The sequence below is a fragment of the Mytilus californianus genome, unplaced genomic scaffold (assembly GCF_021869535.1).
Source record: "Mytilus californianus isolate M0D057914Y unplaced genomic scaffold, xbMytCali1.0.p SCAF_5, whole genome shotgun sequence".
In the NCBI taxonomy this organism is placed as follows: Eukaryota; Metazoa; Mollusca; class Bivalvia; order Mytilida; family Mytilidae; genus Mytilus; species Mytilus californianus.
The window spans coordinates 25,035,229-25,149,569 of NW_026262701.1; the positions used below are offsets into that span (position 1 = coordinate 25,035,229).

At 32.5% G+C, this 114,341-nt stretch overlaps 3 protein-coding genes and 1 long non-coding RNA gene across 25 annotated transcripts in view; 1 reads left to right on the top strand and 3 right to left on the bottom strand.

Annotated features, from left to right (window-relative positions):
- Positions 1-2,655: 2,655 nt before the first annotated feature.
- Positions 2,656-23,338, bottom strand: LOC127702959 (uncharacterized). Of its 15 annotated transcripts, none has more exons than XM_052207289.1 (12): positions 23,186-23,338; positions 22,305-22,385; positions 19,799-19,910; positions 19,115-19,260; positions 14,777-16,210; positions 12,280-12,393; positions 10,232-10,285; positions 9,526-9,600; positions 7,137-7,345; positions 6,101-6,197; positions 5,436-5,564; positions 2,656-3,227 (listed from the first exon to the last, which is right to left on the bottom strand). In XM_052207289.1, the coding sequence occupies exons 2-11, from the start codon at positions 22,353-22,355 to the stop codon at positions 5,448-5,450; spliced, it is 2,409 nt and encodes an 802-aa protein (XP_052063249.1). In that variant the 5' UTR covers positions 22,356-22,385; positions 23,186-23,338; the 3' UTR covers positions 2,656-3,227; positions 5,436-5,447. The 15 variants fall into 15 exon arrangements, 13 of the variants coding, with proteins under 13 accessions (XP_052063249.1, XP_052063248.1, XP_052063258.1 ...); XM_052207288.1 differs by lacking the exon at positions 23,186-23,338 and adding an exon at positions 22,598-22,866; XM_052207298.1 differs by lacking the exons at positions 14,777-16,210; positions 23,186-23,338 and adding exons at positions 13,957-14,094; positions 22,598-22,847.
- A 17,475-nt stretch (positions 23,339-40,813) lies between these two features.
- On the top strand, positions 40,814-51,535 carry LOC127700659 (uncharacterized). Its single transcript, XR_007981678.1, has 4 exons — positions 40,814-40,953; positions 42,981-43,119; positions 46,410-46,538; positions 47,676-51,535. It is a non-coding gene; the product is annotated as an uncharacterized LOC127700659 (long non-coding RNA).
- An 8,684-nt stretch (positions 51,536-60,219) lies between these two features.
- On the bottom strand, positions 60,220-65,077 carry LOC127702249 (heat shock 70 kDa protein 12B-like). The gene is made up of 5 exons (XM_052206364.1): positions 65,008-65,077; positions 63,204-63,521; positions 62,556-62,774; positions 61,665-61,818; positions 60,220-61,360 (listed from the first exon to the last, which is right to left on the bottom strand). Exons 2-5 carry the CDS (start codon positions 63,510-63,512, stop codon positions 60,309-60,311), a joined length of 1,734 nt encoding a protein of 577 aa, XP_052062324.1. The 5' UTR covers positions 63,513-63,521; positions 65,008-65,077; the 3' UTR covers positions 60,220-60,308.
- Positions 65,078-109,912: 44,835 nt separating this feature from the next.
- LOC127702251 (uncharacterized) overlaps positions 109,913-114,341 on the bottom strand; it is an 80,131-nt gene continuing 75,702 nt past the window's right edge. For all 8 annotated transcript variants that reach the window (XM_052206368.1, XM_052206370.1, XM_052206369.1 and 5 more), the window contains 2 exons: positions 112,403-112,568; positions 109,913-111,276 (listed from right to left, as the gene is read on the bottom strand). In XM_052206368.1, the coding sequence (XP_052062328.1) occupies positions 111,155-111,276; positions 112,403-112,568 (288 nt within the window). In that variant the 3' untranslated portion in view covers positions 109,913-111,154. The remainder of the gene's footprint in view (positions 111,277-112,402; positions 112,569-114,341) is intronic.

A 114,341-nucleotide genomic window follows, 5' to 3' on the forward strand; every position in this document is an offset into this window, starting at 1 on the left:
ATATTCATAGCTCCTTATTTCTGGTGATATATTGTATAGATACCGGTCTTTTGTTGAAGAGCGTATGTTGCCCTCGTGGTGTCTTTTGAATATTTTGTATTATAATCCCATCTATGTATATTCTACACTATAAATTTGACAACTACTATACGACGGGAAATATATGACAATGTTCGAATAATATTGATTCTTAAAATAAACAAAATCGTGCTTCGCCATTTTCCATAATTCTGATGATTTTTTTAAAGACAAAAAAAAATTAGATAAATGCAGTAGGTGTTAATGTACGGAGGTATGCTGAATGATCAGAATGATTAAGCTTCTCAAACACAACACTTCCTTACCAACCTGATCAATCAACCGTCTTAACAACCTGATCAATCAACCTCCTTAACAACCTAATCCTGATAAGGAAGAACACGAGAACACGCAATAAGATATACTTGGAAACAAACATTAATATATTAGAAGAACACAACTGTCATCATAAATTCACTTAATGAACATTGATTTGATTTTGTATTGCAAAACAACGTCAGGACTACGATTTTTGTAATAGCCGATACCCTTTAAGATATCTACCGATAAATTATTTCATATTTACTAAAAGCTTGCATCAGATCCATCAATCTATTAAATGTAATAGCAACTCTTTGCTATGATCTTCATATCAGCATCGATTGTAGTGTTACGTTTCAAGAATTATGACAAAGGAGTTTTTGATATACTGACAAAGAAGTTCAAGCGATTTGCAATACTTTTGCTAGGTGAACCCAAAACCATGTTCTTTGGGGAAAAGTAAATTTATTGCGAACCCAATGAAAGTTTTCCACAGTGCCATCTCTATCTTGACCAGGTATTTAAACTTTTGTAAGTTCACCTGTCCTATTGAATAAATACAATAGCTATTGTTCTCCAGCTAGTTTTTTCACTGAGACCTTTAAATTTCTTCTAAGAGAAATCTATCACTCATTGTTTAATTTACCTGAGTAAAAAAAAAATCTTGTAAATAGAGGAAAATAGATATAGGAAGATGTGGTATGGGTGCCAATGAGCCAACTCTCCATCCAAGTTTTATACTCAAAACTGAATGTGATGTTATATTTATTCAATATTGATAATATATTTTCAATCGGTTAAATGTAAACAGTGATGCAAAGTTGAAACATTAATCAAACATAAAAAAGAAGATGCGGTGTGATTGCCAATGAGACAACTCTCCACAAGAGACCAAATTTATGTACAAAAAATTGAACGAAAAACAAATATGTAACACATAAACAAACGACAACCACTGAATTACAGGCTCCTGACTTGGGACAGGCACATATATACAGAATGTGGCGGGGTTATACATGTTAGCGTTGATTTATGTTATATTAATAATATATTTTCATTCAGTTTAATACATATATAAACATTGATTCAATCATAAAAAGTTGATCTCTGACAAAACTTTCAACATTGTTCCTTTTAAAAAAAAATTTGTTTGACATGAATAAAAACTTGAAAATTATGATGTTCAAATCAAGATCTTTTTAAATGTATTCTATAACTAGAAAAAAAAAAATCAAATTCCAATAGGAACATTGATAAAACTTTTGTTTGAAATCAACTTTTTATGATTGAATCAATGTATATATTGAACTGAATGAAAATATATAATTAATATTGAATATATACATCATCACACGCAGTTAATGAGTATAAAAAAAGTATTTTTGTCTACATATAAGAAAAATTTTTTCCTCAGGTAAATTAATCAATGAGTGATAGATTTCTTTAGAAGAAATTTAAAGGTCCCAGTGAATAAACTACACAGAGAAAAATAGCTATTGTATTCATTCAATAGGACAGGTGAACTTACAAATGTTTAAATACCTGGTCAAGATAGAGATGGCACTGTGGAAAACTTTCATTGGGTTCGCAATAATATATTAAACATTTTGAAAGGTGGTAAAAATTGGCCAACCTGCAACTGTTACCTAATCCTTGTGGATTTTGGAGTTATTTTTCGAGACATTTCGAAAAAAGACTATGTATGTCCCAGTTGATTAGTATATAACAGATCACTGTTATAACTAGTAATTGAGTCAATAAACTGTAAAACATACTTCATACTTTTCCCAACCATCATCAAACGCCGCATTCAAAATATTTGTACTATACAATTTGCTTAGTGTTTTTGTATACAAACTACTAGTAATCAATTTTAAACTTTAAATGGGACAATGAATGTTTTTTTTAAATACATCCCAGATTTATGCACCAAGCATGGCAGGAGATGCCTGTTCTATCGACTCAGCTGTCACACCTTGTACAGGATTCTAACGGAGACAACATATGTATATACATCGGATTTGTAATACGAACTCATGTTCAAGATACATTATATTCCCTTATGATACCATTATTTACATTACGATACGGATACCTTATAGTAGGAATATTTTCCTTATATTACAAAATTTATCAACACAATCCGATAGGGTTTTGTTTCCTGTACTGCATTCAATCAACAAATCAGTCATAATAACTGTCAAACCTTATCATTAGATCTGTTGAAAATTTCATAAGAAAGCTACATTTTTCTGTATCAATTGTGTTTTAGTGTGTTGACAAATTCCTTTTTTTGAAGACATGACAACAAATAAATACGCAAAAGACGATTTAATATAGCAATTCTTTCGTACAATAGTTGTCATTAGACCAACAAACCGCAAGTGACAGTAACACTACAGTATCACAGAAGTTTTAAAACATATACGTATAACATTTGTTTATTAAAATATATTAAATTGATATCAGAAGTTAAATCTTATAAATAAATATATAATATATCCATTTTGTACAATATATTCTTAAGTTATAATATAATCTTATCTAATTTACAGTTAATTTCAGTCGCATTTTCTAATTTTTTATTGATACGGTTCACTTCGCTTGATAATTGTCCCGTCTTCATATCGAAATGTGTCCTTGTACAAAAAGAACATCTTCTGAACATCAGTGTTTTGTGTATCAACGTAAGCACACATTTTTAAACGAGAGACAGGGCAATACAGATAAAAGCACAAATAAATTACATCCAAAAGTTTTTAAAGTCAGAAATCGCTGCTTAAAGATGTGTTTATGGCAGTTTCAATGAAATGTCCTAGGTGATTGGCTCCTCCTTCCAGATATTATCGAAATGTCCTTTGAACGCTCCCGTCTCAGTATCTCATACTCTGATAAAACATGAAGATATGATTAAGACTTGCATTCAAAAACAATATGTGAAATTTACTTTGATGTCTTTCAGTGAAAAAGCATGATGGATACCAAAAATCTTGAATATATTTGATAAATATAACATATTATTAGTTCAATTTAAATTTTCAAAGAATAAATAAACAGTCTCAAAGACTATGTTCCAACAAGAAAAAAGATATATATTTTCAGTGGATATGTTACTCCTAAATCATAATTAACAGAAACAAATCATATGTTAATGGTGTATGCATATATGATTACAATATATCATAAATATTTCATTCATTAGAAGCAATATAGAGTATAATACAAAATGTAACTTAAGAATATGAAATTATCATTGTTTTTATGCAATAAACATGAAAAAGAGCGGTTATTATATCCACATGTGATTATACAATGAGACGTTACAGTGAGTGAACACAGCAATGATCTAGTGGAGACACAACATTCACATTCTAATAATGTCCTTGGTCTTAAATTTAACTCTGGCAAGTGAAATTTGTAATTCTTAATGAAAAGGGTATGGACAACCCTCATTATTTTTCTCGCTCATAGAGTCAACACCAGAAAGGATGTGGATCCGGATACAAATGGGATATTCAGGAGTCTAAACATTACATTTAAACATTTTTCAACATTAGTTTACCTTTTCATAATTCAAAAATATTATTCGGACTTAAAAACAGGTTTTAAATCTGTTTGGTATAATTTTTATTGAAGGAAGTCCGTAATTGATATATAAATCTATTTGTGCATTTAAAAAAATATTTTTTAAACTGTAGTGACATTCTTAGCCATTTATGAGACACTCAAATTTGCAAATATGAATTAAAACTAGTTTAAAAGCACATTTAAGCATTTTTTATTCACTTTCATTATATATTCAGAAATGCACCAGCTGTTGTCACAGCTTCATTGTTTAAAGAGAAACTGTAACCATGTTAAAATTTAAAATCATTTTAACAATTATCCTGCGAGTTTTATACGTGATGGGAAAATTGGACATACGTGCCCACTATCTAATCAGATCAGATACCTGACAAACACTACATCATGCAAAGATATACTGAAAACTTGATTGAATTATAAACATTTTATATGCTTGCACCAAGTCAGTCAAATAACTTTTAACCTTTTTGAAATGAGCATATGGGCAAACAGAAAACAAATCAATTTCAATATAGACTTGAATACCCGCCCCCTTTTCGACACCACATGTATCGGCGTTGCTACGAGCATCAAACTATTAAAAATCAAAGTTAAACGTAAAGCGATCATTTATTGGTTTGAGATTACTGTCAGCGTTGCCATCAGCATATTATCTTTTATTATAAAGATTGATCAGATGGTATTAAGTTGTTTTGAGATAAAAACGTTTGGTTCTTCAATTTGAGGTTCTTCTATGACATCAATGACAGAAAAGATTTCTCAATTCCCTCTTTTCATAAATGATCACTATCGAACTCTTTCAGCATAATTTGAGCGTAAAGTACAGGTTTATGCGTAACGTTATAGAAATATAGCCAAAAAGTGTGTCAATCCGCTGCTGCGGACCGTACTAAACTTGAAAATAGGCGTGCGATATTGCTCAATGTTGGAGGCTGCGCGATGACTTTTAGATAAAAACATTAATAAAACACTGATCCTTTGATATTGGTTTTGCTAAGTGCATGTAGGGACTTTGTGCCATGACACAATACCCCATATCCATTCTTTACTATTTATATTTGACTTAAAAGTATTAGTAGTCAAAAGATATAAGAGATACATGCGGTGTTCACGGTACATTCAAGTATTTTACCGGAATATGGGATAATATAACTTAAAATGTTACTAAGAAAATATAAGATTGAGAAAATAGAGGTGCTTCATACGGTGAAATTAAAGGTCACACCAAGTTTAGGAACTACCAATCTTTATTTTCAAGTTGGAAAGATAAGGATAAATGCATAAGACAAACAATATTGGGCGTGAATGTTAGATATAAGAGTTTTGTATCGGTCAAACCGGGAAATAATACAACCGTTCTTCACTGCATTATTTAGAGTGTTCCAAAACAATGCAGAATCTATACAGTACAGAATATAATTGTTAAGTATTAAACTATCTGAATATATGGGTATATGGAGTTCTATAGTCTACATGTGCAAGATTCCTCTATATTACTGTAGCACCCGTACCAACAACAATGTTCAGTCAGTCTTGAAAAATCGTGGATTTCCTCTATTCTTACAAATGACCCTCCTTACTCGTCGACGGACATCGGACATCGGCTGATAACCATCTGAAGGTTTTATCGTTGCAGTAGGCTGCGTTGAAAAGAACCATATGAGTCTTATTACATTCTTAACATATGAATTATTTTTTTGTACTTTAAGAAACCGATAAAAAGTCGATTAGTCAAAAATAGATTTCATGGAATTATCTCAGCCTCTATTACCACTTATTAAAATTCTATAATTCAAGCAACAGACAATGAAAAGCAAAGAATAATATTTTCGCACAACATTTAAAGTATGTTAGTGGAATGAATAAAATGTAATTAGTGATTTTGATCATGAAAATGACTTCAAATGTGTTGATTTGAATATATCAACGAAAGCACTTGTATCTGACAGCTTTTACCTAGCGCATTAACGTTGATCTAACCTGTAGTATGCATTCTGGCTTTGTGTGTTGCGTCACAGTGTCTACTTGTTACTAATACAGTGTACAAACATAAAGAAAGGGCGTCTTGGTCACAATTTTAAATATATTTTTTTAAATAGTACATGCTATCATTCTTGTTTTCGAAAATGTGAAATGTGAGAAGACGCCCTTTACGACAAACAGAGGCATAACTTACGGCAGCCCTACGTGGCGTTGGAGATCGCAGAATGCTACTGGGTGGTGAATTTTCACATGATTTTGTTGTTATTAAACCTTCCCTTCCTCTGAAAAGACTACACATCAAGAAAAATATCTTAATGCCATGCAATAAAGCATTGAATTCAAATCTGATGACTTTAAAGAAGATGACACATGATTGATGCCTGTAAGTTTTAAAACAAAATTTATTAAGGAATATTGAGGTAGACTACAATATCTTTTTTCAGAAGGAAATGAAAAATCTTTCTTACATCGCCTTATACATTGAAGTGTTTAATTGCCCCAATGATTTAAAAATTTTCATATCAAGCAAAAACGAAAAATTTTGAACTATTTATATGTAAAACAAATTGCTACTCTAACAACAAAAAATTAATGAAATGCATTATTTTACCCTTTAGATTCTAGTCTAATCATTCAGATCTACGCTACAACTCAAGATTTAACTAGCAATTACAAATGGTGCTTAAATTTTATCATATGTTTAACATTCGAAAATGACAATAATAAGCATAGAACAAATAATAGATATTTAAGAGAAGAATTATTCCAATTTGATATTAAAGTATATCGAATATATTGAAGAACGAATTGAGGATTCATTTTTCTCTTAAAAATAGTTGAAGAAAAAGGGATAAAACAGTATAGTAAGAAGGGTTACTTTGTATAATATAGGAAATTGTTACAAATAATGTGTAACCACTTCTAAATAGGAAACACGCCAGACTGAATTTAAAAGAGGGTATTCATGAATGGTATTATGTTAAAGGAATTCACACTTTGTACCTTAATCGGACACGCTTCTTGATACGTTCATTGTTGTCCTAAAACTAAAAAAAAGACCCTTTATTTGATGAATATCTTAATGAGGAATAGCTTTGTCTACAAGCTTCAAAGCAAAACATTCAGCTATCTAAGCAGCAAAAACAGAGAAATCACACAAGCATTCGCTCTAGCTACATTTCACTCCAAACCTGAGACTGCATCAGTTCTCTTTGATGCATAAAACTTACTAAGGATTATGTTGTTCCATGTCTACATACATATTCATAATTTTTGTTTTTACGTCAGTCTGTGAGTCCTCGTCAGGTAGATATCTATCCATAAGTTGTTTATGGCGGTCCATCTGTTCCTTAACGTGAAGAAGCTTGTCTCGTACATGACCTATCGTCTTTATGGGGAAAAAGTAATCACCAGGAGGAACACGGGATTCAATGCGATACTGGAAACATTGAACAAAGCTGGATCATACTATCATGCCTTGTGTTTTAAAAGCTGTGCATGGAATTACTTGAAGTAATTTAATTTTAAGATTATCTATTATAGAAAATTATTTGACGTAATTTAGTTTATCAACTAAAACACAAATAATGTGAAAAAATAGTCCTTAAGAAACTTAAAAAAAAAAACAACTGATTTCCTCTTTCACAGTGCAAAAATTATAACGTTTGGATAAAAATCCGGAAGAAAGAATAAGTAAATAAAATTGATTACTATAAGAAATTGGGGTCATGCACACACCACCACTCGGTATAAAATCTGTTAATTAATTCTTGACTATTATTTTACTTAAGACTTTTATTGGGTATGCTTAGTATGGTAGGATTTAGGGGCTTGTTTATATACGTAGCGACGAAAAGTTGTATCGAAGTAGCTTTGTCACAAATAAAAATTATGATGGCCGAAAATCCAAGAGAAAAACCAATGCAACATCTTCTAAAAGACATTCGTAAAAAGTCAACATTTTTGTATCAGCATCTTAAGCACATTAAACTAGCTTTCTGTAACTTGAGCATTGTTTTAAAAAGTATTATTTAATATTATTTTCGTGTATCTCTGTTTTATCGTTATTTTCATCGATTTGACTGATTTCTGAACTTGTTCGTTCTTCTGTGCATCTTCTGTAACAGGGAAAGTTGAGTATTAAAATGAAATCTGGTTAAATCCCACCATATGTTAACGCGCTAAACTAACTACAGGAGCCTCGTTTAGTGTTGCCTTTGTTTATATGTAAGTGTGTTTTGTCCTTAATAGAGTCTGGTGTAGATAGCAAATCTCTGTTAGTTTGTTGCATTTCCAGATTGTACACAGACGTAGGCATAATTTGAGCTTTAAACACGTTATTAACACCTACTAATTGCTTAAGATCATATGTTATGCGTCTTGGGTTTTGATCATTGTTGAAGGCCGTACGGTGACCTATAGTTGCTTACGTCCAAGGCATTTGGTGTTTGGTGGAGAGTCTTCTCATTCATTGTCAATCATATCACATCTTCTTATTTTTATGTTGCCCTCTAGATGTCTTTCTTATTTTTATTGTATTTTAGTGTGTATTTTATCTATTTGATTTATATATGAATAAGATAAGTCGAGAAAACTAAGATCATTTTTTTGAAAACTAAAAATTACTATTTAATAATTTTATTAGATAGATTTTAACGATAAAACATACGGAAGTATCTTTAAAAACGAAAAAAAAATGAAATGAAATATTAATTTCTTTTTTCCGGGGTAGCAACTATGTTTCGCATTATCTAATTTTATAAAGTGCATGCTAATTACGTAAAGAAGGAAAATCCTATAAAATTTTAAAAGATAAAGAAAGGTGATTATTGCTAAATAGTATATGTCTTCCTGTTCGGTAGATTATAATATGTATGCACATGTGTTCATAGCTCATAAGGAACGACAAAATTTGCAAAAAAAAACTATAAAATCATCCTTTATCCGATAACGTTAAAAATAATGAGTTGACTATGTATCAGTAACAAAAGGAGTAGTTTCTCATTTGTAGATTCCTTAACCGAATTTTAGAAAGAAGTTTATGATCATGAGAAGACGTTACTAAATTGAAAAACTTTTGTCTGATCCATTTGTCCCTTTGAACAATAAAATATGTTTAAACTAACCGAAATGTAACTGCTGCATCGTAACCTTTGAGTAACAAAACATTATCTTTTCAAATAACTTAGAAAAGGAAAACATATACAAAGAGCATAAAAGGTATAAAAGCTAAGCATCTAACAAGCTGCCGATAAGGGTTATTAATGAAACATGTTAAATTAAGGTCAAACTATTTTCAACATAATCTCTTGTCGTTTTTATATAGGTAATACTAAATAATTTGTCACTAAACAACCCTTAATTACAAAGCATTTTATTATTTTCACAAAGGTACCTGGTTATGTGGAATTAAATTTTGAATTAAACAAATGTTACAGCTATTTTTATAATATAATCGTCTGAGGTTAACTCACTGGAAAATAGAAGAGTGTACATGTAGCATCTTTTAATAACTAGGGTACCTTTATAAAAAAAGACGAAGCTTTAAGGCAAACTACTATGCAAGGAGATAAACTATTAAATGAAACACAAAACATTTGAAATAAAAAGTATACAAACCTTCCATGACATGAGGTTTTTTGGTTTTGTTACTTTGCCCTCTTCATCCCAGTGTGACTTTCCACCGTAGAGTGGCTGAAACATTTGGAGTTAAAGGTATTGACTGCCACTTGTGGTGCATCAATTCTTCTTCAATAAACAAATCACATGCGTGCAAGCAAACACGACAAGATATATGATAATATGTATTTGCCCCCGTGTCATTTAACGGAGTCATGTGGAAAGACAATAGCATTGTGACAAGCGCATCTCATGGGTTTGGCAACATATTGCATTGCCAAAAGCCATTAAACGCTAAAAGCCATGCTGATATTCAGAAACAAGTGCTTTCGTTTTTATAATGATTACACTTAGATGATAATGATGATGAAAACAGCAAAAAACAAAAAACAGATTATCTGTCAGAAAATTACAAATTATCGTCACAAATAATCATTTACTTTCAAGCTTTTCGATCAATCTTTACTTATTAAGAAATATAATAATATTAATTTTAAATATAGAATTGAAATCGATAAAAATGGGCGAGATATAAAGCAAAACTTGTCTTTGACATAAATATAACAGTACTCAGGAATATTGAAGCTACAAAATCCTAAAATCATAAGTTGAAAAATGCTGTCTCCAATAACAAAAAAAACCCAATAGATTTGTAATATTCTGACTTTAATCGTTTTAACTGCAGTGACACTGATTCAATACTCACTGACACAGTAGTAGCTTTTAATCCTGTTGTTATTTGTGTTGGAATAGCTTCAACCTGAAAAAGTCCTCCTCCAGTTAATATGTACACTAATGGGCAATGCTATTACTTTTTCATGCTACACTGGTCTCGTTTAAGGTTAGGTTCATAAACACATTTCGATGTAGTACTAACGAATAAAAACAATTTGAAAATTTCGTGCGTCTGAAACTTTGTCTGGATTTACCTTCATCAGGAACGTTCAAACTTAAACATAATGAAAAATAAATCTATAAAGTATTGACCAAATAATTAAAGTAAGAACTGTTCCTTCCCCTAATCTTCTTGTATTTCTTTTAAGCCTTTTAAATTTTTTCGATGTGGATCCGATAAAGGAATTCGTCACATATTAAACCTTTTGTTTGATATGTTTGAACAGCATTTATTTCTACGTTAAACTAAACCAACATCAGTAAAATTATACCCTGTAAGTACGGGCTATCGGAAATAAATGGGTATTGATGAAAGCGGCGCTAAAATTGACGAAATGACGGGGCTACAATGTCTACTGGTAGTTTTTAATTTTCGCTAAAATGTCCTGCGCCCTGTTCGATATACGTTTAATGGGATACCGAATTTAAAAACCACCCCACTTGTATTATTACAAAGGTTACCTTTGCATCTAGACCAAGTGAAACTGTATATGAATACTAGTACCACAACACGATTTATAATCAACGTGTATACTCTCGAGATAAATTATGGGAAATTAAATATCCAAAAAATAAAAGTACAAATGTAGTGAATATACGTATATTTTTCAATAATCAAATTTCTATTTTTATCGAAGTCCTTTTAAAAAAGTTTTGAAAACTAGATATGTTGCTAAACTGAAATTTTTGGTTTACAAATTTGTTGGACAGGGTGACGAGAAATGTAATTCAAAGTTTAATTATTGAAATTGTGCGATGTTTACGTGCATTATAGACCTTTATACTTCTATCTGCAGAATATTTAATTTGTTATATTTAGGAAAGTATAACCTAAAAGTTACATATACCATATTTCGATACCCGCAACAAATCCGTCTTGATCTAGTTGCTTAGAAAAGACCAATAAAAGTTCGGAAGATAAAGTTAATGAACTTATTACCTTTATTTACTTGGGTTGCAAACATCCGATACTTATTACAAGAATTTTGACATACTAAAATTGAGAATGGAAATGGGGAATATGTCAAAGAGCAGACAACAACCGGAGGCCACCAATGGGTCTTCAACGCAGCGAGAAAATCCCGCACCCGGAGGTGGTCCTCGTTCATTTTGGATTCTAAAGCTCTTAATAAATACATCCTTATCTTAGAACAATGAAAGTCAGCTTGCATGAAATAAAACGTTTCTCAAAATTCGTTATGTTTGGATGTTTGTATCCAAAGAATGAGGTTTCACAAATAAAACGCGATAATATCATGATATAGGCATATTTTCTAATCCAGCATATTTCTCTATTATCCAAATCGTGGAAAAATCTACTTCATGTTCCATTTAAAATTAAAGACGCACCTTTTTTCACTTTTAGTGATCAATTTAAGTAGATAACGTGAGACTCAGTGTACCAGTAAAAGTTATACATGCAATATAGAGAAGAAAACTAGGAAACTCTAATATAATCACTCTAGAACTAGCTTATACAAAAACTCAGATGCTAATATTGGAATTAAGGATTGGAATAAAACATTAGACAGTATTCTATGCTACTATAGTTAAAGGACAGGGAATTAACTTGACCAATTGATTTGGAAATCGAAAATTAACAAAAAACCGGACTGAATTTATTCTTAAGGTAAACTGAACACTCTCAAACCTTGAATAAGTAATATGTCATTCAGATTATGCATGGAAGTTATAAATGCCTATATTCTCATACCTCATAAGACTACAGCATAAAAATGAGGATAAACTGCAATGAATGAAATGACACCTTCTGAGCTTCAGAAAAGTCAAGGAATCAACTGGGTTTTCAGTTAAAATCTTTAAATCTTCTATTGTTGGTTTGATTGGACACTAATTTACCTCATATTCACGTTCCTCTCTTTTCAGCTCCCTCATTTTATTAGCAGCATATGTGGACTTTGGCCTTCTTCGGTGTGGGGTTGAAATCTCGACTTTATTTCCGACAAGTGCAGCCTGTTTATAATGATATAATTATGAGGGTAAGGGTAGATAACCAAGGAAGGAAAGTGTTTCTGTCTCTTCACTGTTTAAGATGTTCGCTACATATTTCTTCATTGTTTAATGCAACATTGTTAAAAAATAATAAAATTATTTGGAAAACATTAAAAGCCATGTTTTTTTTTTTTTTTTTTTTTTTTTACAATAAACGCATTTTCAAAAATAACATTTTGCAAGAATGTCTCTTCAGATACCGGTATTATATTAAGAATGTATTCCGAGAATGAAATGCCAAATTGTACGATATAAATATTGATGGAATAAAAAATATCGGAATTTTCGTATGTTATATGCATTTAAATAATACTACATAGGGGCCACTTCGAACATCATTTAAAGCATTGCTAGCGTAAAACCAGCACAGATACAAATTAGATTCGAGTAGCGAACATCCTTAAAACATTTATCTTAACGGTTCGAAAACCATAAACTCCTTTATCTTTGTTAATAATCATCAAGTTACACATTATTCTGGCTTTTATTCCATAAAAAGAATACACATTTTACTTATATAAAACTACATATTTGAGATTAAACTTGAATACTACTACATATCTGAGGCCATACTCGAATAATACTATATTTCTGTATCTATGACATATAATTACTTTTAAAACTTCAGATATATTCCCTTTACTTTAATTCAAATGTTTGTAATTCAAATAAGTGAAAGAGACAGATAGAAGAATAAAAATTACATGCAACAAAATCATCATGCCATACCAAAATATAACAGCAATGTCATGTCCAGCAGTAGTCCCATCATGCTTTGCTATTCAAGAGTGACAACACGCATGCTTATCTGAAAATGAAGAATCTAAAAGGGTGAGTTAGTTGGCTTGAATAAGCAATGCAAAACACGCGCGCATGTCTTTCCCATGAGAATCAACTGTAGCAATACGTTTAAAGCATTTGACAAAAGACAGAAATTATTACTTTTAAAAATTGAATTCACATTACAACAAGGAATTGCTCAACACAAAAAAGCCAGAAAGCCACGGCTGAATGGGTCTGCAGTTCTGGAAAAGGCTGGTTTGACTTGCTCCATAACAAACTTACAAGTCAAGTCCACCCTTTAATATTGATGTATTTACGTTGACAAATATAACAATAATTCCAAAAACCAATCGAATGCAGGTGAAAATATTTTTTTATCACCTTTCTATATTTTTTGCGTTTTAAAGATGATGGCATGCCCCCACTTGGGTATCTGTGTGGTATAACATCTTTTAAAGTAGCATGGTACCGACTCATATACGTGGGTCGATACATTGATATATAAGGCTGGTACATTGACTGGTAAGGATGGTACTTTGGAAGCAAAAATGGACCAGCAACTGTATTGATGAGTCTTCTGGCAGCAACTCGTCTTTCCAGTTGTTCCATAGGGGAAAGAACTCTCTTTTGGGCGAAATTAATCGGTGGTAGTGACTGCTCCCTTACAGCCGAGGCCGCTGACTTGGCATAAAAGACACGGGAGCGTCCTTGAAAAGCAGGTCTATTTAGAATAACAACTACCTGGTTGGAACGTCGGGAAGTAGGAGGGCAGGATACTGCTCGGCTTGTCAGTGGCGCGGGTCTGTTGACAACCGATGTTGCACGTAGACGATTTGAAGTCACTGAGGATCTAGGTGATGCATATGTCTCTGTGTCAACCTGTTACCAAAGGAGGGAAAATATAAAAAAATACTAGTAACCATGGTAACATTCAGATACTGAAAAATATACCTTACCGTAAAATCAATGAATTTTTGTACACATTTAAGGCAGGTATTGAAACACGGACCCAGTCAACCGTTCTTTCAGTGAAAATAAACCTAATTCTGTTCATTCTCATGGGCGTTTATGGATGTTGCTTATTCAAGCAACCTTCTGTTCGAATTAGAATAAGCAGCACGAAACAAAACTAGTTAGACATACATTCAGATCTACTACTCCATATTCTAATTTTAACAAATTGTATTGGATACATTTTAGAAAAGTTCCGCCAAAAAGAACACAATGAATTCAAATTCGAAAGAAGATTTCATTATTCTTCAGGGGAATATTTTGGTACTGATATATATATATGTGTTAAAAGATATAGGAAATTAAAATAAGGTCCACCAACGTTCTAGGGAACTCTCTAGGTAATTTGGAACTCATACGAGGTTATACTTGAAAACTATCTGGGAGATTTGGTCACTCATCATTCGAGGTTATGCGTGCTCTATGAAAAGGTGGAGTAAAAACACTCAAAACCTGTATATTATAGACATCGTGCTTTTATACTATTTCTAGTTAGAAATGCAAATATAAATGGTATAAACAAGGCAATGGTCTGGTCATACCCAGTTACCTTGATATTGATTTTTTCCAAAGTTGACAGTTCAGTGCCTTTTGCACTTCCTTGATACAGTTCCACGGTGTTAGTGTGACCAGGTAAATGGTCGTTGAGAGCCTTTATGCTTTCTTTTTGTGATACAGGGTATACCACCAATGTATCAGGTATGTCCGGGTCTAGGCGTTTTCCATACCCGCTTGCTTTAAACCTGTTTTCAATGTCCTGTAGGCGTTTTCGTAGATTACTAATGGGTAAAGACTCAGATGAATATCGCACAGGTGAGGAACATCTAGGAATATGTGACGAACTTCGTACCGGTGATAAAGCCCGTGAAAAATTTCTATGAGAAGATGTAATGATTGGATATGAATGACTCTTATATTTTGATGCAACCTCGCCTAAGGTTTTATAGCCAGTCTCAAGTCTATTTCTTACTTCTGCTCTGAATGCTCTCGAGTCATCCATATACCTACTGAATGCAGAATCAGATGCAGTTGATGCATATGTCGCCGGACCGGCAAGCATTGGACCCTTTAGTGTAAGTGGACGTGCTATGTAGTGAAATCCCATATTTTCTCCCTTAATGGGATCTTTATATTCACCTTCCACGCTTATTACCAAACTAGCATTATCATACTGATCTAAATCCACATGTTTTAATGCTTCGCGAGCCTTGTGGGCTGTGTGTGCGACAACGTCGTGAAATACAAGGTCGTCTTTTATTCGTGATTTGTCCGGATCAAAATCTGGTTCCTTTTTGGACGGAATATAATGTGATACAGCAAAATCGGTCATACTCGGAACTTGACATTTATAATCATCACTATCAAAATTCATTCTACTGCGTGGCCCAAAGGGGATATATTCAACTGGAGAAGGTGACCTTTCTCTGTTTACATAATAATAATCCCCCTCCCCGCCATCAGTGACACTCTGGTAGTCGTCGTCATCATAATACTCACCGTTAGATACGACGTCACCAGCATCATTCGATGCAATAGATTCAACATCTAAATAAGGATAATATTTTGGATTTGTTCCTGGGCGTGCCTCTCGTCTTTGCACTAATTTCTTATAGTAATTACCAACTTTTCTATGTGGTAATCTTCGTGCTTTATATCTACGTGGCACAGTCCCGTCATCTCGTTCAGGGGAGGATCTTTCACTCTGTGTTGGGGTCGTGTATGAGGAGATTTCCGACATATCGTCTCCGTTATATAGCTCGGGACTTTGGTACTTTTGTAATGGGGACGTCCAATCAAGCTTTGTTAATATGCCCAACGGCTGTACGTTAGTTGTTCCTCTATATAATGGCGGGGCAAGTCGTGGATAAGCAGTTGGTTTCTTTGTAAAAGATGGTGTTATCGAAGACGTCGAGCGGGGTGAAAAACGCCTAGCTGGAGTGAGAGAAGCAGTCTTCTTATCTTGGCTAGCAGGCATCGTCGAAGGCTGCATGAATATGTGATTGATTCCGTATAAATTTAATATTCATGTTGTGTTGTTGGGTTGGCCTATGAGATGGAAATTGCTCGGAATGCGGCCTAAATACTATACTGTGATGTTTGAGATATATTTACTCTAGGTGAGATTTTTTGAGAACTAGTAGCTTATCAAAAAGAGCAATCAGTCCTTCTAAACAAGGTCAGCATTTTTGTTATGGTAATATAAGTAAACTATGTTCCTGTCCGTACCTGAAGACATTAATATGAACTATCTTGAAGCATTTTTTAATCTCAATTTGATGATTAGATATTGGTGCTTCAAGAAAGTACAATCTTAATGTCAAAGAGAGCAGGATTATCCCTGACTTTGGCTTTGTAAATGTTTAAATGTTCTAATCTTTAAAAGTTGTTGACATATGTTGAAAATGATCGCTATATACATTTCGCAAGGAAAGGCAGTGACTAAAGAATATTTTTGCAAACATGAAGTGGTTTTTTTTCAAGTTTGCAGAAGGGATTAGGCAAATCGTATAGAAGTTTCATACCAAATAGGAGCTTCAATGTTATGCAAAATACAGATGTCATATTATAACATGGAACGCACAGCAACACCAATAGTATATATAACCCCCTTCTCCCCTCCAAAAAAACCCAACTTAGTTCATTTTAAAATAAGCTTTGCAAACGATCATTACCTACGGCCCAATTGCTATTCGAAAAATAAAACAAGGAATATAGAACCTGGTTGGCATGTATTTCACTTATGTATATTGGTTGGACTTTATCTCACTTTCAAGAAGGACAGGGTTTCAACATATGTGTCAAGAAGGACAGGGTTTCAACATATGTGTCAAGAAGGACAGGGTTTCAACATATGTGTCAAGAAGGACAGGGTTTCAACATATGTGTCAACAACCTTTAAAAATTGACATTTTGTTTATAAAGCCGGAGACAAAGACCTCATCCTTTAAATGCTGCTTTTTCAGAAATATGATTTTATTTTTATCTTAACCAAACATCCGATCAACGTTCAACACAGATAATTATCTGTAGGACGAAGATTTTGTTTTATAGTAACGATTTTGTTCTTTTTCAAAAAAACCAAATCATAGGCCAACTCTATATTTAAAATTAAAATGTTTACGAAGGAAAAACAACAAACATAATGAGGGGTGTTGATTGAACTGGGTCCATGAAACAATAAAACGGCCTGCCATATGTCCGTTGTATAATTATGAAATCAAAATAAAAACAAAAGGATAATATGAACTCGTATCTTTTAATAAACACATTGTGTCAGAACTACGTGTAAGAGTATCTTTTTATTACATTTAAATAGTTTACAACCTATGATAGAAAAGTCTGATTGGAATATGTAAAACAGACGCATTTTGTGTAAATCAATCTGATGTATCAATTCATATTTGTGGCAGATTGCCATTGATATTACATACTCAGTGGGTTGTAAGTGTTGACTCTAAGAACAGATCCAATAGATCGCTGAATTCTGCCAATTTTAAGTAAATAATATATTATCACGAATTGCAGTTTTGCCAAAAGAAAAAAACAATAACCCCAGAACATCTTGTAAACAACTACATCGGTTTTCCTTTAATCGTTTCCACAATCATGTACACACACTATATCATTATATTTTATTAGTATCTATAAGATATCTTCGCCTAAGATTACTTTTCTTAACAAAATACAAATAGTTTTCGTGTATTTCATGCTAATTTCCTACACAAGTTCGAAAAATATTAGAGGCTTGTAAAATAAGATTAATAGTGTGGAATTTTTCAACAAATACTTAAGAGACTTTCATCCAGTGAAAATACTACATTTCTAAACATTTAAAAATGAAAGAGTTATAAGAGTTCCAATGTTCCCCGCGTTGCACATATTTTATATTTCCAAGGGGCATAAATCTTTTTAAAAAAGTCGATCGTCCACCAATATAGAACTTGTCCGAGATATTGCTAAATTATAGAACTTGTCCAAGATATTGCTGATATTAACATATAAGTTTTATAAAAATCTGACAAGAATTGTACCCGTGAGAGCGCTAATAAGACCGGACGGACAGACGGATGAACGCCCGGTATTTCCATGTCCCCCGCAAAGCGTTACGTGGGGGACAAAAAGTTTTCCTCAACGTTCCCTATTAGAAACTTCAGGTAAAGCAGAAAATAATTAGACTTTAATTTTTTATAGAAAAAAAATTTGTTTAAATGATGACATACCGCGGTTATTGTTTTATCTTCTATACAAATATTTAGACAGATAAGAAATGTTTGAACTACCGAACTACAGAATTATGGTGTGAATTATTTTTTTATTATGGCTTAGGCATTGGTCAAAGGCTACCGCGGACCGACAACTATGCAAATGAAACATAACAAAATTATACTTAAATAGATTCACCAGTCTAATGTGAATTGTAACGGGGCCTTTGAAAACAAGAAAAAATGTGTCAATACGTGATCATGCCCCGGTCCAATATCTCATTTTAATGTTCAACAAACGGAGAAATATGGCTCAAAACCCTAATTTAGTGTGTATCGTAAAAAGTGTACATCAAAATAAATAGAGAATATCATACGGCTTTTTCAATATCGCACCCGTATCAACCCGAAACACCAATATAATCCCAAGAGCTCTGCTCGAGGGATTATATTGGTTGAGGGTTGATACAGTGTAAGATATTGAAAAGCCATATCATAAAACTTTATTATATATTCCAGGTAGATGTTTTTCACGTGACATAACGTAATACAGATTAGGAATTTGATAAAGCATTTGCAACCGTATTAATTAAGTTTCAGACTGTATGATAGTTTTTATAAAATTGTAAATATAATTGTATCATATATCATAAATTATAAATAAGTTCTGAAAAGTAAAAACTTACGAGTGCCCTTGTGGCGTCCCTCAGCAGAATTTGGTCTCTGTTTCGTGATTTTGATGCTAAATCATAGGTGTCGTCCATTAAATTTGATGTGTAAATCAGCTCATCGTTGACACCTCTTCTAATTTCATTCTCCTCTCTGGATGTGTCTGAGTAACAAAAACATTTTAAAACATTTTATCATAATAAATGTTATTAGTGAAATTGACAACTTGATTTTAATATAGATATTTCGTTAAGCATTGGAGTACAATGTGCGATACACAGCGCGCAATTCATATGGCAAAGTTCATTAGAATTAAATATCAAAATGATTGCCAGTTCAAGCTATGAAAAAAAAAAAACACTTTCGTTTTGTTTTTCCAATACGTTTAACGAAAATCGAGTTCCTGTAGTCATTTCACTCTACACTGTGGAATAAACACGTGTGTAAAGGGTTGGGGTAGTCATTTCACTCTACACTATGGAATAAACACGTGTGTAAAGGGTTGAGGTAGTCATTTCACTCTACACTATTGAATAAACACGCTGTATATCTCTATTTATCCTTCTCTAATTCTTCTTTGTCGAAAATTTGACGAGGCAATTATCTCAATGGCAGCTACGCCACTACAAACATAAACGTTCTAACTTGTCAATGCCTGGGCAAAGACGGATGATTTTGTAATACACTGTTTAAAAACTTACCATAATATGATCTTGGTCTGATGACCTCAGGGATATAGGTATCCTCGTATAGAGAAGCCCTGGATGTTGGGGCATATGACCATTTTCTTAGTGCTGAATGTCCTTTAGTGCTCTGTTCAAAGATGTAAAAAAAAAATACTATATATTCGTTGAAATTAACCTGTTGATTAATTGACTTGTTTACATACACTGAAATAATTCTATGGTGCTTTTAAAATATAACAGAATAAATAACTTAGTTTCAGTGAGTAGCTAAATTATACTGTGTTTTACTTATGTCATTTTTTCATATAATTGATAACGTTGCGACGAACTTCAATGAAATTATAATCACACGATTGGTCTGGTTGGAGCCCTGAATATTTGAGAACACTTATAACATTATGAGTAGTTTTACTTTTAAACAGAATAAATAAATTCAAAGTCCGTGGAACTGGTGTGAGGAACAATCCCTCACTTGTCGTTTGGTCCTTGGGGTGCAAAACATTTTTTTCCATCCCCCATGATTCAGACAAAACTTTCAGCAGTTTATAGTAAAAACACTATACTTTGACCATTGAAATCCTGCAAAATTTATTAACATTTTTTGTTCGTTCGAAAAAAAATGTTTCACTCACAAATTGTCTTAACCCGTATCAATCCCACCCTACTTAACCCTTATCCTTTTAAAAAATTTCAGTGTCACCGTATGAGTAGAAAGTTTGAAGATATCAAAGTTAAAAACTATTTTTTTTTTATAAAAAGGTTAAAGTTTGGATAGCAAGATGTTATCGACAAGGAGTGATGGACTTATTTATAAATCATATTCAACTTCCTATAATCTTAATAAACGACTACGCCTGTAGACTTAATCAGTTTTACAAAAACTTTAAAATGTGTATGTTGTACATTCACTTGTCTGTATTAATAATTGATGGCCTGTTTACGAACTGCTGATGCCAGTAATTACAAAGAAGCTACTTCACCTTGAAGATTTGGCAAGGCCGTGGTTGTATCTACTTTTAGTAATTGGTAATCGGATACTTCTTGCGCGAGCGGCTTATGATTAAGATAAAAACAAAACATGACTGTACAGTAAACCTAGAGATATTATCTATTTATTGTTTGTTTCATCTTAATAATAGTTATCATATGTTTCCAATACTAAAAGCTTAATTAATTGATTGTTTTGATTGATTGTGTAATCTTCATTACATGTCATTATTGCGATAAAAAAACTGATGAAGTGTGTGGTTTAATAGCAGAATTGTATAAACTTGTATATGATGACGTGCAGACATCATATACAGATAAACTTCTTTTACCAAAGTAGCTATAAAGATAATAAAATTACTGTAAAAACTTCTATATCTTATACTATCTGATCATGGTCGATATTGATAAGAATAATAATAACAATATGTCAAAGTTTTAATGATCAAATACTAAAATTAAAATTGATATGTTTTATGTCAAAGTCTAAATTGTAGAAAACTGAAAAATATATTCAAATGCAATTCAATGAATCAAATAACTTGTCCTGATATCGAGCAATTTAATCTCAATTTTGTCCGTTAATTATTTGTATTAGGTACACTTTTGTGATTTATCTAATTTACACCATGATTTTATGGTGGATGCAAAATTATACATGTAGCTTTTTAAAATAATTTAGAAAGGGGGTATTTCAGCAATTTAATCTGATTTCATGGTAAAGCATGATAAATGCAGGATGTCCAAATACTTTTAAAGGCAAAATGATGTCACTATAGATACAAAAGTTGAGAATTACATCGAGAATAAAAACCAGGTGTTTTCTATAAGTTCAACGGCAAATATTACTGGTTAAAATCAGTAGCGGTAATTTGTGTTTGTGTTGTTTTTTTCTAACATTAATCAGCTTATCATATTAAAAAATGAATATGTTTATTCCCAAACATATGCATTTTCTATTACAATCATGATAATATGCATATAATATTCACATTATTTACATACTAATACATTTAGAAAAAAATATGCTGATACGAATTCAAAAGTATAATGTATGTTGAGCGGACCAAAAAAATACGCAGTGACATTCGAAAAATTAAGCTAAAGAAATGAGGCGGCAATATATCAGTAAAAATGAAAGTTTGCATTCCTGTAAAATGTTTTGCATACTTGATATAAGTTATGTCCATCTAATATTAACCCAAATAATCCAGTCGTTATATTCCGCTGCTCTACGGTGACTGCAAGTAGGAGAGCCTTGTGGCGGAGGTGGGACTGAATTATTCGTGTAAATATAAGTTGGATTCAAAACTAATGTTTCAGTATCGTAAGTTTATGAAACAATCCAATCAAAAAAATCTATAGACCGGACTTACATTGTTGGGATGAACATTATGTATACAGTCTCCTTTTTTACTCGGATTTTAAACTGAAACCAGAGGTGTTGCATTGATTTTTTATACACCAAAATGTTAATTTTATACAATAACGCATGCAAATTCCAGAACACGCATAAACATAAATAATTACTTACAGCGAAGTATCCTGGTGGCACCGATGAATACCTGCTCCTCCTGACAGTCATTTCGTTTGATGAACGATCTGAGGGTCCTGCCTGCCAACAATAAAGAATACACATTAGAAAGCAAAATAAGCAAACTAGCTGTCGAAAGAAAATCAAGCAAGCACATATATTCAATTTTATCAAGCAAAAGCAATGTTCAAATACTGAACTAATCCTTTTCCACAACTAAATTCGAAGACTATTCCTATACAAATCCAAAAAGTTTCCGGAAGTCAGGAAATCAATTTCGAAAGGAAACATACCAAATATTTGTTCCATCTGGAGTTTCCTGGGAATAACATCGTGCCCCTTGTGCTTTCTGACTATACAAGAAAGAGAAGTAATATTTCCTTGAAAAGATCCTAAAAGCAGGAAATAATAGTTAAAATCCACAGAAAAAGAGAGGAGAACACCGCCACTCCAGCTAGGCTTTTAGTCGAATCTAGCACTTCATACTCCTTGGAACTTGTGTTCTTTATAAGGTGTGCGCGATACACACATAAGAATGCCTGAGTACATACATTCTAAAACATCATCTTTTATCATGAAAACACGTACTGATGCACGTGGGCAGGTAAACGGTTAACGAATAGCAAAGCAGAAGACTTATTAACTGCTGATGAATCCTGTAGATATATTTGAAGACATATCATAAAATTCCTGTTATCATAGTTGAGATAAACCGGTAATTTAATTTGTCAGCACATACATGTCAGTGGCGTACACTAAAAAAAACATGCTACAAAATATAACACAGCTAGAATCCAAGTTCTACAAAACAGAACTTCAGATGATAAGAATAATTTAAGCAACAACAACAACAAAACAATATCAATACAAAGCAGACTTACTTCTAGGGGTGAAAATCGAAAGACAAAAACTACGACTGTTCAGAGTTACAAAATTACAGAAAGATCCAAAGCCGAGAGTAATTTCGATGCCACAAGGAAAATGTACTCGGTTACCATGTACATCAATACGTGGCCCCATCCATTTGAAAGAGGGTAATTTCCGGTAAAAAGATCATATCTACCTTTTCAAACTATCAATAGTAATTATAAATATTAATTGATATACAAATTGCATTTGTCACCTATTATTAAGTATTAGTCACGTGTTAACCTAATACCAACAGAAAAAAAAAAAGAGTTATGACTAAGACAATTACAATTAGCGCATAATTAATAAAAACTTAAAACATTTATTGTTGTGAATGCACACCCCTGAAGATGGACTCATCCACTAAGGATTCCTCAACAATCGTCAGCATCTGCCTAAAAATGGAGAGTGATACTGAACGTATTCAGGTATCTCTCTTTTGATGTAGATGTGCTTAGTTACTAGTGTATAGGTCGATAGCAACCAAAGACGTAATGCTAATGTCTTCTATCATTTGCACACGTTAATTGATATATTAACTATATCTATGTGTACAGCAGTCGGATTAAAAGTTGTATTATTACATTACCAAAGTCTTAAAAAGTTTGTGTTAATTAAAGTGATAAAATTTATATTAACTTACTATTAGTCTAATTTCAAATTATATAAGACGCGAAGCTCCCAATTTCCTTGTTACATATTACTATAAAAACTAGAGCAATATGGAATATGAAAACCATACATTATGCTGTACCTCACATTTTACGGAACTAATGGTCGAGGTGCTTTATGGGATTAATCAGCCTCCTCTATTATTTCATTTTTCAGGATAATAATATTATTGTAAAACTAAGATTAATTTCAATATTAATAAGATATCAATCTTGTTGATTATTTTGACATTCTTCACATAGATTTATTTTTTATAGTTACATGCAAACGAATTATTATTTATTCGAATATGATTACATCCCAAACACGAACAGTCAAGTAGTCATGTTTGGGATGTAATCATATTCGAATAAATAATAATCATCAAAGAAGATGATGCTATAGTCATATTTTTATATATTTCCAAGACATTACAATTATACCTTATGAAATATTAAGATAAATAATGAGTAACCTTCATGATGTTACTGTAAAATAGCATTCATATCATCTGGGACCAACATATTTATCGATTATTCCCAGATATCTTGATTTTCCATCTTTACTCTTAATCGCACTGACGTAGTTCTCTAATTTCAACAGTAGTTTCATAAAAAAAAAAAACAACATTAGAAAACATTTATAGTATTTTTGATTTACGCATGTGTTTTGAAGTTCTAAAAACTGTTTAGCTGTAACATATAAACCAATTCGAAGTAGTATAAATTCATTGAATAACATACTTCAAATGCCCATAATTCCCAGATATTAATTTTGTGTTATATCAGTATTACTTTTTTGAATTTGGTATAATATAGTTGCGTTACATAACATAATTTTACATTAATCAAAACGAAATAGAAAAATTACAAATTTAATCTAATTCTTGACACACCCTTGAAAGTCATAAGTTTTTGCTTGATAATATTTATGTTTTCTTATTGGCAATCATACCACATCTCCTTATTGTTTATATTGATATTGACTTTTAACGTTTTCTTTAGTGTTAATAATTCTGAATAATGCAGGAGAGTCGTGGATAAGAAACATTCCTTCGAGAGTCAGGTTTTTTCCATTGATTTCTCTATCGTTTATACATACGGCACTATTTTGCTAATAAATGTATGTCGTAGCAATCTAATTAAAATATGTATTTCTCCGATTTCGTTATACTCATATGCAAGTTACGATTGATCGATATTTCAATTAGATTGAATTTCTGTGCAAATTTTTTTTTCATATGCAGGTACAAGTGTAACATTATTTGTTTAATTCACCACACCAGGTGGCGCAAGAAGAGAAGTCGAATTAGAGATCATTTATTCAAATGATAATTAAGAGCAGGGCCCATATTTCTTGGTAAGTAAAAATAGACGAGAATTTTATGTGTATTGGTAAAAAAGTTAATAATATGCCTAGGCGGTAAGTGCTTATAATCTAAATAAGATATCTCATAAAGAATACAAGATTTCTTATATACTTTAAAATATATCTTATTTCTTATACAGATTGGTTAATTACTCGGATGTAAATAACACCCCACCCCAGTTCAACCGAGGATAAAATTTTGTCAAAATTTCCAAAAAATAAAAATTTTGCCAAAATAAAAAACAAAAAGTTTTCCAAAATTCCCTCCCCCCCCCCCCCCACACACACCCCATTTAATTTTTATATGTAATATTTGACAATGCACAGCAACATCGGTGTTGAAAAAAATGTGAATTGGAAGTTCATAAAAATTATTCAATTTTATTCCCCGGTAGAAGATAAATTGTTATCTTGGTGCAATCAGGAGTGTACAGAATTTTATACCGGTGTTGAAAATGCATAATAAACCATTCGACAACACCAATGTTAAGTGTTATACAACCCTGATTACACCAAGATAACTAATATTATCAACTCTATAAGATATAGCTTGAAATTGGATAAATGTAAAAACGGCTTGCCATATATTATCCATTTTGTTGCCACAACCCTCACGATATTTATCAATTAAGTACTTTTGACGAGATCAATACGTTTTATATGGACCTGTTCAGATTATATTGACCGAGGACGAAGCCTGAGGTTCAATATAATCTAACATGTTCAATATAAATTAACAGGTCCATATATAACGTATTGACTGAGTGAAAGTCCTTAAATTATATATGACATACGTAAACAGTGTAAGTTTGAAAATGATATTGGCTCGATGTTGCTATTTTTGGAAATGATATTGACTCGATGTTGCTATATTTGGAAATGATATTGCATCGATGTTACTATTTTTAGTAACATGGAGTCAATATCATTTTAGAAAAATAGTAACGTCGAGTCAATATGTCAAAATAGTGAAAAAATACAAAATATATATTGGGAAACAATGCCGAGAAACAAGAAAAATCAAACCATATGTAATATATAGCAATATGTCCTAAAGAATGTTAGTTTGGACCAAAAAGAATGTTCCTATACATTGTTTTTATAGATACTTAAAGTTTGCCAAAATCTGTCAAAAATGCAGTTTTAGCTATATTTTCATGCGATCATAAATCATTTTGGACATCTGTTTAGAAATTAGACATGATATTAATTGTTACAACCTCAAAGTACACACATGGAGATGTGCTGTGAATATAAGTAGTGATTGAAAGAGATTTTGAAAATGGTCCTGGTGTGCAATACATTAGTCGAAATTGATTCTACTTCTTTACCGGATCAATCTATACTAGTCATCATTATACAAAATTGTACCATGAATTCTCTTAGACGTAAATAATCAACCTTTATTGGGATCTTCGTGTGATATCAGTAGTGCTTTGGATCAGATATTTCATTAAAAAAAGGGAAAATATTGAATAGAATTAAGTAACTCTGTTTCGTTGGTTGAATAGCTTTATGGAAAATAAAAACATTAGATTTGATTTGATAGACGATTTATCTGAAATCAGAAACTCACCAGCTTTTGTCCCTAAGATGCAATAAAGTCCCAAAAATGTTGTTAGACACCACTGCCAACAACGCGTCCAAAAAAAAAGGCAACGAGAAGCTACCCGTGGTCTAAAAAAGTAAAACGAAAACGCAGAGCAATCCCGGACTGATAGCTTCCCATCAACACAAGTCAACGAACATATTAGTATATATTAAGGTATGATCCATACGGTCTCCATCTATTACACGGCATTTACTGGCTAAAACGTCAGGAACCCATTATAAGAAATTTAGCTGCGTTTCCCTAGACACTATGTCACTTCAGTGGCTAATCTTTTTAAAACTCGGAGTCTAACTCTATTTCTAACTCGAACTTTAAATCGATGGGCAAAAGATTGTGCTGCTGTTCGATCACTAGGAAGAAGCATATGAAAGTGATAGACATCAATCATGGAATTTGTTTGGCATGATCATCGGAGGAACTGGTTTCAGTTTAAACTTGTCATACGATATGGTTCCCTGTTCGACATTGAATATCGTGCGGTAACATTTGTCATTTATATTTTAGCTTCTTTCGTCATTCTATTTAGAGGACTATTGAAACTATACCTGAGTGAACATCAAATTAATTTACCCTGTACAAATATTTATAGAAAATGTAAACTAGTGTTTTATTATTTTTTTTGCTGAACCATTCTTCAAAATATTAAAAAGCCAGAACAAGTAGATTACGCTCATTATTTAAAAAACGCACAATCTTCAGTTATACACAGCCACAGTGTGTATGCCAAATATGTGAGACTTCTTTGCACAGAGCAATTTATCTTTAGCAGTATTATATAAGATCGTGATTGACGTATTGGCGTAAGACTTGATTCACAGTGACATACATCATAACTATCCAATATATATAATGGTTAAACTCATATCAAGATAGCATGTCAAATATGCAGAGCCATGAAATTCTTGTTTTGTAGATTATCAAGTACATGTATTTTATTTCGTTATAGGGGTATCGTTCTTACTTAGCTACTTAAGTCTGGAAAAAAATTATTTGAGAAATTTCATAATTTGTTTCAGTGGTTTATATAGACCGTCTTAGAGCATCCACATGCAATTAGGAGGAAAACTAGTCCTATATGGTCGGGATAAACATTTATGAAAAAAAAAACTACTTTAAACAGGGACTTGTCCGACTGTTTTATAAGTAAAGTGAATTTCTAATCGTGGTCAAAATATTAAAAAAAAAATTAATCGAAAAATAAAATGATACACGCTGTTTACCTTAAATCTCTCAGCTGAATAACGCAATGAATGTTTATGGTAAGAATCTCTACTCTATCTCTTAATGCCAATCAACTAATCTATAATTTGATCATTCCGACAAATTTATTCAGTTAAAAAAAAAGGATCAACTAAACAATAAAATACACATTTAAAAAAATATTGTTGCGAAATCCAAATAAAAATGAAGGTAAAATGGATAATGCTCATGCATTTTACACCGACAGATAGCAACCAAAATCATGAGAAGTTAAACCATTTTATTGTGACATTGATTTCTGGTATATACGACACGCACAAACTTTTAGAATTGTGTTAGTGTTTTGACATGTAATAGTAATTGAACAATCAAGTCGGAATATGTTAGTTATATGTTAGTTATACGTTAGTTATAATAATACATTAACCAAAACGACGTAGAAGCTGTGCAGTATAACTAACATAATCCTATTATTAACATGAATGTTTTGGAGATATACGCGGACGATATTGTCAGTCTACGGCTCCTATGAAACATCTCTTTTTATGAAAAGAAGGTACGCCTTGAATTAGAAAAGGGTTGGTTACGACTAAATTGTAATCCTTTTTTTTTCTATTTTGAGACTTTTTGCTTACAGTAGTGAGAGATTCTGGTCATATGCGAAGAACCGGAAGCTTGAAGTCAAAAGATGGCTTCCTCCATAGTGACACATATACTAAGGCATCTATACTGAACCAGCAATTCCAGTCAGTGTACACCAAAGAAGATACCAGTACGTTACCAGACCTAGGTACTAGTTTTAATCCCATCATGGACAATATCATCATTCATGAAAGAGGCGCCTACAAACTCTTAAAGGGAATCCGACCATTCAAAGCGACAGGCACAGATGAAATTCCAGCTAATATCCTTAAACAGACAGCAGAATCACTAGCTCCTTATCTTACCCGGATGTTTCAGCTTTCCCTGGACCAGGGTAAGATTCCCGATGAATGGCGCAAAGCGAACATCGTGTCAATCTACAAGAAAGGAGAGAAACACCAACCCACAAATTACAGGCCTGTCTCATTGACATCTATAGCATGCAAACTTTTAGAACATGTTATACACAGCACAGTAATGGACCACTTTGATCGACACCACATTCTATGTGACGAGCAACATGGCTTCAGAAGTCGCCGATCCTGTGAGACGCAATTAGTTGAAACACTAAACCAGATTGCAAAAACATGGACCAGGGCCACCAGACAGACATCATTCTACTGGATTTTTCAAAAGCCTTTGACAAGGTACCACACCAACGCTTGCTCTTGAAAATGGCACATTATAGGGTGAAAGGAACAACATTGAGCTGGATAATGGACTTCCTGAGCAGCAGAACCCAGTCAGTTGTCCTAGAAGGACATACATTTACCCCTTTAGATGTTCTATCTGGAGTTCCACAAGGGACAGTCTTAGGTCCTCTCCTATTCCTGATATATATCAACGACGTGCCAGATTGTACATCTTCAGTTGTAAGATTGTTTGCGGACGATAGCCTGGTTTACGGGAAAATTAGAAATCCTGATGATGCAGCAACTCTCCAGAGAGACCTCACTGCCCTGGAAGAACGGGAACACAAGTGGCAGATGTGTTTTCATCCAGAAAAACTGCACTGTCATGAGGATCTCTAACAAGCGTCACACCCTGCAAACAACTTACACCTTGCACGGACACCAACTAGAAGTTGTTGATAGCGTAAAATACCTTGGAGTTACCATTAGTCAAGGGTACAGTGGAATATATACATTAATAACACCACCGGAAAAGCAACCAGGACCCTAGGTTTTCTCCGCAGGAACCTTGGCCGTTGTAAGCCATCTGTCAAAAACACAGCTGCCTATTGTGCACTGATCAGACCATCGATCGAGTACGCTGCCACAGTGTGGGACCCCCATCAAACCACCTTGATCAAAGACCTCGAACGGGTACAGCGCAAACCAGCACGTTTTGTATACTAACAGTACACCGACACTTCCCCAAGCTGTGTCACTGGACTATTAGACCAACTCAAGTGGGATACCCTACAGCAAAGACGAATGAACCAGCGACTTTTCCTTTGCTACAAGATCCAGAACCAACTAGTGGAGATACAACCAGCTATCTACTACACACCTGGGGACAGCAGAACAAGGGGTGGCCATAGAACCAGACAGATCAGAGAAACAAAGGAAGTTTACAACAACTCTTTTTTCCCGCCCTCTATAAGAGACTGGAACCTACTGCCAGACACAGTAGCAGCTTCACAAACACTTGAAGAGTTCAGGGCCAGATTAGCCAGTGTGCCCTGGACCCAGATGCAGCCTTACTAGACATCAACTTGCCAATTTGTACGGTGTAAATAGTTTTAATTATTTGGTTAATATTTACTTTTATTCAATGGAGAAGCCTCCTGTTTTACCAAGCGGAGTAAGTAAATCACTTTAGTATGAGGTCAACTCCTTACCGGAAGAAGGAGAAGAGTAATGGTCACGTTATTTTATCGTTTCTGTTAAATTTATTGACGGTTGTATATCGATACGTTAGATTAAGAGCTTGATACTACATGTATATTTTGTTGACACCTGTCTATTATTGAAAATTGTATGTTGCCTTCTTGGTGCCTTTGGTCATTTTTTCTTTTCTTTGGGTTACTGTCTCATTGGTTAATACCACACATCTCTTTTCATTTATACAGTTTTAGTTTTATTTGATGTGCTGCAAAATCGGTTCATAAGAAATCATAACTTTAAGTTTTATTGGTTATACATTAATGTGTATCTACACACACACATATATATATATATATATACAAGTCTAAATTGAAAACAACGTTCAAACCTATGATTGCGTTGGATAAAAACCGCAATTTTTATACGTGTGCATGCAAAACAAATTTCTTGATAGAGGGGTCTAAATACAGCACAAACAACATTTTCCAAAAGACCAAAAAAGTGAAAAAGTATATTTTAACAAAACGCATTTGACTAACAGGTCGAACAACAGATGTTCTTAAACCCTGCTGACTGCCATTGGCGATTGCCAAATAAACGGATCACAAGATGTTACAAAATGGATCTTTTAAAATTTATAAATTTAATACCAAACAGAAAACAATAAACTTGCGGAAAAGATAGTATACCGCAAACAAAAGGTGCAAAAATTAGTACACCATATCCGGATTTCGACAATTAATGTCTCTTCAGTGATGTTAGGGATCGAAACGGTATTTGGAAGGCCATATAATTTACCTCAATTTGGGATAGACTCTTGAATTTTGAAGAGTCGAAATATAAGAAATATGATGAACGGATCATATAAACCCGAAGGAAAATATAATACAAGCCCAAACGAAAAAATATAAACAAGTCTAAATTGAAAACAACGTTCAAACCTATGATTGCGTTATATATTGAAAAAAGCTAAAAAGGAAAAAACGAGTCATGTTTAACATTTAATTACATACCCCCTTATTTTTTAAACTGTATTTTAAAGTGAACGAAGTCTATTGATTTGCATCTTATTTGTTTTTCCTGTATCGGTACATGATCCGCATTATAATAAATTAAGTCCCAATACACATTAACAGGACTTCATTTTTTTCACTAACATTTTTGCAATCTTTATTTTTTTCATATTTCGAAACGATTAAATTGTACAAAGTTGAAAAGTCTGAATTGTAAGACAAAAGTGGATTTGAACTGTGCAGTGTATATCTGTGCATTATCCAGGTCAAGTTCTATCAGCCCTGAAATTTTCAGATGAATCTAACAACCCATTGTTGGGTTGCTGCCACTAAATTGGTAATTATAAGGAAATTTTGCAGTTTTTGGTTATTATCTTTAATATTATTATAGATAAAGATAAACTGTAAACTGAAAAATGTTCAGCAAAGTAAGATCTACAAATAAGTTGATACGACAAAATTTGTCAATTGACCCCTTAAGGAGTTATTGCCCTTTAAAGACAATTTTACACAATTTGCTTATCATGTTTTCTAACTTTAAAAAATCTTCTCCTCTGAAACTACTGAACCAAATCAAAACAAACTTAAGCTGAATGATTCTTAGGTTATAGAATTTATAGAATAAAGTTTGCGTTTTATTTTCTGTTTCCTCAAAAAACATGGCCGCCATGGCTAAAAATAAAACATAGGGTAAAATGCAGTTTTTGACGTATATCTCAAAACCTTAAGCATTTAGAGCAAATCAGACAGAAGTTAAAGTATTCATAAGGTCAAGTTCTACCTGCCCTGAAATTATCAGTCAAATCAGGTATCTGATTTTTAGGTAATTGCCCCTGAATTGATGATTTTAAGGAAATTTTGCTGATTTCGGTTATTTCTTGAATATTATTATAGATAAAGATAAACTAAACAGCAAAAATGTTCAGCAAAGTAAGATCTACAAATAAGTTTCATATGACCAAATTGCCCTTAAGGAGTTATTGCCTTTTAAAGACAATCATTCACAATTTGTTCATCTAGATTGCTTACTTTAAAAAATCTTCTCCTTTAAAACTGCTGAATCAATTTCAGCCGAACTTGGGCTGAATGAGTTTCAGAGTAACTAGAATAAATTTTGTATTTTATTTCCTTGTACGTCAAGAAACATAGCCACTATGGCTAAAATGGAACATAGGGGTAAAATACCTTTTTTTGCTTTTGAAGAAAATATGACAGATACAAAGAACATTTAAATGGCATTTTTAAGACACTCATTGATATATATTGAAGAGCAAAAATAATCATTGATGAAAGATTTAAGCAAAAAATTACAGGTGAGCGATTCAGGCTCTTGAGAGCCTTTTGTATTTTTTTATTCTGTTTTAATTTATTTTCTCAATGAAAAAAAATATTATGTTTTTGCTATCATAAACACAATCTTACTTTGGGGTCAGTTATGTAACCTGTGCCTACTCTTTTCTCTTATTTTCCATGTGTTAAAAATCAACGAACATTTTAGATAAAAAATCGTGCAAAATCAAATGACGACTTCATTGGAACTAAACTTCAAGGAAATGATAAATTCATGATCTCCTTTAGGAATCAGAGATGTCCATTGAAGCCATAAATCTGTGGCCCGACTCCTAACCTTGCACGAAATTCATAGATAGAACATAAAAAGAGGAGAGGCATTTTGGCCCCCTTTAGAATAAAAAAATCTGATTATTCTGTATACTATGAAATAAATTTATTTGCATCTTGATTTGTTATAGTGAATGGAAACTTTTTTGCACAATTTTTTCCAAGTGACTAATTCAAAAATCAATTTGCTGCATATCAGTTAATGTTAATATTCTTCTTCTGATCTCATCTGACAAGCTGTTTACAGTGAATTGGCATGTTACATAGAACAGCCAGTAGGAAAATCAATCAAAGTTGGTACTTGAGGAGTTTATTCCAATGACAATTCTTTTTTTATTTTAATTTTTTCATTATTACTTTTTTCCAGAACGTTTTATCTTGAGTTTATATATACTCAGTAACGTCCGCGCGAATAACGTGCAAAAAATGAATAGTTCCAAATCTCAGTGATTGTATGAGAGAAAAATTTCTTGCCACTATACATTCTCCATTGGATGCTACAATAACCACTTAACCAAAATCATATTCATTATTCATTGTTACAAGTATTAGTATAGTACTTACTATACAAATCCTTGATTGTTATGTATGGCCGGAATTATAGAATAATAGCAGAGAAAAGCTGTTATTCCGGATGGCCGGAAGAATAGACATTTTTTTACTATTTTTCCGGCTAACCGGAAGAATAGCCACTGCCTATATTACATATACAATGAGAACAAAAATAATTTTTCCTATGGCATTTGTTAATAAAATCATAAAACTGGAGAATATCATGTCATGGATAAATGAAAATGGAAATCATTGGCTATAAATCGCAATATTGTGCAATACCTGAAATTAAAGCCATACTCACATAAACTTTATTGAAATTGAAAATTACGTTAATGGTTTTTGTTTTATAAATAAATTTAACATTGTAACATTGTATATATATATCTTTAATAACTTCAAAATAAATCAAAATTACACTTTTACTGATGATTTATTCATCATTTCATATTTACATTTATAAATTTGATATCAACTGCTAGTATGCTCTTGCAATAATTAATAATGGGACAATCGGGAATAACCCCACTGCTCCTGCTGACCAGCATTCGTAACTGATTTGTTAATCAACCACGCAAATCATATTGTGCCAATACAATATGTGTTTCTAAAATTTATTTCGTTGATTATCCTATGTGTAATCAAGTTTACCACAGAAACAAAATTAAAAAAGGTCGTTTTAGCAATAAGTCAGAAAGTTCAAATAAAATGTTGTGGTTATGGTTTCTGGCAAGATGTTGAGATCGTGTGGCGAATTATGGGGATTTTTGTTGCATTTAACTACACATGAAATTAAACTACAGCTAGTAGTGGCTTGACGCTGTACATTCCGACATTCTTCATAATATATTTTAATTTATCTTGAAAATTTTAATTTAAGATAAAAAAAAATTATTTATTATGTCATAATAAAATTTGAAATATTACACATTCCGAAATTATCTTTATTTCAATTTATTTTGAAACTTATAATGTAAGATAAAAAAAAATATTATGTCACGATAGAATAAGGAAATATTGCGTTAATGAAATTGGAAATGTTACATGACCCGGAATAATTTAGGAGTGTATTTTCCGGTAGTAAAAATTTCAAGTAGCTCGTTGTGCAAAATATTTAGCAGAAGGGGGATATACAAGTAGTTATGATAATCATGCACGCAAATCCATTTAAAAAAAAATCAAAAGGCATTTATTTCCCGCTCAAAATCCTGTAAACGACTATGTAGAAAAAAAACAAACAAAAAAACAACCCAAAACAAAAACAACAAGAATCGGTGTCCATAGTACACGGATGCCCTACTCGCACTATCATTTTCTATGTTCAGGGGACCGTTAATTGGGGTCAAAACTCTAATTTGGCATTAAAATGAGAAAGATCATATCATAAGGAACATTTGTACTAAGTTTCAAGTTGATTGGACTTCAACTTGATAAAAAACTACCTTGACCAAAACCTTTAACCTGAAGCGGGACAGACGGACGGACGGACGGACGAACGAACGGACGCACAGACCAGAAACATAATGCCCCTTCTAATATCGTAGGTGGGGCATAAAAAATCGCATAGACCATATGTTTTCCACTATTTAACGTTTCTTACATACGAATAATTTATCTTCTGAAAAAGAAGTCATTTATGAAAATGTTAAAATTTGGAATTTCAGTATAGCGGATGTGATCAGACGAACAATCAGGATGTCGGATGACTGCAAGTTCTTAATTTCTATGCTTCGTGTTACTACAATAATGCATCTAGATAAATTAACAATCTCGTATGTATTGCTTTTTAAAGGAGCGTCAACTGTCAAATTCGTGTCACCGATTTGACTCAAATTCTCATGATTTCAGTCATAAGATACTAAAACGTATAGTATCTAAATTATAAATAGTCTAAAATAACAATTAGCAATTAACAATACAAGGACTCGATAATATGCCGTTTCAGCGTTTCGTGTGTATTTTAGTCTAGACGTGACGCCTTCCAATTAACAATCGAGGTACGTGACCTCCGATGACTGCCGACGGCATAAAACCGGACTTTAAACAGAAATATAAATATAAATAGATAGCGAGCCCGTGCAATTGGGCTTTTATAGATTTGTTTGATTTCGTGTTATAGGTTAAAATAAACGTTTATCGTCGTGTTTACCTGTATAAGAATATTTTTTTGTGAATCGAATCTGGCAAAGAAATGGTTCACCTTATTTCACTTTCAATGTTGACATTCTTTTCCTGTTAAGGGACCGGTCATTATTAATCTCCAGGGGGGGGGCGGCAAAAAAGTAGGGGGGGGTCATGAAAAAAATTGAATCTGATAGAGGGGGGGTCATTCTTTTTCAGGTTGATCTAGTAGGGGGGTCATGAGTTTATTGGCCATAGATTCATTGATCGCCATATACAATGTACCATGACCATAGACTATACATGTATAGTCAGAGCTAACTTGTCTCCTAGTTTGACTCTTTCACAAATATCAAACTGTCACTATCAGTGATCTACCTAGAGCTAGTCACTTTACTCTTTGACGAATTTTATTGTCAAGTGACTAATGAATATTACCAAAAAATGTGCAAAATAAGTCACTTTTCTTATGTTTTTCTTAGCCATGATGTTATAGAACTAAGAAACTAGGAATAGAGACTATAAAATTGGTTTCATAATCCTGGCTTCACCACAGCAAAAGTAGACTTTGCTTTTTGAAGGTGACACCATTTTTATTTTTCAAGATGAACTCATATATTTTACAAACTGTTGTTTTATGTGTACAGAAAAATATTCTAGAAAGACATTTTCAAAGCATTTTATTTTTATTTTTATTCCATATTTAAATATACCTCATATAGATTTCCACTATAAATAAATATATGAATGATTTTTTTTACATGTATAGTGGAAGGGCCAGAACTAATCTTATAGGAAAAATTTTGCTATCAATTTTATCAGTGTGTAGGAAATTTCTTTTGCAGGCACACAAAACATAAAAGACATGGTCTCAACAAACTGGTAGCTTGGTTAATTTCTGTCAATTTTAAGGATTTAATTAAAGAATACAAAAGCTAGAATTTTCTATTCGGACTAATTTCAGATAGTCACTTTTAAAAGTTTATATAAATTTTCAAAACCACTTGGATTTTCTTATCTATTGTATTTTGACCTTATAGAATACAAGGTTGTTTGATAGTTTGGTGTATTGCTGTCAAATTTATGGATTTTATTAATAAGTAAGAAAAAAAATCTCAACTTTTCAGTTTAGGCTAAATTCAGATAGTCACCTTTAAAAATTTTTATAACTTTTTCAATTCAACTTGGATTTTCATAAAACTCTACACCTATCTCATTCATATATAGATTTTACAGAATTCTAGGTTGTTTGGGAGTTTAGTGTATTGCTGTCATTTTTATGGATTTAATAAATAGGTTAAAAAAAAGCTTAAATTTTCAGTTTAGGTTAATACCAGATAGTCATCTTTAAAAAAATTTATAACATTTTCAAATCAACTTGGATTTTCATATAACTCTACAGCTATCTCATTAACATATTGATCTTACAGAATGCCAGGTTGTTTGGTACTTTGGTTTATTGCTGTCATTTTTATGGATTTAGTTAATAGGTTAAAAAAGCCACAATTTTCAGTTTTGGCTAAATTCAGATAGTCACCTTTAAATTTTTTTATAACTTTTTCATATCAACTTAGATTTTCATATAACTCTACAGCTATCTCATTTATATGTTGATCTTACAGAATGCCAGGTTGTTTAGTAGTTTTGGTGCATTGCTGTTATTTTTATGGATTTAAAAAATAGGTTAAAAAAAGCTTAAATGTTCAATTTAGACTAAATTCAGATAGTCATCTTTAAAAATTGGTATAAAGTTTCAAATCAACTTGGATTTTTATATAGCTCTACAACAACTATCTCATTAACATATTGATCTTACAGAATACCAGGTTGTTTGGTACTTTGGTTTATTGTTGTCATTTTTATGGATTTAGTAAATAGGTAAAAGAAGCTACAATTTTCAGTTTAGGCTAAATTCAGATAGTCGTCTTTAAAAATTGGTGTAACGTTTCCAAATCAACTTTGATTTTCATAAAACTCTACAGCCATCTCATTTATATATTGATCTTACAGAATGCCAGGTTGTTGGGTAGTTTGGTGTACACGTATTGCTGACAAATTTAGGGATTCAGTGGCGGATCCAGAAATTTTCATAAAAGGGGGCCCACTGACTAACTAAGAGGGGGGGGCCGCTCCAGTCATGCTTCAGTGATTTCCTATATAAGAAACTAAATTTTTCCCACAAAAAGGGGGGCCCTGGCCCCCTGCCCCCTAAATCCGCCTTTGGGATTTAATTAATAGATAAAAAAAGCTGCATCAAAGTCAAAAACATGTCTGCCTAAATTGCTTTAAAAAGACCATAATTTCTTTCTTGAAAAGTAGAATAGATAAAGGGACATTGTATATTTGAAATATAAGAATGCTCTATTATTAAGAAAATAATTGGTAATTCAGCATATGGTAATATGTTTACTTGTCTTAAGAGTTATTGTCCCTTAATTTAAATTATTCCCTTTATTTTTAAATAATATGGTATTTTGAAAATTGTATACAAATTGGATAGTTAGTTGATATTTTTTTGATTGTTAACAATAGTTTGAATAAATCTTTATGTCCTATGGTCACAAAAGGGGAAAAAAGTGGTGACCCTCAATTATTTAATAGAACAAGGACGTAAGAAGAGATACATTAAACTGTTTCAAATTTAAGATGACCTCAGATTTCAGAAAAATATAAACTATTTATATTAAAGTACATTTAATAGTCAATCTAATTAAAATTAAATCCTTTAATTGCTCCCGTTCTGATACGCGCGACATATCAGAACGGGAGCAATTAAAGGATTTAATTTTAATTAGATTGTTTAATAGTATGGTTAATATTTCTTCATATGTTTTATGACTTGCATGAATATTGTTAGCACTTCTTAAGCCTCTATGAAAGGCTGGCTGATATAGTATGCTATTACTTATGTCTTGAGATTTAATTGTGATATTGTATATATCTGAGGCTGCACATATAAAATCAAATCTATACATGTATATTCATACTGGTTTTAAAATGAATAAAATGTATGTTTCTGATACACACATAAATATATATATATGTGGAATTAACTAGCACATTTTGAATTTTGTATTTATACACCAAAGTCTATTCTTTGATTTCCAGACATATAAAACATGCAAATATTAAAATAGAAAAAGAACCTAAATCATTTTTGATTGTCTTTTAAGTTTTAGAGGGGGCAAGAACTCTATTTATATTTTTTTTTAGATGGGCAAGGACTCTTTTTATAGTTTTTTTTTAGATGGGCAAGGACTTTTTTGTAGAATTTAAAAGGATGGGCATTAACTTTTTTAATGAAATAATATTAAGAATGCACCGGCCCATCCATCTGGTAAATATTGAACGGTCCCTTACATCAGTGTATTCTTCTATCAGATGTCGTCCTCAATGCATTCTCTGTGTATGTGTATTAAAAGGAATATTAGCAACATATAATAATTGAATCATTTGAAACCTTTCAATTATAATCAGAAAAGAGGAGGGGGGTGTCAAAAGTTTTTATGTAGTTGAAAGAGGGGGGGTTAAATTTTTTAACACATTTTGAAAAGGGGGGTCAATCATTTTTTATCATTTCAAATTTACATTTTGCCGCCCCCCCCCCCCCTTGGAGATAAATAATGACCGGTCCCTAATGGCTGAACACCGCTTGTACATGTGTTACCAACCGGCCATCTCCAGTTAAGGGGTTAAATTGAAGGTCATAAAATTATGATTACGGATTCAACTGTAGGTTAAATTATTGACTTGTATAATTAATTCATTAGCGATGTTTTGAGCTGATTTTGACCAGAGACATATATACGTCTCTGTTTTGACAAAGGGCCAAACTAATTGCATTGAATATAACGAAATATTATTTCAAGATTTCACTTTTGTTAATACTTGAAACAAAAAGAATCGCATTTTAATTGTTTTGTCCAAATCGTAGCTAATGCCCCTTTACATATAGTATTTCAGTTTTCATGTACACACCAATGATTTATATAGATTACTAAGTAGTCTTACCCTGAATAATCTAGTCTTAGTGAGCTACCATTTGATTTTTATGGGGGGGGGGCTAGGATGAAATTTGAAATTTGAAAAAAAGGCAGGACAGAAGTTTTGAGTAAAAAAAAAGGCAGGATGAGCAACTTGGCAAAAAAAAAAAGGCAGGATGACAAATTATGTATAAAAAGTCAGGATAAACTAATAAAAAAAAGGCAGGACCGAGATTACAACTTAAAAAAATGCAGGACACAATTTTTCATCCTAGCCCCCCCCCCCCCCCCCATAAAAATCAAATGGTAGCTCCCTTACTATACAAATCCTTGTACACCCATAAACAGTGCTGTTCAAGGTCGTTAAAAACTTCCATTTGTTGTTACAGTGCTGTTTCACATGTCATCCTCTCAGATAAGAAAACTTTGCTCCCTGAACATCTAGCTTAAAAACAAGCGTACGTGGTATCAACATTTTTATTCTATTTTTTGAAAATAGCGCGATATAAACTACATTTTGAGAAAGTGATAAAACAATGTGTTTTTGTTTTGTTTTGTTCATATACCCTTACTACCTTACATCTGGGAAAGAAGACCTTTTTTGATCATTGTTCTTCCCGTAACAAGCTAGGGTTGTTTAGATTTTTGGAAACGAATTAGGGTTAACAGGTTTATTATTGCTATTGAGTGATCTGTTTACGGATTTATTTAACGTGTTTTAGCATATTTGACTGTTCCTTATGTATTTAGTTTCTAAGCGAAAATAGGAAAGCAGTCGTAAATCAGTTTATTTACACATGATCTGCTTTGGGAAAAAGCGTACTTAGAGCAAACAATACAACAAATTGAAAGCAAGTTATTTTTAGCACTAGAAAAATATCTACTCCCCATTTGGCAGGTTGTCCCCAACCTGTTTAGGGTATCCCATTCCATAAAGAGTTGTACTAAACTAATCTTAACCCATAGACAAGTTTCCGCATTTTACCGGAAAAATTTGAAGTCAGAAAGCAAATATCTTCATGTCACAATTTTCTTTGACATGGTTGCTCCAAATGACCCCTACACCTATTTTTAACCCTAACTATTAATGAATCCTTACCACAGACAGGAGGATGCCTTTACCTGGTTGGGGAAGATCCTCATAAATGGGTAAACATTCATATAAATAGTAACATTTTACCGTTTTTACAGTTTTTACATCGTAACATGTAGTTCAAAAAGGGGAATAATTATATTTTAGAAGTCACAGACAAATTCCAGGTTTTTATGCTTTCTAAGCACTAGTTGGCTTATCAATTTTTCAGTATGGACATACAGTACACCTTATCGCTATTTGGAAATCTGCGCCGGTTGACCTGAGAATGTGCGCAACTTGAACTTTTGACGTCATACAATAATCACTTTTCCATCATGGCATCAGATATTTTCTATTATGATGTCAAAATTTTACGGGAACCTTTGTGATGTCCAGTAATGGCAGACAAATAGCCATAACTTGATAAGGTGTGTTGTGACAAGGACTAATTGGAAAAAAGAAGTACTGTTAAAAGCCAATAAAAATGTATTAATACATATCACCAAGTTGAGCTTTGACATTAAAAAAAAATTCTTGAATCTTGAGCTCACATGGTAATTTGGTCATTTTGCCCTGATTGTTGTTAGCACCCTGAGTTGTTTTACCTGTGTTGATTCACACTGATCTTTTTGCCCTGATATAGAAATGTTAGATAATTGATTAAATCTATATAGAGCATAATTGAACTTAAAATGATACTTTGCTGTGAAAGATGATTTTTACATGTATATAAACTTTCAATGAAAATTCATGTTAGGGGCATCATGTGCATATTGATAAAAAAAAAATATTGGAGAAAATCGTGTACATACAAAATCACCAATTTTTGGAGTGTTCCACAAAGTCCTTTGCATGTTACAATTTCCCAAAATATATTTATTTTTCACATCCAAGTTTTCAAGTACTTGTCACGTGAACATTCAATATAGAAATATTGTCTTTTCGTGAATATAACTATTTAAAAGTCTAGCTGTCTGTGCAGGTTGAAAAATTAATGAAAAATATTTTAATAAAGTAGGTATCTTTTAACTATTTTTTATACAATTTTAAGAAAAGGTCTTCTTGATTTTTGTTCATGTATTTGCAGTCTTCTCGACCTATTCACATTCAATGTTTATATCATGACAAGGTCTGTTTGAATTTGCTTAGTAACTTAATTTCAAAAGAGTTAATCTTTGCTGCATATCAATCGTTTCCATTGAAATTTTTTCCCTGAACTTCTCTGATCTAGCTGCATATATATACAGATAATTAGCATGTTCCAGCATTGTGTCCAGAGAGGTATACAGCAAGTAGAAAAATAAATCGATGTTGGTATTCCAGGAATTTATTCCCATAGCAACATTTAAAATTAATTTTACATCAAGCTCCTATAGCCTGATGTACCCATTGTTTGCTGTACAAGGAGGGAAATGGAAGTTTTATCTTTATTTCAACTTATTTCTATTTTTACTATTTACCAGAACTTTTTCCTTTGAATTTATAATTGATAGCATCCTTGCTAAAATGTACATCAGGCTTGAATATATCTAGTTTTCAATGTTTACAGGGAAGGTAATATTTTGTCACTAGAGTTCCCACTGCTATAACTTGAATCTAGGCTTAAATAGCCTGTAGTTTTTTCATTTAGAATCAAGTATAACAACTAGCTTCTATATTCATGATGTAGGCAAGGTGTCTACATGTACAACATAAATATACCAAAGAAAAAAAATGTAATAGTATAGTGAAATGAAGCTGTTTTCCCTATAGATGTTGTCCATACATAGACTCAATTGTTTCCATATGATAACTGATGTTGGTAGATTATCCTGAAACTTTAAAAAAGAAAAAAGGTTTTTATTGCCAATGGAAGCACAATGGCATTGTGTCTCAATCTTCTTCAAAGCAAAGTGCACAATATGCCAAAAAATAGAACTTGGTTCTTGTGTTGAAGTTGACTTGGACCTTAGTTTTTGTTCCAACAGTTCAAATTCAATTTTAATGAATAGTTTAGTTTTACTGAAAGTGATATATCTCATAAAAAGAAAATTCCTAATGCCTTTATCTTTTATGTCATGATTTTAGATATCTTGATTCAATGAATTTATTTATTTTCCAGAGACCATGTAGATGCATGAATAACATTCAGAGAATACTGTCCCCTTTAAAGATCTGATGATAAAGCTTCAATCAAAATGCGAAATCAAGGTTATGGAGCCATGAATGATCAGCAGGAATCTACTCCATTGAATCCTAAGGTGAAAAAACTACATTGTATTATTAAATGTTAAAAAAAGGAATAAGAAATTTGCTTAACAATGTAGTATCAAATACTTAAAAAATCACAGTCATAAACAGGAAAAAGTTCATATCAAAAAAAAAAAAAAAAAAAGGACCAACCATTTTCTGACTTGTTTACAGGAAAATTCTATTGGGAAGTCCTTATATACTGAATCCAAGTCTTTTAGCACCAATTCTCCGTCTAATATTTATGTATGACAGACTTTTAAAATTTCATATTTTGCACTGGAAAATCTGGAAAAGTATTCCGTTCAAAAAATTAAATGTGAAAGCTTATCAAAAACACACGAACACTTGAGATCAAATGATATAAACATGTTGTATCGATACAAAATTTGATTTTTTGCTGGAATATTTTGTTGGGATAATATTGTGTCATATTAGTGTTTACTTGTCATTTTATTTCTTTAATACTTAAGTTGTAGAAGAGCTATTTTCTAATCTTATACTTCCTAGAGAAAACTAATGCATCAATAGGATAACAGGAACTACTAAAGATATTGGATAAACATTAAAACAACACAGGTTTACACCAGACAGAATAGACATACAAACAAACACAACAACAATAAACAACACACGGTCTAGATAGCCAGACTTGGTACATGCTCAAAAATAAATGGTTGGTCAAACAAGTTTTATCTGCACACAAACTTTCTCTTTTGCCTATCTAGACTAAATGTCATAAAAGTAAAATATACGATTAAAAACCTGCACAGTGTAGTTACCAACAGGATTACCACCAACTTGAACAAGGAAATAAACTACAGCACATAATTTGAAAGCCTGGTCAAACGCGCTTGCTTTGTAGTCAGTATTCATACTGTTCGTCTAGATAACAAAAAAACAATACTACTAAGAGGTTACATGAAGTCACAATATAGAATTAATTTGAAATCGGCAGTATTTTGTAGATTTTTGTATTTAAATTGTCAGACCATTGAAAGATTAAAAAATCCTTTTCACTGAAATAGATTTAACACTTGTAGCCCTTGCTGTATAAAGTTGTATGAACTTTCTTGAATTTAAATATACATATTTGATTGTCTAAAACAACATTAAATACAATAAAAGTTATGATGAGAAATATTGTAATATATTAGTTTTTAACAAGAAACATTAGTTTACAGATAGGATGCTGATTACATCTGAGCTGCATCAGATAGAATTGACCTTATGCAAATGAGTTCAAACTGGAGAAAAAAAAATAAGACTAGAGAATAATAAAGTTTCTACAGCACAAATGATTGACAATATATATATGTAGGACTTTAAAGTGCGATAGTTCTCTAAAGTGCGATAGTTCTCTGAAGTGCGATGGTCACGCTCAAGGGTCTAGGCTAAAGTGTGATGGTGTCAAACGCTAAATGATGGTTGTTTTTTTTTTTAAATGCGATGGTATGACACACTAAACTCGGATAGTATAACACACTAAAGTGTGATGGTATAGCACGCTAAACTCTGATAGTATAACACACTAAAGTGTGATGGTATAGCACGCTAAAGTGTGATGGTGTATCAGGAATGGAGATCAGGAAATGGTTTTCATTTGTTGCTGTGTTCCTTTTAGTTTTTGTCTCGCCTTGCGAGAAAGTCACCGAAAGCAAGACATAGGGATTGTTTTTCTGGTGCTGCAGTGTCGGCTGCGGTGACGGTGTCAACAATTGTTAATTTTATGCTTAAGTTGGTTTGATAGGAACTACTTGTGATAGATCAATGATATTTTTTATGAAGTTGCAATACTATCAGTACATATCAGTTTGATGACTCTTTTGAGGCCCTGCCCCTAGGCCATGGTCCAGTGACTTTGAATTAATTAACAATTTTAAATGTTAAGTTTTCTGCTTAAGTTAGATTGGTAGGAACTACTTGTGATAGATTAATGATATTTTATACGAAGTTACATTACTATCAGTACATATCAGTTTGAAGACTATTTTGAGGCCCTCCCCCTTGGCCACGGTCCAGTGGTTTTCAATTAATTAGCAATTTTCAATGTTAAGTTTTCTGCTTAAGCTAGATTGACAGGAACTACTGGTGATAGATAGATGATATTTTGTGTGAATTTGCATTGCTATCATTACATATCAGTTTGATGACTCTTTTGAGGCCCTGCCCCCTAGGCCATGGTCCAGTGACTTTGAATTAATTAGCCATTTTCAATGTTAAGTTTTCTGCTTAAGTTAGATTGACAGGAACTACTGGTGATAGATAGATGATATTTTGTGTGAATTTGCATTGCTATCAGTACATATCAGTTTGATGACAATTTGGAGGCCCTGCCCCTAGGACATGTACATGGTTCAGTGACTTTCAATTAATTAGCAATTTTCAATGATAAGTTTTCTAGATATGAACTACTTGCAATAGATCAATGATATATTCTATAAAGTTGCATTACTATCAGTACATATCAGTTTGACAACTATTTCAAGGTCCTGCTCCCTAGGTCATGGTCCAGTGACTTTCAATCAATTAACAATTTTCAATATTAAGTGTTCTGATTAAGTTAGTTTAATAGGAACTACTTAATTATTACAATAGACAATATTTTCTATAAAGTTACATTGCTGTCTGTACATCTCAGTTTGTCAACCATTTGGAGGCCCTACCCACTAGTTGGTCCAGCCACTTTGAAATAGTTAGCAATATTGCTGTCCATCAGATTGTTTTTTTTCTGACATTTATGCCAACAGGCTAGACATATCTCTGTGTCAACAGTTTCTTTGTTTATTGTTTTGTTTATAAATCAGACCATTGTCGTTCAACAAGCAAAAATTAGTATACATTACTTCCAGCATTGTCCAAAAATTGTTCCGGAATGGGATTATTTGTTTCTCTCTTTGTTTTCTGGTCTAATAAAAATCCTTCATGTGGGCAAACATTCTTGTTTTCTGGCATGCCCATTTTTGTTTGTACAAATGGCTTGTTTAATGTAGCACTTTTGGGGAAAAATGTACTTTAGAGTATTGAGGCATTGGACTTAAGGGTGTGCCATTGAATAGCACAGACCATCTCACTTTAGCGTATCAAACAATTGCACTTTTTCGTAGACCATTGCACTTTAGTGTGACCATCGCCTTTAGCATCCCAATCGCACTTTTAGAGTCCTACATATATACTACAGAACTTAGTACTTAAAATAAGTAAGTTGTACATTAATACAACATTATTCGATACTGTGTATCTTCACTTTTTAAAGAAAAATAGTGCATTTCATATTCACACCTCTTTTTTATTTGTACAGGGTCCTGGATTAGCTCCAACAGTTGCCTTTGTTAGACGACAACCAAAGGATTATAAATTTGGGTCTATTTTAGCTTCAGTCTTCTGTTTCTTTCCAGTTGGTCTCATTGCATTGTACTTTTCATATCAGGTAAGATTGAAGTACTTTTCATATCAGGTAAGCTTGAAGTACATGTATTATATGGTCATGATGGTACTTGATTCCTGTCAAAAAGAATACTTTACTACGAAAATATAAAAACATATCATATGTAAAAAAAAGATATTTTTGTCAGACTCCATTTTTATTTCAGTGAGAAAAGCCAACCTGAATAATGTTACTAACTATATTCAGCTAATCTCCGTCTGATCTCTGATTAATTATATGAGATGGAAAAGATGGATTATTTCACTTCAAACTAAACAATGCTAGACGAGTCTTAAATAACAAAAATGCCCATGTCTGTTGTTCATGTTGTTATCTCTGTAAAACTTTGCCACCTGGAACATAACAGAACTTGACATGTTTGATGTGGTATTTTTATGCCCCCGCCTTAGCGGAAGGGGCAGTAAGTGTTACCTTTGTCCGTCCATCTGTCCCGTCTGTCCCGTCTGTCCCGTCCGTCCATCCTGTACGTCCCCAAAATTGGAGTGGGTTTCCGTTCTCTTACTTTAGTTTGCCCTAACCAGATGTTATAAAACTTATACACAATGCTTATTACGACAAAACATAGATCAAGTTTGAAATTGGGTGGTGTCACTTTTACCATTATTGAGTTATGCCTCTTTTTAAATAGCAAAATTGCTAAATCTGTCGTTTTCGTTCTCTAACTTTAGTTTGCCTCAACCAAATGTTATGAAACTTATACACAATGCTTATAATCTCAAAACGGTCCAAACTACGTGAATCCTGCATCTGTATGTGGAAGTTGACTCATGCATTTTACAAATGGGGGCATCTGTGGCCCATAGACACATTCTCCATTTATTTAATATAATTGTCTGATGGATTAGGTCAATGCAATATAAGTTCCTTGACCTATACCATGTGCTAAAAGTTTTAATTCCAAACCTGAGCAGGTAAATTCGTAGTGTTAGTAAAAACCTGTATGATATACCGGTTAACTTGATTTTATGGACATTTATTTAAAAAAAAAAGAAGAAAGTTTAAGTTCGGACTAATAGAGTGATACAATTAGTCAACTAACTAAATATTTATGAAATCTTTGGTATATACATTATTTTGTACCATGGTCTAGAGGAATAATAATATTTTCTGATATTTCAGGTTGGTAAATTCTATATGAGAGGAGACCTAAGTAGATCTGTGACATCATCAGAAAGAACAAAGTTTTTAATACAGATTACTGTTGTGATAGGGTGTTTGATATGGTTTGGTTCTATTTTTGGACTCTTGTACACTAAATATTGATATTGTAGGTTTTTCGTTTTCTCAAACAAGTAGAGGACATCAAAATCTGTTTTCGTTGTAGGTTTTCCTTTTCTCAAACACTTAGGGGACATCAAAATTCTTTTTGGTTACAGGACCATTCTTGTTATTTAGAGTTCCACATCATTGAATTAACACCCCTTGTACTAAAAGATGTACTTTATAAGTCCATATTTTTTTGGGTTTTTTTTTTTAATAGATATTCCACTGTATTTAACATATATTGTTTATGTCTTTCAATTTTTTTATGACACATAGTTGAAAATGTTTTGTTGTTTAACATCTGACTTGCTAAATATGATAATATATGGAAATATTTTTTTCTCATTTGTTTCATCTTTAGTTGATCTTGCCAGATACTGATTTCTTTGATATGGTTTGTGTTTAACAAATACATTTTCACATTTGTTAGATATTAAAATTGCCTATTTTTTGCAATATTAGCTGCAGGAGATACAAGGTAGTCATACCAGTGAAGAGCGGTGCATATGTGAGGGTAGGAATATCCTTTACCGTCAGGCGTCATACTGTCATTTTTGGCTACCGTTAATGTCAAATTAGTTAAATTTTTATCGTCATTTGTCAAAATATCCTTATTGTGATTCATTAGAGGTCTCAAATAATTATCTGTTACCGTTATATTTGGAAAAAAAATTAACGTGATTCATCAAAATCAGTAAAAAAATTTATCGTCATATCTAAAATGTACCTTTATTGTCATGCTCCAAAAATTACCATTAATGCATTTGGCAAGATTTTTTACCGTTATTCAACATGAAGGTACCCCCATTACAAACCCTTAAATGTCCCTATAAAATTGCTTTTTATGTCAACATGTGCTACTTTCTGCAAACAAATATATTTTAATTAAAACCATATTATCTGCTATAACAAATGCTTTTGATAATGTAACATTCAGCATATTTAACAGTTTGAACAGCAGACATTAAAAGAAACACAATTTGTTTCTTTTTAATGTACATGATTATTGATAAAGAAGTACTTCACTATTCATTTCTCTTTTCAAAAAAAAATAAGGAAACATACCATAATATGCTTTCTTCTTTCATTTTCTGAATTGCGAAATAGGACAGAAGTCATATATACAATCCCTTCTCCACAGGAAAATCAATGATGTTTAGATTAGGAAGAAGAAAGCCTTTTTTCAAAATTAATTTGATTTTTCATTACCTTTAGAAAACTATCATAGTTCCAAATTTAACTCCTAAGATCTCAGGGACTACTGACAATCAGATTTTTTCATATTGTACTGTAATAAAAATTTAAAAGCAATCATTTGTATATATGCTCATTTATTGTGAGTTCTACTTGCCTTTGAATGTGATTTTTAATGAAAAGTAAACATATTTTAAGTAGCTACATATATATTTAGAAATAAAGTAAAAAAAAGTGCATACATCATATTTGGTGATATGATTTGATTCCAATTTTTTTTATTAACTTTCACATGGTATATATTGTATGCTTGAAAAGTTATGTGTTTTATTTACAACTTGACAAAAATTTTTTTTACAATTGTTGGCTTTTGTTTTTTTAAGGGGTTCAAACATTTGCATAAAGAATTACTTTTTTGATGGACAAGCATTTTTTGTCTTGCCTGTGACATAGCTATAGGTGTTGCTTTTGCGGGGGCTTTTGTGGCGACGACAGATGCGCCAATAATCTAAGTTTCTGCTTAAGTCAGTTTAATAGGAACTACTTCTGATACATCAATGATACTTTGTATAAAGTTGCATTACAATTAAAACATATCAGTTTGACAAATATTTCGAGGCCCTGCCACCTAGGTCATGGTCCAGCAACTTTCAATTAATTATCGATTTTCAATGTTAAGTTTTCTGCTTAAGTCGATTTGATAGGAACTACATGTGATAGATCAATGATATTTTGTCTTTTTCCAAATTTTCTGCCGAATAAGTTTTGTCCACCTGATACACTGGATCTATATAAATAGGCTGCAACTAGTAATCCACCATTCTGCCATTTACCAGGCACTGTTAATTATGTGTTTTGGCATATCCTATGTTTTATATGCTACATATTTAAAGACAGTAGTTCATGAAAAGAGAGAGCCATATCATATTTCAGTAGATGATTTGTTCATTCAATATAGTTGCAAAACTAAGGCAGTGTTTGCTTTGAAAACTGCTTTACTTATATTATTATTAGTTTGGTTAGACTAATTTTATATCTATTGGTGTACTAAATACTGTTAACAAGCCATTTACAGATTGTATACAATATTTATAAGCAACATTAGATATGAATAGATTTGTTTCATATATATATATTTTGTGTAAAGAAATATTTATAGTTATTTATTTTTGTTAAATTGTGACCATATAAAATAACTTGTTGATGTTAAATTTGTGCAGCCATTGGTATAATCTCTTAGCTTGTTACAAGAAAATCAATTTGCATCCTAAACATGAATGCTAACCCATCATATATTTCTTTTACAATACCTATTGAAGTTTCTTGATTTCATCACTGATTATAGTCAAGCATAACATGAAAAAACAAGTGAAGAGTTGGCACTGCCAACACTTTTTCCTGAACTGCACATTTATAGAGAGAAAATAAAAAAATTGTAATAAATATATTGTCTGCATACAATTTTCAAGAAATCCTTTCTTTATATTTAGGAACCATGACCTTTAACTTTTTGCTATTGACCCCTAAATCAATAGGCACTTTCCCTTCCCTATGTCTTCCATGAACACGTTCAAGTTTCTTTTTATCAGGAGAGGAAAACTCAAGTTACCATCCAGAAACCATTTTTAGAAAATATTCTATTTTAAGTAGCAGTAACCTTGAACTTAAACCTGTTAACCAAAACCAATAGATTCTTCTTCTTCCCTTTGTTGTCAATCTGTATCAAGATTCTTTCCTATTAAGCAAGGGAAACTCAAGTTATGTCTAAAAACATTATCCATTAATCTATTATTAGTAACAGTAACCTCAAACTTTGACCTTTTGACCCCAACAATCAATAGACTTCTTCCCCTTCCCTATGTCTTCTGTCAGTGTAAATTTGTTACTATGTGTAAACCGTTTTAATAAAAAAAAATCACTTTAAGTAACAGTGATCTTGAACTTCCCAAAATGAAAAGACTTCTTGCCCATACCTTGATTTGTCTTTAATCTTTAATCATTCCAATCAAGCAAAGGAAACTGAAGCTACTATCCAGGAACCATAATCTATTTATTAATAGACAGACAAAGCAATGACTATATTCACCTGAAATTTTTTTGGGTAGCTTTATTGATTAAATAATATGTGGGAAATAGGAATATATGTCATAGATTTTATCATACAAATCAATATACAGCATTTTGCTATATTTAATCATATTAAGAATTCACTGGCAAATAATATTGACATAGAAAAGGTGCCTCAAAATGAAACTATTTAAATATCAGACCTATATTACATGCATGAGTGATTTTTCACTGTCACATAGTCACAAGTTAATTATTTTTTTATTATTGAGCTCTTGCATTAGCTAATGTTTCTTTTACATGGACTTTTAAAGTAGATATAGAAGGAAATGCAAGGAATATATGTTTCTCTAGAAAAATTGTAGTGTTTTATTTGTATCTTATTTTGTTTATGATTACTGTATAGTAAATATTTCAAGTAAATGATGATAAATTGATGAAAAGATGTTAACATTCATTGCATTATTTTTAATCCTCATTCTGTTTAGCAAATTACCTCCTTTTATCTTGTTACCTTATATACATATCAGAATATGTGAAGTTAGTTTTCCATCTTTTCTATTTTTCTTTTACACTCAGTAAGTTAGTCTATATATGATAACTTAAAAATACACTAAGATTAAAAAAAATATGCTTGAATTGACAAATATATATATCAATCTAAGACTGTATTGTTTGAATTCAAGAATTTATTTATAAGCTTTGTTTTATGTTCTACAGGCACACTTTCTAGAATATTGAAAATGATATCATAATAATAAATTCATTAAAAAAGCTTGTTGTGCACATGTATGGTTTTAGTATTGAGATAGCAGAAAACATTTCTACCTTTCTAAATTCACTTTCTTATTTAATATTTGATCTAATGTATCTATATTTTTCTAACTACATTATAGACAGAGGGAGGTAACTCAGTTCGAAACCTTGCAAATATGTTTCCTTGCTTACTGCTATGTAGTATTAAAATTTCAACTCTTCAATACAAAACTAAAACAAATCTAGACCTTCAGTACTTACAAGCACTTTGATTTAACATGCATAAAAGAATTTTTAATTTTATTGTTGCAATTTGAATTTGCAACTATAAAATCTAAGAATTGACATTGTCAAGTATTAAAATACATGTTATAACATTCCTGTTGAAATTGCTAAACTATTGTCACCAAATCAATGATTGCTGTGGATTTTATCCAATCAGAATATGATGATATTGTCCATTCAGAATCATTTTTGCAAACAAATTGCATAAGAAAATCTTTTATGTAGTACTTTGTAATCTTTTTTGGGAAGATCTAAGTACTGGTATAAGTATCATGTTGCTACTATTGTCCTCATCACTCTAATCAAATTCAAAATTTATGAATTCTTCGTTGCTATGCATGCAGTCAGAGAGATATAATTCAATAATTTGTCTCTGATGTAGCAACAGTTTGGTACAAAGACTGATTTTTATTCCCCCGCCGAAGTGGAGGGGGCATTAAGTTTTACCCTTGTCCGTCTGTCCGTACGAACGTACGCCTGTATGTCGCAAAATTGGTTTCCGTTCTCTAACTTGAGTTTGCCTCAACCAAATGTTATCAAACTTATACACAATGCTTATTACCACAAAACACAGATCAAGTTTGAATTTTGGTGGTGTCACTTTAACAGTTCTAGAGTTATGCCCTTAATAAATGGAAAAATTGAAAAAATTTTCATTTCAGTTCTCTAACTTAAGTTTGCCTCGACCAAATGTTATGAAACTTATACACAATGCTTATTACCACAATACACAGATCAAGTTTGAATTTTGGTGGCGTCATTTTTACTGTTCTAGAGTTATGCCCCTTTACAAATGGAAAAATTGCTAAATTTTTCATTTTTCTTCTAAAAATATCAATGATGTCATTGTTCAAGTAATTTTTATACGACCGCAAAAAAATTTTGCAGTCGTATATTGGTATGACGTTGGCGTCGTCGTCGTCCGAAGACACATTGGTTTTCGCACTCTAACTTTAGTTTAAGTGAATGGAATTCTATGAAATTTTACCATAAGGTTCAATACCACAAAAGGAAAGTTGGGATTGATTTTGGGGGTTATGGTACCAACAGTTAAGGAATTAGGGGCCAAAAATAAACATTTTTGTAACTTCCAGACATAACTTGTGTGTTAGTGTATTGATCTCTCTGACATTGTACCACGAGGTTCCATATCACAAAGGGAATGCTGGGATTGATTTTGGGGTAAATTGCCTCAAAATTTTAGGAATTAGGGACCAAAAAAGGGGCAAAAAACAAGCATTTTTCTAGTTTCATGACACTAACTTGTGTGTAAGTGTATGGATCTTTCTGAAATTGTACTACAAGGTTCCATATCACAAAGGAAAAGCTGGAATTGAGTTTGGTGGTAATTGCCCAAAACGTTTAGGAATAAGGGGCCAAAAAGAGTCCAAAAATAAGCATTTTTCTAGTTTCCAGACAATAACTTGTGTTCAAGTGTATGGATCTCTCTGAAATTGTACTGCAAGGTACCATACCACAAAGGGAAGGCTGGGATTGATTTTTTGGGGTAATTGCCTCAAAACTTTAGGAATTAGGGGCAAAAAAGGGGCAAAAAACAAGCATTTTTCTAGTTTCAGGACAATAACTTGTGTGTAAGTGTATGGATCTTTATGAAATTGTACTACAAGGTTCCATGTCACTAAGGCAAAGCTGGGTTTGAGTTTGGGGGTATTGCCCTAAACGTTTAGGAATTAGGGGCCAAAAAGGGGCAAAAAAACAAGCATTTTTCTAGTTTCCAGACAATAACTTGTGTTCAAGTGTATGGATCTCTCTGAAATTGTACTGAAGGTACCATACCACAAAGGGAAGGCTGGGATTGAGTTTGGGGGTGATGAATCATAAGGGGGTTCAAAAAATTCGGGGGGGGGATTATTTTTTCCTTTTTTTTCTTTAAAATTTTCCATTTTAAATAGGTTATTTCTGATTTATATATAAAAGCAGATAATAATGATATGGTTTGAATAGGTAAATTAAAAATTTTTTAAGTTCCTAGACCACATTCATTCTGTGTCAGAAACCTATGCTGTGTCAAATATTTAATCACAATCCAAATTCAGTGCTGTATCAAGCTTGAATGTTGTGTCCATACTTGCCCCAACTGTTCAGGGTTCGACCTCTGCGATCGTATCAAGCTGCGCCTAGCGAAGCATTTTATTAAAATTGGAGTTTTCTTCCTTTGTCCATGATTATAGTTGAATCAACTACAATCAATGCTTTATACAATGCAATGTTTTATTTGCCTTCCACTGATAAAACACAAGTTGTATTGGGTAGTGTCACTTTAACCATTATTGAGTTATGCCCCTTTATAAATCGAAAAATTGCAAAAGTTTTTGTTTCCGTTCTGTAACTTAAGTTTGCTCCAACCAAACATAAAACCTATACACAATACTTATTACCACAAAACTAAGATCAACTTTTATTGTTCTTGAGTTGTAATAATTTATCTTTAATTTGTAGATATCTCATTAACTTTTGTTAAATGTGATATATGCTTTTTTGTGCTTCCTTGTTAAATATTTGTTTGTTTTGTTGTGATTAAGATTGTGACACCGTGTTGACTGCTGTACCCCTATATTCTCATGTCTTTGTTTCATTCACGCATCGTTGTCAGTATAATGGAATTTGATGCGACTGTCATACAAGTGAGAGGTTAAGCGCTATAAAACCAGGTTCAATCCACCATTTTCTACATAAGAAAATGGCTGTACCAAGTCAGGAATGTGACAGTTGTTTCTATTCGTTTGATGTGTTTGAGCTTTTGATTTCGCCATTTGATTAGGGACTTTCCGTTTTGAATTTTCCTCGGAGTTCAGTATTTTTGTGATTTAACTTTTTGTTCAACATAAAGTTTTTAGTGCTGGTAAATGACGTTGATGGGACTGTTGGATTTAGATCGTGTACAGTGACACTTCTGCGTGTGTGTGCCCATCTATAATCAGTTCTAAGACACTAAAATACATAAACAGACCATATAATTATTTGTGCAGAACCAGTAGCACCGGTCATGTGATATAAATTTATTACATGATCAATATTTCACAGTTCATTGACAGATTAAGTTTTAAAAACACATTACGTATACTAGGTTTTACATCAAAGTTAAGATTTCAGATGCTAATTTAAAAGAGGGAGAAGATACGAAAGGGACTATAAAAACTCACTTAAAAACAGACAACACCATGTCAACAAAAATGATAAAAAGACAACAACAGTCCACAAAACACTACACAGAAAACTGAAAATTGATTTACACGAACTTGACCAAAACCGAGTATTAATTCGATGAGTTTTTCTCTCCAGATAGTCCTGCTTATTTACTTTGATCAACATGTCTGAGCAATATTCCATGATGATGCATTATCCAATAACGGAAGTGCAAATGTCTTCTGTCTAACACTGAGACATCACCAAATTCATAACCTTCAATACATGTAACACTTTTAGTTATAAAACTTGAACTTGTCTGAAAACGTATTAATTGTATTGTCTCACCTGCAACAAATGATATTTAGAATTATTGGAAGTTGTAAGTTTCCACAGTTTCCGAGAATTCACATGACCTTGGCCTTATTTTCATGGTTCATTTTTTTAACGTTAATACACGTGTCTTAAGGTCTGTTTATTAGTAATAGTTATTTTGAGTCTGACTTTCAACTCATTTTCATGGTCCAACCATAGGTACTTGGGAACAGGTCATTTTTTTTTAGCCCTTCCATCTTACTTCAAAAGTCCGTTATTTTATTTTCTATTAATTTCAATTATTTTTGCGTTTTTCTGTGTTATATTAACATACATATACTAGAAATAATGTTGTTTACTATCAATTCCAACCGGTCACTGATAATATATTGTGAGTAATGTGTAAAAGTCTTAGGGTTCACCTGACCTTGATCTCATTTTATGGTTCATTAGCCAATGTTAAGCTTTTGTGATGAGGACCTTTTCTCCGAATCATTAAGCAATAGGTCAACTGTTCAGGTTGAATAAGACGATAGGTGTTGTGTCCTTCTGACAGCGCTCATCTTTCCTCGAACTCATTATTAAAGTTCATTGGTGCACTTTTTTGCGTGTGATTGATTGATTAGGTCCGTTTATCGGATACTATTTCAGTCAAGATTCTACTTCGTAAAAATTATCTCTCCATTACGCAACTTAATTTTTAAAACCGTAAAAATGGAAGCCATTGTAGTGATGACGCGCTGTCAATTTAGCTCTTGAAAACCGATAAATTTATCCACATAGCACCATTACGATCCTTATATGCCTGTTGTATTTTAAAAGACAAATGTATCTACTAGCTATTGAGCATCATCTAATGTACTTTTATGAATTAGGTCAACTTAAAACTATTGTCTGATCGGTTGTCAGGGTGAATTTTTGAAAGTTCAAAAATATTTTTAAAAATTCTAATTAAATATTTCGAGGAAGGGCAGACATAAATTTTCAGAGGTTGAAGACTTATTCTATTCTATTTTTTTTTCTACCATATAGTGACCGCCTTCAACAAATTGAAGATTATGTCACAGGATGAAACTTACAACAAGAAATAGATTGATATATATACAATCTTTAAAAAATACGAAAAAATGAAAAAAAGCTTTGTATAATTAAGTATGATGTAATAGTTGAGTTAATATTGATGCTTTGGAATTGAAGATTTGAAAGAGTCTACTGAAGTGTAATTTACAATGTTATCCGGTAGTTTGTTCCAGTCGGTTACCCTAGATAACACACACAAAAAATAATTTTTTTTTTAAGTTATGCATTTTTAAGATCCACTTGAAAAGTCTGTTGTCAAGCACTTTTAGTAAAGATTTGTTATTCGAACATACATACTCTGTTGCTATGACTCATTAGAAAGGTATTTCACTTGACCCACATATTTCATTTTTTAGTACTGTAAATCATCAAGTTTTAATATTATTTTATCAACCTGTAGCCTAAATATATAAAAATAATAGAATCTGAAGCGAGATGATGTATCATATATTTTTATTTTATACGGTTTGAAGACAGAGTAGTAAACTCAAACACGTTGAACATAAAACGTGTACTCACTTTCTCTTTTCGATGAAATTATCGCCCATTTTGGTTTTTTTTTCACAAAAAACTGTCGCCGGGAGCAAAAATTCAAATTAATGCTTTAATAAGATCAATCTATTATCTTTCTTTTGGAATTTTTTTCGGCGGAATTTATATAGTTATGCACAAAAAAGATCTACATGTATTTGCACCTACCACAATCGACTGTTTTGTGAAAATTTGTCTATAATTTAAAAGTTTACAAATATCTCGAAGCTCCATACCATAATTTAAGTAAAAACACATACATAAGATGCATAAAATCCTAAATTAGGCACATTCATTAAACTTTAAAAGCCCATAGAAACAGTTGTAAACCATTCAAATTTACCAACTTGGCCTTTTTGACCTTCTCTAACAAAGAGTTCCATTTCTTTTGTTTAATTTCAACTGGGTTTCCGCCTGATTTATAAAAGGTGAACTATATTCGATATGTAGAAAAATGTTTAATTGGACATGCCTGTCTGCTGACAGTGCTCATTTGACCATGCATGACCTCAATGTCATGGTAAATTGGTCAATTCCTGCTTTGTGGTTAAAACCGTTTCATATATAATATTTCGAGATACCAATATGTGAGTGTATAGAATGATTGTGAGGTGAACATTTCCGTATGATTGAGTTCATTTGATCTCATATACAGGTTTCTTTGGGCAACGTTTAAGCTTTTTTGATAAGGTCCGTTTCCCAGATACCGTATAATATGTAATAGGTCATATCACTTGAGTGTATAGAATGATTGTAAGGTGCATCTGACAGGGTTTTTCTGATCTTGATCTTATTTTTCAAAGAACTTTAATGATGTTTATTTTCTGTTATACCTATATATAAATACACTTTCAGCATAATATTCAGTCACAAGTCAATTCAGTACTGTCCAGTTGCTTTTCAGACAATTCAGTATGATTTTGACATGTACAGGTAAATATAAACTACTGAACAGTCTGATCATAGACTGAACAAATCTTCATCGACTGCAAGCGGAACTGAATTTACCGCAGTGGATAAGTATGGAAATTGACTGAAAGACTGAAAATAACTTAATAATTCATTGTTCAGTCTTTAAGAGCTGTTCAGATCAAAATTTGTTTACTAGTGCAGGCGAGACATTTCAGTATGTGAACATTTGTTGCAGACTATATATTATAGGACGTATATATTGAGATTGAGTAAATACAAACCAAACATGGTTTTATGATTCAAATGGAAACAGGCCAAGTTCTATTTTGTCCCTGAAGTCTTATCATGTGTAGTCAGGAAATAAAAGAAATTTGCATTTCAAATGAAATACTTAAAACTTCTCGAGTCTGTTAGCTTGATGATATGAATTAAAAACTACTTGGCGTCAGTATTAGAAATAAAACTTTCGACAAACAGCGAATACGTCACATAGTTTGTTGATTACCGCGGCCGTGTGTTTTGAGTTTTTAAAATCTTATTCTTATAAATAATTCATAAAATGGTTAAGGTAATAGTGAATAGCAACGACAATGAAATTCTTTATAAAATATTAATGATACATTTTCAGAGCCCCTTCAACCTTCGGTGGATGTCCTTCAAAACTCTTGAACAGCCCGTCCGTCAGCACCTTTGTGTACAATAAGTTTGCGTGTATGGATATATTTATATATTATGAGTGCATTTCTTTCTAACCAAAATTTTGTAAACGTTGTGTGGCGTTTGTTGTTGTTTACTAAACGCTACAAAAGTAGAAACAAATACATCGTTAAATCAGTGTTTACTGTCCCTGGATGAACTTCCAATTATGCATGTACATGTTGTTGGTAAACAGACTTTTTGCAAACGTAGAAACAAATACATCGTTTAATCAGGTTGAAGTTAGAAACAAATGTAGCGTTTGTACTAACAAACGATGAACGACAAACTGTAGACGCATTTTTAGCGAGTGCATAGTTTGTCAAAATTTATGTAAACTATGCAAACGTATGTTAGAAACAAATGATCAAAACATGTGCGCTTAGCCGTTTGCATCGTTTGTGTTAGAAAGAAATGCACTCTATGTTAGGAGTTGTGAAGCTATATCATATTATATTGAATAGTTTTCAGTGTTGTTCAGGGGTTATTGAATATTTGAATTCAGACTTTCGTTCAGACTTTTGCTCATCGATTCACATGCACGGGATTTAGTAATCAGTCCTTTTAGTGTACGTATGTGTTCTGGATTCTTTTTGTAGTTGTTTACCGTCTTATTTCTAGATTCTTCGTTGTTTCTGGACGATTGTAGAGAACTTCAGCATTTCCTTACAAATGGCCCTGGAACGCAATTATTTCGTTGTGCATTTCTTTCCGAAAATAAATGCAAATTAAAAATATTGCACCTGCTCTATTTCAATAAGATTTTTACAGTATTCTGTACAACTTTTGGGACAAATGACATCAAAATTATACTTCTTACTTTTTTAAATGTTTAGCTTTTTTGATTCGAGCGTCACTGATGAGTCTTTTGTAGACGAAAGCGTCTGGCGTGCAAAGTTGTAATCTTGGTATCTATGATGAGTTTATAGAAAAGTCTACCAGCTCTAACTATATGGACTATATGTGAAGGGGTCTAAAATCCAGTTTGACTGCTTCAAATATACTGATTTTTGACCTTTATTCAACTGGACCAAATCACTACTTTACTTTAAATTCATGATCCTCCTTAATATTTTTTTTACTAATATTAAAAAAAAAAATTTGGAGGTTGTTGAAAAAAATGCAAGTTATTCACTGTCCACACTGGGCTAGGGACTATATTTGTATTTTCATATTTTCTGGCGAGACTTTGATGATAACTTATTTTTGTATCTTTTAAACCAGGTTTAATCCACCATTTTCTACATAAGGAAATGCCTGTACCAAGTCAGGACTATGACAGTTGTTTTCCATTCGTTTGATGTGTTTGAGTTTTTGTTTTTGCCATTTGATATGGGATTTTCCGTTTTAAATTTTCCTTGGAGTTCGGTATTTTAGTTATTTTACTTTTTTCATGTGATATCAATAAAACAGAACAAATATGGAAAGAATCTAATACACCTTTGTTATGATCATATACAAATTCATGAATGGTTAACCGTCCAAAAAGGAAGGAAGATGTTGAAATCATAATTTAAATTTTGCCTTGCATGGTGTTAAGGACGGAATTTCCACTGCTGTTACGCTTAGTTCAGTATTTCCAAAGTGAAATTCGACAGCCAAGTGGTGCTCTGCGAGTGACGGGTTAGGCACAGTAACGTCCAATTCGCCAAGAAGAGAGCATCCATCATCATCGACATACTTTGGGTCTTCAAGTGGTGTACAGTACACACGCAATCCCATTTGTGACTGCAAGGGCGTAGTCGTGGTATAAACCTCCATGACCTTTTGACCTGCTAGTACAGACGTGTCTGCTTTCATGAAACTACTAAAAACATCATTACAATGTGCAACATTCCCAATTCTGAATGTTTTTCTTTCATCGTGTTTTGCTGGATCAAATTCCGGCGTGATCTTAACACCGTAAGTATATCTTGCAATACGAGACGATATAAAATCTGGTCTATGGCCAAACAACACAGCTCCTTTAAGAACTGAAATACCAGAATCTTCTGGTACGATTACTCGTATATTGGGAAATGCTTTTCGGATTGCCTCTTGAATCATTGGCGATTCGGAAAATCCACCCACAAGAAGAAAAGTTTTAGCATCGCTTGATTCTTTCTTTCGAAGCACATCCTTAACATGCGCAATGATGTTATCGATTGTTGGTTTGTAAAGTGATTTCATAAATTCAGCATCGAAACGTATCTTGTCGCCGAGAATAGATAACTTGTCTGCAAGTGTTGATGCCTTTACTGTTTTTGGAAAATCTTCGTCCAAATTGTCCTTACAGATTTGATCCAAAACAACGTATGGGACTGTAAAATTAACTTTCCCCGATGTGCTAGTTTTAATAGTTCGTTTCACTGTCTCAAACTCTCTAAAAAGATCCATGTAAGACGATGTGTACTCTTTCTGTAGTTTTCTCATTACTGGCCCACCAAGAATTTTCACAAATGTTTGGAAGAATGCATTGTCAACCGATGTCCCTCCACATGCATCTCCCGAAGCTTTACACAATTCCTTCAGTCTTGTTCCATCAAGTTTTTCATGGACAGTTATATCAGCAGTACCACCTACCATAAAATAAATTTTATTAATAGTAATAATTTAGATTTTTTTTCTTCAAAAATGTTGAAGAATAGATCGAAAATCCCAATGCATGGGAAAAGCAAATTTAAATAAAACTAAGAGCATAATAAAGGAGACAGTGTTTGATTTAACCACAAGTCAAAGATATGCATTTAATGCATGATTTAAATGTTGAATTAATCTAACGAAAATAGTATGAAAACAGCTACTATGTTCGAAATGGAACGTTGATACATAATCGATCTTTGTAGAGTTACTTTTGATACAAATTTCATAAATAAAACGTACCGCCTAAATCAATTATCATGAATTTTGTTCCTTTTCTGGACATTGTAAATCCAGTACCAGCTCCTTGAAGTTTCTCTATAGGAAGATGTTGACAATATATAGATGCGGCCTCTGGTTCTAATGCTATCAGAAGTCGTTCTCCAGGTATTTCTGCCTGTAATTATAATCTCTAATTTATACATATTTACAACGTCTTGGAAATATTCATTATACACGTTATAGTAAAAATAGTGGTGCAACACAATTTTGAATTTGACGTTTTCTGTATAGGGGGCGGGTTGAGATCTCATAAACATGTTTAACCCCGCCGCATTTTTGCGCCTGTCCCAAGTCAGGAGCCTCTAGCCTTTGTTAGTCTTGTATTATTTTTAATTTTAGTTTCTTGTGTACAATTTGGAGTTTAGTATGGCGTTCATTATCACTGAACTAGTATATATATTTGTTTAGGGGCCAGCTGAAGGACGCCTCCGGGTGCGGGAATTTCTCGCTGCATTGAAGACCTGTTGGTGGCCTTCTGCTGTTGTCTGTTCTGTGGTCGGGTTGTTGTCTCTTTGACACATTCCCCATTTCCATTCTCAATTTTATTACAAGTAGCTGACCAGTAGCGTACTCACAACATGTATTTCAAAGGGTTAAACATACCAAAAAAGTTTGCACGGAAGAATAGGAGCGACAGTAAAACGCATGTAGAAAAAAAATCCCCACAAATTGCAATCAATTTTTGATGGTTTTGAGGGAAGCTCATTTTAAGGTTTAACAGGGGTAGCTGCTTAATAAATTCAAATTGTTTTGATAAACAATATAACAGATTAAGATAAATGAACCGCATAATTTCTATGAATACAAAAGAAAAAACTATAGAACATCACGCAAATATATTTTCAATAATACCTTTTCAGCACTAGCACGCATAAACTGCTTTGCTGAATCCGACCAAATTGCGGGTACTGTAAGAACCCATTTTATTTCATCAACTTTTAGTCCAGTCCCTTGTTTCTCTAATTCCTCAAGCAAGTGGTCCTTTAATGCTCTGATGGATAAAGAGAATACATCTATTGCTGGAAGGGTTCTCCCGGTTATATCTTCTACAGCCATATCGCTGGTAATGTGCTACAAAGAGTAACAAACTGTACAATGGATGAAATATAAGTTTTTTTCCAGGCGCGGATTCAGGATTTGATGTTGTTATTTCTTTTTTTGGGGGGAGGGGGGGAATGAGAATTAGGATAAAGAGGACCTTATTTTGACACAAAATAGACTGTATATCTACCTGGATTTCATATTTTTCATATTTTAGGTTGTGTGTGCGGGAGATAGCTGGATGCGCCCCTCTTGAATCTATACCGGATTTTTATTAGAATAATTGTAATTAATTGTTTTGTTAGTATTATCCATTATTAGAAAACTTACAAGCATACAATTACATAAATCTTTAGAAAATTATTTTCCCCAAATGAAACTAAAGTTATTGCGTTAATTGTGTAAATGTCAGTTCAAACATTAATTAACCAAACAGAAATGCAACATCATCAATTTTACCTTATTATTATGAAGTTTCATTTTAAATCTGTAGAAATAGTAATATTTATTCTGTTCTCCGTCCATAGCCAGGTTTGCGTATTCATTTTCTGCCTCGTATCCAAATGATACAAATTTTTTATTGTCGTCTAGCAGTAGACATGTCGGTGTTTTCAATGACATAAGCTGTCGACCACCGGCATTCCAAGCTTGGTTTGCGTGAATTTTCAGCGGGTCCTTCTCGTAAGTATGTCGAAGTGAAAATGCGTAGCCAGAATAAGTGGTGCCAAAATCTATTGCTGCGACTAGCATAGTCTTGTCTGAAGCCATATTGTATAACTTGAAATAGAAAAAGATAGAACCATACATGATAAAAGACATAGAAAGCCATTATCTGACTTGTGCTTGTGGTTTCGGTGTCTATTGAACCGGTATTTTATAGTTAAAGGGATTTTTCTAAACTGGTTTTATGTTGAAATTAAAAGATGGAGGACAGAGTCCTCATAAACTAGTTTAACACCTCAACATGGTCGTATGAATGTCCGAAGTCAGGAAACTTTAGTAATTATATTTTAATGTTTTAATGCCATTTAAGGAATTATTTATTCTGCATTTAAACCATTCTCAACAGTGTGTCTTTCTATGTTGTAATGTTTCACTACTGTTGCATGTTAGAATGAAGGTTGGCGCCTGTTAAAACGTTTAAACCCGCTGCATTTGTTTGCACCTGTCCTAAGTCAGGAGCCTGTTGTTCAGTGGTTTTGTTTGTTGATGTGGTTCATAAGTGTTTCTTGTTTCTCATTTTTTTTATATAGATTAGACAGTTGGTTTTCTTGTTTGAATTGTTTTACACTAGTCATTTTGGGGCTCTTTATAGCTTGCTGTTCGGTGTGAGCCAAGGCTCCGTGTTGAACCTGTAATTGTTAACTTTTTACACATTGTTACTTGGATGGAGAGTTGTCTCATTGCCACTCATACCACATCTTCTTATTTCTATTGTCCACAACATTGTGAATTAAAGCTTGACATATGTAAAATTGAGAATGGAAATGGGGAATGTGTCAAAGAGACTACAACCCTACCAAGGACCAGAAAACAGCCCAAGGCCACCATATGAAAATCGTACGTTGACCTTTAGATGACATTTGTTTTTTTGTTTTGTTGGTTGTGATGTATGAAGTGTTTCTAGATGACATTTATTTTTTGTTTTGTTGCGTGTGATGTATGAAATGTTTCTAGATGATATTTGTTTCTTGTTTTGTTGGGTGTAATATATGAAGTGTTTCTAGATGACATTTGTTTTTTGTTTTTTGTTTTTGTTGGTTGTGATGTATGAAGCGTTTCTGGATGATAGTTTAATGCATCACGAAGATTTGTTGTGTATATGTAGTAGATAGAGTTTTAATGTTGAATATGGCCTTAAAAAATGAAGGTTATTTCCAATAAACATTTTAAATATTTAATTCATGCAATGCTGAAATTCTGGTATAATTTTGATAGCCTACTCAACTCATCTATAAAAAGATATAATGTTGCTTGCCAAAAAAATATTCTGTAATTTTGATTAGGTATCTACTGGATGGATACAATAACTTGATCGTTGCCACTGAAGCACATATTAAAAGGTACTAATGATACTTTATAGGGTGTCTGAACTATACGTAAACTGAAAGTAACATGTGTCAAGACAAGCATATCAAACTTATTTTATACATTTGCATGTTGACTGTCACATTAATTAGCGATTGATCAATTATAAGTGGAAAAAGTAAATTTTTATTGTTGCAATGAAGGAGGAAACAATCAGATTTCAGTAAAAACCTACCTTATTTTGTTTACGGTTAAACGGGAAGTAAATTACCTGTTATGATAGTTGATTGATTTTATTATCATATGTTAAACTTTATTATCATAAGTTAAACAGTGTCGGCTGACTGATCAAATATAAAAATACAGGTGGCAAATGAACGGGTAACTGGTCACAATAAAAACCGTTGAATAGGGGACTCATAGGTAATGCAAACCCAATTTCCACTGTAGAAAAGGGAGAAAAGGGGGGAGGGGTGCGAAAATATCTTAAAATCAACATTTATCTTAGTGAACATTATCTGCCAAATAATACCTGTATAGCTCTTACCGCTTGTGACCTTTGCGTCTGGTAAAAGTTCTCTTCAAACTCAAAAGTATCTTCCATTGCCATGGAATGAAAAAGCATATAGAGGCGATCTGGGATCTTATAATATTCTCGTTCCAATCTAGAGCCGAACTTTGTTTTATAAGTTGCTGCTCTTAATTTTTCACAAATACTCAAACTTGCAATATGTAGAATAGTCAACCGATCGGTTTTATAGTAATTAGAAATGAAACAAATATTACGTCATTTTGTCTCAGGTGGATAATGGTCTTATTGGCAGATTTATGCCACACCTGCATTTTCATATCATTTTTGAGACCTTCAAGAGCAAGAACTATTGTTAAAAATTCTTTGGAACTTTAGTTATTTTCGATTATTATGCGACACATGGCGCTAACGGGAGTTGTAAGTTGTAAGTATAGTTATTTCTCACAATGATGGAACATTATTGTTTTACACTAGTCATTTTGGGGCCCTTTATAGCTTGATGTTCGGTGTGAGCCAAGGCTCCGTGTTGAAGGCCGTACTTTGACCTATAATTATTAACTTTTTATACATTGTGACTTGGATGGAGAGTTGTCTCATAGGCACTCATACCAGATCTTCTTATTCATATTAAGCATATACAGTATCCATCAAGTATTTACATAAACTGGAAGCTAACACCAGATATAAGTTCGATTACTAGTGGCTTGTAGAAATATATTCAATTCTGACAAATATTTGTTGAGATGTTGTTTTTTATCTCATATTCAACTCAATATAATAACAATTTAACAAGCTAGATATAGACTTACAGTGAGAGGGGGAGAAACAAGAGAGGGGAAGAAACAAGGGGTGCGATCAAAAATCATAAGTCGATAGAGAAATTACACAACAAACTGAGGTAGTGAAAAAGTACACAAATCACATAAATCGTTGAAAATGATGAGCTGAACTAAATCAAATAGTTGTCAAGATTTCTTGTTGATTATTAATTGCTTTTACAAAAGTACGTACATTTAGCGTTATTCTACATAAAACGGGAAAAAGTGTATTTTGCAGTGGCACATTAGTTGACTACATTTTGAGTACCTATGTTTATTTGATTTAAATTTTAGTTATAATACTTTAGTTTTGAAAATATATTTGTTCAAATGATATGGTTGTTTATTTGTTTAGTTATGATTGATAGTGAGGTGTTTAGATGAAAATGAGTTCTGGCGATAAAAAAAGGTGAAGAAGACATCAAGGGGAAAATAATAAGTCAAATAAAAACAGATTACGCCATGGTCAAAAAGAAAATCGACGAACAGACAAACACAAAAACAAAACAATGCACAGAAAACTAAAGATAGAACAACAAGAAAACCAATCCAAAAATATGGCAAATAAGATCGGCGATAAGTTGCATTAGGTGATATCATACAAATTGGAACATATCCATGCTTATCTGTGGCATAGATATTCCGTGACGGTCCAACACATGATGATCAGCGTCCGTAAATATTCCGAAAGGATGACTCCAATGTACATCTGATGAGCCAAATACAGAATAATATGAAGCGTTAGTTTGATATTATATGTAGGTACTGTTTTTCGACACACTGGCTGCTAAATCATACACGTCCTGATTTTTTCCACCAATTTTCAATTATGACTTTTTTCTCAATTTCTTCAATGACCACCCTGCCCGGCCTAAAATCAAATTTTGTTTCCTCAAATAAGATATTGCCACTAATTTTTTCAATTCATTGGTTGTGAAAGAAAACCCAAATACATATCGTCTATATAACCTTACATAATTTTGATAACGTCAAATGTTTCAACTGTGTATATTATGTATTAGATTTAGTCTTCTCATATCAGAAGGGCGTCAGCCACGAAGATATGAGACGACTACATCTGATCTGATTTACATTGAAGTTATACATAATTATTTATCTTTTCTCTTGTTAAAAAAAAGAGCAATTAATTTTGATAATACAGGAATAGTGTCATTTTCTCATTTCCAGATGAAGTAAGACTTTCAGAATATGTTTTATAGTTATGGATTTGGAATGCAATCTTAGTTGTGTCTAGTTTTCTGTCATCAAATTCATACCATATCACTGCTTTTGTATAGCAATATGAATCGCTGTACTATCTTTTTTTTCTAGTTTAATTGCCAAAATCTAAACTTTTTGCTGATAAATGATAAAATTTCTATATATAATTACTTAGACTTGATTTAAACCTTAAGATTAATAATCTCTGTAAAACTGTGATAAAACATTGATACATATAACAACAATGAGATTTATCAATAAAATATCCTTGTATACACTCAATAAATAAGTAGTACTATAAGATCTATGTTATCAAAATCAATGTTACATTTTCGGTGTAAACATTGTATACCGTTTTTGAATACAGTTCTTAAACCCTCTAACACATATACATGTAGTATAGAACAAAACCATCAAACAATTACAGACTGTTAAAAATGGAAAGACAATTTCTTAACAAAAAAAAAGCCCTTCCATATGAATAATTTACCTTTTCGGTTTGCCTATTGAACCATCAATTGAATTTTTCTTAGCTTCTTAATCGCACTTAAGGTAGTATGTGATTAAAAAAATCACAAAAATGTCTAACTCTTTATTTGCAATAGAAATTTACAAACATAAGATAAAATAATGTGAATCTTGTCAATTAATAAAAAATAGTCTAACACATAAATTGCATATGTGCATTAATATTTGCTAATTTCCGTTTTTTTTTTATTAAGTGTACAAAACATACAATCATAGAAACTAAAAAAGGGTTTCACTTTGCACCATGCCAAAATTTAGCAGAATACATGTAAAGACGGTATATATTATGAATGGTTTACTTACGTAAAACAATTATTTGATAAAATTAGTGTTATATATGTCGATACAGATAAGTTTGCTAGAACTTGCAGCAATATTATACTGGCAATCTAAAGAATTCTTTAATTAAATTTTCTAGTAATCTTCAATAAACTGTATACTTACTACAACCTTATTACAGAGTTTCACCTTAAACGCTTACTCGTGATGTCCCGTTTTGTACACGCATACCAAAACCTCTAAACCAAATCTTTGCACATGTGACAGAATTTGTTTTCAGCAATTTGGAAGTTTCCATTTTAATGATCCTAGTTCCTAGTTGTACGCACACGTTCAGTTCAAGTCCGAAACACGTTCACACAAAACGGTTTATGGAATATTTGTGTGGGAAAGTGTACATCTTAAAAAACTGTCTCAGATTTACAAACCAAATGTGTTTACTTATAACGTGTGTCACAATCTTATTAAAATAATGCTTTTCAAGATATCCGGTGATACTCAACTCGGCACACAGATTTTTCATGTTTTTTTTAGCTCTTGCCCCATCTTATGTGTTCATGAACAATGACGACCTTGTAGCATTCCGATAACATTAACTTTGTTCAATTATCTGAACTGAACAGAAATAAATAAAACGTTTGAAATAGTTATCATATATTGAGAACTGCACAATATCTTTTTCCACTGTTATATTTATCCGAACAAATAAGAATTTTGATAATTTGAAATTTTTAATAGGCTAGGAATTCATCGATATCCATTGTAACTCTAAACAGAAATTGCAAATCTAGTAAAGAATGAATGATACTTCCTGTTTTACAAGACTATTACAAGACAACTTCAAAATACCAACAAGCTTACACTTAGTCTATCAGGTGGTCAGGTATACACATTTTTGAAAACTAAGGTTTGAGCAATACGTAATCCCATAAAGCCAGGTGCTCTGAAAGCGTAAGCATATATTGTTCCGCATACAAAACCAGCCAACGTGGTTGAATTGAAAATCAGCTAACATAGAAATATCCAATATGGAAGGGAGTCTTATATGATTAAAGCATCAATGCTTACACATGTAACAAGAAGCATTTAAATCAATAAAAATGTGAACCAATGCAAATTGAATTTCATATTGCACTATGTTTCCTTGTAGAGCAACTTGTGGATTCATTTATGTAAAATTGAGAATGGAAATGGGGAATGTGTCAAAGAGACAACAACCCGACCATAGAACAGACAACAGCAGAAGGTCACCAACAGGTCTTCAATGCAGCGAGAAATTCCCGCACCCGGAGGCGTCCTTCAGCTGGCCCCTAAACAATTATATATACTAGTTCAGTGATAATGAACGTCATACTAAACTCCAAATTGTACACAAGAAACTAAAATTAAAAATAATACAAGACTAGCAAAGGCTAGAGGCTCCTGACGTGGGACAGGCGCAAAAATGCGGCGGGGTTAAACATGTTTATGAGATCTCAACCCTCCCCCTATACCTCTAGCCAATGTAGAAAAGTAAACGCATAACAATACGCACATTAAAATTCAGTTCAAGAGAAGTCCGAGTCTGATGTCAGAAGATGTAACCAAAGAAAATAAACAAAATGACAATAATACATAAATAACAACAGACTACTAGCAGTTAACTGACATGCCAGCTCCAGACTTCAACTAAACTGATTGAAAGATTATGTCTTCATCATATGAATATCAGGCACAATCCTTCCCGTTAGGGGTTTAGTATCATACCATCATAACATATATGAGAAGAACATAACCCGTGTCATGCCAACAACTGGTTTTTTAATAAATGTGTTTAGTGCCGATGCAGAGACCCTATAAGTGAATCAATATTAACGCCAAAATATGCAATCTTTAATGACCTGACAACAGTATCGTAACTATATCCCTTCTTAATAAGTCTATTTAAAGGTTTTGTTAGCTTCAGAGGTGAATACTGACATTTTTGTGCTTTATAAAGAATATTTCCATAAAAAATTGGATGTGAAATACCTGAACGTATAAGAAGTCTGCATGTTGAGCTATATTTACGAATGATGTCCTTATACCGATGATAAAATTTAGTAAATGATTTGACTAGTTTGTGTAATAATTTTTCAGTAATACATAAATTTCTCTCGTTAAAATCTAAAACATTGTTACATACACGAGCGAATCGTACAAGTTGAGATATATAAACACCGTAAGATGGTGACAAGGGAACGTCACCATCTAAAAATGGATAATTAACGATAGGAAATGAAAAATCATCTCTTTTATCATATATTTTAGTATTAAGCTTTCCATTAATGATATAGATATCAAGATCGAGGAAAGGGCAGTGGTCATTGTTAGTATTAGCTTTATTTAAAGTAAGTTCAACAGGATACATTAATTTTCTTTAGTATACATACTGAAGTCGTCATTATTGAGAGCCAAAATATCATCCAAATATCTAAAAGTATTATTAAATTTGTGTATCAGATGTTGTTTCGATGGGTCTTTGCTGATTTTTGTCATAAATTGTAACTCATAGCAATACAAAAAAAGGTCCGCAATAAGTGGTGCACAGTTAGTCCCCATTGGAATTCCGATAACCTGACGATACACGGAATCTCCAAAGCGAACAAAAATGTTATCTAGTAAAAATTCAAGGGCATATATAGTATCAAAGCATTTGACATAGTTTTTTTGTTTATTGCTACTAAAAAATGACCTAAAAGAGTTTGAACATATATATTCACATTCTGACTTTTTAAATGCCCATTTAATTAGATGTGTGAATTTTTTCTTAATGAGAATGTGAGGCAATGTGGTATATAGGGTAGAAAAATCAAAACTTTGAACAGATTCAAAATCACCAATATATGCATGTAATTTATGTGTATGCCGCTTTTAAAATAAATTGTATTGTAAGCATAATTTTCCATAATCAACACGAAATAAGAGTAGATGTATTAGTTCAAGAACTTTTAAAAAAAATTTTGTCTTTAAGTCCGTCTCAGTATTTTTTCCACCAGTTGTCTTTGGAATAGCTTCTGTAAATTGAATTCCTCCTCTCAACAACTTAAAGTCAGCAACATGATTTGAAAATGAAACATTGTAAAACAGTGTCTATTAATTTATTGAAATGATCTAATACAAATACAGTCAATTTGTTTAAATTGTAGCTATATATATAATTTCAACTATTATAATAGTTTTAAACGTGCATATGTTTTGCAGTATCCGGAGCATTAATTGCAAGTGGCTGTATTAAAAAAAATTAAAATAAATTTACTAATAATTTCGCCGACAAGTGCAACTAGGTAATGATATAAAAAAAATGCATGCATGATATGTAAAAAGATTTCATTTTTTTATCAGATTCCCCAGTTTCACAAATTTGAAACACTCTCTTTAAGATTACACTGCGTTCAACATGAAATGCATTACAAAAATGAATTGGAGATTATACTCAAAGTGCACATATAAAACATATATCTGTGCAAAAAATTACAGCTGATGGGAACATTGTAAAATTAAAGGAAAAGAGTTTTATTCACTTGCACCTGATTTCTTTACTACAGTTGTTCGTAAATGAACATGTTAGATGTTCTTATGTCTAGTACCGATATGATGAATCAATACCTTTTCAACTGATCATTACAGTTCGTTATTATGGTGTGCTATGTTACACCACTGTTCCACGTTAGGGAAGGATTGACCACTTGTCAAAAGTTTAACAACGCCATTCTTTATGTGCCGGTCACAAGCCAGGAACCTATACAAGCCAGTACACAGGGGAATGCGAGGTTTGTAATGTTTGTACCCTTTTTTAAAATCCACGAAACACTATAAAAGTGGAATTTTATTTACAACATTGATTTTAAAAGGTGAAATTTGTTGTTAATTCACCCTTAATCCCTCGCGTAAGAAATTTTTACCCTTCCAAAAAACTCTGGGTACGGGCCTGTTGTTATTCGTTGGATGGATGCTGTCTGTCATGATTATTTTTGTTCATTGTCTTAAGTTTAAATCTGGAATGTGGATTTTGTCGAATTGTTTCACATTTTTTTCGTATGATGACATGTAGTTGTCACATACGGGTCCTTTAGTGGATAGTTATCTCATTGGATATCATACCACATCTCCCTTTTTTCAAATATAGATATAAAAACTTATTTTGATAAATAAAAAAATGTGTTTCATTATAAACAGCTTCTATTTATAAGTTGTGTTTAAATATTAATATACCTTTCATAAATTTCTGTATTTGGTGTTCTTCGACATGACAATTAGGTTTTCGCACAACATATGCTCTCGGAACTTCTCCAGTTCTTTCGTCGGGAAGACCTATTACAGCTGCTTCCTGAACTTCGGGATGCTTTAATAAAATGTCTTCCAGTTGAGGAGCAATCTATTCTTAAATAATAATATTTTCTTGTATTCGTAAAAAAAAAAAACCACTTTATTCTCTATAAAATATCGCTGTTGCTTACTTTTATTTATACTATTAATATGGAAATGTTCATAGCGACAACAAATAATTCTTTAACAAAATTCTGTGGGCAGGTTATTAAGATTAAACAATGCATTTTTGTTGCATTTTACACACAATCTATACACTTACAGATAATTGATTGCATTCTCTATAGTATAAATGCTGCATGCATCTTTTATTCAATATTCAGATGCATTTCATCAAGTTTTAAATGTACACACAATTTCATAAAATCCGAAATACAGTTGTATACTAGTATTAAACAAATATAACTATGGTCGAAGAAGATGTGTCCTAGTGAAAGACCAGGTATAATAACAGTCCGCTATGCCTTATCTTAAAATAAAATAAAAAAAACAAACTTTTAGGAACATTTTCTTATGATCATCTTAATTAATTTCAACATGTAGAAATTAAGAACTAAAAAAGGATGTCGTTCAGAAATTGTTTCGTATCAGTTTGACCGGCAAAAGGATAAAAAGCACTTTTTCAATTGTGTTGATAACAATAAATGTCACCCCAATCATACCCAATAAAGATACAATTATACTGAAGACAATATGTGAGTGCTTTCGTGGAACTGTGTTCGCCTCGAGAGCGGGAGATCGTGGGTTCTATCGCAAGGTCACACCATTTGCTACTACTCCGCTAAGCATTAGTCATTCAGCAATAAGAGCGAAGATTAAGAATAACTGTTACCATGTGAACTGTTACTGTATGATTTAGCACAACTTGTCGGGTCTAGTACAACAAATTCTCGTATTCAGTTCACATCAATATGATCTGTCATGATATGCATGTAATATTTGCCCCTGGGGCTTTTTTCACAAAAAATCTTACGACTAAAATATATCGTAAGTTATACTGAAATGTTCATGACTTACGAGAGTTTTTACTCGTAAGATGTTTTGTGAAAAGAGACGCTGGACTTCAGTTTAAACACCACTACATCTATCCATGATTGTTGAGTCTTACATGTATACGTTTACGAAACGTGTCTGTTGTACTCTTATAATTAATAAACTGTTGACACAGAGATATGTCTCGCCTGTTGAAATAAAATTCAGAAAAAAAAACAATCTGATGGACAGCAACATTTTTAATTAATTCAAAGTCGCTGGATGGTTGAAAAAATGAGATGTACAGACATCAATGTAACTTTATATAACATATTGTCTATTGTAAATAGTTCCTATCAAACTAACTTAATAAAAAAACTTAACATTGAAAATTGCTAATTGATTGAAAGTCACTGGACCATGACCTAGGGGGCAGGGCCTTTAAATAGTCGTCAAATTGATATGTACTGATAGTAATGCAACTTTATAGAAAATATCATTGATCTATTGCAAGTAGTTCATATCAAACTAACTTAAGCAGAAAACTTATCATTGAAAATTGCTAATTAATTGAAAGTCACTGAACCATGGCCTAAGGGGCAGGGCCTCAAAATAGTCTTCAAACTGATATGTACTGATAGCAATGCAACGTCACACATAATATCATTGACCTATCACCAGTAGTTCTTATCAATCTGACTTCAGCAGAAAACTTAACATTTAAAATTGCTCATTAATTTAAAGCCACTGGACCATGGCTTAGGGGGCAGGACCTCAACATAGTCGTCAAACTGAAATGTAGAGATAGTAATGCAACTTCGTTCAAAATGTCATTGATATATTGCAAGTAGTTCCTATCAAACTAACTTAAGCAGAAAACTTATCATTGAAAATGGTTAATTAATTCAAAGTCACTGGACCATGGACTAGGGGGCAGGGCCTCAAAATAGTCATTAAACAGATATGTAGAGATAGTAATGCAACTTTATACAACATATCATTGATCTATCACAAGTAGATCCTGCCTGTCAAACTAACTTAGGCAGAAAACTTTACATTGAAAATGGCTAATTAATTCAAAGTCACTGGACCATGACCTAGGGGACAGGGCCTCAAAATTGTCGTCAAACTGATATGTACTGATAGTTATACATCGTCAAACAAAATATCACTGATCTATCACAAGTAGTTCCTATCAAACTAACTTAAGCATAAAACTTAACAATTATTGACACCGTCGCCGGAAAAGCAATTCATATGTCTCGCTTTCCACGACTTTCGTCGCAGGAGAGACAAAAACCATGTGGTTTTGTTGACTTGTTGTCCGTTCAATAATGTCTGTTGTCTGCACCTGTTTGACAGCATTTAAGGGCATATGATACAGTTTCACGTTGCTTTGTCATTTTCATAATTTTGAATTATGTTGTAGGCCAGGGCGAATTTAAAAAAAAAAATACTAATTAAAACATAGGTCACCGTGCTAGTTTTCGCGATCAAATTGATACTGAACATTGGGCATTTTTCTAATTTTTCTACATTAACTGCCTTTTGCCGGCTTTCTAAAAAAAAAACAAATAAAAAATATATGTCAACGTGCTGTATTCGGAGATAAATCGCAAAAAATCACCAAAATTGCGTCCACCTTGGTCACCTATTTAACGTAAGCGTGAAAATGCACGACGTCGGTGGCTGACAATTTTGACGTCTCCATCTAATTAATTCCTTGCAAGGTAATTGGCGTCATTTTTCAGGTGTATAGTTATTGCTTATTTCGAGCTACCTTAAATAATAAAGAGATTACGAAAATTTGACTTTACAAACCTTGGAGTTACAAAATTTCTATAAACACTTGTACTTTCCGGCATACCTTGTCGTTCCATAATTATTATAAACTACAAACTGTTCTGAGCTAGAATTAGTCTTGATATTTTTTTTAAGAGAATAAGAAGCAACACGAGAAGTTAATGTGTTAATACATTTATCAGTACAGTCAAACGGTCACTCATGGTAAGTATCAAAACTGGCCACTCAAGTGAGATGACCTTTTGAATTACTAGGTTTAAAAAAATTCCGATTCCGACTTCAAGTTGTATATGAATATCCATGATGATTTTTACGAAAGTGGCCCTGGTGGCTAAATTACGTTTTTTTATATTTATGAGAAAACACAGTCGCACGAAAAGATACATCCATAAAAAAAAAAATGAAAAAAAAACCAAATATATTTACATGCAATGAAAATATAATACAGTTACATGTCATCTTTCCATATTCCTAATCGCCTCCATGTTGTTATAAGTGGTTGTAGTAGTCTTTCAAGTAGGTTGGAATGCCTTTTACTTTTACTATCGATTAACTTGATTAAAGTTATATTGTGATTCGTCAAATTATCCTTATCATGATTCGTCAGAGGTCTTAATTATTTAACCGTTACCAATATACAGCGATTCGTCAAATTCAGCTGATTTTTTTTTTATCGTCATGGAGAAATGAAATCAGTGTTTCTTTGTGGAGTTTTTGTGGACTTTTGTTTGTATTTTCGTAGGTTTTCTTTTGACCATAGTGGAGTCTATTTTCTACGACTTATGTGTTTTTAGTGGCCCCTTTGCATCGTGTCCTCTCTTTCTTAAAGAATAAAAATAACCGAAGTTGCATAAAACATATAAATACATGAGGGTCTGGATTGGGTTTACAGAATATAGAATAATGGCAAAAACATATAATGAATAGAGAAAATGAGCTAAAAAAATAAAGAATAGAGAACAATGGGTTGTAAAAGTATAAAGAATAACTGTGGAAAATAAATGAATTAGGTAATACAATATTGATAACAAACTTAAGGAAGTACAAAATAAAGAAACCATATAATTATATAAAAATTAATACTAAAATCATTTTCACGAAAATCATACAGAATAAGCGATATTTTTTTAAGATAAAGAAAGATACCCTAAAAACTAAAGAATACAGAAATTAAGGACCCCTACGTACCCCTTTCCAGACCCTCATACATGTATTACGTTTGAAATTAATTCGAACATTTCAAAGTATAGACCCCTAAGAAATTCGTTTGAATATTCTTAAAGCACTCAGGTTATTTTTTATAGTACACGGATGTTTGTGAACTCATTTTAGATTTAATCATAGGTTAACCATTTTTAACGATGAAAAATATTGTTATTTCTTTTGAGTAGTTATATGTTATCAAATAAAATTATATTAAATCATTCTTGACTTAAATCCTCTTTGCTTGCATAGATATTTTAATGCACATGGATATCAACAATTCACGGATCTCAATCAAACACAATCATGACACATCATTCATAACAAGATATTTTTAATGTGTTTTTAGGAATGAATTATCAGCTGATATTAAAAAATATCACGAACGCATTATTTACTACATGTAAAACAAAAATCTATATTAATCAGCATATAATGTGAGAAATTATATTTTCCGTATTACTTTGTCAAGACAGATGAAATTAACCAAATTTAAACATAATTGAACGAATTTTTTAGATATAAATATTTTTGCAATTTCAGAATGCTCTTATCAAAACTGTTCCATCCTTCTTTGCCACCTATATTGGTATCACTATACTCTTTACAGCAAAGCTAAAGTATTTAATTCCATGTCGTAAAATTGCGTCATTAACGCAGAATGTTTCACTGGAATTTGGGGCGACCTCGGACCTTAGAAGTTAAATCTCACGCCAACAAGAGGATGACATGGCTGATGAAAGAATCTATTTGCTGTTTCTATTTTAGCAGAAGGAGAGGTTATATTGTTCTCTGCGATTACCTTATTTGAGCCTATTAGGTCATAACGGTCGGGTTGGTATTACATGTATCTGTAATTGTAATTTTTCCAAATAGTAACATCGAAATTATTTCACTAAGATGTTCTTAATCGTCACATTTGTCAAGTCCTAAAAAGTATGAAAAAAAAAATACAGTTAACGATTTTGCAAGATTTTAAACGTTTTTCGCCATGAAGGTACATCCATTATGACCTTCTTTCAAACTTTTCTGTATTGCCTTCATAACTGGCCGAATTGTCTTTTTAACTGGTCCAAGTTGTCTTTAAAAGTGGTCCGAGTTGTTCTTTAAAATGGTCCGAGTTGTCTCAAGATTGGTTCGACTTGTCTTTGGTCCGAATTGACATGTATTCAAAGAGAGCACCTGTTCTACATGTACATATGAAAATATGGTTCCTCTACAAAGGGGGTTTAAAGATAAGTTAGAATATATTAGGTTAAACTAGTTATTCCTGTATTTTTTCTATCATTCGGTCTTTTTAGTACATTTATTTATTTTGCTGTTGGAGATAAACAAAGAAGGTGACCCGGTATGAGGTAGACATAAGAAAACTATTTGAACTTCGCCATAGTTTCTTCTTTCAAGTGAGGAACATCTCCGATATAGTTTTTGCGGACTGTCGAATTTATTTGGGGCTTAATTTAAAGAATAGAGGCAATTTATAGCTAGACATGGCGGTACTGTGTGCACACTTGTGTATTGTTTAAGACCATGATGTGTTGACCTCTAGATATTTTTGTAATTGTTTTGGTTGGTGGCCTGGGCTGCTGTTTCATTGACAAACATTCCTTTTATTCGTTTTTTTTTCTCTCAAGCATTTCACATTTATTCATAAAATCAAACTGTTATTCGCTTGAATGATTAAATTTAAAGGTCATTGACACACATTGGTTTTTACTTTTTTTATGCTTATAACTAAAATGATATAAAATCCGCTGTACACAATTTTTTGGGGGGAGTTGTCAGACTAACGGGATGCCAGAAAATCGATTCCAAATCAAAATTCGATCAGGAATGAATGATAATAAAAATGATAACCGGCTTGCATTATGTTAACACCAAAGTTGTCAGTCTTCTTGGGATTGCTCAATGTACGATATTTTATTGACCTAAATGTGGAAGACTTCAAAGAAGCTTCAAGATGAGGACCAGCAGAAACAGTATAGTATGTGTTTAATTTCTTATAATTTCATTAGACTTTTGTCCCATGTAAATATACACAAAATATTAGAATCAAATGCACTAATCTAAAGGGCGTAGAAGTTGACGTGTGTGAGATCATAAATTGGAGCATCGTTTATACTAAATATCATTCAAGCGGGGTTTTTTTTTATTACGGAAAATTACACGCATGACGTCCCACCAAGAGTTAACTGCCTTACATTATCATTTTCGTTTACTTGTATTCGGACAAGTTGCAAGAAAATCCACTTGTCCGACCCCTGAACTCACTTGCCCGAATCCAAAGTTACAAATCTTGAATAGACAATAATAGTGCATTGACTTGACATATCAACGATATAAGGATGAGGCTTAGAAACGGGGAAATGCGAGGCTCTGCAGAGCTTTTTCCCCGTTTCGGGCCGAATCCTTATATCGTTGATATGTCAAGTCAATGCACTATTATTGTCTCCATACTGCAATCTAAAAAAAAACATTTTCAATTGTTGTTTAATGCGTTAATGTTATTATTTGATTTGAATATTTGGAAACTTCCCCCTTTTATAAAAAGGCCTCATATCATGCAGGCGGAGAAATATACAACACAATGAAATGTACATTACCTGTTGAAAACCGCAATCGATGGTGAACGAATTTGTTTGAGAATGAACTAAAATATCAACAATAAGCATAAAACATAATGATTTATAGTTTGCAAACCAAAAAAATTAACAAGTGAAATATGTTTTTTTTTTAATTGCAAAAGAAATAAGTTTGAGTCGTTGTATACATTGAAAACAAGAACAGGTTGAATAGGTCGTATGAATAATTGATTATAATTTCGGCAATTTCTATTTAAATATTCATGAGGAAAAGTGATATCAGGTCAGTGACTGTATATGACATAGAAATATACGGTCAACGCATTTTGACTGCTCAAATAGAACGAGTGCAGTATAAATATTGATAATGTGCACAGTGACATTTTTGTCCCGGGAAATCGGACAAACGCGTCCTACCAAGAGTTAGCTCCCTTGAAACTGTATCGGATGCCATTAAAACCGTGTATTACAACGAAAGATCAAATAATTAGATATTGCTTAGATCTCATCAATTAGTATGAGTAAATGTACTTATTTGTGGTAAATATAAAAAGTATTCTTTTTTGGAGTATCGGACAAACAGTTTTTCCATTGCATACTTTTAACCTTACTTTTATAGTTTAAAGTTGTTTTCCTCAAACGGGTATTAATGTTCTTCTTACATGGGTGACCTTGGGAACTTATCGGATCTGTATCATTCCCTACTGCTTATGTGTGAATTAGTGTCTGAAAATTTATACATTTAACGCACCTTATTTTATTGTACGTTAATTGCAGACATGTCTGTTTTATATATTACTACCATCGGTTGTGTTCTGTTACTTCTGCCAGCATCATCCGTCATAGTACTAAATCTTCGGCAATGAACTAATTGCTTAGTTACTTTTGACGGAAGTGTAAACTATCTTGCTACAGTTTTTGGTTTATCTTTTTCAGGTATATGTGATATTCCTAACCTATTATTTTTGTTATAGTTAATATTCTGTCAGAGTCTAATTGACTTTTCTATGTCGGCAACGAATTAAGGCTTTCAACATTTAGTAGCTGTGAAAAATGAAAACAAATGAAAACAACCCCGTTATAAATTTTATGCGTCCGAAGCGCTTTTTTGGATTTACTTTCATTAGAAACGCTCAAAGCCAAACAATTGAAAGCCAAGGATGTACAAGAACACAAACAGTTAGAGAGCTATATGACCAAACAAGACATTGAAATAATCCATCCAAGGTCATCTTTGTCTGAGGGTGCTTGAAACCTTAGTTTCTTAATAATTTCTAAATTTATAAACGAACAATTTAAGAATGGTGTAACCGGTGTATCTGTAGGTGAACATCGGATGTTTAATTGTAAGGAATTCTATTTTAGGACTTTAAGAAGCTTTACATGTAAAGCCTAATATTTTATCAGACCTTTTACTCTATGAGTTTGCAGTATTGTATTATAACCTTTGACAATGTGTTGTATATAAAACATGTAAAAGAGTCATATAAACAATGACAAATAGTTCAAATGCCAATAGTTAAATAAATGTCAACTCATTTCTGTTTAACTTTATTACATCAGATTTGTCGGAAAGACACGAATGGCCCCGCTGGCAAAAAAAAAACTTGAAGCAATGTTAGGAGTGGAAATTTGAGAATGAAAGTCCGTATAACTGTTATTTTCACGAAATTTTCAAAGTCCAAAACTCGTTAATTTGGCAAAAAAGAGCGGAGCGGAACCAAACGTAAACTCGATCTATAACTCATCATAGTAGACTCGCATACTAAAAATCAGCTCAACATGTGAAGGCGTTTAGAAAAAAAGTCCTTATAACTGTTTGTTGCGGAATGAGGGAATGACGGTTAAGGGTAAAACTGTAAGGTTGTAGCATTTTATTTTACTCATAATACATTGTAATTCCGGTAGACAGTCTGTTAATTTCATTGTTTTTTTAGAAGAGTAACCGTCTTAAAGGTTTTCTAAAATATAATTCGAATATAACGAAAAGGCAAACAGGTACTTATTTATAAGTGTAGTTTTATTTTTGGCTATATCAAACAAATATTTGCAAAGGAGGTATTGCCAAATAAAAAAATATTCTAAAAAATAAATTTCACTACAAGTTCTTAAATTTGATTACCCTGAAATAAATCTATATTTTACTTTGACATAAATTCTTCATGAACAGTTTCCCCAAGAGGTGCAGCACCACATAGGGCTCTTTGGACTATGGATAAGTTGAAATCACTCACCGTTGGATGTTTAACCATGAACACCGCCATTGATGGTACCAAATGAAGAAGTGATATCTAAACAAACACAAAAAAGTGACATGTACGTATATTGATAACAAAGCAATAAATGTATGTGATTTAGTTTGTCATTTGATAAACATATAGATGTCTCCTGGATTTTTTTGTATGAAGATCGAGCTTTTGTTTACTAGTAATTGTTTCATTCGTCTCACATTTTCTTTGATCCATATACACCATTGAAAGTTAGCAATTTGGAAATACAATTGCCTACAGGCAATCTGAGTGGATCTTTCAAAAAGTTTTGGTTTTCATTGTTAGTTATCAATTGTATGTATAAATAATAAGATGTGGTATGAGTGCCAATGAGACTGCTTTAATTCCATCTAAGTCACAATTTGTAAAAAGTAAACAATTATAAGTCAAAGTATTTAGCCAGATTTTAAACGGCAAAAATGTTTAAAACAAACAGGCGATGTTACAACTGAGCAATTTAGAAATATTTATGTTTAAAATGTCTCTAAACATGTTGAATAATAATATTATGACTTTACCTTTTCATTTTGAATTTCTTGTAGAAATAAACCTGTATCAAACCTTGGAAGTGTCACCAAGTTATTACTACCAGCAAAAGCATAGTAGGTTATGACAGTCATACCATATACATGGAACAATGACAAAACTGAAATGAAGCTATCATCAGGAGTCGTTGCCAGTGTATGACTGCAATAATAATGTTCAAGTGTCGTTAAATCGCCTATCGAATCTACTGCATTCTTGGTATAAATTTTTAAAAACACCGAAAACAAAAAGCCTACAATTGAAATCAAACAAATTGCTCAACATTATTTCCCTGTTGGTATACAAAAAAACATAATTACCGACAATTCTTCAGATTCTGAAACTTTTACAACAAAATATAATGTCGGTAATTAGTTAATTAAAAAAGAGGCGAAAGATACCAACAGGACATTCAAACAACAGTACTACTACTTAGAAAACTAAAGACTGAACAAACCTACAAAAAACTGGGGGTGATATCAGGTGCTCCGGAAGGGTAAGAAGATAAAGCAAAAATATATGAAAATATTGATAGGATATATCTATCGCATTTAGAGATAAAGTTATTCATAAATTATTCTAAAAGAATATATATAAATATATATTTACAACAGAGAACTATGCAGTCTCTTGTAAATACTTAACCTACGTATTTTTTAAAATTTTAGAATTGTACATGCGTTGTAGGGTTTAATTGTATAACTGTAAAGATTGTTTTAGTTAAGACAGAATAGATTGATATGATTCATTTTACATCACCGTAGTCATATTGAAGAAGGATATCTATTATCCGAAAAATTTATGAATACAACATTTATTGTTTCATTTTAAAATTAATATTGGTGTTGTTTTGTACACTTTTTAAGGCGTACATATAATTTTTTATAGTGTACAGAACGTTTCTCATAACGATCCAGCGCCCTCATAAGAAAGATCGTTGACTATCTAGCCGTTTATATATATATGAACCTCATATATTAGAAATTAGTTACGCTTTTTTTTCTAGGCGATCATAACTTTCACCGGAAATATGAAAGCAAAAACAGATCAGAAGTCCATTACCAGAAGTCCATTCTTGTGAAGAGATTTTAACATTAACGCACGTACTTATCACAGAAATCAGAATTGTATAAATGAGTACCTTTTTTAAGTATAGAAAATTTTACATTGAATATATGTTAAGCCGATAAAAAGTAAGGATCCATGAATCGATGGATGAAAACAATATCGCTTTTGAATACATCAACGGAAGATAAATAATGTAAACCTTAGTTGTTGAAGGTTTGCAACTATACACCGATGATTCAACATAACCGTCTTGGGGAATCCTGTAGTGCCACTGGAAAATCAGGACAACGATGTCGTTTTCGCAATCAACGTGTAGGTCTTCAGGGAAAGCACTGCCATCATCTTCCATTAACATGTTTATAGATCTGTAACCAGACACGTCACCCAGAGTGAAGATATCCTGCATTCGAAAAAAAACAATGCCAAGTTTTTTTTACATTCATTATAATTACGTGTAGTCTCCTTCCCTCGAAATAACATATGTATTTCGATATTAGTTTCTTGATTACTTGTAGTAATATAAACCTATTGACTGATCAAAATGATTTGAACAAAACTGGAGATATCTATTGAACATTTAGGTTGTTTGCTGTCTTATGGATGTTTTTTTTATACATATTCATTTACTTGTTGTCCCCGGAAGATGCATGTCGTCTGCTGAAGCATATCAATGCAATGCATATTTCAATTGAGAAAATATAGTATGACAATTACAGATATGTCCCCACAGAAGCATATTAAGGTAACAGGTACGTAAGAAGGAAAGATGTTCCTGATGTGTTGCTTATTTGTTTCATATATAATTATCATATATATTTTGATCATATGTATGCGGAATGTATTATAAATATATTACACATGTTTAAAATAAGATCAAAATAGAAATATTTCAAACACACAAATCAATGTTTTGAACGTTACGATACCTTGATATTGGTTTGTATCTTAACGTTAGATCTTAATGCCTCCATCACTACAGGTAAAAGTGTTGGTGTCGTCACGACGCATGTGGCTTCTGTTAAATCTTTCTGGCAAGCTCGTCTTCAAATTAAACGGTAAACAAATGAATTGTTAAAACATAATGTTAAATTATTGACTAATGTAAAGCTAAAAAAAAAAATACGAAAACTACAACAAGTAATTGTGTTAAACGTCAACCCCCCTGTATATCAAATAAAATTGAGAATGGGAACGGGAAATGTGTCAAAGAGACAACAAATCGTTCAAAGAGCAGAAACAGCACAAAGTCACCAATGCGTCTTCAACACAGCGAGAAAATCCCGCACCTTCTTATCATTTACCTATACAATATGATGAACACTGATTCGTGTAGAACAAATATCTGGTAGGCGAATTGAAAACACTACTTGTATTATATGAATTATGACAAATACTAACTTGAAATGTCGAAATATCTATATACAAAGTTTTATATAGTTGCAACTTAGGTTACTTTCAGCAACAAATATTTAAAAACATGGTAGGTAAAATTGCAAATTTACGGTAATGAATATTACGGCAATAGTTACTATATATGTATTATTATTATTAAATGATACATATGAGGTTCTGTTTAAAAAAACAAAACAGAAACACATGGGTTTCAAACCATTTTCAATCCAATAGGAATGATACCAAATGAACTGACAGTGTAGCGTCTCATTATATGCATGCATCAACACAATTTCAGAGCGGTTTCCCTTCAATATGGGTAATCAGAGTGCGCCAATAAGGTAAGCATATCCTGCTATATACTTTAGAACTTGTGGTAATTTCAGTTGTCATTCCTCAAAACATTACAGCAGTTGTTTTACAGTTAAGTGCATACCAATGTACTGAAATTACAATGATGAAAGCAAGCTTTATGGTTACACAATGGATATTGTTAGAAGCTATCATTTTTTTGTGCACCATGTGCTAATTGAACCAAGTTATTTATTGATTTGTTTTTAAATGAATGATCGATCTCTCGTAATCCATTTAGACAAAATGGTTGGTTCTACTACCTCGCGTTTCACTAATTTTTCCTAGCCTAGAAATCAAAGCAGATAATCAACACTTTAAAGTTAAATATAAAAAAGGAAATGTGGTATTATTGCCAAATATCAACCAGATTCTAATAGACATGGATGTAAGCAACTATAGGTCATTGCACGGACTATAAATAAGCCAAAATACCCAAAAAACCCTAACCCTAACCCTAACCCTAACCCTAACGGTAAAAAAACGTATAGTCAAGTTCGTGGACTTGGGTAAGCGACATTTCAGGCCTTTGCTAAGCAATTCATAGGTATGAGGTGCATTGTGCGATAATGTAATACTTTCTCATGTTATACGACCTTCTTATAATGAAGACTTTAACTACTTGTCTTAAACACTGAAAGGAATGCTTTACACATGAAAAATATGTAGGAATTATCTTGTTATCAGTTTTCTTTTTTTTAAATCCATATAAGAGCATCTTATTAAAATGTTTCGAACTTTTTCTTTATTCGCATACAAAGGACATCTGATTAAAATGTATCGAACTCGAGTTATTTTTTTTTCATTTGTTTGATTGAAACGTTAATTGATATTTCCACTGAAACATACCAGCTGTGAAAGAGGAATTCGATGTTGTAATTGTGATTCCAGCTGCAGGCAGAGCTCAGCAGTATAGCATATTCTGGACTGTTTGTGGCGTGTATTGCAACAATATCTCCTTTATTGTAACCAAGCATTTTTAGAGCACAAGCTATCCTAACAGCATACTCTTTAACTTGGCTATATGTATAAGATCTTCCACTCTGAAAATCTACCTATTATAATTCAAAATATATATTCAATTATTAATTTTGAATACAATTATTCTTTAATTGTCGTTTATTGATAATAAAAGTGACAAAAGACATCTAGTTTTTTTTCTGTTAAAAGATTGTTAATCTGAGGTAATTTCCTCTCAAATTATTTCATGCTATGCCAAATTTTAGAAATAAGAGTATCAACCAGTCTTATACCTCTTGCTAAAATGTTTCCTTTGAAATTATTTTATTATAGGGGCAATTGTTTTTAGAAATAAGAGTCTTAACTCCTCGTTCACGCTCAATTTTATAATTTTGGATACTAACTAAAATTAAAAGCATTTTTTTATTAGTTATGACTTTTGATATATCAATGATATATGACATTGTTTTGCATAAGTATTTCTGTTTCAAGGGTAATTCTAGGCTTTCTACCTTGAGTAATGCTTAAAGACTTTTGAATGGTACACCTGCCTTCAGTTTAGGTTACGATGTGTTTATGGAAAAATACTAGCTATAGACCATCAAAGCTCACAAACATGCATGCATTACAGTTACAACCAATACAGTGAATTATATCGCACCAGTCACCCGACAGACATTTTAATAAAGTTTAAATAAACAACATATTCTGCTGAGATAATGGGTGTCATTAATGATTTACTCACAAAACCACCCAATCAAACGCATTATATTGTCGAGAACTTGCCTGTACCAAGTCAGGAGCATGTTTGAAATGTTTTCTGCTTTTTGGTCGGGTTGTTGTCTCTTTGACACATTCCCAGTTTCCATTCTCAATTTTATTCCAATGCTTGTCATTGTTTGCTGTCTGTCAGATGTATTTTCCTTTATTGTTTTATCATAAATCAGGCGTTGGTTATCTTTTTTTATTGTTTTACATTTTAATTACCATGTCGGGCCATTTATATCTTAATTACTGTACTGTATTGGTTTTGCTTATTGTTGAATGTTGTACGGTAACGTATTGTTGCGTACAATCACATCAGTTGGTCTCTGTGGATAGTTGACTGATTGCATTGCCATCATAATACACATCTCCTTATATTTATTTTAATGAAATATAAGCGGTGGAAATAACGTGGACGTATGCAACTATAGGTCACTGTGTGGTCTTCAACAATGAGATACCAGTCATTTTTCCAGTTATATCTAATATGGTAACAAGGTTGTTTTTATGGATCCACTGGTAGTAATCAAATTAATAATACTATTATTGGAGCTCGATACATTTTTGATTAATACCAAATACTCTCTATCCAAACTAGAGTACATAAGTTTGTTAATGGGAAATACTTCAATCTGCTACGACTGCATTTATGACTTACTCATTAATATCATATTTGAAACCTCGATACACTATGCATTTATATCCTTTTTGTAACGCAACTCATATTTATAAGTGTTTATTTTTATTTAAATGCATTAAATCGCCCTTCATTTTATGCATTTCGGTCTTCTTACAAAATACATGTATACAGACATTTTATTAGATCTCGTGAAATAGCATTCATTATTTGTATTTTTTTTCTGATTATACACTTGATCAAAGATTTTGAAATAAACACTGCTTCCATGGATAGAATGCTTATTTCTGTAAATATACAGTGCTTTGATTTAACCTATTTGGTTTTTTATTTTCTACCTGTGATACACTTACTAGCGCTATCCTATGCGAGTGTTCATCTAGCTTTGAAAACACACATTATGGAAGTGACTGTTTTCTGATGTCGAGGTCCTGATGTGGACTTCCAAGTATTGGTTGTAGTCTCGTCGATATGATGAATTGTCGATGATAAGTTGGTCATTTTGCTGTTTTCCATGTCGATCTCACAAAACTTCTTATAATACGACATGCCATTACGTAATAGTTGGTTAGGCATGGAAAGTCATTCAACTGGTTATTTAAAATATGTTGAATGGATATATCTGATGTTAAAAATCCACACTTTAAAAAGTTTTAACAGATGTGCTCGGTTATCGCATTGTCATATTAATTTCAATTTGAATATCTTTTAAAACGTAACTTTATTTGTGCAAACCTATATTATTGTCCCCTTTCTGCACTACAATATAATAGAATATAATTATAATGTACTTGTTTAGTACATAACATCAATCTTTTTATCGAAGAGGAACATTAAAATAATTGCTACAGTTGCAGCATGTGCAGTATATAAGGTTTTTATTGGATGAATCGCCATACATGGAAAGAGTAATACTTCAATTAAGAGAGAGGCGAAAGATACCAAAGGGACATTCAAACTCATAAGTCGAAAATAATCTGACAACGCCATGGTAAAATAAGAAAAAGACATAAAGACAAACAACTGTACACAAAACACAACATGGAAAACTTAAGATTGAGCAACACGAACCCCACCAAAACCAGGGGTGATCTCAGATGCTCTAGAAGGGTAAGCAGATCCTGCTCTACATGTGTCACCCGTCGTGGTGCAAATGTAAGTACAACCCCGGTTACAAGTCTAATTCGGTATGTTGCATTCGGGAAAAAAAGAGGACGGGATTGTGGTTACGACAATTGAAACATATCTGTCGTCACCTGTGAAACAGAAATTCCTTAACGGGTAATGATGTCCGTAAATTTTACGAATGGAAGATTTCAACTTTTCGACTTGGAACTCTTGATTTAATAGCTTCCTTGTGAGCAGTAGCCCTATATCAAGGAAACCATGATGGAAAATGCAAGCCCTGGCATATCGTATCAACTGGGAGATATATATTCCATATGCAGGCGCTGCTGGAATGTTGCTACAAAGAAATGGAAAGTTCACAATTGGGAAGCTGAAATCATCTCGTAAAGGGTTGTTTTCAACCGACCATCATTGTCAATTTCTAGATTGTAGTCAAGATATGAGGCAGACTTAACTGTATCTGATGTATCCTTTATGCCAAGTTCGGTGGGATAGATGCGTTCCACACAGTCACCAAACTTTGAACTATTAAATGAGAGGACATCATCTATATAGGGGAAAGTGAAGTTAACTGATAATGCAAACTTCTTTTCCGTGTTCCTAAGAAATAAGCTCCTGTATAAGTCAGCCTCATATGAATAAAGGAACAAGTCGGCAAGAAGAGGGGCACAGTTTGTTTCCATGGGAATGCTGATTGTTTGTTGAAAAACAAGACCTCCAAACGTAACAAATATGTTGTCAATCAAGAAATCAAGCATCTTGATAATGTCAGTTTCAGAGAATATTTTGTTTGAATCAGAGATATTTTTAACAAAGTACGATTATCCCTCCCTAAAACAATATACGAGTATCAACGTTGGCCATTCTTTTTTTATGAAACAAAGCAGGACCAGATCTTTCAAGTTTGGAATGGGGAATACATATGTAGAGTGTAGAAAAGTCAAACGTTTTAATACTATTGCAAGACGAAAGAGTCTTAGATTGTATGTACTCTTTGGAATTTTTTAGTATTCACATCTGATTCACGCCTCCTCTAGAATATAGAGTTTCACAATAACTTTGAAGACCGGCTTTGATTATACGAAGAAAAGGGATGAAAAGAAATGACTTCGAGTTAAAGGTTAACACTCTTGCAACTTGAAAACTCCTTTTTTATTGACATTTCTTATTAGAAAAAATAAGTCCAACAGGGAATCTCAAACAATACTCCATATTGCAAAGTAGACGCGCAATGTCATTAGAGTGGATACAAAAGGTGGATGGATAACCCGATACGGACAAACGACAGATCACAACATACATTGACAACCAGATACGATCAAAAGACAGATCACAACATACATTTGTAAACATCAATGAGACAAAAACCAAACAATTTAAAACCACAAAATAGGATTGTTTTACATCCTTTACGCCGCCATTAAAATTTATTAAAAATGTTTCTTTTCATTACATAAGTTACAAAATTGGTATTTGTGCGATAGTTTTTGTTTTTGAATACTTCTGGTTACCATAAATGGTCTGAGCACGTATGTGAGTTTAAGTCAACTCCTTTTACAAGTTGCATTCGCTTTAATTATTTTGTCCATCTGCGTTTTCATTATCTCATTATCTCTTAAGTTAGACGACCGATATCTGTTAAGGTAAAGGTTATATATCGCCCATGTAAGGTTTTCCTGTTTTCAATCTCGTAAACCCAACCAGTAAATGCATTTCTCGTTTTCTTATTTCTAAATTCCTCAATTATTACTTATACCGTATCATTTTCAAGCGTTTGAATAGTTATTTCCTCATGTTTACGATTAGAGCAAACATTGTATAATTAATGCTTGGAACAGAATTTAAATCCGTATTATAGTGCCAATAAAGTGTATTATAAATATAAAATTACGAGATATGATTCGATTGCCAAAGAGACAACTGTCCTTCAAAGACTAAAAAAAGCGGATGTAAAAAACTACAGGTCACCCTAACAGTGAGTAAAACTCACGGCATAAAGTTAGCTATAAAAAGATACGGGATAACAACACGTGAAACTATTCAAAAGTAAAACCCAACAACCTGAATTATACTTAAACAATAAAACAAAAACAAAAATGGCAGATTGCAAACAACGTATATCACTGGAATACAGGCGATTTGCTTAGTACATGTAAGTAAACAATATGACGGGATTAAACAGTTTGTAAACGCTCAATCCTCCCCTATCCTTGGAAAAGGGTGTAATATCACACAAGACTGACACGTCAAAAGATTTAAGGACATGGTCGTGGTTTGGTTAACCAATATAATATACTTTTTTTATTTCCAATTTGTTATAGTCACACTTCTTGGTTTTATGTACCTAAAGAAGTTTGGAAGACGGAATAAAAACTACCAAAATAGAATTTGCATCTGGGGTCCCCAAAGTTCAAGGGAAGTCCATAAAAACTGACAAAATCGAAAGTTATCAACCACCGGAACAAGAAAAACAATTGTTATTTCCTGATTTGGTACAGCCATTTTCCGAAGATATTGGTGGTTTAAACCTGGTTCAATATCTAGGTAAACCTCCCACTTGCACGACAGTTGTTTATAGTAACGTCATATTGACAAAATTGGGCGGGCAATCCAAACAGACATAATAGGTTAATGTGACAATAATTGGGATCCGGCAGCCAAAACTTTGTAAACATCACAGAAATACAACACAACTGACTGATCTTACTGAATCTTACAAAGACGCCATTAAAACGTTTTTGTTGTTGAAAGTAAATTTGACAGACACCAACAAAAAGTGTTTTAGGTGAAAGTTGATTGACACAGACTCCGATAAAATAGTTTATGTAGGATGATAGAACATACAGTTTATATTATAAACTTTCGCGATAAATTACAAATTGAGTAAAATATTTATACAAGGAAACAAAATGGAAATAACATTGTAAAAACATCTTGTCTCCGAGTCGCACCTCAGGACCAACCTGCATCAGGAACGCCAAAAGACAAAAACCGATAGCGGGATGCATAAATACCGAATCACGTCAAAAGTCATACGACTAAAAGAAACATAATAGCAGAAAAACCAAATGAAGGGAAAACTGTAAAGTAAATTAGAAGATACACAACTTCAGCACATAGAATCTATAACTCAAAACCATCTTGTATTATTTGTGAAGTAGAAACTGAATATTATTGATCCATTTGGTCTTGGTACTTTTCGATGAACCTTTTGAGAAAAAGGACTAGGCGTTCTTTAACAAAACTCTGGCTCATTATTTTTTTTCTCAGACACTGATGACGTTTTACAAAGTCTGATTAGTGGCTGCAAGCTCTTGATTATCGTATGAGTTGAGAAATGTATACTCTATACGCGGTTGAAGTTGCTATATTGTTGCTAAGGTGAGGAAATTTATAATTTCTAAACTGAAATCCTCTCGTTTGTCATAGAATATGTTCTGGTACTGAGATGACCACTGTTCAAATTCGAGGTTAATGTCTAGAAATGAGGCAAAGGAAACTATATCTGTGGTTTCTTTAATCTCTAGTTCTTGAAGATATATTAATGGAACCCAATCAGAAAAGTTTTGATTGCAAAGAAGAACTTCATCAACATACTAGTATGTGAATTTAAATGATCTAGCTTCTTTGATATTCCGTTTTTTTCAAGTATCTGAAGGAACTCGGACTCATATCAAAATAAGAAAAGGTCGACCAGGAGAGGTGAACAGTTGGTCCCCATAGGAATGCCGACAACCTGCTGGAATATTCTACCTCCAAATTCAACAAATATGTCGTCAATGAGAAAGTCCAGCAAACTTATCATTCATTCTTCGGTGAACCATGTTCTATTTTCGGGCTCAGTTTTAGCAAAATATGCAGAGCTATATCACATAACAATATATTTGTAGGGTATGGTACCATTTTTATGAAAGAAAGCATTCTGAATCGTTTCTTTTAGACGGGGTTTTCATTTTTCAGCACGAACCTCATCAAAACATAGGGTGACCTCTGGAGCTCCGGAAGTGTAAGCAGATGCTCGTTAAGTGGCTACCTTTACAGAAAATTATATATGAGTTGTCATTTTTATGAATATTCATTCCCGCCGAGAATGATGGTAACATATTCTTTCATAACTGCGCATTTCGACGATTAATATAAAAATAGGAGATGTGTATGATTGCCAGTGAGACAACTATCCACCAAAGTTCAAATGAAGTGGATGTAAGCAATAATAGACAACCGTACGGCCTTCCACAATGAGAAAAACCCATACCGTATAGTCGGCTATAAAAGGCCCGGACATGAAAAATATGAAATAATTCAATTGAGAAAACTAGCGGCCCAATTTATAACAAAACAATTTACGAAAAGTAAATATGACAGACATGAACCAACGACAGCCACTACGCTACAGGCTCCTGACTTGGGACAGGCACATAAAGAATGTGGCGGGGTTAAACATGTTTGTGAGCGCTCAACCCTCCCCTAACCTGGGATAGTGGTGTAACAGCATAACATAAGAACAAACTATAAAAATCAGTTGAAAAAGGCTTAACTCATCAGATCGATACAAAGAAAAACATCAAATAAAAACACAGACAGGACGTGGCAGGGTAAATATCCATCCCTCATCCCTAACAACAGCAAAAAAAACCACACTAAGTACAGATCTAAAGTACTCGCAGTTACTGACAGCTAGTTAAAAGCCAATAACAACTAATAAAACAATCATGTATCTAAGACTAAAATATCAATCAGTACACATCCAACATCCAAAGGATTAAGTGTAAAGACGTCATTAACAGTTAGAGAAAAACATGACCTTGTGCAATGCCAAAATATAGGTATCGACAGATTGTAGTGCCGTGAAAGTACATATGTGTAATATTTAGTTTAGTTTTAATTTACTGATGACAACATCAATATTTATACCTATAAAACAATATTTAAAGAATTACAGTATTGAATTGGTAACCTTTTAGAATAAGTTTATTAAAGGATTGATAAGTTTACCCGGATTGTATCTAAATTTCCGAGCTCGGTTAACAACATCACCGTTAAATTTAGGATGTGCTATTCCGTTTTCTATAGATCTCTTCAGTGAAGCTCGCTACCAAAATATTTGAAAATACAATAACATAAAACAAACGTTGAACAGCAGCTAAATGCAAAACGAATAAAAGAGTAAAACCCGGATTAAGAATTAGATAAGCTTGTCGATTCATCAGTGGTGGTATAAATCAATGAATTGGATTAAAAACTAACTTTGACTGCATGTGTCTTCTCGATATAGTTCCTTTTGTGATCTTATTCCAATTCTTGACCACGGTGACTTATTCTTTTACAATACTCTTTCCCGAAATACCGAATGACAGCCGTGGAAAAAAACCGGAGCAGCCCATGGATGCTTCATTATGGGACCTTTGTAAGTACCCCATGTTAAACTTGTCAGGTACAATTCAAATGGGAGAACATTTTGATATTTTGAGACACTTTGAAATTGTAATAAGTATGATTTTACGTCTTATAATTCACAATTGTAATAAAAATAGAAATAAACGAGAAAAGATATGGAAATACACAGCCAATTGTTTTTCATAAGAAGTTATATTTCGCAATCCGTCATAAATGGTCAATATTGAGACAATGGGCTAGAAATGATCATAGCTCCTTTAATGTTTTCTTTTAAATAATCTTACCAATTGAATAACCACTATGTTATGACACACGTGCTAAACATAAACGAGTGAAGTTTGATATAAAGTTGAAAATGTGAAGGAATGTGTGATTAGGATTCAACATTATTTTTGTCGTCTCTTCTTGTCAGTTTTTGGTTAATTTGTCTCTTCTTTCAATAGTATGTTGCTTAGACAGCAGTTGCAGTTTTGGCTGAGTAAACGAAACTGTTATAATAATTGTCTACACTATTAACTATCCTTCAGTAAACGATAGATTATATTTTGGTGGTTACCGGGCGACAATTGTTCAACTGATATAAACCATTGTCGCATTTTGTCTGACTGTCATCTATTAAACATTTTCTTGTCACTGAGAGCCGATTCGTTTTCTAGCACTAATCTGATAAAAACTTTCGAAAGCTGATATAACTAGTATTACTATCTCTCTAAAAAACACCGAAGAAAGCGAATAAAAAACATCAACAACAGCAACAACAAATTTGAGATTAAAACATAAAATACTAGAAAAAGTTTTAATAACTACTTGTACAAACATCATTTTACTACCAAACCGTAAAAGACAAAACGCTCATGCGAAAATATTCCTTTCGCCAAAATAGAAAAAGAGACGATGATTTCTATAAAAATGAAAGTTCGAAAAAGGCCGAAATTTAAAGACCAGCAATTGTTTATTATATCAAGATTTTTTTAATATTACTTAGAAGTAGGGGATTTATTTACTCGTGCTTTTAAAATTCTATGGGTATATATATGATCTGATGTAGTAAATTTTAATCTTGCACTCTTTTTTGTGTTTGGGGGATACACAAATAAAAAACAAATACATGGCATATGCCAAAAAATTAACAAATTTGCTGCTTATAGGTTGCAATTCTGTAAATACAGACAATGCAATTTCCCATAGGAACTCCCTTTGCGGCTAAAACTGTGACACTTTTACTATGAAGTTTCGTGAAAAATAATATCCCAGAACGGAAAGTTTATATGCATTACTATTTTATTCAAAGGTCAAAATATAGGGCTGTGCGGCATATTTTCAATATTTATATGCCCTAAACTTCTAAGAGTTTAAACTTATACTAAAATTCTATACTACCCTTACCTCCATTTTTGGACCTCCTAAGAATTAAAATTTAGCCGCTACCGTGTTTTTCTATACTGGTTACATTCCCAAGTGATGTCTCTATGAGATGAAACACAGAGATCATCAATGGGAACCAGTACGTTAACAAATTAACATACCTATGAATATTAAATATCTCCCCAAAAGAGGCGTGGTTTGAGAAACAGCTGTATTTACAAAGTGCAACCTATACAAACATTTATTCAAATAGAAAACTCTCTAAAAACACTTTTTCTCACAACAATACTTATTTATCAGAATTATAGCCTTAAAGAAATCACTGCATATACTCTAAGTCTCCTTTTACAGTACATTTTATACCCCTACCCCTGTTTCAATTTTTTAATGATTTTGAAAACAAGACTCTAATTATTGCCAGCTTACCCTATGTGAATGTTTTCTGACATGAACTGTCTAAAACCTGTTTGAAACTATTCTGATAACAAATTGAAAGCATTTTAGAATACTATAAATGTATTGTTTAGTAGTTAAGCATTCCAACATTCAAGATTATACAAAGTATCCAATCCTGCCTGTGTCTCCAGTCCACATCTTACTGTAGGCCTATTTGTCAATGAAAGTTCACAATTTCTGCCTCAAATGGTCAGTTTAGAATTCTTGTCACAACAGTATCATCCCTAACCATATATCTAACATAAGTTAGTTAATATATGTCCTAGAAATGTTTAAACAAAGCCATATTTGCAAAAGTTGTATTTATGAAGATATCAGTCTGGTGCATAAATTCACTAAAAGTTTGATTGAAATGACTGCTTACATCTGATTTTTGCATAACTTCCTAGCACAGTTATTGTTTACTTTATAAAAGACCTTTAAAATAAAAAAGTCATAGCATTTACAAGTTAAATTATCTGTTTTATGACTCAGGGGTATGCATTTTTCTCTGTGTTTTGCCCCTGGGGTCTCACATTTCCTAATTTTTTCCCCTGTTTCTAGCAATGTGGAATATTTACTACATATTTAGGATAGAACACACTATTGTAAGTTTTACTGAGGTCTTTTTGTAATTCTAGCTTGTACTTTTTTATGCCGCAGTCACAAAAAAGCACATTTAGGCGTTACGGCTTACTTTTGGGTTATCGACAGGACAAAAACACCCCACCAGAAATATTTAGGAAGGATCAATGAGTTGCAATTACTGCGAAGAGTAAATATAAGCACTTCTAAACAATTTAAATTACAAATAGGCATATATTATGAATTTATTTTGAATTCAGGGCTTTAAGTAAACCATGCATACTGTAAACTGTGAATTTATGCTGAGTCATCATAGTTAAGGCCCAGGATTTTCTCAATCTTCATGAAATATTTATAAAACTTCATATTTGAGTTAAATTCTTTAAAATCTCTGAGATAAACCAGATTTTGTGAAATTCTGTATGTTCTATTTTTTAACCCTATATAGGTTGCAATTCTGTAAATACAGACAATGCAATTTCCCATAGGAACTCCCTTTGCGGCTAAAACTGTGACACTTTTACTATGAAGTTTCGTGAAAAATAATATCCCAGAACGGAAAGTTTATATGCACTACTATTTTATTCAAAGGTCAAAATATAGGGCTGTGCGGCATATTTTCAACATTTATATGCCCTAAACGTCTAAGAGTTTAAACTTATACTAAAATTCTATACTACCCTTACCTCCATTTTTGGACCTCCTAAGAATTAAAATTTAGCCGCTACCATGTTTTTCTATACTGGTTACATTCCCAAGTGATGTCTCTATGAGATGAAACACAGAGATCATCAATGGAAACCAGTACGTTAACAAATTAACATACCTATGAATATTAAATATCTCCCCAAAAGAGGCGTGGTTTGAGAAACAGCTGTATTTACAAAGTGCAACCTATAACACTTATCTAATTTAATAATTGTAAATTATACAAATATGTGTATAGTTTTATCAGCTCTTCTACGTTTTTATTACGTTCTATATTTTCAAATTATTTTGCCTCGAGCATCACTGAAGAGACATTAAATGTAGAAATGCCCTTCTGGTGCTGTTAAATTTATTACGCTAATGTCATATGTGTAATAAAATTTGAATATACGGAAGTCTAATATGACTGTTTTGAAAATGTCTTTCATTGGGGAAACACGAGAAAAAAATTGAAAACGGAGTAAATTATCTGAAATGCAACTTTACAAACAAGAATCAAGCATTAGATTTTTTAATTGTGTAACTTGAAATGTTTTGTACTCATTGAAAAAGTATTTGGACAAACCCAAATGCAAAAAAACATAAACTGAGTATGTTATGAGTTTCCTTTTAAATTCTAAATGCACTTGTATTTCACTTCTAAGTACTTGGTTGTTCCGTAGCAAGGATCCCCATATAGATGGTGGTTTGCTGCCACTCTACAAATTCGTTTGCCATTGCATTGTCTTTTAACCATCCAATCTGAACTTGCTGATCGGCAATGAGTTGTTCTGATTGCCCCAGGGCATATAGAAGCATCAGTAGACCGCCCATATATTGCTGATGTGACCGATATTGTCGACGGATTTGGACATTTAATGTATCCAGACCTAGCCTCACATACAATGAGGCCACAACCTGAGACTGAAATATAAAAAAAGATATCAGTCATTTGTAGATAACTTCGAAAAGTGCCTCGTTTAAGTTTTGAATGGTTAATAAAAATCAAGATGAAAGTAAAATAGTTATATCATGATCTTGAAAAATTTAAAATACATGTTGAATTTAAGTCGGTGGAAAATGTATGTTTACGCAATATTCTTTGTAATCAAACTTTTTGTTTGTTAAAATTACTCGAGTTATACTGGTGTCACTCATGGATCAGAAACTGCTTAGCCTTGTAGGTTCTATGAGTTTACTCCAGACTTGTTATTTTGTTCGTGATTGCTTAATTTTTATAAATGGATAACAGGAGATGTTGTGTTATTCGTCAAAAAGACAGGAACGCATGACGCACAGTATTTTGTAGTCTTTTCTTGATTGTCGTTTCTTTTTTTTTGTCTTGTTTCTCATTTGTAAAAAAACGTTTTTTACCTCTGAATATTTTTCCTAATGGTTTTCTTAATTTTATCGATTTGTATGTGATGGATTAATGCATTAGACCCATCGTATGATAATTACATTACACTTTATTTAGACATTCTTTCCTAAATGCGCAACAAATTGTAGAAACGAGAAGCTACTATAAAAAAAAAATACCAACAACATAAATGAATAAGTAAATTAAAAAACCTCACCATGTTTAACCATCACTAACAGAATAAAAAAAGTTGCAAAAATCGTCAGCTGCATTCTTAAAAACAATAAAAAAAACAAATCATAAACATAAAGTCGTATTAAACTGAGCATTTGTAATATTTGAATATACAATTTCTAATAATTCTTGTATGATATTTTACCGAACGAAAACAACGAATGTTAGGGTTGAGAACTATAAGGATTAAACGTTATTGATGTGTTAACTGGACCGCTGACTCACAAACTTTAAATAAAAGTCCTTTAGACTTGAATTGAGGTTGTGAGATAATCGACCGAGTTTATACACCATTAACTTCTAGAATTTTTAAAAATTTAATCCTGTTTAATCCTATATTGATACAAAAGTATCTTCGGAACGATTTCTATCTCTACTTATTAAATATATCTTTCCACAGTTTTTCCTTCGATTTTCATATCTGTTTGAGGTGTCCTGTAACGTCAATCGGGAAACAGCATAATTTGTAATTTGATTTTTATTTTACTTAAATTTGGTGAATTAAGATAGAAGAATACAATTCAATTCACATTGTATTCCCAATAAATACATTATTGATTAAGAAAGATTATTTTCAGCAATTATTTGTTTTCATTTTCTGTCAGACTTTCAGTCAATTTCACGACATGTTTTACGTATACCTTTATTACGTATTGAAATATTTTTTTATTTTCATTTTGACATAGTTAAAAAAAGTTAAGTATAAAACATATTTCTATAGTTTTACCTTAATTCGACTCTACAAGCTTCAATAAAATGATGACAACCGACGCAGATATTTCACTTTTATTAAGTAAACACCACCAAACAAAATTATACTTTCCTCAGGAAACTGATGTTTTTCTCTTATCATTTCCAGACCAGATATAGGGTTTCCTTATATGCCTCGTTTAAATTAGGTCGGAAACAACCTAATTGTTAGGTTATGTATGGGTTGAATTTAGAACAAAACTCGTTATAAAATTAAGCTACTTACGAAAGATCAAAATTTGAAGGAAAAAAATATTTACCAATGGTAGAGACATTTTACGTAACACATTAAGTTCATCTGGTCACAAATACGATAGCACATGGACTTCAATAAACTGTTTCGAAAGACCTCCACACCCTTTGAAGTATGGGATTATATTTAATCTTCGGATAAATTATTTGTCTGACCAAATTGGTCATTGCCTTATGAATACTTGTCTTAGAGTGCAGTAATGTAACACTAGATTCATCACTCCACGTTGCATAGGGATTTTTTCTAACGAGTCGTTTAAGTAGGGGTTCCTTACGCCAGCCAAACACGTGTTTATAACAATTTCTAACCAGACCTATTGTCTGTAATTTTGGTTTTGCTTAGTTGTCAGAAAGTTAAACCGTTCAATTGTATATTAAATCAAGTTCAAAGCCAAATAGATATAAGAAGATGTGGTATGAGTGCCAATGAGACAACTCTCCATACAGGTCACAATTTGAAAAAGTAAACCATTATAGGTCAAAGTACGGTCTTCAACACGGAGCCTTGGCTCACACCGAACAGCAAGCTATAAAGGGCCCAAAATTAAAAGTGTAAAACCTTTCAAACGGGAAAACCAACGGCCTAATCTATATAAAAAACGAGAAACGAGAATCACTTATGAACCACATCAACAAACGACAACTACTGAACATCAGATTCCTCACTTAGGACAGGTGCAAACAAATGCAGCGGGTTTAAACGTTTTAATAGGTACCAACCTTCACCCTTATCTAAAACAATAGAGTAACATCAAAACATAGAAAGACACACTATAAAATATCAATTGAAACTCAATCAAAAGACATATTAATACAAGTGAACATACACTGAACGAATAAATTTGATCTATGATACAATGTAAATACAAAATCAACAAAATAAGAGGTGAACAAATAAAGGCAACAGTAGTATACCGCTGTGAGATGTTAAACAATTTAAAAAAAAACAACAACAACCTTGAACAAAAAGCCGCCAAATACAATAATATACACAGGTAAATGAAAATAATTTTGTTGTAAATGGAGAACGGAAATATTTTTTTACAAAATAAATAATTTTGTTGTTCATAGTACGAAAAGTGAAAATTTATAGTCAATTTAAACACTTATCAAAGCTGGTATATAGACGAGATATTACCCTGAATAAGTAAACATTAAATAACAAAAAAACATTATAAATAGTATCAACAGGTAAAACAAATCAAGAATGTATAGTTCTAATTTTTGAAAATTTAAAACATATTAAAATATTATTGTCTCCAGCAAAGCTACAAATGTATAAGATTTAAGACAACATTGCACACTTGTAGTGGCGAAAGAATGAAAGGTAATATGCAATTTTTATACAATGGGAATATGTTTTTTTCGTATGTGTATTTTGTATAAAAGTGAAAGGAGAAGTGCTATGAGATACCTATCCAATGGCCTATAGGTCACCGTACGGCCTCCTGTGAACATTGTTCAATACGGTATAATTTATGTTTTTTTTATATCTAAGATGAAAGTTGTTCGGTCGCGACAAGGGATATGGGCTCATATTCCATTCAGTGCCATATATCACCTTCGCCTGGTGACTCAGGGGATATAAAACACTAAAGGGAACGAGATTATTCCTTGCGAATACTAACATAAAACATAACCCTTTACGGAGACGCTTAATCATTTGTCGCTTTATTTGACTTGTCTACCTTTTATACAAGTATTCAACATTAAAAAATAAAAGACAAATTGAAAGAATTGGTCCTATTTTGTTTCACCAAAAAGATCTGCAAATGTAGATACAAGTATCTAGTCCTAGGGGAAACAAGTGCTCTGAAACTGACCTTATCAAGGTGCTTAATTTCTTGATTGACAACATATTTGTTACGCTTGGAAGACGTGTATTTTAACAAACGATCGGCATCTGTGCTCCTCCTTTTGCTGATGTGTTCCTTTATTCATATGAGACTTCCTTCCCATAGGAGTTTCTTATGCAGAATAAAAAGAAGAAGCTAGCATTTTCCGTTAACTGCACATTCCGCTATATAAATGATGTTCTTTCATTAAACAATTCAAAGTTTGGTGACTATGTTGAACGCACATTTCCTGTCGAACTTGAAATAAAGGATATCATAGATAAAGTCAAGTCTGCTTCATATCTTTACTTATTTATATAAATTGACAATGAGGGTCGGTTGAGAACAAAACTTTACGACAAGAAAGATGATTTCAGCTTCCCAATTGTGAACTTTCAATTTTTATGTAGCAATATTCCAACAGCGCCTGCATATGGAGTTTATAACTCCTAGTTGATACGATGTTTCAGAGCTTTAAGATCCGTATTTTACTCTATAAATGTCTTTTGGTAATTTAAGTTTTTGGTTGCTGTCATATCGACGTTTATTGTTGACCTCAAACTCGTATTGGAGAAAATTATATTACAAGTGAACCTTAGTATTCGGCTGATTATTATGACTACTGGTTTTGTAGACAAAGTTACTGGTCTTCACCCATTGGTAGTATGGCTTCATTCAAAACACATTAAAGTATTAACAAAGTCAAAATCAACTCCAGAGCATATAACGATACAGTAATTCTCTTTGGAACGTCTGGCGTCAACCATGGTAATTGGTATTACGGTTATAAAATGCAGTCTAGACGTAGTAAATAATCTAGGTCACTGGACGATCTATAGATAAATACGGGAACCAACTCAGATTTTTGTATCAGTTGCGGGTGATATGCTCTGGTACATTTAACAAACTTAAAGAACTATGGTCCCTGGTATCGGACCGCAACCTTATAATCATTTTTATACTCGATTTCAAAACTCACATCCCCATAATAATAGTGGGTAATTCTAAGGTGATTGATTGGTTGATTGCTGACAAGGTTATAGGTCGTATGTCATCTTCTATTCAAACGGAAGGCACATGGGATGTTAACGTAAAAAAATAGCTGCCTACAGTTGTCGAAGGACAGAGTCGGGAACATAGCGAAAACGGCACAAGGGAATCTACGTCTTAATGAAGGTTATGCCCTTTTACAATATATATAATACGTATATAAAGAAACTTTTAAGGTGAGAAATTGGGACAATACAAATGTAGGGGAAAATAGGGCTGGGAACATGTCGGGACCCCCCCCCCCCCCCCTTTTTGCATACACTAATTATTCTCTGACACGATACCTGCAATAAGGAAAGGTTCATTTAAACAATGTCTCTTGCACGCAATAGTCATCCAGACAACAACAGCCGCGAACACTAGTAAAATAAAACAGAGAAAGTACAGTGTCTGGATAACAAGAAAAAAACGATCATGTAACTTTGCAAAATGTTTCAATAAAATGCATACGCTTTTCATTTGAAGTATATAATTGACTTAATTCCTTGTTATTAATTTTTCATCATTTCTGTATATACATATATGTTTGTGTCTATGCTTTTTTTATTGATTGTCTTATCTTTATTTCAAAATCATCATCATTATAAAGTACTTATTAAGGTGACTCGGTGTCAAAGTGGTCTAAGTAGTTCAACTGCTGTATCACTAGCCTGTCAACACTGAGGTTGCGCGTTCGAACCCTCCACATGGGAAGTGCTTTTGACTCCAACCTTTATTGACTAGGATTGTCAGTTTTCCTGGCGAAGGTGGATGGTTTCTTCCGGGCACTCCGGCTACCTCTATCAATAAAAAATTTGACCTCCAGGTAATAGACAATAAAGCTTAAAGTGGCGTTAAACACAAATCAATCAATCAATATGTTGCAGAAAGAATTAACTTTATTATTTTTTATATTACATACTAGGTAGTAAACACCATATCTAATTGGTAAACCTGGTCTTAGCTGACTGCGTAACTGAGTTGGTGATCTCTTTTCATCCTTGTTTTTTTCACTTGCAGGTTTAGACTTATCACAGATTTTGTACTTACATGAACAACACGACGGGTGTCACTTGTGGAGCAGGACCACCTTACCCTTCCAGAACACCTGAGATCAGCCTCGGTTTTTAGTTGGGTTCGTATTGGTCATTCTTTAGTTTTCTATGTTGCATTGAGTTTATTGTTGTTTGTCTTTTTGTCGTTTTTCGATTTTTTGCCATGGAATTGTCGGTTTGTTTTCGACTTATGAGTCTGAATATCCCTCTGGTAGAGTTTGCCTTTCTTAATATTATTCTAATTAGTATGCTTTAGGCTGCTTTATTTGTGTACGTTTTGGGGGCTATATTCAACACACCCTGCGTTATAATCCTATACAGACAACGCCTGTTCTGCTTATTCTAATATCAAGACATTTTGAGTAGTTTCAGGTCGAGTATCTAGTTGTAACTAATTTTGTATTTAATATATAAACTGTACAAGGTGTAACGTTTATCAGTGTTCTTTTGTATGTTAGAAACGTTACAAATAAACTCATCATAGATGCCAGGGTTAAAATTTTGTACGCCAGACGCGTGTTTCGTCTACAAAAGTTACGCTCTAATCATAAAAGTTAAATAAACCAAATAAAGTACGAAGTTGAAGAGCATTGAGGACCCAAAAGTCGAAAGGTTTGCCAAATACAGCTAAAGTAATCTTTTACGGGGGTAGAAAATCCTTAGTTTATTGAACAATCTAAAGTTTTTTAACCAGTTAATTTATAATAATGACCATATCAATGATTATTCTTATCAACACAAAAGTGCTGAATACTGCGTTGGTGATACCCTCGGGGAGAAGACCTGCACCAGCAGACCCAGTAAATAAATTCATCATAGATACCAGGATTGAAATTTTGTACGCCAGACGGACAACATTGTGGATATTTTTTCTATGATTGTGAGTATTGCATTTGCTTCACTGAATATTGTGATTTTATTTTTCATAATGATTCTTTAGAAAAATAATTTCCTTAATTTGTAAATTAAGATTCTTATTTGCATTTGAATAGTAATCTCTTAATTGTTTATTGTTCATAGTTTCATGAAACTAAGCTATCAAGTTGGTTAATATTATTTCATAACATATTGCTCTTATTTGTAAAAGGAAGTTGTATGAATTGTTATGACTTGAAAGTAAGACAATGATTTATTTATGCAGGATTTAGTCCTTCTGTATTGGACATGCATATAGACATTCCATGATGACACATTCAGAGATTTTCTAAAATATTGCCTTGTTTTCTGATGGTAGGATTGCTTTGTTGTTTTTTTACTTTTAAACAATTTATATGTATTTTTTTCAAAATGATACAATTTGAATTGAGATATAATATTTTGATTCTTTTCAAAGAACTGTAGACTACAAATAGTTTTCAAATATACTTTGTAAATATAACTAATGATTAGTAATATTGTCTGTTCATTATCTATGGAGGCGAAATGGGATCCTTAAATTTTCTCGTGCTTATCATGAGCTATACTTTTGTTGCTGCCCTTGATTTTCATCAAATACGCAAGCTTTCGGTAAAATAGTCAATCAATTGGTTTATTATAATCAAAAATGAAAACAAACTTACGTCATTTTATCTCTGATGGATAGTTGTCTCATTGGCAATCATACCACATCTGCTTTTTCATATCAAATTTGAGACCTTCATTAGCAAGAACAATTGTCGGGAGTTCTGTGGCCTTTTAATTATATCTTACAATGAAGAATCAGGTAAGCATACATCCATAAGTATTTAGATAAACTAGAAGCTAACATCAGATGTAAGTTCGAATACTAGTGACTTGTAAAAAAACATTAAATGCTGACAAATTTTAGTTGAGATATTGTTATTTCATATGTACTTTCATATTTCAACATTTTACAAAGCTAGATTTAAACTTTCAATGAGACGATTAAAAATCATAAGTGGATAGGCAAAAACTGTGACAAATTACACAAACAATTTAACTAGCGACAAATAAACATTCTCGGCCTAAATTTAAACTTTGTTTCCTCAAACTAAATGTTATTACTATTTTTCGATTCATCGGATGTGTAAGAATGAACACTTAAATCCATTTGAAATAAATATAGTCTACATTAGCTTACACATTTTTATAATAAACGTTACATGTTTGACTGTTTATATTATTTTACTTTACAAATTAAAATCGCTGGGTTGATAATCTATGGAAAACTGTGATGAAACATTGATACCAATAACAACAAATAGAGTTACCAATCAAATAGATTTGTATGCACTAAGAAAATGAATAGCACTACTTAAGGAGATGAGATAAATGTAACCAATGTTACTTGTTCGGTGAAAACGTTGCATACCGTTTTAAAATAAATTTCTTTAACCCTCTAACACACCTACATGTAGTACAGAACAATACCATAAAACGACAATAACAGAATATAAACTAGAGGCTCTCAAGATCCTGTGTCGTTCACCTGATTCTACTTTGGTTTTGGAAATCATGTAAAAATAGATTAAAATCATATCAGATACCCTAATAATGATTGAGGCCAAATTTGGTAAAATATTGGTCCCGTAATTAAATCAAAAGCATAAAAAAAATATGACTTTTGTAGAGTTTACATAAATTACCAATAAATTCATTGAAATTGAAGAAAATGACTTTATAAGGACAATAACTCCAACAAGATGTCAATTGACAATTTTGCTCATGTTGACTTATGGGTATATCTTCTTTTCTTGATATTTTTTCAGGTAATTGTATATCTCAATCTATAAACATACATGTATTAAGGTCTTCATCAGCACCTCATAAGGATCGTTTACGGGGCACATCATTTCAATCTTCATTTATTTTTGGTTTCATTCTATTCAGTGCTCCTCTAGAAGAAGCATTTGTATGTATTTCCCATAGGGTCCTATGTTAAACTTACTCCCCTTCCTGGCAGCCATCTTGGGTAACAAATCAGCTACAAAGTATAAACACTTGGTCAGCACCTCAAAAGAAACATTTAACCATGTTTGGTTTCAATCCATTAAGCGGTTTTGTAGAAGAAGACATTTGTATATATTTCCCATAGGGTCCTTTGTTAAACTAAGTCCCCCGTTGGCTGCTATCTTGGATGATGGTTTCGGCTACAAAGTAACAACACTTGGTCAGCACCTCATTAGGAAAATTCTTGTCATGTTTGGTTTCATTCTATTCAGTGGTTCTCTAGAAGAAAACATTTGTATGTATTTCCCATAGGGTCATATGTTAAACTTACTCTCCCTGCTGGCAGTCATCATGGATGACAAATCAGCTACAAAGTAACAATACTTGGTCAGAACATCAAAAGAAACATTCATACCATGTTTGATTTCAATCCATTAAGCGGTTTTCTAGAAGAAGACATTTGTATATATTTCCCGTAGGGTCCTTTATTAAATTAAGTCCCCCAATGGCAGCCATCTTGGTTGATGGATTTGCTACGAAAGTAACAACACTTGGTCAGCATCTCATAAGGAACATTCATACCATGTTTGATTTCAATCCATTAAGCGGTTTTATAGAAGAAGACATTTGTATGTGGTTTTTAATTTGATAGATGCTTTTGTGCCCTTTTTTTTTGTAAATAATTGTTTGTTTTGATATTGTAACACAGTGATGACTGCTGTACCCATATTTTGACTATTTTATTTATAATGTCTGTTTTGTTCACGCATCGTTGTAAATATAACGGAATTTGATAAGACTGTCGTACAAGTGAGAGGTTTAGCGCTATAAAACCAGGTTCAATCCACCATTTTCTACATTTGAAAATGCCTGTACCAAGTCAGGAATATGACAGTTGTTGTCCATTCGTTTGATGTGTTTTGTCATTTGATTTTGCCATGTGATTAGGGACTTTCCGATTGAATTTTCCTCGGAGTTCAGTATTTTTGTGATTTTACTTTTTTTTGTATATATTTCACATAGGGTACTTTGTTAAAATAAGTTCCCCGCTGGCAGCCATCTTGGATGATTGGTTGGCTACAAAGTAACAACAAATGAGCAGAACCTGATAAGGAACATTCATGCCATGTTTGGTTTTATTCCATTCAGTGGTTCTCTAAAAGAAGACATTTGCATGTATTGTCCATAGGGTCCTTTGTTAAATTAAGTTCCCCGCTGGCAGCCATCTTGGATGATTGATTGGCTACAAAGTAACAACACTTGGCCAGCACCTCATAGGAACATTCATGCCATGTTTGGTTTCATTCCATTCAGTGGTTCTCTAAAAGAAGACATTTGTATGTATTGTCCATAGGGTCTTATGTTAAACGAAGTTCGCCGCTGCCGGCCATCTTTGATGATGGATCGCCTACAAAGTTACACTTGGTCATCATCTCATAAGGAACATTCATGCCATGTTTTATTTCATTCCATTCAGTGGTTCTCTTAAAGAAGACATTTGTATGTATTTCCCATAGGATCTTATGTTAAACTAAGTCCCTCTCTGGCGTCCATCTTGGATGATGGATCGGCTTCAAAGTAACAACACTTGGTCAACACCTCATAAGAAACATTCATGCCATGTTTTATTTCATTCCATTCAGAGGTTCTCTAAAAGAAGACATTTGTATGTATTGACCATAGGGTCATATGTTAAACGAAATCACCCGCTGGCGGCCATCTTGGATGATGGATCAGCTACAAAGTAAAAACACTTGGTCAACACCTCATAAGGAACATTCATACCATGTTTTATTTCATTCCATTCAGAGGTTCTCTAAAAGTAGACATTTGTATGTATTGACCATAGGGTCCTATGTTAAACGAAATCACCCGCTGGCGGCCATCTTGGATGATGGATCAGCTACAAAGTAAAAACACTTGGTCAGCACCTCATAAGAAACATTTATGTCATGTTTGGTTTCATTCCATTCAGTGGTTCTCAAGGAGAAGTTCAAAATGTAAAAAGTTAACGACGACGGACGACGGACGCCAAGTGACGAGAAAAGCTCACTTGGCCCTTTGGGCCTGGTGAGCTAAAAAGAAGAAATGGAGTTTCCTGATAAAATAAAAACTTTCTAAAAGAATAATTTTACATTGAAATTTAAACCTAAAAAAAATATTTCGTAGCTTAACTTAACTGCACTCAATAGCTCTCTACTCCATTTTTAATCATACTATAAATTTATAAACAATCACAAAAATGTCTTTGTTTGTAATAGAAATTTACAAACTAAAGGTAAAATTATATGCATTTTTTATAATTTTTATAATGTTTTAAACCTTAATTAAACCGTCATAGCACCTTTACTAAATTAATTGATTATATTTCTAGACATACTGAATGAAAATAACCCACACCGTGTAGGTCAATAGAAAATAACTAAAAATGATATCCGAGTCAACAACCTAAATTTTAATATAACAACGACTGCTACTGGAATGTAGTCTTAGGACTTCTAACTGATGCAATAAGTATATGGTTGGATAAAACATAAACTATTCCTTTCAGTTCTACAACGGTGTTACAGCATAGCCATGCAACAAACTGTTTACTGAATCAACTGCATTAGACTTAACTCATTAGATCAATAGTTCAGACATAAAAACCATGTGATTCATGAAAGCTTGTACATAATCCAAGCTAGCCCGATGAACAGAATACGTTTTCCTTACAATGTTATCATTAATTGATATTAACCAATATATTTGTAGGACTCAAATATATATCGGGTTCTAAATCTATGGCTAATTCCTAATCTATGGCAAGTGTGACGTTACAAACGTCAAACAAATAAAATCTATGGCAGAATTTTGTTGTCTCCAAATCTATGGCGTAGTTTTCCGGGAAAAAGACTAACATATAACGTCACTATTGAATAACGCCATATTATTATATCGTCGCCGCCGATGGCAGAACCCATAGATTTGAACACCATTCCAGATAAAGATATTTCCCTAGACAACAATTTGCGGATGGTTTAAAGGAAGATGTGACCTATTATCCGGAAGGGGGACAAAATGTGCTGTACCGGCCGAAGCCCGCGATGAATAAGGGCTACGCTGTTTTCAGAACTGGAAATTTTAGAAAAGGAGATATAGTAAATATTTTACTGTCTACGTAAAGTACTGGCAAAGTTTATAAAGTGAAAGATAAAAGTACTGGACACCAATTTGATTTAAATCATCATCAAATAAAAAAAAAGATGTATAAACGATGAAATAAATTTCATGTGAAAAATTTAAGCTTCATTTTTGTTTTTTTTTACCAAAACTGCCTTCTTGTTTGTTAAAGGACTTACTAGTTACTTTAATGAACGGATTAAACAGGTACTATGCACAGATTAGAACATTTTTTATTACGGAGCACATCATTTCAATCTTCAATTCTGTATTAAGGTATATAAATTCATCATTTACAAAGTTTGTTGGTTGCCCATTATGGGATGTCTATTTCTCAAATGTTTATAGACATGCTCCCGCACATTTCCAGTTGTTTAAGACAGGTCATTGGTCATATGTACTGCATTGATTTCCATTTTCACAAAATTTGCAATTGATTTCGAAAGAACAAAAATCCGCCATAGATAAGGATATTACAAAACTTGCCATAGATTAGGATTGTGAAAAATTCTGCCATAGATTTGGGATGACATTACGTCACATTTGCCATAGATTAGGAATCTCCCATAGATTTGAAACCCACCATAGATTTGAGTCCTACATATTTATGAACGAATTTAGTGTACAAAACATCGCAAACAATCAGAGCCATTAGAAGAATGTTCACCTTGCACAATGCCAATATTTTGGAGAATACAGGACCACGAATGTGCATGTAAAGACGGGCAATCATGATTTATTTATTCAATTATGTAATTCAATTATTTCAATTAAAAAATAATGTTTCATATGTCGATATAGATAATTTAGAAAGAACTTGCAATATCATACAGACAACCTTAAGAATACGTTATTTGAATTGTCCAATAATCTTCAATAAACTATACCCATTACGAGCTTTTTAAAGAGTTTTACTTTTAAAACATACTCGTGATATCCCGTTTTGTACAGGCATACCAAATTCTCTTAACCAAATCTCTGTGTCTGTAACAGAATTTGAAAATGTTTTTAGTAACTTGGAAGTTTCGAACTTGATAATCTTCCTAGTTCCTAGTTGTACACAAAATACTTTCAGTTCAAGTCCAAAAATCAAGACACACCGAACACTAAATGGAATATGTGTCTTTATTACCTTTAGGTATTTAGATATTTGCGAGCATATTAAAAAACAGTCTAAAATTTATTAACCAAACGTTCTAACTTATAATGTGCTCACACATGTACTCAACTCACCACGACGGATTTCTCTTTTTTTTTTGGCTCATGCCCTATTTTGTGCGTTCATGGACTATGGCGACTTTGTTCAATTATCTAAATTGCAAAGATATAAATTAAATATTTACCAAATCTTGAGAACTGCACATATTCTTTTTTATATGTATATTTAGGCCAGCAAATAAAAATTTTGATATTTTAATAGGCTAAACACTGGTCGATATTCATAGTTACTCGATATAGACAATGCAATCTAGTAAAGGATGAAGGATACTCCCTGCAACGTTATTGATAAACGTTATTAAAAAGGGAATTCAAACTGGACCATTCATAGGGTTATGCAAGACCATTACAAGACATATCAAAACTAACAAGATTACTCTTAGTCTATCATGTGCACAGATAAACAGACATTAATGAAAACTAAAGTTTTAGGAATATATGCTCCTATAAAGCCAGGTTCTCTGAGAGGGTGAGCATATATTGTCCCGCATACAAAATCAGCCCACATGGTTGAAAATCAGATAACATCAAAATGTCCAATAGGTAAAGGAGTCTTATATGATAACAACATTAGTACTTATACATGTAGCAAGAAGGCATTTATAATTATAAAAATGTGAACCAAATTGATTTTTGTATTGCACGCTGTTCGCTTGTAGAGTAAATATATGTTTAAAACTTTTAAAATAAATTGTATTGTAAGCATAATTTTCAATGATATACACGGAATAAGTGATTAAGTAACAGTTCAAGAACTTTTTAAAAACTCTTGTCTTAGAGTCCGTCTAAGTATTTTCCCACTAGGTGTCTTTGGAATAGCTTCTGTAAATTGAATTCCTCCTCTTAGCAACTTAAATTCAGCAACATGATCTGAAAAGGAAACAGTTTCATAACAGTTATGTAAAAATGGCTCTCAATTTATTGAAATGACCTAACATAGATACAGTGAATTGGTTTAAAAGTTCAACTATAGTTTCAGAACGTGTATATGTTTTGCAATACCCGGAACCTTAGTCATTAATGACTGCTATGATTAGCATTTTGAATAAATTAACTAATAATCTCGTCTATCTGTTTTTAGGTACAAGATTTATAAAAAAAATCATCCATAATTATATGTTAAAAAAGATTTCCGAATGAACTGTTTCTTTTGAAGTCAGATTCTACGGTTAATCGTTTGCACCTGTTTATCTCATTTCTTTACTACAATTGTTAGTTAAAGAACATGTAAGTTGTCCTGGTGCCTAGTACCGATATGATGAGTCAAGCCTTTCAACTGCTTTTTACCGTCCGTTCTTATGTTGTGCTGTTACACCACTGTTCCAAGTTAGGGGAGGAAGTTTGACACCGCCAATTCTTTACGTAAACATAAAAAGATGTGGTATGATTGCCAATGATAGTGCCTGTTTCAAACGTAAGCATCCTTTTTAAAATTCATGAAACACTATTAAAGTCAAATTTTATTTCAAACAATGACTATAAAAGTTGAAAAGTGTTGTTATTTTATTCTAAATCCCTCACTTAAGAAATTTTTTCCAAACCAGAAAACTCGGGGTACGGGCCTGTTGTAATTCATTGGATGAATTCTGTCTGTCATGATTATGTTTGTTTATTGTCTTGCTCCGTGTTGAGGTCTCACTGTGACTTTGAGATGAAGAACAGCAATAAAAGAGCTGTTCCTTTGCTTTTTGTATGTTTTTATTTTGTTGTGCATTTACTGATTTTGTGTCATGGATAGATATCCCATATCCTTTTTTTTCTATTAGTTTAAATCTAGCCTTTGGAGTTTGTTTTTCTAATTGTTTCACATTTTTTCTGTATGATGACAGGTAGATGTTCACATACGGGTCCTTTGGTGGATATTTATCTCATTGGTTATCATACCACATCTGTATTTTTCAAATGTAGATATAACAAATTTGTTTTGATAAACAGAAACATTGTGTTTCATTTTAAACAGTTTCTATTTATGAGTCGTTTTGAAATATTAATATACCTTTCATAAATTTTTGTATTTGGTGTTCTTCCACAGCACAATTTGGTTTTCGCACAACATATGCTCTCGGTACTTCTCCAGTTCTTTCGTCGGGAATTCCAATTACAGCTGCATCCTGAATTTCGGGGTGCTTTAATAAAACGTCTTCGAGATCAGCAGGAGCAATCTATCAATAAAGAATTATTTTTTTCTGTATTAGTACTTCCTTTATTCTCTAGAAAATCTCGCTGTTGTTTAACTTTATTCATATCATTAAAATCTTCATAGCCAACAACATATATTTTTTTACAAAATTCTCTGGAGAGGTTTTTCGAGAAATGGTTATTAAAGGAAAAAAAAATTTGCCGCGTTTCACATATATTCTATACACTAAAAGATAATTGATTGTAATTTATTTAATTATAACTACATAATTTACATGTATGTTTCAGTATAATCCGCTCTTTTGATTGGCAGAAAGTAATAACGAGGCATTCCAATGTCAAATATCAAATTGTATTTCTCAATAAAATTCAGCATTCATTACAGCACGCGCGTCTCATGAAAATGTCACAACAATAGAAAAACAAACGAAATATCGCTTTAACTCATAATTGCATACATGGTTGTAGCATGAAAATGTAATTATAGGAATTGAATGCATCTTTTTGTAATTTTATAGGGCTGTAAAAGCGTTAACCGAAGCAAATTTTTCATGAAGCTCGAAATTACACCCCAATAAAATTACAAAAAGAGGCATTCAATTCTTGAATTAATGCTAAATGCATCATTAATTCTATATACATGCAGATGAATTTGTTCTACGTGTACACAAAATTTCATAAAAATCCGAAATACTGCCCAAGTATGCATACTTCGCTCAATTTTACGTAAAGCTCTCTATAAAATAATGAATGCTTTGAACAAAACAGCAAAGTTGTATACTATAATATTAAAAACATATACCTATATTCGAAGAAGATGTGTTATAGTGAAAGACTAGCGATAATAACAGTCTTTCATCGCCTTATCTTATAAAATTCAAAGAATATACCTTATGGTCGTCTTGATAAATTCTATAACAGGTCCAAATTTGAAAAAAAGTATGTCGTTCCGAAATTTTTTTTGTGACAGTTTGATAGCGTAACGATGTAATGTCTTAGATAGGGTCAAAAACAGTAAAAAAAATTATTGAGTAGTGTTGATAACATTAAATGTCGTCCCAATCATGCCCGAGTAAATTATTTTCAGAGCATTTATACAGAAGACATTATAAATGAGTGGAACTGTTTTCGCCTTGAAAGCGGGAGGTCGTTGGTCCAATCCCTGAACGGGTTACACCATTTGCTGCTTCTCCGATAACCACGTGGCATTTATGAGTGCCAGCAAAGACTAGTCTGCTCGAACTAAAATAACTGTTACCATCTGAACTGTTACCGTATGATTTCGCACGTTATAATCTGGCTCAACGTGTTGGGTTTAGTACAAAGACAGTCTCATATTCATATCACAGCAACATGTTGCATGTAATATTGACCACTGGACGTTAAACATCAATCCATCCATCTATACCATGACAAGTCTTACGTTGACGAAACATGTCTGTAGTACTTTTAAAATTAAAACTTATTGTTCGTTGTCTGCAGCTGTGGAATAGCATTTAGCATTTGGAACAGGGAATAACGAATTAATTTTAACCAAATTGCTTAGACCACATCAGTTAATATCAGTAAATGGACTGGTTTGTGGTAAACATAATAGTCTGCTTTTTTGGACGTATTGGACAAACATTATTCCATTGCATACTTTAAACCTACGTTTACAGTTTGAACTTCTTTTCCTCAAAAGAGTATTAATTTCCTCTTCACATGCATGGGTGACCTTAGAAACTTATCGGATTTATATCTCTCTTTTCTACAAATGGGTGAATTCTTTTTTCAAGATTTATACAAAAGCGTAC

What these genes read in the sequence shown, in the direction of transcription:
- LOC127702959 (XM_052207288.1), bottom strand. Translation starts at nt 22,636, where the DNA reads ATGTTATTCCCAGGAAACTCCAGATGGAACAAATATTTG. An exon ending in TAAAAGCTACTACTGTGTCA is followed by an intron (nt 9,601 to 10,231) that starts GTGAGTATTGAA and finishes CAAATGTTTCAG; the next exon opens with CCACTCTACGGTGGAAAGTC. An exon ending in AAAACCTCATGTCATGGAAG is followed by an intron (nt 7,346 to 9,525) that starts GTTTGTATACTT and finishes CAATGTTTCCAG; the next exon opens with TATCGCATTGAATCCCGTGT.
- LOC127702249 (XM_052206364.1), bottom strand. Translation starts at nt 63,512, where the DNA reads ATGGCTTCAGACAAGACTATGCTAGTCGCAGCAATAGATTTTGGCACC. An exon ending in TGAAACTTCATAATAATAAG is followed by an intron (nt 62,775 to 63,203) that starts GTAAAATTGATG and finishes TACTCTTTGTAG; the next exon opens with CACATTACCAGCGATATGGC. An exon ending in CATGATAATTGATTTAGGCG is followed by an intron (nt 61,361 to 61,664) that starts GTACGTTTTATT and finishes ATTTTATGGTAG; the next exon opens with GTGGTACTGCTGATATAACT.